Consider the following 144,179-nt stretch of genomic DNA (forward strand, 5'->3'; position numbering starts at 1 on the left):
TAAACGCTTACAGCCTACAACTTTTATACATCATACATCCTATACAATATGGGTGCACTTAAGCACTATGGACAGTTTATTTCTTAAAAATAACATTGAAGATTCCCTCATATCACAAAAAATACTTAAAAGGAAGTCAACAATTGAAACGGAAATGTACATTTATCATTTTAACTTGACAATTTCAACGAAAAACAATATCGACGGAAAACAAAATTGACCGCAGTTCACGTTTGAACGTTTTTCTGGGTATGCAGAAATCCAAAACAGAAGCACAGTTATTTAACATGTCTGTTACCTGATATTCCAGATCTTGTTTTCCATAATTTGTTCTGGTTTTTTATTCCTGCGTTTGGGGTTACGGATACCATATTTTGCCAAGACAGCTGTGTAAATACTGTGGAGTTTCTGTTTATAAATTTGCTGGGCCAGTATCCACAAATAGACTTTATTTGCAGGTAAAACATCAAATCTAGAAAAAAGCGGTTGCGTCGGCAACAAACTAATAGGACCGGTGTGGTTCGCAAAAATTCGGAGGACACGTTTGCCGCAGTTGAAGCCAATCGTAGTTGCCTTTTGTCGTTGTCCCCCAGACCAGAATGCCATACAAAAGTTTAGAGTAGAACAGGGAGTAATATAGGTGATTGCTTTAGCCAAAGCGATAGAAGAGAAGCTATTTTTCTAATACATCCAACAGACTTCGCGAGTTCGGAGAGCAGATGATTGACATGAGGGGTGCAAGACAACTCTTCACTAAACCATACACTAAGGAACTTTTGCACATTTACTTGTTCTAAATTATGTCCTCTGTACTGTAAGTTAATCATTATTTATGCTTATTGATTGGCTTGAATATCATGTACTTTGTTTTTACTGCATTCAACTGATGTCTGTTTTATTGCAACCAAGCGAATAAATCATTTAAATACAGATTGGCCGATTCTTCAATGTCATGCAGTGTTCTATCTGTAACGAATAAACTAGAGTAATCTGCAAACATTGTTATTGTGGGTGTTCTTTGTAGTTCCGTAATGTCACTCACATATAAGAGGAAAAGTAACGGGCCTAATATCGAACCTTGCGGGACACCTACTTTAATGCCAAGCTGTTTTGAAGAACTACAGTCTATTTTAACAAACTCACGCCGAAAGAATAAGTAGCTCTTGATAAGCTCCATGTGATACCTTGAATTCCATAGAAATCTAATTTTATAGCTAAGATTTCGTGGTCAACGGAAACAAAAGCTTTGCGCAGATCGAGAAATATTCCTAAGGTGAAAAGCTGATCTTCAAAATTTCTGATTATTTGCTGCTTGACGGCAAGAAGAGCGTCCTGAGTTGTCTTATTTTTCTGAAAACCGTACTGTGAGGGTGATATTATATGATACTGGGTGGATATCTTGACAGCCTGTTATTTATTGACAATTCGTAAATCTTTGAAAATACCGGTAGCACTGAGATTGGCCGGTAATTCGTAATGTCGTGTATTCTACCTCCTTTGTGTATTTGAATTACTTTAGCCAGTTTTAATTTATCTGGGAAGACTCCAGTAGAAAATGTGAGAATAATGAGATAGGCTAGGACAGGGCTGATAATTAATGACACTCGCTTTACAGGTTCAACTTTAATTTCATCATACCCACTTGCGACATTATTTTTAGGCGTATTAGAAGACCATTGATTTCTCTTTCGGTAACGGCATCCAAAACAAATGAATTTACTCGACGAGAAGGCCAGTAGAGCCCACTTTCTTGAATAGACGGCTGGGGTACAGCTGCATTAATGAAATACTCGTTAATTTCTACTGCTAGCGTCTTGCCTCCTATAGAGTCATTGATTACTATTCGATCACCTTTAACCGGTGATGGGTTTCTGCCAGTAAGGTAATTTACCTATCTCCAGATCTTTGCCGGATCTGTTCTTATCCTAGCAAACATTGCTTCATAACATGCAAGTTTGGCTTTCTTTATATCAGCGTTTAATTGATTGCGATACTTAGTAAATTCTTTGAAAAAGTCACCGTCTTTGCATTTTATGAATTTGTGGAACATATTATTTTTCTTCTTGAAGCGTTTCAGTAAGGCGGTGTCAATACAGGGCTTTTTAATTGTTCGATTGCATCTCTTATACTCTCTCAGTGGAAATGCATCATTGTAGCAACTTAGACAGACCCGAAGAAAGACCTCCTACGCGGAATTTGCATCCTGCTGTAAGTACACATTTGACCAGTCACCCCGCTCTATTAAAGAATGAAAATAGCTTAACGAGGATTCATTCACCACCCTATGTTCAAGCCTGCTGCACTTATAGTTCGTGGTTAGGGTGTGTTGTGTGGCAAAGAATATAGGCAGATGATCACTGATGTCGCATGATAGTGCCCCTGCTTTGAAATCTGATGCATTCAGGTTTGAAACACATATATCTATAGAAGTAGAACTTTGTGAAGTAATTCGGGTTGGCATAGAAATATCATTTTCGCACCCATAAGAGGATAAGAGATTCATCAAGTCACGCGCAGAAGAGTCGTCGGCCAATGTGTCGATGTTTACATCTCCCAGGAGAAAGAACTGCTTATTAGTATTAATACAATAGATTATTACATTTTCTAAATGCTGTAGGAAATGCCGCTTGTATCCAGTCGGTGGTCTGTACAGATCAGCAATTAAAAACGTGCTGGTTTCCACCGTTAGGCACTCTATATCCCTATTCATAACTGTGCACTCATCAACAATATGATATGCATACTTTCGTTCTAGATAAATAATCAGGCCACCACCTCTACCAGTTCTGTCTAATGGTATTGGCATGTAATCAGTAAAACAAGGGGAAGGTTCATCTTTGCTTAACCATGTTTCTGTGAACCTAAATGCGTCAAAATTAACTTGCAGGGACTTTAGCCGAATGTCCAGCTTATCTTGTTTGTTCCTCATGCTACGGCCATTTAAGTGTAATAAGGAAAAACATGGGTGTAAATATCAAAGATTTGATTTTGGTGTGGACGATTCAGTAATGAAAGAGCCTGAATTGAGCGTCATACTGATTAAATGAAACACCCGGACCAACAAAATGACGTCTAAGGTTATTTTATGCGGGCGATATCTTCTTTGTTTGCTATTCGAATGGCATCGGTCTGTTCATCTTTCCGTGCCAAAATTTTACGCGAGCTTACCCAGACGTATTTCCATCCGGCCTTTTTCTTTTCCGCAAGGGCAGCACCAAGAAGCTGCTTGTTCTGTCGTGTTAAGTGCTCAATCACGTAAATGGTAGTGATGCCTGTGCCCTTATATACCCCATCTTCAGATGACAGCTTCTTTTTTTTTTGACTTGGCAAGGAACGTGTTGCGCTAGGTTCGCGATATGAACCGTACAACGATGTTCTTATCCTCTCTACGGGGCGTGGGAATCTGGTGGCAAATGTCGATATTGTCACATGGTGGTGACGTTGAATAACACAATAGGAATACTGCGAACGACAAGACTAACTTTTATTGGGCGAACCTGTGCCCACAAAACAGGCTACACTTATAGCAGAACGATAGCGGCGAACACGGTCCGCGAACGTCGAAAGTCTGATGAACGGATGAAGCGCGTCGGCTTTTCTACATCAATAGTCGAACCTTCCAGACTAATCGTTGGGACCCGCGCGCCTTCCACAAAGTTCTACACCATTCGCGTCAGGCGATGAAATGCATGTAGGTGCGTCCCGCGCTGTGCGATAACGTTTGTTAAGCGGCGAAACGCGGTCGCCCGATAAAGATAAGTACACGTGTCATTACCCCCCTCATCGACCCGATGCTGCAAACAAACTATAGTAAAAAAGAAAAGCACTCCTAGCAAAGAAAACAACCAAATAAGGAAGTTCGTCAGCGTCCGTAAAAGGGTTTAAGGCGCACCACGTGGACCACTTCAGATCGTACGCGGCACCGCTGTGAATGCGAAATGCGGTCTGGCACGACCTCATAGTCCACAGCGCAATACGTCGGATGACCTTGTCGGGTCCGAAATAGCGTCGCAGTAGTTTCTCACTGAGTCCTCGTCGGCGTATCGGGGTCCATACCCAAACACGGTCGCCGGGCTCGTACTCGACGAAGCGTCGTCGGAGGTTGTAGTGTCGGCTGTCGCTACGCTGCTGGTTCTTGATCCGTAGGCGTGCGAGCTGTCGGGCTTCTTCGGCGCGATGGAGATAGCTAGCGACGTCAATATTCTCTTCGTCAGTGACGTGCGGCAGCATGGCGTCGAGCGTCGTGGTCGGGTTCCTGCCGTAAACCAGCTTAAACGGCGCGATCTGTGTTGTTTCTTGCACCGCCGTATTGAAAGCGATTGTTACGTACGGCTGGACGGCATCCCAAGTCTTGTGTTCGACGTCGACGTACATTGCTAACATGTCGGCGAGGGTCTTATTCAGGCGCTCCGTAAGACCATTCGTCTGCGGGTGGTAGGCAATTGTCCTCCTGTGGCTTGTCTAGCTGTATTGCAGAATGGCTTGGGTGAGCTCTGCTGTAAAAGCCGTTCCTCTGTAGGTGATGAGGACTTCTGGAGCCCGATGTCGCAGCAGGATGTTCTCGACGAAAAATTTCGCCACTTCGGCTGCGCTGTCTTTCGGTAGAGCTTTGGTTTCAGCGAAGCGGGTGAGATAGTCCATCGCCACGACGATCCACTTATTTCCGGAAGCTGTTGTCGGAAACGGTCCCAACAAGTCCATACCGATCTGCTGGAAAGGTCGGTGGGGAGGCTTCATCGGCTGTAGTAATCCCGCTGGCCTTGTCGGTGGTGTCTTGCGTCGCTGACAGTCGCGGCATGTCTTGACGTAACGGGTGACATCGGCGGTGAGGCGCGGCCAGTAGTACCTTTCTTGTATCCTCCATAGCATCCGGGAGAAACCGAGGTGCCCTCCGGTGGGATCGTGATGTAGGGCGTGCAGTAATTCTGGACGCATCGCCGACGGAACAACAAGAAGGTAGTTTGCAAGGACTGGTGAGAAGTTCTTCACGAGTAGGTTGTTTTGAAGCGTGAATGATGACAATCCGCGCTTAAATGCCCTAGGGACAACGTCGGTGTGCCCTTCCAAATACTCATCGAGGCCTTTTAGCTCCGGGTCTGCACGTTGCTGTTCAGCGAAGTCTTCCGCGCTTATTATTCGAAGGAAGGCGTCGTCATCCTCGTCATCTTGCGGCGGCGGGTCAATGGGGGCGCGTGATAGGCAATGCGCATCTGAGTGTTTTCGTCCGGACTTGTAATTTACAGTGATGTCGCATTCTTGTAGTCTGAGGCTCCACCGCGCCAGCCGTCCTGAAGGGTCCGTTAAGTTAGCGAGCCAACACAACGCGTAATGGTCACTGACGACTTTGAATGGCCTGCCATATATATAAGGGCGGAATTTTGCTTTTGCCCAAATGATGGCGAGGCATTCTTTTTCAGTCGTAGAATAATTGCCTTCCGCTTTTGACAGCGACCGACTGGCATAAGATATGACCCGTTCATGGTTGTCTTTCTTCTGGACTAGGACGGCACCGAGACCTTGGCTACTGGCGTCAGTGTGAATTTCGGTATCGGCGTCTTCGTCTAAATGTGCAAGTACCGGCAGCGAATGCATGCGTCGTTTTAGTTCTTGAAATGCGTCAGCCTGTGGCGTTTGCCACTTGAACTCGACATCAGATTTGGTTAGATGCGTTAGCGGCTCAGCGATGCGTGAGAAGTGCTTGACAAAGCGCCTGTAGCAGGCACACATGCCAAGGAATCTACGCACTGCCTTCTTGTCAGTGGGCTGGGGGAACTTTGTGATGGCAGCTGTTTTCTGCGGGTCGGGGCGTACTCCGAATTTGCAGAAGACGTGGCCTAGGAATAGAAGCTCATCGTAAGCAAAGCGGCACTTTTCTGGCTTCAGAGTGAGCCCTAATGATTTGATGGCCTCTAATACTGTCGCAAGCCTCCTAAGGTGGTCGTAGAAATTTTGGGCGAAGACAACGACGTCATCCAAGTAAACAAGACACGTGTGCTACTTCAATCCTACTAAAACCGCGTCCATGACGCGGTGAAACGTTGCAGGCGCCGAGCACAGTCCGAATGGCATGACCTTTTCGCGATCTCTCTCGTCGACTTCTATTTGGCAGTAGCTAGACTTGAGGACCATCGACGAGAAGCATTTAGCGTAGCAGAGCCAATCCAATGCGTCGCCTATCCGAGGAAGGCGGTATACTTCCTTCTTCGTTATCTTGTTCAGTCGACGATAATCGACGCAGAAGCGTAGGGTTCCGTCCTTTTTCTACACCAGGACAACAGGAGATGCCCACGGGCTTTTCGACGGCTGGATGATGTCGTCGCGCAGCATTTCGTCGACTTGTTGCCGAATAGCTTCACGTTCTCCCGTCGAAACTTGGTAAGGGCTCTGGCGCAGTGGTCGAGCGCACTATTCGGTTATGATGCGATGCCTTGCAACTGGTGTTTGTCGAATCCTCGATGACGTCGAGAAGCAGTCTCTGTATCGTCGGAGAAGACGTCTGAGCTGTTGCTGCTTGCTCATGGGGAGACTTGAATTTACGTCGAAGTCCGGTTCGGGGACTATGGTCGGTGGCATAGATGCGGCAGAATCTGAGTGGACAAAGGCATTGCGCATTTCAAAAATTTCCTCGATGTACGCGATTGTCGTGCTCTTGTTGATGTGCTTGAACTCCTGGCTGAAGTTGGTTAGCATCACTTCCGCTTGCCCTCCGTGGAGTCGAGCGATCCCTCTTGCGACTCAAATTTCACGCTTGAGTAGTAGACGCTGGTCGCCCTCGATGACGTCCTCTACGTCAGCGTGTGTATCGGTGCCGACGGAAATAACAATGCTGGAGCGCGGCGGGATGCCCACTTGATCTTTAAGCACACTCAAGGTGTGGTGACCACGAAAGCTCTCCGATGGTATCGCTTGATCTTGCGAAAGCGTTATCGATTTCTACTTCAGGTCGATGATTGCGCCGTGTTGGTTCAGGAATTTTATGCCAAGAATGACGTCTCGTGAACACTGTTGCAGGATGACGAAGGTGGCAGGGTAAGTCCGGTCATGAACGGTAATTCTAGCCGTGCAGATTGCAGTCGGCGTAATGAGGTGTCCTCGAGCGGTAAGAATTTGGGCGCCTTCCCATGCAGTCTTAAGCTTCTTCAACTGGTCGGCGATGTGTCCACTCATTACGGAGTAATCGGCTCCTGTGTCGACTAAGGCAGTGACTGCGTGGTCATTGAGAACCACGTCGAGGTCGGTGGTTCTTTGTCTGGCGTCGCAGTTGGGTCTTGGCGTCGGATCACGACTGCGTCGTGTTGAACTGAAGCTAGAACGTCGCGTCGTCAAGTCGTCTTTCATTGGTGTAGTCTTGGCTGCCAGACTTCGTCGGGACGGCGGCGTGCAGTTATGTCGTCGAGGTAGTTTTTTCGTCGTCTTCATCGGTGGCGGAGGATTCTCGTCAGTTCGACGAACAGCAACCGCACCTCCATCGGTTGCGGCTTTTAGCTTTCCGTATATGGGCTCGCAGACCGGGCCCGGGCTGGGCCAGTGTATGGTCGGCGCAGCGGTGACAGGTAGCGGCCTGATGACGGCGAACGGGACGGTCGTCAAGCGCTCCACTGAGTGGCGGCGAGGTAGTCGGCGATATCGCGAGGTCGTTCGCCAAGCTGTGGTAGCGGCGCGTTAACGGTGAACCCTCGGAGTCCCATCTCCCGGTATGGGCATCGGCGATACACATGGCCGGCTTCTCCGCAGTGATAGCAGAGCGGGCGGTGGTCCGGAGCTCGCCAAATGTCCGTCTTGCTCGCGTAGGTGTGCTGGACGATGGGTCGGCGTGCTGGCTGCGGCGGCGGCGGCGGACGACGGAACTGCGGCGTTACACGGCCCTGGCGCGGTCGCGGAGGGGGCCGTTGACGGCGTGCGACGGACGCGTAGGTCATCGCTCCTGGCTGGGGCTGCGGTAACTGAGGTTGCACCTCCAGAACTCTAAGGGATCGCTGAACCTCATCGTTCACGATGTCGGCGATCGAGGCCACTTGAGGCAGCGACGAAGGCCGGACCTTGCGCAGTTCTTCGCGCACAATGGCCCTGATGGTCTCTTGAAGTTTGTCGGAACCCAGTCCTTGGATGGCGTACTGCGGTGTGAGCCCCTGGCGGTTATTTTGCAGGGTGCGCATCTCCAGAGTTTTCTCGATCGTCGATGCCTCTGTAGAAAACTCAGCTGCGGTCCTCGGCGGGTGATGAATAAGTTCGGCGAAAAGTTCTTACTTGACACCCCGCATCAGGAAGCGGACTTTTTTCTACTCCGACATTTCTGGGTCGGCGTGCCGGAAAAGACGGGCCATCTCCTCCGTGAAGATCGCGATCGTCTCGTTCGGCAGCTGAACTCTGGTTTCAAGTTGAGCTTGGGCTCGCTCTTTTCGCACGACGCTTGTAAACGTTTGCAAGAAGCCGCTTCGGAACAGGTCCCACGTCGTTAAGGTGGCTTCTCGATTCTTGAACCATATCGTGGCGGCGTCTTCCAAGGCGAAATAGACATGCCTCAGCTTGTCGTCACTGTCCCAACTGTTAAACGTAGCGACCCTCTCATACGTCTCCAGCCAGCTTTCCGAGTCCTCAAATGTTGAACTGCGGAACGTCGGCGGCTCCCTGGGCTGCTGCAGAACTATTGGGGCTGCTCAGGCTGCCATTGGGGCTGTCTTCTTGGTCGTCTCTGGACGAACTTCTCTGACGATCTTCTTGGTCGTCTCCGGTAGAATTCCATGTTCCGGTGGCAGCTGCTGTAGCCGGCGGCTTGCTCGATGTTCCGGGATGGCGCTTGTGTTGTCTTTGCGGTCCGGGCTTGGATTACGGCTTGTCGGGGGCGTCCGGTACATAAACGTAAAGCACCTCCACCAGATGTCACGTGGTGGTAACGTTGAATAACACAGTAGCAATACTGTGAACGACAAAACTATGTTGATTTGGGATTTTTATGGGGCAGCAGCCGTGCAGACTATAATGCGCCAAGGCGACAAAACTTACTAACGACGAAACTTTTATTGGGCGAACCTGTGCCCACAAAACAGGCTACACTTATAGCAGAACGATAGCGGTGAACACGGTCGGCGATCGTCGAAAGTCTGATGAATGGGTGAAGCGTGTCGGCTTTTATACATGAATAGTCGAATGTTCCAGACTAATCGTTGGGACCCGCGTGCCTTCCACAAAGTTCTACACCATTCGCGTCAGGCGATGAAATCAGATAACATAACGTTCGGCAACAACAGAGAGCGGATAGAAGCATCGATAACTTTCCAGAAACTTCGGATACATGCAGGCGCGTCCCGCGCTGTGCGATAACATTTGTTTAGGGGGCGAAACGTGGTCGCCCGATAAAGATAAGTACACTTGTCAATATCAATATCAGTTACCACTTCACCCACAAGTTCACCGATGTTTTTATCAGTGAGGTCGGGTCGAGCTCCTCTGGCACACCCCTAATTTCCAGGTTATTACTTCGCTGATATTATTCGAGCTCGTCCACTTTCTTTTCACGTCTCTCGTTTTCCGCTTTGATATATTGAGTCTGAGCTGTTAACGCTTTTATTTCTTTATGCAACGCCTTGATGTCACCAGTAATTGCCTTAACTTCATCACAGGTGTGGCTACAGAAGCGCAGACTATCTTTTATTTTCCTCATTTCAGCCCGCATTTCCCTGCGGAAGTCTGAAAACGCACTTGCGAGTTCCTTTTCTTCTTTCTTTGACACCGTGTGCGCACGTCAAGAAGCAGTCAAAATACAAAATATATATATTTTTTTCCTTGTCCGGCAGCAGTGCAGCAAGCAAGGTAATTACTATAACTTGTCAAGGTCGTTTGTTCTTACCTGTAACGATATACAGGATCACTTAGTCGCCCTGCTCGCTGCGTGCACTGCTGCCGGACTGTAGAGCGAAGCAGGGATTCCAGGCTGATGTAGGCAGCCGGGCACTCTGCTCCGTCAGCGTAGGCAGAGACGAGGTTGCGCAGTAGGATGCACAGGCGTCACGGTGACTAAAGGGCACAGGCAGCCTGCGTCGTTGATGGCCAGCCGTAGCGTTGATCCAAGGCCCCAGGAAACGTGTGGCTGTAACGATATACAGGATCACTTAGTCGCCCTGCTCGCTGGGTGCACTGCTGCCGGACTACCTATGACGGAAGAAAATGTAATGGCTATACGAATCAAAGTGTGGCGAAGGAACAGGGATCCCAAAGATCGGCTTTCAAATAACGGTGACTCCTACACAGGAGCTTCCATTCGCGCTCTAAGCCAAATATAATTTGTCAGCACCTTAATTTTTGCAAGTAGAGGCGCAGTCAGTTGCTAATTTGTGCATGCGCTCTCCGGACGGCACCATTTGCGTGAGCGTTCCGGCAAATAATATAACTCGTGTTCCCTGGTCATGGATGCAACTCTAAGGAGGCGGAATCTACTAGGGAAAACGGTGACGAATGGCCGGCTCAGGTAAGGAGTGGGAGGTGGCTGAGGACAGAGGAAAAAGCGGCTATCGAAGAGCAAGTGAGCGGCAGAGACGTAGTCAGCATCACAGCATGTAGAGTACTACGCGGACAGATCGATAACCTAATAAGAGCGGCAGTCGCAGAGGAAATGGCCACGCTATTCACCGTTTCCTTTGCTCAACAAAATCGATAAACGCCTCTTCGATCGTGCCGCGCTTCGTATGACTCCACGATGACGGTATTCAGTTTAGTTTTTAATAGAGCGAGTTCACAGAAAAAGTCAGGAAACATTTCTATGATCTGACTACTTTCTTCTAAAATCGAACAGAAACTATCGTATGATGAATGACGAAATCAAACTGAGATATGCTACTCACATATGCTACTACGATAGGATACTAGGGGTTCGATTTTTTAGGAATGCCTTTTTTCATACCAATGCCTTTTCGCGTGGCGACAACGCTTTCGCAAATGGTGGCTGCGTACCCACGGTATTTTTTGAATAGTCTAATCAAAGGGCCCCTTCGTTTTCCGGATGTTTTTGTCGTGTTCTCTTTTTCCGGGATGTATAGCAAATTAGGTTTGTTAAAGGACATTTGCCAAGTGAAGAATTCCACGATACGTAAACTTGTTTTATTACCTTAGACAGCAAAATCTGCCGTAGCATAAAGAAACGCAAAAGCCAGCGCTCCCATTTTTGAAGGCATAGCAATATATTTGTCGAATCTGCATCCAATCCACGTCGTTCGGCGCACACATGACGGCCTCTGGTTCAAAGCGAACAGATGACTGCTTGCTTCTTCGAGGGTGTGCGCTAGTCTGTAGTGCTGCACAACTATCCCGAATATCCCGAGGACTATTGTTACAGTTGTCATACGCTTCGCTAATCTCTAAAAGAGCCATGTATAAGTGTCTCCTTTTTTTCTCCGTTATTACAATACACTGGGTAAGAATAAATAATTAATCATCTAAATGCCTACCAATTGTGAATTCATTATGGAGCTTTCCCAATATGACAATACGTTTTGCCCGTTCTTCATTCTTGATTTAATTGCTTGCTTTGCTAACTAGTATATTATCGATGTAATGGTGAACAGTCTTATGCAAGCGAATTTTATCTGTTTCCCTTTACTATCATAACTAAGTTGTTTCTACTTTTGCGCCAACTTTCTTGTATTTGCATCAGTTGCAAAGCTTTTCTTACTGCTTTCAACAGAGCTTATTTAGTTTTTCGTGCAAGCTCCGTTTACAGCCTAATGGTAACCATGTTTAACCCCGTGGCTGTGCTCGCATTTATTTTTTCTAGTTTTTCTTCAGTTGAAATGTCACAGCACTAACTCCTTTGTTGGTCTGGTTCTCATTCGTTTTCTTCTTTACCTCAAAATGCACCTTGCAAAATGCTTTGTGTATGAATCATTCGACTGACATAATTCGCGGATGTAATTTATTGGCTCGTCCCTTTCCAGTTTGTTTTCATTTTGGTCTATGATATGTTGTATTGTTCTAGATTTACTGCCTAATAAGTTATTGTGGTTCCAAAATACTCTAGGTGCGGCCTTCTTTTCATAATGTAGTTCTGACAATAAACGGTGACTTTAACCTTTAATCTTTGCTTGAACTAGTATGTGAACCACAGATTTCTTTCTCCCGTTATATTTGCTGTTTTTATTGTAATTCATCGTGTGGCAATGCGTTTTCTTGCCCTGCCTATCCTCTCGCAATCGCTTCGATTGCTTGCCGTATCTCCGTGTTGCCTTAGCTAATTTTTTTTTCCTTTTGGACAAAATTGTTGCTTCTTTTTCCGTATTTCTGTCGTTATTACTCTTAGAAACGCACACTATTTTCAATCTATGCTTCGTATTTTGCCAAGTTTTTCTCTACTTCTGTGACTATGTTTGATATTTGTTTAGCGTTCAAACTTGAACTGGCCATTCCTCCCTTCTTGCTTCCTTTCTCAATTACAAATCTGATGTGAAAAATATTGTGTTTACTGTCACTCCCTATGCTACTATACTCGTGAGCCACCATTTCTTTCAACTTATTGTGAGTTCCTTCAATAATTAGGCAGGTATAAATGGTCTACTAGGTTTGTCTGGTTTACCAAGGGATTTATCCGTTAAATCATTAAATCGCGGCCCGTAGTCAGTATAATGAAGTTACGTTGCTCAACAAGACCCCGAATTAACTTCCCTTAGTTGTCTGTATAGCCATCTAGGTCCTGTATGTGGACATTTATACCACCTAACAATGTGACTTTGGCATTATTACCGAAACCCTTAATATCAGATCTTAGTCATTACATTATTTCTTTATTAATCCATTTGCACTTATTCCCAGTCCACAAACACTTTGTGTCCAGCTAAGTCTTTTTCTACTCACAAAGACGGGTAATCAAAGATGCTCTTTACACTCTGAATTTACCCTTTCCCATTTGGCTCTCTTATGTATGAGGAAACTGGCTACACCTCCCTTACTTTTTAATTTGGCCCTGTTGCACCATTTCCAAAGATAATTATCAATCACTGGTGACTATTTTAGGTCTACAAGGTCTAAGATGCATACACCTACTTACTCTCTATTTAATTTATCCTCAATGTGTAACCATTTTGCCTATTTTCTGTCGTCCTGTATGTTTAGGTTCAGCGAAATTAGCAAGCTCTCTTCTTTGTCCTTGTCCACCTTTCTTCCTGTGCTCGACGATTATTCCTCTAGGGGACGTTTCTCCTCATTACTACCTTTTATGGCATCCAGAGCACCCGTACTCACCCCCTCCTCCCCCACCGAAAAAAAAAGATATTATTGCGTCCCTAGCAAGTCACCAGAGAAGGTCTCCTCCAAACCTTCGATTGAGTAGCTAGTGATAGAGCGATAGGTTGGCAGATGTCTTCTATTCCTTTGGAACGGGGCAGTCATTGGCTATACGAAAAAACTTTCAGTTTTGTTCGGCATAATAATGCATCTTTAATGCGTGTTGGTAAGTAAATATTAAAACACACCGCTTTCACGTGGTAAATTTTCTTAGTCGCGTGGTAGAAAACGAAGAGGCCGCAGCCAGAAAGCTTCTGACAAATAGCGAAAGGCTAACGGCCAAAAAAGAATAGAATCAGAAATAATTACTTTTACTTTGCTTGGACTAACCGTGCATATTCAATGTGAACACGTCATATCAAATGGGGAGTCTTGCGCCTTTTGTGACATTGTATGAGAAACAGGGGAAGCGGAGGTAATCCGAAGAAACGCTTGGCCAATCATGGATGGCTGATTGCAGAAATTGGATAGAAACAGGTTAGAAAAATCTTACGTGATACCGCCCAGGTCTCACTATGGCTTCGGCCAATTCTGCAGGCTGTACAGTCAGAACACATGAAAGCACCAGCTTCTCAGAGGGAAGAATTGAAGAAACTCGCACACTGTCACTTCTATAAGCAACTTCTTTTTATGTAACCTGATGCAGGGTGAACAAAACGGTGAAATTGACTAAGGCCACTCAATCCGCGGGCAGTGTATGCCCAGGCGCCTCACTCGCGAGTTGCATATTCGAGTCTGCTGCTTAACGGAAACTGTCCTGTGCATTCAAGCTCTAGGTCGTGTTATCTAACGCGCAGATCGCGCAAACCGTCTGAAAGAGCTGGTTGGCATCAGCAAGAGAGCCGCCTACGTAATTTTCTTATTTTGAAAAAAAAAACATCAATTAGTCAATAAGCATTCACCCCGATTACGGTACCACCTAATGCGAAATCTCAGCGCAACTCTTTAGCTGTTTTGAGTTTCCCTGGTTGTGTCTCTCATTGTTCAGAAGAAAATGGTGAACACGGAAACACAAGCCTCACTTGGACTGCGGCAATGTAGCGCATGCGCACTGGGTCTGAAGCATAGATGAAGCAAAAAAAAGTCGCAGTTTCACCGGAAAGGTGAAGCATCGATTGCGCCAGCAAATTAGAAGACAGCTATACGAAGTAAGGATGGTAGTTTCATGGGCCGTATCAACTTATAACCATAGTAGATAAGAGTATGGGGTTTTACGTGCCAAAACCACTTTCGCATTTAGAGGCACGCCGTAGTGAAGGACTTCGGAAATTTCGGCCACCTGGGGTTTTTTAACGGGCACCTAAATCTGAGCCCACTGGTGTTTTTGCCCCCATCGAAATGCAGCCACCGTGGCCGGGATTCAATCCCGTGACCTCGTGCTCAACAGCCCTATACGATAGCCACTGAGCAACCAGTGCGGGTTAAGCACAGCACATTGACTAAATTTAGCAGCCTGGTGTCACGCACGTGCAAGCAAATGTGAACACATCTCACTCGATAACCGCAGAAACTCGTTGTTAAAAGGCTGGCGGGACGAAACGCGGCAGCATCGGCGACCGAAATTACATTCGTGCTGTCTATCGCTTCAACGAGAGGTGAGCGCCGAGAACACACAGGGCACGCAGCATGCAAACAGCTACGATCTCCCGATGTACGTACACTCTGCCGCCAGCACAGATCGCTGTCAAGATAGGCCGGGCAACCGCGCGCAGCCGCCACATGCGCGTCACATCTGCGGTAGAACGCGCCCCCTCCCTCTCCTTCCCCCCCCCCGGTGCCTCGCAACGTTGGGTGCCTCGCGCACAACGGGAGACGGCACGCTAACCGCCCGGTTTCGCGCGGGCGAGATTGAGCCGCATCAGCGGCCCCCTCGCGTGCGTATACTCGCACACGCAGCGTAGGGCGCGCGGCGACAGTGGTGTTGCCCTTTTACTTCATACGAAACCTCACGGCGACGTCGACGGCGGAAATTCACTTGGACCGTCCATATAATCACTATATCGCAACTATGAGGCAGCGTAACGTGATTCCAGGAGCCTCGGCACGTCAACCTACTATGACACCGCGCCTTGCGATCTCAGGGACCTTGTGCGCCGCGCTTCTTGGGTAGTCTTCAGGCCAAATGGTTGCCGGACCATTCTAAATTATTTGCTACGTGGTAACTTTCAGTAGCGCCTTTGCTAAGGCACCTAAGAAAGTATTACGGGTGGTTTTCTGCTCCTGTGTGCGTCGTTCTTAGTTTTAAATAAGTTGCCTTTAAATAAGGAGAAAGACTGTGGTGCCTGACACGAGATAGAATTTTCAAAGCATCACTTGCGCTTCCAACCGCGGTTAGGGGAGTAGCTCCGGACGAAGTTTCCTACTTCCAGACGATGGGCCTCTCCATGTTGTCTTCAAAGACGGAGGCTCTTCTCGTCCACCTTGGCGTGGCCAAGGCCGACGAACAGTCCCGATGATGATGGGTGGCAACCGGATACCATGGAAGCGGGTTGTCACCTACTTGGGCCTGCAGATTGATCCCCGGATCTCGTGGGTGCCAGCTGCCAAGGCGCTCATCGCTCAAGTACAGAAAGTCCAGAAACCAGTTGGCCGCCTGCTACTCCAAGCCAGGGGATACACACCGAAATAGGGTATCCGCCTATACGCTGCCGCGGCTACGTCAAGTCTTCTTTATGCACTCCCTCTCGTGGTCCTTCCACGGGTTCGCATAGACTACCTGGAGCTCCAGCAGCGAAAAGCCATCCGGATGATTCTTGGCTTGCCTGGGACCTCGCACATTGCTGCCACACTAGCTGAGGGACAGACTTCGCCGCTGTCCCTGCTGCTCCTACAGATTGACCTCCATCGCATTGACAGGGTACATCGCACACCGGGTAGCGCGCATCGGCTTTCAAGGTTGCGGAGCCGGCCTCACTCGCGTATGGGCAGTTTGTGTCCGCTATACGAGGACGTTGTAGGCCGTCCTCCCACGCTAGCCATCCCACCAACTACTCCGCACCGTCAGCCATTGGAGGTCTCTACCACGCTTGAGGGCCTCACGAAAAGACGATCCCCATCCTACACATTGTACCAGGCGTCGGCGTTCCTATTGAAGCACCCGCCATACGGACATCTCCGCATGTACGCGGACGGCTCGGTCCATGCATGCTCCAGATGGGCCACTGCCTCCTGCGTGACCTGTGCCCTTCGGCGCTTGTGAGTGTGCCAGCTGCTGCTCGCGGCAAGCTCCACCACTGGTGAGGTAGCTGGCCTCCATCTGGCTGCGGACATGCTGATGGAGCTGGTGAACCCCCTCACCCCTGGATATCCGGTTGTGATCCTCTGCGACTTACGAGTGCCACTCCTAGCTCTTCATTGACCGGAGACCACTGGCCTTGGCGTTGCCCGGCTGGCGAAAAAGCATTGCGCCCCTGTTTCGGGTGGCTTGAAGCTGTCGCTGCAGTGGCTTCGCACTCACGTCGGCGTCCAGGGCAACGAGGAGGCTGACGCCCTGGAAAAAGGCGCAAACCATGCCACTGTACCAGTCAGCAGCGCTATAATGGTCTTCGACTATGCAAGGTAGACGTTGCAGCGATACCTGATGGTGCTCCACCTAGATCGGCGCATCGTCAGCGGTCACCCTCACCGTCCACTTCCTGAACGCGGCCTCACAAGGCAGGGGTGGTCTCTCCTGCTGTAGCTCCGTATCGGCTGCTCTTGGACGGCATCACGGAGATACAGCAAAGGCCTGGCTTCATCTCCGGCCTGCTCTGCGTGCGGCGAAGACGAAACCATCGACCATCTACTTTGTTCCTGTCCCGCCTTTTCCAAAGAGAGGGCTCAATCTGACGCCTCGGACTCCCAGCGGTCTCGGCATCCCAGCTGCTGTTTTTCGGCCGGCACCAGGTCTCCGCCTTGAAGCACCTTCTTAGGTTCCTGAAGGACACAGAACTGACATGTGAATCCGCCGCATGGCTAACGCTGGCAGTGGTACCTAACGGTACCGAGCTTTGCAATCACCGCAACGTTCTCTCTTCTCTTTTTTCTTTGGTCTTTACATTCCCCTCAGCTTCCCCAAGGCGCTGAGTCGTGCTTGCTAAAGAATTCTAGAAAATAGCGCCTCTACCTCTTCAAAGTCACACGCTCTCTCTAGTGGCCTGCCGCGATGCGATTCTACACAGGCATTAGGGACAACTGCTTACGTCACGCATGCGTCTGAGCTCGTGCCGCTGCCGTTCCGCTAGAGAAGCGGTAGACGCTCTTTCGCTGCTTTATCACGCTTCTCAGATATAAAATCTATATATCCCTCCCCCGCCACATCACCTCGCCTATAAGCGTGCTCTTTAACACTATTAAACAAGTTGGTAGTTTGTGCCACGTATGTCCGCGTCTTGTTCCTTATGTTCGTCCATTAGTTGTATCAGTGTAACACTAAGCGTAATACAATCATGAAGAAAAGCGCACAAGCGAGAGTACAAACTCTGCACAAGGTCTACGGAGGACCGAGAAGAGGACACGTCCGATGCATCAACGTGACAAAATACCAGAACAGGGCTGCACACGCTGTCAGCGATATAAATGGCCAAAGAGAGGAGTTTCTAGAGGCCTCGATGTCCAGTGAAGTTATCGGCTCCGTGGAAGAAACAGCGATAGCCCTGGCGGTCATGACAGGCAAGCGACAAGGACATCTAACAATCCTCTTGGACTCGCAGACAGCATAAGGAAACTACTTAACAGGCCACATGTTCAAACAAGCCCTGTACATCTAGAAGAAAAATGAAAATATTCAAGAAATATCTGCCGTCTGGGGCCTGGGGCACGAGTACCTGGCGGGAAATCTAGCCGCTGATTCCGCATTTCGAGATCACATTCTATAGGCTTTTCCACCGGGTTAACGAGCCTCGGTAAGCCCATGCGATGGCGTCCCGAAATAATAAGCAGATATAGTGACGCACAGCAGACTGTAGGAGTTAAGTAGGAGGACCTACTTAAGGTGGTAGGCCACCTCCCAATTCAGTTGTTTTTGAAAAAAATTTATTTAGTTTTTTGTAAATTTATGTTTGGCCAAGCATTCAAAAGACGTTGCAAAGGAAATTGTCTTCCTCTAACAATTAGTTTGAGAATTACGGTAAGTTTTCCAGCCTATATCCTCGTATTGTGGAGCCGAAAATTAGTACTATTTTTATATAACTATTATATAATACTCTTTTCATTTTATGTTGTCGCTGAACAGCCACAAGAACAAAAGGAGACTTATGCGCATCACACGGAGGCTGCAGCTAAGAAGAGGGTGCATTTTAGGCCTCTGTGTTCTTTTGGGGAGCTTTCACATGTTTGAAGATTTGATTGCGGTTTTCTCATAACAAGATTTCGCTCCACTTCAGGTTAGTGAACTTTCGTAATTTTTTGCCAATGAATATCTTGATGCGAATTTTGTACACTCATTCATTACATAGAGACGCGCGCAGGGAACTAGAAGAAAAGGAATTGATGCAATATTTTGCAGTTACAGCTCTTTTTGCACATAAATTTGGTCCAAACTGGCATTTTTTTACTTTGTCTAGTTTTTCCAACACTACCTCCTTATTATTGCTGCGATACAACCAACGCTCAAGAGACATTCGAAAATTAAGACTGCGACGAACATCTAGGCTTGGTACGAGTTCGTTTCCAGCTTAGTCCCTGGCTGCGCTGCTCTTCGATATCCAGTGCAAATAGCGTCTTTGGCATTTCTCTTTCAAAACGTAACATCGTAGGAACGGGAAGGCGACAAAAGGAGCACTAAGGCACCCAGTTAAAAGTGGACGTCATGGCGACAGAAGTCGTATCAACGCTTCTGGTTCTCTTGTGAAACTGATAGGCGAGCAAGTAGAAGTTGATGAGCGTGGTCAGCGCGAGCGATGCCATCACGCCATATTCACTTGTCGAAGTCGTACTCGATGACAGCAAAGTGTGTACCAGCAGCGTCAGTTCATAGCCGTACAATAGGTAGATCGGGGAAAAGCCAGAAATGTTAAGGTGAGAAGAATTGTAGGCAAAGGTAATGAAAGCTACAGCAATGACCAAATTGCGGTGTTTGGCTGAAACTTGTTTCTCCAGCGTACCTGTAAGGGTCAGGTTCAATCGTTCGGTAAGGACGTTGGCTTGATGATGGTATGAGGCGGTAAGATTATATTGAATAGAGGAGACGCGCATGATGTCATCAATGACCTTGGAAAGCGTGTACGCCCTCAGTCTTTGAGCACTTGAGCTGGAGCCCCAGGCATGAAATGACATCGCGCAGCAGAAAATCTGGCATTCCACTTGTGCAGTTGGCTGAGAGAGCACGCGCGATAGCGCATCTGGTCGCCTGTTCAGCAGCGACAGCAACCCGTTCGTTCCTGAATGAATATAGTACAGGAAATGGGCCGAAGGGGTCCAAGACGCGACGACCGAATGACTGTGCCGTTTTTTTAAGTGACTGCCGGTAACTAGCGGGAAGCAGGCATGGCTTCTTGAGGCGTTGAAATGGCTCGCAAGCTACGACGTAACGTATCACTGAACGTGCAAGACTGGACCAGAAGCAGTGGGGCACTTTGCCGTAAGTTCGAGGCACGTTGAGATGTCCAGCGATGGGCGCGTCGTGAAGTTCCTTTAGAACAGTCGAATAGAGGTGCATTGGGATGACAAGGAGGATATGGGGGCTCCCAGGATATAAATTAGGACGGTACAAAGTACCCTCCCGGAGAATGAGGAGGCGGAGCAAAGCGTCTCTGGGCGCAGATTCAGAACAAACGATGGGTACTTTGACTGAGGCATCCCGACGTTCTCGTCGGCGATACGGAGGATGTCTGACACGGAGGAAACACAAACAACATTCTCAACGTCAGGGACGTCAGATCTGCCCACAGGGTGACGCGACAAACTGCGTCATGGTGCAGGCTTCCGGACTTGGTAATCACACAGTATCCAAACACTTGGAAGACGCGCAACACCCAATGGCGAAGTCGGCCTGTGTGATCATTTAGGGAGGAAAGCCAGCAGACAGCATGTTGGTCGGTTACAACGTAAAAGGGCAGCCGTAAAGGTAAAAATGGAACTTCGCAACCACCCAAAAAACAAGGCATTTCTGTTCTGAAACCGAATAGTGGTGCCCTGAGGGTGACAGGAGGCGACTGGCATAAGCGATAACGCGATCGTGGCCACGCAGACGCTGGGTTGTACAACGCTTACATCAGGACCACTGGCGCCCTTACGCAATTCTTTAGGGCTTTGGGGTCGAAGTGGGGCATGACCGGTTATTATGCCGAATGCGTGGTAATACGAGAGAAGGCAGTAGATTGTGGATTACCCCGGGAAAGGGTACTTCTTTCTTCAAAAGGTCAGTGAGACGCCGAGCAACAGTGGCAAAATATTGAACAAAGCGGCGCAAGTACCAACGTAGCCAAAACTGTGAAATGTGTATGGCTGACATCGCACGTGGAAGGTCTCGGATGGCATGAATTTTGTCTGAATTAAGCTGTGCTCTATGAGCGTCGACGATACGGCCCATATTCTAATTTTGCGGCGGCCAAAACCACATTTCAAAAAATTGAGTTGCAGCGTGGCCTTATGAAAAACATCAAGCATAGTTGAGAGACGTTCAACATGAGTATAAGATATCGGTGAAAATACAATAACTTGACGTAGTAGTTCTGCGGAAACCCGGAACGTGAAGAGAAGTAATGAATAAAGGGAAAATTAGACATCCACCCGTTCGTAGCAATTGCTACAAAGGAAACCCATACGGCTTCCCCGAAAAAAAAGCCTCATAGTTGAAGAAAAATTCGTCCTGGTCTGGGACTCGAAACCGGGACCACCGTCTTTCCGCGGCAGCTGCTCTACCATCTGAGCTAACCAGGCGGCTAGCAGACGGCAGGGCGAAGTCGAATTTGTCGACAACACGAAGCAAAGGCAAGTGTTTGGCGTAGTAGTTATTTGACGTAGCAATTTCTACGAATGGGTGGAGGTCTGATTTTCCTGTTATTCAAAATACAATAACGTCGTCGAGGTAGCACAGGTCTGTGCTACCTCGACGACGTTATTGTGTTTTCACTGACCGCATATATCCCAGAAGCCAGGATTCCATCATGCGCTCAAAAGTGGTCGGCGTGTTACATAATCCAAAGTGCATAATATCGGACTGGCAAAGACCATCGAGTGTTATAAATGCAGTTCTTTCTCTGTCCATATCATTGGTGGTAATGGGCATGTATCAAGCTCGAAGGTAAATGGAGCAGAAGTAGCTGGCACCGTGGAGACAGTCAAGGCCGTCGTCTATTCGTGGCAGCGGGTACACGTCTCTCTTAGTGAGTTTGTTCAGATGGCTGTAATCCATACAGGCGCGTCATGACCCGTCCTTCTTCTTTACCAACACTACCGGTGACGCCCATGGACCCGAAGAAGGCTCAATATGTTTTATCGAACATCTTGTTCACCAAGCTTCAATTGAGTTCCGACAGATCTATTCGATATTGTCCGCGGTAAATAGGAGCACCATCGCTAATGTTAATATTATGCTTGACAGCAACTGTATGGCCTAAGGGCGATTACCAAAGTAAAAAACATCGCTGTAGAAAAGCAAATTATGGTAGAAGTCTCCTGCTTGTGCAGGTAAAAGGTCTTTCGCGATTATTTTCTGAATCTTGTGATCAGCATAAGAAGCACACTTTGGACCACTGGTAGGCACAGACGATTCGTCGAGTGAGACAGCCGCCACGTGCTGGCCATCCAAATGCTGGCCATCCAAATGCTCAAGTTGTGCAAGGTGAATTTTTTGAGGCCCAATATGCTTGGTTAAACTGCAGTTTTCGACAGGTATACAGGTGTGGTTGGCTGTGATAGTCATGATCGTGTACCGTACGGAGATGTCATACCGCAGTGAAATGTCGAGCAGTGGAGCGGCAAGATAGTCTCCAGGAACCAGTGGCGACGATGAAAGTTCGATATTTCAAAATGATTTGGGCGGAAGTCGAATGAAGTTGGTAGGATTTAAGCGGCTGAAGGTCGCGTCATATGTATTCCAAATAATTGGCAGTTCTAGGTGTAGGGGGCTGGCAGAGCAGTGAATAAGAGCCGAATTCGCTGAGAAGAAATCAAAGTCGACAATTAGGTCGAGCTGGATATGGGCAATCGCGGTGAAAAAGGACAGCAGTGTGGCGTCCACGGATGCTCACATAGGCTGTAGTGATGCTGATGACAGGAACAGTACCACCATCCCCAACGCAGGCGGCGCTTGTAGATGCAGGCTTGAGGAGCTTTTTAATTCGTCGTCGGAAGGCAGCACTCAAAATGGAGAGGTGGGCACCTGTGTCGATCAGCGCAGTGAAAGCACTGCCTTCAACATCAGGTCGAGAAGGTTGTGATTCGTGGGCAAAGTGAGCAGAAAATTTGATGGCAAAATCGATATCGCGGCTTCACCTCCAAAAGCAGCAGTTCCTAGTTTTTCGGCCGGGTTGGCAGCAGAATGTACGGCGACGAGAAGCAACGGGGATGGTGCGAAGGAGACTGACCCCGTCGAGGTGAGGGCGATCGAGTGTATCGCAAATCTGGAGGAACAGCTTATGCGGTAGTATGATCTGAAGAATTATATGGAGGAGCAGCTGCATAGTTAGTGAAATATACACTATTGTATGTCGGATATGGAGTTAGCCATCGGTTGCGGTGTGACGTGCGATGCGGCCTATGCGGCACCAGTGGAAGTAGATGGGCCTGTCGGATAAGGTGCGCCATTCATACGGGTTGTCGTTTGCGGTGAGTTATGACTTTCGAGGACGAAGAGAGCCGTGAATCAAGTGCTGCACGCTGGGTTCGTGAGTCGCCGAGCACACGCAATTGATACTTATGTTTTCAAATTCATGTCCAACAACGACCTGAACCATAGCAACCGCGGCTAGTGGTAGATTCGTGGGCGGCGCAGAGTAGGATGGCGAATAGGCTGCCTCGAGCTCGCGGCGAACGACCCGAGTTACGTTGTCACATGGGAGTGGCTGGCAGGGATGGTCCTCACAAACCGACATAGCAGGGGTATTGGGCAGGTAGGCGCACGATGTGGTGCGTGATACGCCGGGTCTTCACTTGTTCGAATCGGCGCATGCTGTGATGATGGCGTCAGTTCTGGTGGTGTTGCAAAAAGCAGCATGTTGAAGACGTCATCTGCGATACATTTCAATACATAAGCCACTTTGTTACAAAAATGTTGTCGTCAGCTTTACGGCAAAAATCGAGGACATCCCGCATGTATGAGACGCAAGGCTATGCGGGGCTCCGAGCACGGGTTGGAAGGGCCTTTCTTGCTGCGACCGCACGTCCGAAGAGGTCGCTCAATATTTGAGAACTTTCTCGTTAAAAATGTCTTGGCTTGTTAACACCTCATTGTGGGTTCGGTACCAGCCGCGTGGGTTGCCGTTCAGGTAATAAACGATGTTTTGAGCATGAACATTAGATCCCACCTGTTATTAGTACCGGCGCGCTCATAAATGGTGACCCACTCGTCACCGTCGGTGCCATCCAAGCCGCAAAACATGGCAGGTTGGCGAGCCTGGGAAAGCGTCACGACTTGGAGCAGTCTGTCAAGTCGTAGCCGACGTTGGTGAGGTCTTTTGTCCGGGAGTCATGCTAGCTAGCTCGATGCGTCGACCACTGTGGAGCTCCGTGGCGAAGACGGGGATTAAAAACCTCCACCGAAGAGTTACGTGTGGAAAGATACAGTCCAAAAAGGCTATTTAGACGTTATTTCGAAGAGCAGCGCCGCAAGTGATCAAGCTGAAAGCCAACCCATGCCATGCCTAGATGTACGTCTTCGTCCTCATTTGCGCCTTGTTTCTTGAGTCTCTCTTGTATCGCAACAATATTTATCTCATGGCATTTATCCTCTTTTATCGTATATGCCCCACAATTATCTACAGAAATGGCAAACCTTTACCACATTCAGCAATTAGATAGTTACTTATCACTGCTGGTGCGACCAGCACATTTACGACATTTTAAGACAAAAATTACCTGCGAAAATATAAAATGAACGATTTTCTGCAATTTAAATGGCTGAATAAGTTAAATAAGACATACTTATTCAGAAAAAAAAGTTATATCCGGGCTTCTCATTTAAAGAAAATTATTTTTATATGTGGGCTACATAAACTCCGCACTCCAAGCTGACCAGAGAAGACGCAGTGATGTTACGGAAACTACAGACCTCGCATACCATCCTGCTGTACGTAATGTATCTCACGGGCTCAAATTACAAGTGCACCTTCTGTGATGTGCCCATTACCATTTACTTGATGGTACAGAAATGTGGACTCAGTCCATCGATACCACCTATAGCAGGAGCAACCATCGAGCAGTGGGAGGCTAGCTGACAAGCCTCAGCACTGAGGAAGAGCGTCCCCTAGTCAACAAGGCAAAGCTAGTCGGCTCAGGCCCACGGCGTCCTGAACTAAGGACGCCAAACACCTGAGATGATTCTGCGATCGGCTCACTTGATAAATAAAATTTATTTCTCCTTCTGTTTCTTGCCCGTTAGTAGGTATCGACGACTGTTGCGGTTGTGCTGTTTTCGTTTCTTTCTTCTTGGTATGCGATGATGTATATGACGATCACATGGAAGAATGTCGCCAGATGTAAGTTGGTATAGCGTACCCGAACATAGGCGTGCAGTCCTCTTCCCTGTTTCCTTTATTAACACCATCGTCAGAAGATATTAACACGTAAGATTTAGCACTGTTCTGGAGATGCTGCGCAGTACATGAATGCTTTCATTTAGTGTAACGTCCATGCGCATTCTTGATTCTACTACTCGCAGCAAGCCGCCATGGGCAGCTTCTGTTCGATTAGCATAAAGGTTCTAACTCCCTCTGATACAGCTATATCGCGATTTGACGAAAATCTTGGGCACCTTTAGATGGCAAGTTTGTCGGGCGAAGCGTTTGACGTTAGTGGTGATAAGATTTTCTTATTTGCGCGCAAATGCTGCAGCCATAAGCCATATTTCGTAGGTAGAAGGACGATGCACTCGAATTGTATTGTACTTTGCTTTACTGTTGTAGGCTTAGCTCCCGATAAAAGCAAGCCACATAAAATTCGGCCGAAGCAAACTGGAAAATGATACCTTTGCACTAGTGCTAGTAAGGATTATTTTCTAGCTGATTAACACAGTTTAGCTGTCCGTAGATTCCCAGACACTAGCATAGACTTGTAGTAGAGGTCTTCCAATTTATTCTTGCCGCCAGCGTTCGTCTAACATACAACTGTGACCCGGTTCATGCCAGTTGCTGCATTCTACATCTGTTTAGATGAGGTGGTCGTGGCTGGGAGTCCCACCAAAAACTTTTTGCTCCGAAAAAGACCGCTATAACAACTGAGAAACCGTGGTAGCTATGGCTTTACAGGAGACGCCATGTGGGCATGCCCCGGATTTATTCACCGGCCTTGATTTCCATAGACCTTTTCCAAATGCACACGCTCTGGTTTGCCATTATTACCAAGAATAGAAATGTGGCCAATTCCTGTGGGCCGCGCGCGCTCTGCTATAAGCGTCATCGACTTCGTTGTGGCGTTCTTAGACAGACATATCGTCCTTCTCGGATTACCTGACCTTTCGAATCCAGGTTTATTTCTAGGCTATGGCAAACGTGGAATTCCTTGGCATGCTTTTTGTCCTTTGCACCATGAACGTTACTAGAAAGGAAAGAGGCGTCACAGAGAAGCCCAAGCTGCAGGAGCTGCAAATTTCACGAATCTTACGTTACTCCGGATTCCGTCAGAGCGAAAAATTACAGGGAGAATAAAAATCCGCCTCCATTTGACCCTGTGGAAGTGGATGTACAGCGAAGCTGCTTCCGACGTTAGACCAGCGCAACTCACTTTACACAAGTATCACCACCCCAATTGGCGTTAGACGACGCTAGACAAGCACCACCACCACAAGGGACGTACGTCACGCGCGCACGCACGCGTGTGGACGTGCTACACACATCCTCATTCTTTGAAGCCCTCCGCAAAGCGAAAGTTTCCAATTGAAACAATTGAATTTTTTAAAGGCAATTGCGTCGGAAAATTCGTAAAGTAACGCACGCCTTAAACACAAGCAGGAGACATGATAGCTTCGAATGCAAATTCTAATATAGGATGCATTATTCGCTTACGTAGAAACTTAAACACAAAGCCTTTTACAGCAGCCGTTTCCGGTCTGTTTGTGTGGATGCGACCGGCAGGTGGCGGTACTTTTATGGGACAGTGTTTGCCATAATGTCAGTTATGGTCGCGGTACACGTCGGCGACAGATGCAACCGGTAGAGCGGCCTCACATCAAAGACAGAGTGTGTGCACACTACGTCACACACACACGAATATTGATACAAGGCAGAAACCATCTTTAAACAACGCGCGCATGTTCGTGCACCCTCCAAGAGGACAACGGCGTATTTGTGAAATAGACCAACACATAATGACACGTGCCTTTGCTCGCATCTTATGTGGCCATTGTCGAAGATTACAAGAAGAAGAAGAAGACATGAAACGCCGCTCGAAAAGAGAGAACAAGAGAAGAGTGCATTCCGATCTCCTGTATTGAACGGGCCAGTCATTATATTTTTATTTACTCCCCGGGCACAAGTTCGAACGCAATAAATAGCTGTGTCTGAAATTCTAGAACTGCTCGTTACAATTCTGGTGAAGGTGCGGGGTAGATCCTGATTCTTGTACGCCTTCTGCGAAGCCCAAGTACACTAATAAACTGATTGAGTTTCTGAAAGTGAATTGCGTCTCTAAATTTTTAACCTATGGGCTACACATAAGCTTCAGACAATGATAGCTTCGAACTGTGCTTCGAATTTACGAGAAAGCATAATTCTTTTCTGCTTTGCTATATTGCCTTGCTTAGTAACTCAGGGGACCAATTGCAATGCATGCTCACTGACCTGGAGAGGCAAAACAGAAGAGTGGGTCTAAAAATTAATCTGCAGAAAACTAAAGTAATGCTTAACAGTCTCGGGAGAGAACAGCAATTTACAATAGGCAGCGAGGCACTGGAAGTCGTAAGGGAATACATCTACTTAGGGCAGGTAGTGACGGGGGATCCGGATCATGAGACGGAAATAATCAGAAGAATAAGAATGGGCTGGGGTGCGTTTGGCAGGCATTCCCAAATCATGAACAGCAGGTTGCCATTATCCCTCAAGAGAAAAGTATATAATAGCCGTGTCTTACCAGTACTCACCTACGGGGCAGAAACCTGGAGGCTTACTAAAAGGGTTCTACTCAAATTGAGGACGACACAACGAGCTATGGAAAGAAGAATGATAGGTGTAACGTTAAGGGATAAGAAAAGAGCAGATTGGGTGAGGGAACAAACGCGAGTTAATGACATCTTAGTTGAAATCAAGAAAAAGAAATGGGCATGGGCAGGACATGTAATGAGGAGGGAAGATAACCGATGGTCATTAAGGGTTACGGACTGGATCCCAAGGGAAGGGAAGCGTAGCAGGGGGCGGCAGAAAGTTAGGTGGGCGGATGAGATTAAGAAGTTTGCAGGGACGGCATGGCCACAATTAGTACATGACCGGGGTTGTTGGAGAAGTATGGGAGAGGCCTTTGCCCTGCAGTGGGCGTAACCAGGCTGATGATGATGATGATGATGATGATGATGATGATGATGATAATTCTTTTAGGCGGAAATTGAAAAACCACGCCATTTCGAGCTGCCGTTCGGGGTCTGTCTTAGTGGCTGGGGCCGATAGGTGGTGCTTTTGGGTGAGCACAGAACTAGGCCACGAAAAGTCCCGACCAACTAGAGGCTAATAGCTTTCCTGTAATTGGGACTAAATAATGAGCCCACCATGCTGCAGTACAGCGTAATAATGCGACGGGGTCATTTATTCCTGCCGACGTGTCCTCACATGTGCTGGAATATTGGTGCACACAATCGAGCCAGTTTTCCGTGGCCATCGCTGTCCGGCGGGCCATGTTTGGCTCAAGAAACATGACTGCTGTCGCCTACACGGCTTGAGGCGGTTGACGTACCTCATTACGATGGTGCCACAACTCATGAGTGGGGAAAACCGACAAAGAATCATGTGTGCGTTTTACACAATAAATACAGCGTGTGACTGATGAATGAAAATTGCAGGACTTGACCACATCAGTTAGTGCCCAGCAGATGCAGTGACCAAGTTCACAAGTGATGTGGGTGGTAGGCGCATTTTACGTCATATGACACTTTGTCCACTCATCAGAATATCGGTTATACCCGCTTGCTCTCTGATCCAAACCATTTTCTTTCTGCCCCTTAACGTTACGCCTAACATCCTTCGTTCCATCGCTCTTTGCGCGGTCCCTAACTTGATATCAAGTGTCCTTGTCAATCTCCAAGTCTCTGCCCCATATATCAACGCCGGTAAAATGTACACCTTGCTTTTCAAAGATAATGGTAAGCTTCCATTCAGGAGCTGACAATGTCTGCGTATGCCATCCAACCCATTTTTATTCTGTGAATTTCCTTCTCATGTTAAGGGTTTCCTGTGATTAGTTGACCCAGGTAAACGCAGTCCTTCATAAACTCTAGAGGCCGACTGGCGATCTTGAACTCTTGTTCCCTTGCCCGGCTATTCATGATTATATTTGTCCTCTGCATATTAATCTTCAAACCCACTCTTACGCTCTCTCTGTTAAGGTTCTCAATCATTTGTTGTAACTCGTCTGCATTGTTGCTGAATAGAACAATGTCGTCGGCAAACTGAAGGTTGTTGAGATATTCGCCATCGATCTTGACTCCTAAGCCTTCCCACTTTAATTGCTTGAATACTTCTTCCAAGCACGCAGTGAACAGCATTGGAGAGATTGTGTCTCCCTGTCTCCCCTTTTCATTATACGTATCTTCCTGCATTAGTTGCGTAGAATTAAAGTAGCTGTAGAACCTCTGTAGACATTTTCCAAGGTATTTCCGTAAGCGTTCTGTACTCCTTGATTACGTAATACCGCCATGACTCTTGGTATCACTACTGAATCAAGTGCATTTTCGTAATCTATCAAAGCCATATAGAGAGGCTTATTATACTCTGCGAATTTCTCGATAACCTGAATAATTACATGGGCGCGATAGATTGAAGAGTATCCCTTCCTGAAGCCAGTCTGTTCCGTTGGTTGACAAAGTCCAGTGTTGCCCTTACTTTATTGGAGGTAATTGTGTTAAATGTTTTGTATAACACTGGGATTAAGCTACTGGGTCTATAATTGTTGAATTCTGTAACGTCTCTCTTTTTGTAGATTAACATATTGTTACGATGAGTTGCGAAGAAATGGTTTTATTTACAGGAGATGGACGATGGTCGCAGCGTGATCGCAGCGCCGCCCGGCCACTCAAACTCCTCGTTCTCTTCGTCTTCTTTTTCTTCTCTTCTTGTCCGTGCCTTTCGTATCTGTTACATTTCCCCGCAAGCAGACGAAGCCCGTGGGGTGAGTCAGGATGGACAAGGAGGGTAGAAAGGCTTCAGGCGAGCAATATGGGTAAGCTGAGTTCTGCTTGCTCGCCGACCATTGCACAGTAGGCGAGCTATGACGTAAGTGAGTTCGCTCAGGCGGTCCACAACTACAAATGGGCCTGAATATTGTGTCAAGAACTTTTGGGACAATCCACGCTTGCGTTGCGGTGTCCAAAGAAGAACCAAGTCACCTTTTTGCACCGATACTTGTACGTGACGGTCGTCGTATCGCTCTCTCGAACGACTTTGTGAGGCCAGAGTGCGAAGACGTGCTATTCGACGCGCTTCGTCGGCGAGACACAAAGTCTTCGATACAGAATCATCACTGTGCAGAACGAAGGGTAAGAAAGTGTCCAGAGGGCTTCGCGGTAACCTTGCATACAGGAGATAAAATGGGCTATAGTTCGTGGTTTTGTGCTTCGCCGTGTTGTATGCATAAGTGACGAAAGGCAGCACGTCGTCCCAGTTCTTATGATTGGAGGAGACGTACATGGCAAGCATGTTAGTCAGCATTCAGTTTGTCCTTTCAACGAGGCCATTGGTCTGGGGATGATACGGCGTGGAATGACGGAACTGTGAAGTGCACAAACGAAGTAACTCTTCAATGGCATCAGCCGTGAACTGGCGACCACGGTCGCTGATGATGACATGTGGTGGGCCATGACGAAGGACCACGGAACGGAGCAGGAAGACCGCCATGCAAGCAGCGGTGGAAGACGGTATGGCTGCAGTTTCTGCATACCGTGTAAGATGGTCTACGCAGACAATTATCCAGTGGTTCTTGTTGTTAGATAACGAAAATAGACCCAAAAGGTCAATGCCTACTTGCTCGAATGGCGTACTGGGCGTTGTCAATGGCCGAAGGGGACCCGGGGCTGCGGTGGTCGGTCGCTTGTGACGTTGGCACGTTTCACAACTAGCGACATAGCGCTTGGTTGTTTCGTACATCTTGGGCCAGTAAAAGCGCTCCTGCGTGCGGTGCAGCGTTCGTACGAAGCCGAAATGGCCAGATGTCACATCGTCATGCATGGCGCGTAGAACGTCGGAGCGGAGACTCTCGGGGACAACAAGCAGAAAACGCGCTCCATGCCCGGATTAATTAGTTTTGTACAGCAATTTATCACGGACAGTAAAGCGACCGCTGCCTTTAGAAGTACGGGCCGCGACAAAAAGCGGATCAAGGGTAACATCATCCCTTTGTTCTCGCTGAAAGTCGGCCGCGTCAGGGAACGTAGGAGTAACAGCAGCGGGACAGTCGTCAAAATTCTCAGCATCGCAGTCGGTAGTCGCAAGAGGAATCCGAGAGAGGCAGTCTGGGTCAGCGTGACGACGGCCACTCTTGCACGATACCATAAAATCGTATTCCTGGAGGCGCAGCGCCCAACGTGCGAGGCGACCAGAGGGATCACGCAAACCGACCAGCCAGCATAAAGAATGATGGTCGGTGATAATTTTGAATGGTGTACCGTAAAGATAACATCGAAACTTTTGTACGGCGAAAACGGCTGCCAGGCATTCCTTTTCCGTAACCGTATAATTGCGTTCAGATTTGCTCAGACAACGGCTGGCATATGCGACAACATGTTCTGCGCCACTGTGACGTTGTACAAGCACCGCTCCTATCCCGATTCCACTCGCATCAGTGTGAACTTCAGTCGGGCAAGATGGATAGAAGTGACGCAAGAGGGGTGCTGACGTTAGTATAAACTTCAGTTGAGAGAATGATGTGTCACACTCTTGTGTCAAACTGAAGGAAGCATTTTGTCGCAAAATACTTGTCAACGGGTAAACGATGTCGGCAAACCGGGGAACAAAACGACGAAAATACGAACATAGGCCAATGAATGAGCGGAGTTTTCGTGCTGACTTCGGTGGCTTGAAGGAGCTCACTGCTTCAATCTTACGAGGATCGGGTCTGACGCCATCCTTGTCGACTAAGTGTCCCAGGACCAGTGTTTGACGTTCACCGATCCGACACTTTTTTGAGTTTAGGACCAGTCCAGCTTTCTCAATGCAGTCGAGAACGAGGCTGAGGCGTTCGTTACGTTCTTCAAACGTGCGGCCAGATTACAACATCATCGAGGTAACACATGCATATCTCCCACTTTAGACCCCGTAGTACTGTGTCCATGAATCTTTCACAGGTGGCAGGAGCTTTGCAAAGGCGAAAAGGCATAACATTAAGTTCGAATAGGCCATCTGGAGTCACGAAAGCGGTCTTTTCCTTGTCGGCCGGGTCCATAGGTATTTGCCAATATCCCGATCGCAAATCAAGTGTTGAGAAGTAAGAAGCAGCGTGTTAGCAATCAATGACGTCATCTATTCGCGGTAGTGGATAGACATCCTTCTTCGTCACTGCGTTCAGATGTCTGTAATCCATGCAGAATCTCCAGGAGCCATCTTTTTTTCGGACCAGGATTACTGGGGCTGCCCATGGACTAGATGACTCTTGAACGACACCTTTGTTCATCATCTCCTTGACTTGCTCGGCAATAACTTTGCGTTCGGACGATGACACTCGGTAAGGCTTCTGGCGGATGGGGTGTGCTGAGCCGGTATCTATTCTGTGACGAGCGCGGGACGAAGGTAAATGAAGGGATGCATCTCCATGCGTGAAGTCGAATGCGGCCTCATGCCTGGCAAGGACTTGTACCAGTGCTTGCCGTTCCGATGTACCGAGAGCCTTGCTGATCATGCCAAGCATTAGCTCTTCAGAGTGGCGATTATCTCAAGGAGAGCAAGCTGTAGAGACGTCTGTAGTTAGTGCCGCTATTGAGCTACATGCGGATTCATCGAAAACAGCGATTTTCATACCGCGGGGAAGGACAACCGGCGTGGCGGAACAGTTCAGCGCCCACAATCTGGCGACACCTTTTGTCATGCACACGACAGAGCAGGGCACAAGTATATCTTTTTTTGCGCAGTTTATGCGGAGAGGTCTAACTACAAGGTCAACACAATCAGCATCAACAGTACTTGCCGAAACACGAACGGGCGTCAGGCACCACGATGGTGCAATCACTTCATCAAGAACACTGAGTGTGTCTGCGTCCCTGTCTTCACCACCCGAGCTTTGTTCAGAATGTGCTGATATTAATAACTTGTTCAATGATATTTCGCCACAACCACAGTCCACGGAAGTGCCGCACTGTTCAAGAAAATCGATACTAAGAATAACATCGTGCGAACAACGAGAAAGAACAAGGAATTCCGACACAAACACTTTCCCAGCCAACAAAACACCCACAGCACAAACACCAAGGGGATGAAGCCACTCGCTGCCTACTCCACGAAAGGTAGTACCGTCGTTCCAAGAAAAAAACTTTGTGGCCTAGACGGTTTTTGAAAGCGAGGCTCATCACAGACACAGTCGCCTCAGTATCAACTAACGCCATGGTCGGTATTCCGTCAATCGAGACATTCCCTTTGTTTTTGTACATCACAACAGGCAGAGGTATTTCTTGCAAACACCGTCGGGCGACCACACCTCCATTGGCCGCGGATGCTAGTTTCCCGGTGGCGGTGAGGAAGAACGGCGCCGAGGGGACGGAGAGCGACGGGGACGGCTATTTGGTGGCGTCAAACTCCGGTCAGATGCTGGCGAATCGCTGCGCCTGGTTTCGTGTGAGAAGTGATCCCTTGGAAGCAAATCGGTCGTCCGCAGGCCATATGAAGTACTGGTTCTGGGTGGCGAGAACATCGATGGTGTCCTACATGATTGACGGGCTTGGCGACAATACCGAGCTATATGGCCTGTGGAACCGCAGTTGTAGCACACGGGAGGGTCGCGGTTCACAGCGTCTTCCTCGAAACGAATGGTTGATGGCTGCGGGCGGCGAGAAAGTTCTTGGTCATGTGGATAACGTGTCTCTGCTGCTTGCTGAAATCCGTTATATCTTTCAAAAGTAGCGCCGTGGTAGTAGGGTCGGTGCTGTTCTTGTCGCGGCCTGACAGAAGTCGCAGGCCTCGGGGGTAAAAACGCGGCTGTTCTCGTTGTGGCCGAGCGTCATAAGTAGGGCCTCTGTCGTAGAGACGTGGCTGCTGTCGGGGCGCGAGTTCATACTCCTCAGTGCCCTTTGCCGCAGGATACGGGGAGAAGGATGCCACGTTTGACTCGAAATCTGGTGGTAGGCGGAAGCTATGAGTGCCTGGATGTGTCACTTGCGCGTGCAGACTGAGTTCTTCCCGAACTATTTGTCGGATCGTTGATGCAAGATCAAGGGGCTGGTTGCTGTCCACGCTTGCAACTGTCGTTCCATTGGCTAGCCTGCCAAACTTCGGCGTTATGCGCCTCGTCTTTAGCTGCTCGAAAGTGCGACAGTGCCGAATGATGTCAGCGACGGAAGCCAGGCTGTCTTTTGCAATGAGGAAATTGTAAACATCCTCGGCAATTCCTTTTAGGATGTGCCCGACTTTGTCCTCCTCGGACATTGCAGAGTCCACCATCCTACACAGTTTTATTACTGCCTCAATGTAGGTCGTGCAGGTTTCGCCTGGTACTTGCGCAAGTTGCAGTAGCGTCTGTTCTGCCCTTTTCTTTTTCGTCGCGTAGTCGCCGAATCGCTCTTTGATTTCCGAAACAAATCTTCCCCATGTTGTGAATGTTTCCTCGTGGTTGTCGAACCACAACAACGCAGTATCCGTTAGAAAGAACACGACGTTCGAAAGCTGAGAAGCGCTGCTCCACTTGTTAGCGGCACTCACCCCGTTATAATGGATGAGCCATTCCTCGACGTCTTCGTCCGATCTTCCGGCGAAGGGACGCGCATCTCTCAGTTGCAGAACGGAACTGGTCGGCGCAGCAGTTGGAAGGGGCCGCTGTTCGTCTGCGTCGTGAGACAGATTCAACTCCGGTGGATTCGGTGGGAGTCCAGCAAGGCGACGGCTCCGTCGAAGAACTTGTGATTCAGCCTCCGTCTTCGGGTGTCGATTACCCAGCACCTTCCACCACAACTGTTACGATGAGTTGCGAAGAAATGGTTTTATTTACAGGAGATGGACGATGGTCGTAGCGTGATCGCAGCGCAGCCCGGCCTCTCAAACTCCTCGTTCTCTTCGTCTTCTCTTTCTTCTCTTCTTGTCCGTGCCTTTCGTATCTGTTACAATATACATATATATATATATATATGTATCTTACATTGGAGACTGCTCACGTAAGATATACTTTTTGTGCAGCGGCAGTTAGCTGTAAGGTGGCATGTGAAATATCAGTGAAGGAACGCTACAGAGATAGCACAAAACGTAAAAGAACATGGTGAGGCAGATAATCCTCAACAAGAAAGCCGGCTATTTCCTGTCACTCACAATCGTGGTTGAAAATCAGTATCGCCTCACTGCAGAATGAAATTCAAGCATATACAAGTCCCCTATGATGCTCACCCTAAGCTAGAAAGGTGGAAACCTAACGACAACGGTCTGTCCTAAAAGAAGTGTCATGTGCAAAACAATGCTTAGCGGAGAAAATTAGATTTTGTCAAGTGTAACTGACGCTTTCCTGGCTGCGCTTCAAGAAGCGTTGTGTCAATAATTCACCCGTCTCAGCGCTTGTAAAATACCGTGCTTTCGTGAGGCTTGCTTAATGATTTTTTGTAAGATGTCAGGTTATTCCATTACGGCGACAACTCGAATTATTCATCTTCAGCTCAGTGAGCATCTATTTAGGTTCCTATTTTAGTTATTTTAGGTCTATGTGCGGCTCACAACCACTCTTTGCCCTAAGTTGTGAAAATCCACAAAGGCAAAAAAAAAAGAACGATATCACAGATCGCCGCACTTGAAAGAAAAAAAGAAAGAGCACATTCCCAGTCGCATCTCGGTTTCTTTCCTGTTTGGCTACCAGCAGGGTGAATGCTACCTCAATAAAGATATATTAATTGTAAGTCCCCATGTTTCTTATTCTGACGACATGTGAGAGTATTTACCTAATGAACGGTATCACTGGTTAAAGAACACTGCGACTTCGAGCCCCGAGATCGATGCGTAATTGCACGTTACCCCTAGGCAGTCTAAGAAGTGTGCGTGAACCGATATTGTTGAACATGTTCGGTGCATCGGGGTACGCAACATCCATGCGACTGAACTAGCGTTAGCCAAGCGCACTAGCTCTTCTTTTCGGCGACTAAGACGCCGTGTTTATAGGTAAGAGAGATGCGTTTGCGGTAGACTTTACTGCGTGCGTTTAACTATACCAATACTGAAGCTATGTTCTATCTGCTTTCTTTGTCTAGTTCGCCCATTTTGGATAGTTCGACAGCGGGTAGTGATCCCACAGCGCACGTAGCATTCAAAAAACGCTTGGGATCCACTTACAAAAAATTATAGAAAGTAAATTGAGCTACGAGGAGAAAGAACAGAGTAGCAAGGGAAAGCGCTTATGCGGAAGAAAAGTGTAGTAAGGGGTGAGAAAGGCGGCGCTTGATGGGAGGGTGCGATTTGCAAGAAACACCTGCGGACACCTGCCGGCGCGGCTGACGTTACTCAATGCGGGAGGGGGTGAGGAAAGTGCGCGCCTGCTGGGAACACCTGTTTCGCAATGAGACCGCAGCACGCGCGCTTTAACGCTTGATGGATACCTATTGCAACGAAGTTGTGGACAAGAAACTATGGATAGTAGGAGTCGCTGCGGAGTTTCGATTGGGGTGCTGTGATTGCACAAAAATAAACTGCGTCGCGGTATCACGTGGCATAGCTCCCCGACAGTAGAAAACCTCATCAAATTGAAATATATGAAGTAGCAAAGAAGGCGTGTGCGGCTTGATTCCAAGAGAGAGAGCTAGCAATAGCACATCTCAAACGTTAATTCCTACAGCAAGAAGGAAATAATAAAACAGGCTAAAGAATTGTTAGGTTCGACGTGTTACCATAAGCTGTAGGTGGAAGGTCAAGCCAATAACCTTGCAGACCAAACGAACGCTCTTGGTGAATATTTCGAGCGTCTGCCGAGTACGGTGGGCTACTCAGTATCTTTTCTCGAACACAAAGCCATAGCAGAAAGTAAAGCACTGAAGCGGAAACGTCGTAAAAATGAAACGCACAACAATCCATTTAATGTTGCCGAGTCCAGAGCTTTCTAGAACAATTGTTAGAAGTCTACGCCGGGAGCTGTTAGAATCATGCACTTAATGATAAAACACCAGTGCCCTGACACACAACTAGCACTGCTGTCTCTCCAGAATAATATCTGGGCAGCAGGATACTTTCTATTGGCATCGAAAGACGCTATAATTGCCCCTGTGTTTAAACAGGGTATAGACGTGTACTTAGTGTCAAACTACTGGCGCATTGTATGAAAGAGTTGCCGCTGTTAGTTACTTGAAAATACAATAAATCGTCGAGTACTACATTTTCTTGAAATGAATTACTCGACACGTATCGGTGTGGATTTCAAGAAGGCCGATCCACCACCGATCATCTCGTAGAAATTCAGCTGTACATTCGTGAGGTTGGCGCTCCCACAGAGTTTTTTTGTCCCTGTTCCTTGAAATCAAAAAGGCATATGACGCTACTTGGTGATAGGGAATTCCGAGAGACCTCTCAGAAATTGGTAAACGTGGCACAATGCTTAGCGTAGTATAAAGTTGCGTATGAAAGCGTAAATTCCTGTTTAGATTTGGCGATAGCTTGCCGAAGTCATTTATGCAGTAAACAGGGGCACCGCAGTCTGGAAGTTGTACCATTTTTATTCTGTATTACGGTAAATTATGCCCCGAAGTGTCTTTTACTCTGTGTATGTAGAGAACCTTAGGGTTTATTTATTTATATTGTTATTCAATTCTGCCAGCTGCCTTTTGGTAGCCAAGGCAGGAGTCGGTACATCACGTTTACATATTAATGGTCGATCAAGAAAAGAACAATAGTGACAGCTACAACGGAGAACCACATAGGGACAGAGTAAACTTACTGCGAAGCGAATCAGGAAAAAACAAAGCAAGATGCAAGAGCGTTACATTCAAATCCGAAAATAAAGCATCAAAAGCGTACCAGTGAAAAACTGAGAAAACAATACTTATTGGCTAGAACTGTATGCTGAAAAAATGCATTGGGTGATGTCAACATTGTAAGGTAACTTGTTCCAGTCGGCTATCCTTCTTGGATAGACAGACACCTTGTATGTATTGGTTCTGCACTGAGGTATTATAAGTGTTTTGTCGTGTTTGTGCCGAGTCGGTCGGGTTCTGTTCTACTGCATATAAGTGTGCAATTCAATTTTGGTATGATTATTAGCGATCGGAAATAACATATTCAAACGCGGCATTTTTCGACGAGATTCCAAGGTGGGAAGAGCGGAGCGGCTGAGAAGATCAGATATCGATACCTGTCTTCCGTAGGCGTGGTGCATGAACTGCAGGGCCTTTCTCCGAACCCGCTCAACATTTTTTTACATTCGGTTTAATGTGCGTATCCCACGCCACGTCCGCATATTCCAGTATGGGACGCACGAGAGAAGTATAACCTAGAAGTTTTGTTTTATTGGCTGCATGTTTTAACCGGTGTCTATTAGCCATAGTCTTTTGGATGCCACTGAAGCTGTTTTTACTGTGCAGTTTAAGTTGGAGCCCGGCTCCAACTGAGGTTCGAGGTGATCCTTACGCCCAGATACTTAAATTGATCTACTGGTTCGAGAGAAGCGCTATTAATTTTGTAACGATATACCAATGGATATTTTTTGTTTAAGTTCATTTGTCTCCATTTTGTGATATTAATGTCATCCTCCAGTTTTGGCACCAATTACTAACTGCACACAAGTAGTTATCTAGAATGAGCTGGTCACCTTCGATAAGGATTGTATTGTCACGTGGTGCTGACGTTGTCTAACACAGTAGTAATACTGTGAACGAGAAAACCAACTTTTATTGCGCGAACCTGTGCCCACAAAAACAGGCTACACTTATAGCTCAACGATAGCGGCGAACACGGCCGGCGATCGTCGAAAATCTGATCAGCGGGTCGAGCGCGTCGGCTTTTATACAGCAGTCGTAGGATGTTCCAGACGAATCGCTTGGACCCGCGTGTCTTCCACAAAGTTCTACACCATTCGCGTCACGTGATGAAATCAGATAACATAAGGTTCGGCGACAAGAGACAGCGGATAGAAACTTCGGATACATGCAAGTGCGTTCCGCGCTGTCGGTTAGCATTTGTTAGGCGGCGAAACGTGTCCCCCGATAAAGACAAGTACATGTGTCAGTATGATAAATTACCCAGTCAACTGCAAAAAGAAAAAAAAACGGGCCCGCACCAGAGAGTCAAGGTTTCTCACGCGCCTAACTTGGTATCACCACACGATGGCCCCAGTACAACAGCCCCTGCTCTACAGACAACTCGTGTACTCTTTTGCAGAATTCCGCCATTTCTCTGCTGTCATCTTCTACGACATAGGGCCACCCTTCAGTCACGTACCTGCATATCGTTTGCAAAAAACCATGAGCTGCTGCGAGTGCTTGAATCTCTTGGTGGGAAACCGCTGGCTGGTCCCATTCGTCCATGATAAGCACCATTTCCGACAGATCTTCGGTTTCCGCTAGCGGCTCCTGCGGCGATTGTGGCAAACGGCTTAGAGCGTCAGAAATTAGCATCTGTTTGCCAGGTTTACAGATCAGCTTTTACTGGTATGCCCCGAGCAAAAGCGCCCAGCGCTGAATTCGGGCGGCAGCCATGACAGAGGTTTGACAATCCTGTCTGAAAAGGCCCAACAAGGGGCGGTGGTCCGTTACAAGCATGAACTCCCGTCCCAACAGGTAATCGCGGAACCGTGTGACGCCAAATACCAGGGCTAAAGCCTCACGCTCAATTTGGGAGTGTTTTCTCTCTGCTGAGGCGAGCGTTCGTGATAGGAAACCAATTGGCCTGTCTTCACCATTTATTCGATGGAAAAGGGCAGCCCCGACACGTCAGGTGATGCGTCGCATTCCAACATCAACTCCAGCTGCGGATTAAAGTACGTTAGCACTGGGGTGGAACACAAGCATCCTTGACCTTCTGAAATGCCGCGTCTTCTTTTTAGTGGCAAACGCATTTTGCACCTTTTTCAAGAAGACTGTACAAGGGTGAAAGTATAGTGGAAAGATTTGGCAAAAACTTAGTGTAAAGTGTAACCATTCCCACAAAGGATCGCAACTCAGCAACATTTCGCGGTGACGGGGCTAGCCTGATTGCATCCACGTGCTTCTCAAGTGGGTGTAGCCCTCCAGCATCGATACGATGGCCAAGATATGTCACTGATTGTTCACCAAACTTGCACTTGTCGGAACGAAGCTTGATACCGTTCTCGCGGAAACGCTGTAGCACAGCTTGCACGTTTAGGTTTTCAGCATCGCTGCTCTCGGCTATCAGGACGTCGTCCAGATAAGTCTGCGTCCCTTTTAGCCCTTGCAGCACAGATTCAATTTTCCTTTGGAATATCGCTGTAGCTGATGCGACGCCAAACGGTAACCTGTTGTAGCAAAAGAGCCCCTTTTGTGTGTATCACTGCTAATTTCCGCGAGTCTTCATCTGGCTCGACCTGATTGTAAGCATCGCGAAGGTTTAAAATACAGAATTTTTTTCCTCCAAACAGGTTTGCAAAAATATCGTCTGTGACAGGCAAGGGGTACTGCTCAACATGGCACACAGGGTTTAGTGTAACCTTGAAGTCCCCGCAAATACGCATTGTTCCGTCCTTCTTTAAAGCTGGCACGATGGACGTTGCCCATACGGAATGAGGGACTGGATATATTATACCACCTGAAACTAATCTTTCAAGCTCCTTAGACACTTTATCACGAAGTGCAAAAGGAATTTTCCTTGCCTTGAAGAACTTGGGGTTTGCTCCGGCCTTGATGTGCATTCGGGCTAGCGGGCCTTTCATGAGACCAGCGCCTTCAGTGAAAAGGTCGGAGTGTTGCTAGAGCAGCGTCGGCAGGTCCTGCAAGGCTTGTTTTGGCACAGGATCCGTCGAATACATGCTCAGCACCTGAATGTGTTCATCGGTTAATTTTTTCAGCAGGTCCCGACCGCATTGACTGGGGCCATTGCAGTCTAAAACTGTGAGACTGCACTGCACTGTTGTACCTTCATAAGAAACTGGCATTGTCACTGCACCCAGAAGCGGCAACTTTCCGAGATAGCACGAAAGCTGCACTTCCACCTTTTGTACCTGCGGCCATCGGTGAGAGTGCAATTTGCAAATGTTCTTGGGAATGACACAAACAGGGCAACCAGTATCGATGTCCATCATTATTTCTAGTCCATTCCACGCAAACGATTTCCTGATGGGCGGTATGACAGAGCGCGTGCTGGTCAAGGACCAGATTTGTAACGTGCTGCTATCACTCTCTTCGCTTTCTGTCGCCTGATCAGTTCCTGCTTGCATTTTGCTTGTTTAATTTGCCGCACACATTCTCGCTAAATGCCCTGGCCGTGCACACTTGTTACATTTGTGCTTGATTAGTCGACAAGCATCGGTCTTTTGACCACGCTTACCGCAACATTTTCATTGTTGCACGCCTTGCGACTTCGCGCGCGATTCGTATTGACCAGAGAAATTTATCACTCTTGATTGTTCTTGGTCCGTAACAATACCTTGCGAATCGCGTTCAGCGCTCTCTGCGGCAAGGGCAAGAACCTCAGCTTCTTCAAGGTTTAGATCTTTCTTCGCTAGCAGCTGCTTCTGCACATTCTTGGATCTGACGCCGCACACAATACGGTCCCTTATCATTCTCTCCAGCATAGTTCCAAAATTGCAGTTGTGTGCCATCTGCCGTATTGCCACTATGAATGCGTGTACAGATTCCCCTTCATGCTGGCAGCGATGGAAGAACTTGAAACTTTCAGAAATTTCATTCGGTACCGGGTTGTAGTAGCTGTTTAAAGTCTGCACAACTTCTTTGTAGGTCAGGGCGTTAGGCTTTGGTGGGACTACCTTTCCGTTCAAAATTTCTATTGTCCTTGTTCCAAGCTAAGCTACCAGCAGGGCTCTTTGCTTAGCATCGTCCTTCCCATCATTCGCTTCGAAATAGGCTTCAACCTTGACTAGGTACGCCTGCTACTTATCTTTTCCGCCTTCAAATTCCGGCAGCCTGTGTGCCATGGTCGGTGGTGGGCTCATTCTGCTTGGCTTCCTTGCTGCAGCAGAATCCTCGTCGCCACTGTTACGTTCTACCAGTCAAAGGCCGGCAGCTACGCGATGAAATCCAGGCCGATTCGCAGACCAAAAAGACGACGCTTTATTTCCAGCTAGGAAATATATATAGAAGAGAAAAGAGAGAAAGAAGGAAAGGGGGACCATCGACGCATGCGCGGAGAGGCGCACGTGGCTCCGAATAGGCTCTCTGCAGCACCCTTCTATTCCGTTTAGCTCTTTACACAACTGCATAGTTGTGGTGTTTAAAAGCAAACGCGAGATTACCGACCCCTGAGACGTGCCTTTGTTTGGCATACCGAATTTTTAGTTTCTCAGGTTGCCAACCCAAATGATGGCCGTTCTGTCCGACAAGTAGTTTTGTACATGCTCATCAGAGCCGTTCGCCTGGTGGTTGCGGAGTACCGCCTCGTGCGCCACGCTTTCAAAACCGCTCTTGACATCGATTGCAAGAATGGAGTACTTGTGACATTTTTCGAGGTAGTTTATTAGGCCTTCTTTCAGTTGTAGTAGCCCATCTTCCATGGAAAGATGTTGCCTGAACCCGGGCGTTGTGTTGGACATCAAGTCATTGCCTTCGAGGTGACGAGTGAGGCGTTGGTGCACCCTGTGTTCTTTCAGCTTTCCTGCGCCACGATGTCAGGGAAAGGGGGCGGAGATTAGATTCATTGGGCTATGTAATACTGCAGGTTTCGACATGTTTCCATGCTCAGGGTTTCGCCACTCTCTCAGCAGTCGTTCGCATAATTTAGTACATTGTTTACTCAATCTTTTTCGCGATTTCAGGGTACTTTGGGGTCAGTTACCATGTCCATTTCCAGCGAGGTGTTTCGAGTTAGCTTTGCCAGTGCCACCTCGATCCCTGCATAGGAAAAAGTCTGTACAATTAGTGAATGGGTGTGCGTTTGTACGACTTCGTCTTACTCTTGCTCGGAGTTTTTCCTCCCATGAGGTTATTTTTGATTTCTTCCAATATTTGCTGCTCTGTTCCTTGGTGATAGAAGAGTAACTTTGCAAGGCTACGACCCCAAACAATGAAGTCCTCCTTACCTCAGTAAGGAAGTCTTCATTGCTGTGAGGCCCTCTTATGTCACTCTTAAAGGTTCAGTATTGAGGGACCCTCGATGAAAGCTTCCTTGGTGCCTCCTCAGCGTAACGTTGTTCCGTAGCTACCTTCATGCGTCCTTACGCTGCGCCTGGCCCTGAACGAGCGCTTCACCATCGGGATAGCCGGGATAGAATGTGACACCCTTACATTGTTCGTTGCATACGTTGCGATTCGCGGTTAAAATGACTTTCGACTAATTCGCGGGTGGTGTTGTGCACCCCGAGTCATAGTAGGAGCTGCGTAGACTGATGTTATGGTAGTCCCAGCGCTGCCTTTAGTGCCGTACTGAGGGGTGGGGGGGGGGCTGTTCATCGGTTGCATCTCGGTAGTCAGATTATGTTAGGGGAGGTGGTAAGTTAATTGGCTAATTATGAGGGCTTGCCCAATTCGGAGTACATCTTTATTTTTTGCTCCTTGTCGGCGGTTTGTAATGTTCTCTATCATGTGCATTACTTGGGTGAGTTGTTGGCGGAGCATGTGTAGGGTATGTGTGGCCTTCCCGTTGTGTTGTATGTGAAGGCCTACTACACTTAGTCTGTCTACCCTTGGAATAACGTGGGCTTTGAGATGCAATGTGATGGCTCGTAGAATATCGGCCTTATTGCGTTTTTTCAATACAAGCAGGAGCTCCGACATCTCAACTGTGCAGGTGAGTCCTCCCGCTGATGCGTACTCTTGTACTATATTTACTGCTTCCTGTAGTGCGCCATCAATAGCGCCATCTGACCCTGTGGTCACCCAGCTTGTAACATCATCGGTGTACAGGGCCTGCTGTACGTTCGGAAGTTTGTCGAGGAACGGTGGTAGCTTTGCCATTGGCACATTGAACAGGGTGGACGAGAGAACAGAGCCCTGGGGACTCCCTTCGCCGGAAAGCTTTATTATATCCGACAGAACTCTTATCCATAATCCTTCCCAATGCCATGTCTCTGAATACATCCTGTAAACACGCTGCGAATATTATTTCAGATATGGTATCTCCCCGCCTTACACCCTTCTTTATTGGTAATTCGTTGCTTTTTAAGGAGGAATTCAGTGGCTGTGGAGCCACTATGAATATCGTTCACTATTTTTACATATGGCTCGTCTACACCCTGATTCCGTAAGGTCTGCATGACTGCTGAGGTTTCGACTGAATCAAACACTTTTTTGTAATCAATAAAAGATACATATAAGGGTTGGTTATATTGTGCACATTTCTCTATCACCTGATTGATACTGTGAATATGTACTATTGTTGAGTAGCCTTTATGAAATCCTGCCCGCTCATTTGGTTGACAGAAATCTAAGGCGTTCCTGATTCTATTCGCGATTACCTGAGTAAATATTTGTAGGCGACGGACAGTAGGCCCATAGGTCTATAATTTTTCAAGTACTTGGAGTCCCCTTTCTTAAGGATTAAGATTATATTTGCGTTCGTCCAAGATTCCGGTACGCCCGAATTCATGAGGCATTGTGTATAAAGGGTGGCCAGTTCTTCTAAAACGATCTGCCCATCATCCTTTAACAAATCTGCTGTAACCTGATCCTCCCCAGCTGCTTTCCCCTTTGCCTAGCTCCCAAGGCTTTCTTTACTTCTTCCGGCGTTAATTATGGAATGTCAAATTCCTCTAAACTATTCTCTCTTCCATTAGCTTAGTAGGTGCCACTGGTACTATATGAATATCTATAGAACTCCTCAGCCACTTGAACCTTCTTATCCATATTAGTAATTAAATTGCCGGCTTTGTCTCTTAACGCATACATCTGATTCTTGCTTATTTCTAGTTTCTATTTCACTCCTTTTAGGCTTCCTCCATTCCTGAGAGCTTGCTCAATTCTATCCATATTATACTTCCCTATGTCAGCTATCTTGCGCTTGTTGATTAACTTGGGAAGTTCTTCCAGTTATATTCTAGCTGTAGGGTTAGATGCGTTCATACATTGGCGCTTCTTAATTATCTCTTTTGTCTCCTACGATAGCTTACCGGCGTCCTGTCTAACGAAGTTACCACCGACTTCTATTGCATAGTCCTTAATCATAGCGATAAGATTGTCGTTCATTGCTTCAACACTAAGGTCCTCTTCCTGCGCTAAAGCCGAATACCTGTTCTGTAGCTTGATCCAGAAATTCTCTCTTTTCCTTCTCACCACTAACTCATTGATCGGCTTCTTATGTACCAGTTTCGTCCGTTGCCTCCTCAAGTCTAGGCTAATTCGACATCTTACCATCCTATGGTCCCTGCAGCGCACCTTGCCGAGCACGTCCACATCTGGTATGATGGCAGGGTTAGCGCAGAGTATGAAGTCTATTTCATTTCTAGTTTCGCCGTTCGGGCTCCTCCATGTCCTTTCTGGTTAACCCGCTTGCGGAAGAATGTATTCATTATCAGCAAGTTATTCCGTTCTGCAATCTCTACTAATAACTCTTCCCTGCTGTTCGTAGAAATTATGCTGTATTTCCCCACTGACTTGTCTCCAGCCTGCTTGTTGCCTACCCTTGCATTGAAGTCGCGAATCAGTATAGTGTATTTTGTTTCGACTTTACCCATCGCCGATTCCACATCTTCAGAGAAGCTTTCGACTTCCTCGTCATCATGACTGGAAGTAGGCGCATAGACCTGTACGACGTTGAGTTTTTCCCTCTGTTTAAGTTTCTCAACAAGACCTGCCACCCTGGAAGTACTTAGTGTGCCGTTAAGGTGGTCGCAGATGTTGTGCCAATTGTTATTGGTGACGCTGGTGGCGTATTCTTCAGCTTCTGCTGAAAAACTCAGCAACAGTGCTGAACAACGGGACGTGACTGAGACGAAGCGCTTACTTTAAACCGATATTTTATTGCGCACACATAAATATATACAGAGGCTTGAATAGGCAGGAAGGAGGGAAGAACATATAATAGGAATACGTTGTCAAGAAGACAGTGACAATGTATGATGTGAAACAGCACAACTAAATGGTCGCCGTCATCCACGTGCAAAATACGTGAGTTCCTTCGTGAGAACAAACACTGAAGGCCAACTTACGCACATATCACCTTTTTTCCCGATGCAAAAGCCCTCATACATCTCACGTGTAAGCTGTCACCGTAGCGTCTTACTATTTTGAATTTGTGAAACAATGCCCGGCTATCACACCGGAAGCTAGGCACGGCTAGGTGGCTGCCAACACATGCCTTTATAAAATTTGAATGTTCTTGGAGCTGGTCATTGATTCAACGGCCAGTTTGGCCAACGACCAATTCTACATTGTGGCAGCAATCAACGGGCTTTTTTGTGTGTTTCTTATCACACGTGCGGGGCTGCGTCTCTTCTCTATTCACTTTTTGGCACATACTGGAGAAGGTTTTGTGAAAAGTTACTCTAATTCCTGCTTTATGTTCTACTGTTCGTATAGGATTAGACACTTAGTGCAAATAGGGAATGACCACGGTTCTTGCATTTGAACTTTCCTCTTTTTGATTGTTGCGTTTGTTTCACGGCTCCGAATGGAGCCGTGAATCTCGATGTGACATTAAGCGCCCATTGTGACTGATGTAGGTTACTGCGTGTGGCAGATGGTTTGCAAGCTGCGCCACGCTAAAAACAGCAGTTCTCTTGTTATCGGCCGGGTAAGACAGGCAACAACTGACTGTTTCTTTTGTCCTCACGTTGACATTACCCTCAAGGCCTAACACTGTGTTGTCCACGCCCCTTAACGGGAAAGTAGTTGATTGAAACTAACATGCCATGATTATCTCGAAACAGAAGCGCTCCAGGATAATCAAACTGAAGTTGTCTTGAATATCATTGTCCTAACGTTTCAATATAGATACATGCCATAAACGCAAAAACAAGTATATAATTTGCGAATTATTTGTTCAATTTATAAACGAGAAGAAAGGGGGTTAACCGAGGGGCCCAATTTTTATTAGTCATATCACAAGAAGCGAACAAACACTATCACCAAGAGGGAAATTACTTGTGCTTAATAAATGAAATAAAGAAACAATAAATTAACTGAAATGAGAGTGGAAGAAAAAGCAACTTGCCGCATGTGGGGAACAATCCCACAACCTTCGCATTTCGCGTGCGATGCTCTACCAATTGAGCTACCGCGGCGCCGTTTCTCCATTCACTTTATTGGGTAGTTATGTTTCCTAGTAGAAACAATAGGAAAAATAAATACCCAAGAAAGTGGATGGGGAAACGGTGCTACGGTAGCTCAATTCGTAGAGCATCGCACGAGAAATACGAAGGCTGTGGGATGGTTCCCCACCTGCGGCAAGTTGTTTTTTCATCCACTCTCATTTCAGTTAATTTATCGTTGCTTTATTTCGTTTATTACGCAAAAGTAAGTTCCTCGATGTTGTCCTTTGTGTCAGTGTTCGTTGGTTTCTTGTAATCTGTTCAATATATGTTTGTTGACTCACTTGTCACGAGAACTGTGTTTGCCAAAGAGCCTAACCAACTGCAAAAGCAGAGTTTGCACAGCTAGGTTTGCGCTTTCATTAAACCTACTTGTAGTTCCACTTCGAAACCCCTGTATAGGTAAGCCGCAGCGCGTAAGCCGCAGCAGACCCACAGGACGCCTATTCCAACAGCGTGTGTTCAGCGCCCTGTGTGTGTTATTTGTGCGGTGGTTCCTTGTGTATATTGCGCTGCGCTTTAGCTTAATATAGATATCTATCGTCTGAAAATTATACATAGCTGGAATATTCTGCTACACCCCTTCTTCCGTTAGCCAGTTCTGGAAATTCGGAGTGGTACTCATTGCCGTAGGTGCCCTTTCAACAGAGTCTTAGCCATCTCTAGGATCTCGATTTCATGGCATGGGCTTCGCTCGTACCTTTCATTCAAAAAAAATTATGACCTTGCTGTTGTTGATAACAAACATGTTTCATTATACAATTTTTTGTTGTGATAAGCTGTGGAACGGCTTGACAGCCAATCATAGCAGCTGTGACACCACAGTTATCCCTAGAAGCAGTACTCGTCTCTATAAGCAGCAGCAGCGGTGGCATAGATGATATAAGCGAGACAGTCTGTGTAGAAATATATTCTTCATTAGGTCCGAGTATCTGCTAGGCAGAGGATCCACTTTCAACATCACTGAACCGCAGTTAAATCCAGGCGGGGCTCTGCGGATTTTCTCCGTACCTATTCACTGAATAGCACTTCGCAAATGACTTTTGTGTTCCTACAGCTGTCGCTAGAATCAAAGGCCGACATTAAGACGATCGACTAGGAAAGAGTGCCCATAGAGCTATCACTCGAAACGTCGTGGATATGGTAAGCTGCTATAGAAATCCCTACGCGAGTTCTATCGCAAACTGTAGCGGCTATATTCCCGTGCATGCAAATCTACTGAACGCTCGGGTACCGCCTTTCAGGTACATGTTAAGGAAGCACAGATCGTCACACTGAATTGATAGCCCTTTCCTGCGGCGTTGCCCTTAGCTGCTTCCAGCTCGACGTCACTGGGGAGGTAGGACGTAATCTGAGCAAAGCAAGCATGTTGACACATTTTACGGTGTAAGCGAGACAGTCCTACAGCTTGTACGAATATGACTTCACGATGTTGCTCCCAGAAAGGAGGAAGGCGAACAATAGAGGCTTGAAGAGCCATTGGAGGTGATGCGGTAGACACGGTTTCTTCGTGGGAAGCACTGTGTTCCGCCTGTAGAGGTCATCACTGTAGATGAGGGGCATATAGAACACCAGCCTTTGTCAGGGATAAGAACACTCCGATGATAGTAATGTGTGATAGGAGATTAGACTGTTTCAATTGTGAGGCCGAATGCGCGTGACTTGTGGCCTGGTAATGGATGAAGCAGAGGAGAGGCCAGTGTCCGGCGCTGAGTTTTCTTGAAGCAGAAGCGGGGCTCGGCAGCTCTCGGCAGTTTCGTTGACCTGCAGTACTGTTTTACCTCAGTATTGGGTGGTTTCAAGTCTCTCACTAACCTTATTTATTGGCATTTCTTGCATCAGTCGTCTTGGGCTGATGTCAACCAATTATCTTGGCCTGGCGCGATCCGCCTGGTCAGGATCCCTGCAAACGAATGAATTGTCCTTATGTTCATTTTTTTCGCAGTGGCATCAGCGCCATTCCTGTGGCGCTCGTGCCTGGAAATGGAGGTTCCATCAGGATCACGAGTCCACAAGCTGTACAGAAGGAACTTAAGACCATGTCCAAAAACTTCCAGACCATCACTGACGTGCGAGCGTTCGGACGGGGCGTGATAGTGTGTCGATCAGCCGACCAGACCTGTGTTGAAGACCTACTGAAATGCACTTCATTCGCTTCCACCCCGGTGTGTGCCTTTATTGCGCCTCACTTTGCGCGCACGAACGGTTTCGTACGGGGCGTAGACTCCCAATTAAGTCTAACTGAAACCATGGACAAGCCCTGCGCAGCACGCGTCATTGCAATTTACCATTGCAATCGACGGGTAAATAATGAAAGGATTCCGACGGAATCAGTAACTGCAACGTTTGTGGGCGCACCATGTCCATCAAAAATAAAGGTGTGGCCTTTTGTGTTCTGTATTTAACCAGTCTCGTCACGTACAATCCAATGTCAGAATTGTTGGAGATTCGGGAAAAAAATACACAACTTATGGGGTTTTACGTGCTAAAACCACTTTCTGATTATGAGGCACGCCGTAGTGAAGGGCTCCTGAAATTTAGACCACCTGGGGTTCTTTAACGTGCACCTAAATCTTAGTAGTGATACGAACTCGTCGTCGGTTCCGCTTGGACGTGCTTTTCCGTAGCTCCGGATTTTCGTCCCGTTTGCTGGTTTTTTTCCCCGCTGCTGGAACTCTGTTGTTTATGGACCGCTTTGGCGGTTCGTAATTACTACTGGCGCCTATCTACAAGGTCCGTCGTCATCTACACCCTCCTGCTGCGTCGTCCAACTCGAGATCTTGCGCGGCTTCGCGAGTGCGACTGCCTCCGCGGCACTCGCCGCGTCGGTGCGGAGCATCCAAGCTGTTGTCCGCTGCGTCGAAAGAGCAGAACATTACCGATGCAACTGCCATCCAAGTCAGGAGCGTCTCCTTCTTGGGGACAAGTGCAACGTGCAAAGGTGGTACCCTGAGCATGCACACCACCAACGTGGAGCAGAACAGCCCTGCTGTCGTGGCGCACACCTCGGCCAAGAGAACGAAGGAAGCTACTGGCCTTCCAACGGATGAAAATGCAGCTCCAGCAGCCCCGAAAAGACCTCGCTCATCAGAAGGCCTGCCCGCACGACCGACACGCACGTCTCCAGAGTCGCCAACGACATCGTGGCACAAAGTGGTTATCAAGTCTCATGCTAGGTATGACATGTCCACTCTGCACAACCGTATCATTCAAGCGGCCCTGGACGCCTGCCTCGCGACTTCCCGATTTCAAGGTTTGGCTCTACACAAACCCACTAATACGGTCCCAGTATGGGTGTCTGCTATGGCCTTAGTTTATAAACTCGAAGAACTACAACAAATACAAGTCTCGGAAGAACGTGTCCTTCCAGTCAATGCGTACCTCGCCAGTGGTACCGAGTTAAGACGCTACGTGGTTAATGGCGTTGACCTTGACGAAGAAACCGAGAGGCTCCTGCGGAAACAATCGTGTCCCACACACAAGGTCGTGGCTTCTCGCTACCTAGGCAGCTGTTTTACGTGCCTAATCACGCTTCAAGATCCTAATTCCCCACCTGAACGTATCCTGTATTACAGTTGCGTACTGCGCCCGCGTCCGTTCAAGCCTTCCGTTGTGTACTGCTACTCTTGCTTTAGACAGGGACACATGAAATCATCCTGCCCCTACCCACCCAAGGACGACACCGTGGAGCCTGAACCGTCAGCATCGTTTAGATGCGGCCCATGCCAAACAGACCATCATGACATCACTTCCACGACGTGTCCTACGAAGTTGAAGGCCACTAAGAAGGCTCGACAACGCCATTCTCAACAGCCAGCAGGGATCCCTCGAGATCCATCAATGAAACAAGTCCGTGTGTACAACCGTTACGCCGTTCTGGCCTCACTGGAAGAGGACGCTAGCCAGGTGACAATAGCAAGCACAGCGACAAGTGAGGCTACCGCTCGTACCTATAGCGCAGCTGTTAGGTCGTCCACTTCACGACCGCAACGGGCATCACATTCGATTGAAGACACGCCGCTTCCTTTGGCACACGAAGAGTTCGAGATCGATGCTCGGCTGGCCAACCTTGAAAAGGAAATCCAACGTCTCAAGGAATGTCGTAGAGTGCTCCGGCGTCGTCATGACGGAGCGCGGCCGTCGCATTCGCCGTCGGCGTTAGTCCTGCTCATATGGCTAACCCGGCATCTGTGTCGAAACCTCTTTTACCCCAAGAACTCCTGCGCTTCGTTGCGCAACAGCTCCAGCATCTCACCTCGGTTCTACTGGCCAATCTTAATCTATGATGGCTGCTACGTTTTCAAGTGTGCCAGAAGGCATCTTACAGTAGAACTGTCGCGGCATCGCGGGGAAGGTCGGAGAGCTGCGTCAGCGTCTCAGATATGGGAAGCTGCGTGTTTGGGCTCTACTGTTTCAAGAATCCTGTGGTCTGCCACCCATTCCAGGATTTGTGGCGTACTCATCGCCTTCAATGTTGGATTGTAGGAGTGCTACGCCCGATGTCCCTCCATGAAAGGCTGCAGCGTATGTAAGATGCACTCTTCATCGGACTCGCGTTGACCTTTCACGGTGGTGTACTCTATGGCAAGAAGTTGTGGCCGTATTGGTTCGTCTCCAATCTCCAATGCACGGACGTTATCATCGTTTCGTACTATGCCCGCCACTACAGCGGTTGTGCGGCTCGGTTATGTCTCGGCTGGCTGGCGCACCTACGACAGAAACATCCTGGTTGCCCCACCATGGTCGCAGGAGATATTAACGCGCCCCACATCACATGGGGATACGCTATTTCCAGTGCGCGTGGTACATGTGTGCTGCACACATATGTGGACGCCCAATTCACTCTGCTTAATAATGTGTCAGTGCCTACTCGTCGGCGTGACCACCCTCGCGCGCCACCACACCCACCGGACTTATCTTGGTGGCTAGGAAGGACGACCGTCTCGTGGTCATGTGAACCTCACTGCTGGGGTAGCGACCATCATACGATTCACATTGGCTTGTCTTCGGGCGGAACAAGCCGCCTCCGCCGACTATGTCGAGTGGTAGACTGGGATCGACACAGGGCGGTATCAGAAAACAATGTATCCAACTTCATGCTGGACCCGTCCCATTGTCTTAAGGTGGCAATACTTGAGGCGAAATGTACGTCGCGGGTTGATGAATAGCGAACCTCTCCTGATTTGCAAATTCTCCGTCTATGGGCGTCGCGCCGTCAAGCAGAATTTGCATCAGAACGTGACCCTGCATCAAATGCCCTTCGCTTAGAGGCCCAACGCCTTACTGCAGTAGCTCGGCGCCATGAACACCGCTTAGAACGTGGCCACTGGATGGACTGGTGCTCTTCTCTCGGACCTTCGTCGTCCAATGCCTGCATTTGGCGCATCTTCCGTGTAATGGAACGTAGTCGACGCCCTCCAGAGTCTGCAGCCTGCGCCCTGTTAGCATCGGGCCAGACACTGGCAGTATTCGCAGAAACTGTCGCCCACAGCTTTATTCCGGCTTTGGACACAGCACCGCCTCCCTTCGTTGTTCAAAATTGCCTTCCCGCGGACGCAGGCACGCCGCCTACGCTCTCCGACATCGATGGTATACAATCTGTCCTCACTATGGCGGAATTTTTAGCGGAAATAGAGCTGTCGCAGCCATGCAAGGCACCAGGACCGGATGGCATACCGTATCAACTTTATAAAAACACGGAAGGCAAGGTTCTCGAAGTGCTGTTGGGGGCCATAAACGAAGCTTGGGCTGCAAGAGTCATTCCCGATTCTTGGCGGCATGCAGAAATGGTCCTTATTCTCAAACCCGGAAAACCCCAAGATAATATCGCTCATATACGCCCAATGGCACTAACCTCAACGTTAGGCAAGATGATGGGGCGTATGCTCGCGACACGTATTACATGGTGACTCGAGCGGTACTCATGGTATCATCGTGGCCAAATCGGCTTCCGCGCTCATCTAGGCGCAGAGGATGGCCTTGCGTACCTATCTTCTATGGTTCTCATCGGAGGCCCCTCCCAAAGAATTCGCACGATTCTGGCAATGGATATTCGTAAAGCGTACGACCATGTGAGTCACGAAGCAATTCTCTGAATTCTTCTTTGGCTTCAGTTCCCTAGCCGTGTCTGCACATTTGCCGAAGCCCTCCTGTCCGCTCGTCCCTTCTCCATTCGCCTGGCTGGCCAAGCAGCAGGTCAGTTCGTCGCACATCGGGGTGTCCCACAAGGCTCTGTGCGCGCACCAGTCGTTTTCAATATTGCTCTCCTTCCACTAGCTTGGAAGCTAGCCACGATACATAACGCACATTGCATAATGTACGCAGATGACATCACTGTCTGGTCAGTTGATCCTGAAATCTGCCACGAAGAACAAACGCTCCAAGAGGCCCTAAACATGACGCACAACTGGTGTGCTAAGATAGGCCTTGACATTTCCAAGGAGAAGACGACGAACATGTCAGTAGCGAACAAGTATGGGCACCGTCTACTGGCACTCCGGCCTCTTCAGTTGACTCTGGATCAGCAACCATTACACGAGGTTTAAACTCTCCGTGTATTCGGCCTTGAAATGGATTCCTCCAGATCAGCGGGACCATGGGTCAAGAATGCAAAGCAACAGGCCGCAGAAACGATAGAGTTGATACATCAGATTGCGAAGAAATCTGGTGGAGCGAGCACCAACATGGCTCATCTTCTTGTCCGTTCTGTATTGCAACCACGACTCGACTACTGAGCCCACTTTCATCATCTGACGAAGGCACAATGGGCTCGCCTTGAGGCCGCTAATAACGGAGCCATGTGGTCCATAACGGGACTACCACGTCTCACTCCGTTGCCAACTCTACACGCCGAGTCCCAACTCAACACTATTGACGAACTCGTACACCAACGTCGATGCGTGCGCACCCTAAAGCCATCATATTTCTGCTCGGCTACTTCACTGGCCCGGTACATGGGACATGAAATACACAATCCAACATCTACGAGACCCGATGTAGCTCCATGGAAAAGGGTACAATTAAGTGACCATAAGCCTCTTGGTCGTCTGTATAGCCCGGTTTCTCGTCAGGCGAATGCCCATGTTTCCCACCTTCATCGCGCCGATGACAATCAAGACGACGCGACTCTTGTAGCATACACTGAGGCCAGTGTTAATGGCACCATGATCCACACAGCTCTCGTGTGTCCATTGATACCAGAGGCAGGCCAGACGTGCTCGTATGTTGCCGATCCTGCACCACCGGCCTACCCTGCTGAGCTTGCTGCCATATAAGACGGCTTGGCCGCGTTGCTACCTACTGTTCAAGATGCTCGACACTCTCAACTCATCATCCGCACAGACTCTACTCAAGCCATCCACGACATACGTAGGGTTTCTCAGTCCTATTCTCAGATAGCACTCACCGTCTTGCTGCCACTACGAATATCCTCATACGTATCCAGTGGGTGCCTCGAGCAGCCATGCCTGGTCCCCTTGAAGCAGATAGGGCAACCCACCCACAGATTACCATATACTCACTTCCACATTTTCCTGAACACGCCTGTGGACGACTGATCCGGGAAAAGGAAAACCTCCAACGTACCACACGAGCTCCCATACTTCCGTACCCATCGTAACCTCCTCTCGATACCCATCGAGAGGAGGTTACGTTAAGGAAGCTACGTGTCGGGGTCACGCTCACCCCGTCTGTGACCGCTCTCTGGCCACAACACTACCATGGTCCTTACGCCTCATCGTGCCCATTTTGCAACACAGAACTCCAAAATGTGACAGTGACACACCTATTATGGACGTGCCCAGGACTTCATCTAAGCCGTCTCCGCCACCTCCGGGAAACAGGCCTTCGGGGTGGCTGCCCACCCAACCTTGAACGTTGGATTCATGGACCACATCATCGTTCACTCCTAGATTTTTTACACGAGTCGAATCTGTTCGTGTATTTTTAACACCTCTTGTATTATGCCTAAGGGCACGCTTTCGAAAAAATATCTTAGTACACGGGTGTCTTCGCATTTCGCCCCCGCCGAAATACGGCTGCCGTGGCCGGGAATCGATTCCGCGACCTCGTGCTCAGCAGCCTAATACCATAGCCAAACCACGGCGGTTGGAGATTTGGGAACAGCGCAAGAGGATGTAAGTCGAGCTCGCGTTGCCGCATCTGTGGGGATGGCCATTCTTCAAGTGAATGCTCTGCACAATCTCAAAAGTGCTGTCTCTGTGGGGGAACACACACTCAGCAGACTATTCGAACTGCTCATCTCGCACTCAAGAAATACAAATTCTTGGAATAATCGACCACCATCGCTGCTCCTGAAGGGATTCAATTGCAGTTATTAAAGACAGGCCTCTGGTGTTACAGCGCGCAACACTCCAAGCATGGATCTTAATCTCTCGGAAGCAATTGACTTTGTCGTGAGAAAAGCAATCGCTAATGCTATGGGTAAATAGATATCAAGCCTACATGATTACTTAGCGCAAATCATTTCCAGTCAGATGATGCAAATAATGGAGACCACTAGACACCGATGCAGTCCCCAGTACCTAACGCCACACCTCGAATGCCTAGAATTGAGGTAGAGGCGCCTTCTAGATTTGTAGAACATTTCACAGACACTACTCCGATAGTCCCACCAGGTGAGGATGAGCCCTCTTATTCAGATACCGTTAGTGTCACATATATGGAACTTGAGACTCAATCTCCCAAACACATGGGATCCTCAATTTCTACAATTATGAAAGCGAAATCAAAGAAGAGCCGACCGACCGACTATGCTTAAAGAAAGTATTGTAAAGTGGCAGTTGCCGCTTCTGTGAGATCAACACCATTGGACATTTGAAAGTACTGCAGTGGAATTGTCACTCTATATTTTCACCTTCACCAGTTTTATCTTGACTGTCCATTCAACTTAATACACGTCATACTTCTTCAAGAAACTTGGCTTTCACTAGAGAATAGCTTTCATTTGAAAAGTTCTCGGTCTTTCCCATTAGATCAACACTCGCAAAGTGGAGGATTACTGATACTTGTTTCCAGTAAATTGTCACAAAGCAAAAGTTTGCTTTAAAATCATGGATTCCGACTGCGAAACTTTGGCAATAGATTTATGTCACCCAGGATATCATCCATTTTCACTTATAAATGCTTATTTTCTCACCAGTGTGCAAAGTTCGCGTCAACTTGAGAGGGCTATGGCTGCCTTGTAGTAGAGTGTACTAGAATGGGGGAGTGGGTCCAACGGATGCCACGGCAAGCGGCGAGAGTGAAGCAAAAAAGCGTTGAGATTTGTGGCGGCGCTGCCGCTCCCTTCTGGTGTTACGGCCAAGCTGGTGCCTCGGCGGCCCGGCGGAATCGCGCTTAGCGGAGGTGGTTACGGTGACACTTTTCGTACCTAGTATGCACAAAAAAAGAATACTATAAATTTACTGCTTTGCGACGAATTGGGGTTCCTCGCTTCTATTAAACAATGCCGTCTGCAGGACGTATACGCGCAGACGGCCCCCGCATACATCTATAGTTTTTCTTGTAACTAGGTGACTTGGCAGAGTGTTCGAAAGATGAAAGGATGAGCACACCTTGGTGAAAGAACTACTGTTGTGTAGGTGGTTGCAAAACCGTATACAGCAGATTCTAATTTCAGGCCAAGTTCTCGCTCTTCGGAGTCCCTAAAGACGAAGAAAGGCACCGGGCGTGGGAGCTCAATCTTCGCTGCACCGATCGGCGCTTTAGAAGCCACCGACTCCATTTGTGAGCTGCACTTTGACGCAAAGCGCATACTCAGGTATTATGTGCATATCATTGAAGGTGAGGAAGTATCTACACAGCGTGGAAAGCCTACGCCTTGGTCTTAAGCCGTACCCACTATCTTTTGCCGTATCTTCCCGAGTAATCTCTACGAGCACCCCACATCCGAGCAGCTACGCAAAAGAAAATGGTCTCACATGCAACAGATGAAGGCCGGTCATCAAAGAGAACTCCCCCGCTCTCAGTTGAACCTTCAATGGCATTAGATGCATGCGAAAATGGAAACCTGCGCGAGCTCAAAGACATAGGCAGCCGGTAATATGCTTCCTAATTGAAGCAAATATAAACAATGTGTTTTGCTTTGTTCACCCAAGGGAGCCGAAAAACCAGCTACGCCTCAGGCGTATGACGCGTAAATATAGGGGGAAGAACCTGCTATTCCGTAAATATTTTCAAAACACACGATGCACCTACAAAAGAAATGTGCTTCATGTAACGAATATTGTGGCGTACATTCTCCTTCATGTCAAATTGCTGCTGTTATTAGGACATTGGAGAAATTTAGTTAGCTTTCAATAAATCGGCTTGAGGAAAGCAGAAAACGACGGTTTACCAATCTTTATTTACCACCTAATTAGGTCACACAGTTCCTTGATTCCTGCACCTTGGTAGGACCATTACTGCACACATCAACCCCATTTATTTGCAGTATGAGCTCTGAATTTCCTTCCCTCACGACACAGTGAAAACATGCACTTAGGGTATAAAATGGAAAGCTAACGCGATCTATCTGATTGCGGTCATGCTCGAACGCACCTGCGACGCTGCGTTCGAGTGCGGCCATGCTTCTCTGTTCGGCACGCTAAGACGCTGCCGGGCGGCGCCTCCGGTGAGCCAAAGCCACCTAGAACATATTTTGGGCGAGCACGGCGCGGTGACGTTCAGAAGAAGGCGACGGTGGCGCCATCTGATGTTTGCAATAAAAAATGCCTCAGCGCGTACCCCTCGTTGCACCCGCTATCCCATTCTAGTACGCTCTACCTGTAGAAAAGAACGTTCGCATCATGATCATCATCATCATCATCATCATTATCATCATCAGCCCACTGCAGGGCAAAGGCCTCCGCATTTCCGCACGGCGTCCGCATTTCAATGGGGCGAAATGCGAAAACACCCGCGTACTGACATGTCATCATCATCATCATCATCATGGTTTCGCCCACTGCAGGGCGGTCAACCCCGGTCACGGACTAATTGTGGCCGTGTCGTCCCTGCAAACTTCTTAATCTCATCCGCGCACCTAACTTTCTGCCGCCCCCTGCTACGCTTCCCTTCCCTTGGAATCCAGTCCGTAACACTTAATGACCATCGGTTATCTTCCGTCCATTATTACATGCCCTGCCCATGCCCCATTTCTTTTTCTTGATTTCAATTAAGATGTCATTGACTCGCGTTTGTTCCCTCACCCAATCTGCTCTTTTCTTATCCCTTAACGTTACACCCATCATTCTTCTTTCCATAGCTTGTTGTTTCGTCCTCAATTTAAGTAGAACCCTTGTCGTAAACCTCCAGGTATCTGCCCCGTAGGTGAGTACTGGTAAGACACAGCTATTATACACTTTTCTCTTGAGGGATAATGGCAACCTGCTGTTCATGATCTGAGAATGCCTACCTAACGCACCCCAGCCAATTCTTATTCTTCTGATTATTTCCGTCTCATGATCCGGATCCGCCGTCACTACCTGCCGTAAGTAGATGTATTCGCTTACCACTTCCAGGGCCTCGCTACCTATTGTAAATTGCTGTTCTCTTCCGAGACTGTTAAACATTACTTTAGTTTTCTGCAGATTAATTTTCAGACCCACTCTTCTGCTTTGCCTCTTCAGGTCAGTGAGCATGCATTGCAATTCGTCCCCCTAGTTACTAAGTAAGGCAATATCAGCGAATCGCAAGTTACTAAGGTATTCTCCATGAACTTTTATCCCCAATTATTCCCAATCCAGGTCTCAGAATACCTCCTCTTAAAACACTCAGTAGCATTGGAGAGATCGTATCTCCCTGCCTGACGCCTTTCTTTATTGGGATTTTGTTGCTTTCTTTATGGAGGACTACGGTGGCTGTGGAGCCGCTATAGATATCTGTCATTATGTTTGCATACGGCTCGTCTACACCCTGATTCAGTAATGCCTCCATGAGTGCTGAGGTTTCGACAGAATCAAACGCTTTCTCTTTATCAATGAAAGCTTTATATAAGGGTTGGTTATATTCCGCACATTTCTCTATCACCTGATTGATAGTGTGAATATGGTATATTGTTGAGTAGCCTTTACGGAATCCTGCCTGGTCCTTTGCTTGACAGAAGTCTCAGGTGTTCCTCATTCTATTTGCGATTACCTTAGTAAATAGTTTGTTGGCAACTGACAGTAAGCTGATCGGTCTATAATTTTTCAAGTCTTTGGCGTCCCCTTTCTTATGGATTAGGATTATGTTAGCGTTCTTCCAAGATTCCGGTACGCTCAAGGTCATGAGGCATTGCGTATACAGAGTGGCTAGTTTCTCTAGAACAATCTGCCCACCATCCTTCAACAAATCTGCAGTTACATGACCCTCCCCAGCTGCCTTCTCCCTTTGCATAGCTCCCAAGGTTTTCTTTACTTCTTTCGGCGTTACCTGTGGGATTTCGAATTCCTCCAGACTATTCTCTCTTCCATTACCGTTGAGGGTGCCACTGGTACTGTATAAATCTCTATAGAACTCCTCAGCCGCTTGAACTATCTCATCCATACTTGTAATGATATTGCCGGCTTTGTCTCTTAACGCATACATCTGATTCTTGCCAATTCCTAGTTTCTTCTTCACTGCTTTTAGGCTTCCTCCGTTCCTGAGAGCATGTTGAATTCTATCTATATTATACTTCCTTATGCCAGCTATCTTGCGCTTGTTGATTAACTTGGAAAGTTCTGCCAGTGGTATTCTAGCCGTTGGGTTAGAGGCCTTCATACATTGGCGCTTCTTAATCAGCGCTTTCCTCTCCTACGATAGCTTACCGGCATCCTGTCTAACGAAGTTACCACTGACTTCTATTGCATACTCCTTAATGATAGCGACAAGATTGTCGTTCATTGCTTCAACACTAAGGTCCTCTTCCTGAGCTAAAGCCGAATACCTTTTCTGTAGCTTTATCCTGAATTCCTCTCTTTTCCCTCTCACCGCTAACTCATTGATCGGCTTCTAGTGTACCAGTTTCGTCCGTTCTCTGCTCGAGTCTAGGCTAATTCGACATCTTACTATCCTATGGTCAGTGCAGCGCACCTTGCCGAGCACGTGCGCACCTTGTATGATGCCAGGGATTTTTATTCGCATCACGTGTTGGGGGGGGGGGGGCTAAAAACGGATTTGTGGGGTAAGCGCTATAGGAGAGGGCTATTTATTGATAGTCACCTTTCATGTTAGAACGCGGAACCAATAACGTTTGCTAGAGGTCACTTTCGTTCGGTGTTAGATTTAACATTTTGTGCAGCGCTCGTATCACGGTTTCGCCTTAGGTAGCGGTTGACTCAGTAGCCAACAGTGATAATCATAGCGTGTCATTCGAAATAATTTTTCCAATAACATCTTTAGAATACCGGGCATGCACATTTGTGAACCATAACAAATTCAAAATTTCCTTGCGTTCAGCCGTTTCGAAACTTGCCAATGCCAACGATAAGGAAATCGCTTCAACCATTTTCTCAATTCTAGAGGGTTCGCGGAATCAAGCTGAGTTTGTCGTCCCTTCGGCTAAAGGCACCGCTTGTCGTTGGTGGAATGATGAATGCACTGGGGAGTATAGAAAAAGGAAAGACGTGGGGAAAATGCTTCCCCGTAATAAGTGCCAGACAAATTGGAAATATTATCAGGTTCACGCTGGTGTATTTAAGCGTACTGTTAATCGAGCCAAATATGAATATAAGATTAGGCATTGCGATTATCTATCAAATTAAAAGAAAAAGCATGTTTTATTCGCAATTTCAATGGGCTAGGAAGGTGCTACCAACGCCCTTAGCATTAGACTCGATCTTTTTAACCCAGCAATAATTGAGCGCCTCCCTAGAAGAGATTGCCAAAGGCTTCGAAAATAGATTTACGGCTCGGCTCTTGGCTATTCATTCTACATTAGCTCCTTCGGATGGCTTTACTCCACTTGCCCTATCTGAGCTAATTCATACTGCATATTGCTTGCCGAATACAGCCCCTGGCTCTGATGGTGTCCCAAATGCAAAGTTGAAATATTGTTACAGGAATAGCCTAACGAGCTTTTAGACCTGGTAAATTATTCAATTAAATATGATTCAATGCCGTTGCAATGGAAGCTTGCCAAAGTAATAGTGTTGCTTTAGAAACAAGAAGAAAATGCCTATTGGAAAACATTAGGCCCATTGTGCTTACACCAAACGTAGTAAAATTAATTGAGAGGCTTCTTCACCTTCATATCATGAAATTTATTAGTCATAATTCCATTCTTATTCCGTGTCAGATTTGTTTCAAGGTCGGCTGCTCCATCTGGCATGCCCACGTCGACTTAGAAAGCCGAATACAACTCGCTCGACGTCATGAGCAATACACTGCCTTAGTGATGCTCGATATCACTAAGGCATATCTACCGTGGAGCACGGTGTACTCATAAATCACTTAACATCCTGTGGTGTTCCTGGGTATATAATAGCATGGATTTAGTCATTTTTAGCTAAAAGAGAATTATATTGGTACAAAAGGGACTTTCCTTCTTATAAGTACAAACAAGAGGCGTACCCCAAGGCTCAGTCCTTTCCCCAGTGCTTTTTAATATTTTCTTGAGCACACAACCCTGTCAACAAGAAGTAACGACTAATATTTATATACACAATATTGCATTTTTCGCATCAGCAAACGACATCCGCGCGCGATACCAACGACTGCAAACTTTCCTTTGTGGTCTTGAGAGTTGGCTATGTGTTACTCACTTTATACTCAGTGCCAGCAAATGTGCTATTCTCGTTTTTCAGATACATGACACAGCGCACATCTTATTGTCTTACCATCTTCAAGACATACCAAAGGTAAAGTCTGTTAAATACCTTGGAATGATTTATAACGCGTCTCTCAACCGGCGCAGAAACATAGATCATGTGTTTGGAAAAGATACCCGTGCAACTGGCATATTGCCAAGGCTGAACAGACATCAAATAGGATTGAGAAAAGATGCACTCATAATGATATATTGTACGTATGTTCACCCTGCATTAGAATTTGGTTGAATGCTCTTCTCTGTAGCTCCAGCCTACAAGTCCCATCCTCTAATCCTCTTAAGAAGAGAAGCATTAAGCTTGCGTTTAGGTCTTCCTAAATTTGTTGAAAATTCTGTTCTTTAGCTAGAATCCCGTGGTCCTCCTCTTTTGTGCAGGTACCGGGTGTTGACAGTGCAGGCGTTGTTAAGGATTTATGAATTACCGCTGCCGACATCCCCAAACAATATTTATTTCACAGCCTGCGTTGTTTTTCGGAGTCAACTGGCCGTGATTACGTGCTCCGCAAATTACATTCGTGCAAAGATTACTTCACCCTTTGGACGTGCGCATATGCGATGCACTTCCTATTCCCGACAAAGCTGTTACCCCGGATATTCATTTCGATGACTTTTTTCTACCAATGCAAAATTACTTCCACATTGTATTCTAGAGTGTATACTACAAGATCTTCTGAAGAACCTTCAAACAAACATTGTAATTGCGACAGATGCTTCAGAATGTGAAGAAAAGTCAGGTGTAGGAATATTTTGCCCGATCCTTGATTGGACATTTTCTCTTCGGCTGCCAGATTTCATACCGATCGTTTAGCCGAATTTATGGTAGTGGTGATGGTATTACGCAAAATGGGACCATCAATAGCATCAGCAGTGTTAATCACTGATTCGTTATGATTCATGATTTGTTAGCCGTGATAATTACTGCTCATCTCTTACTGCTTCTCGTGATTTTCGCGTAATGAGGACATTTCATTCATTGGTACATGCATACTTGAGAAGTGTGCGTTAGATTTGGGTGCCTGGCCATAAAGGACTAATTATAAATGAAATTGCAGATTCTCTGCAGACGAAGACGCCGTTTGAAACTGCTGCGCTCACACAGGGCTCCGCATATTTTTTTTTTCGGTTGGACTAGCTTCTGGGACCAACCCGAAACCATCACCGCCATCTGCAAGAAGGGGTCCGGCACCTGTGGAGATCAACTCGACGTTGGTCGGACCATAGCTCGGCGTTTTAGGGCTGTGTTTTGCCTTCACAACCTGGCTGGCTGCTAACCTTAACTTCGAGTAGAAGAGCAGCGCCGGCGCCGGCCGGCGGGCGCGCACTCACGAATGGGAGCCTTAAGAATTCCGGCTTTGGCATCGAACTCGTGACTTACTACAACGTGGCTACTGGAAAAAGAGATGGATTTCACTGCATCTAAGGCGGGTGATGCAACACCCCATCGCGACTGCAATGAGGCAGCTACGATCAACAACAACATGCAAACCGCTACCGTAGTCGATGAAACGAAAGCAGAAGCCAGATGGGAGCGCGTTCTTTTCCTGAAGGAAAAGAAAAATCTCGCTCAGGAGCGACTCTCCGCGCAAGAAAACGCACTGACATCGCGCCCTATTACCAACTCATTCAAACCCACGGCGCATCGCGGGTGCCCACGACGCTGGCGTTTTCCGCTGCTATCGAAGAGTGACCTGAAGGTGGTCATCAGACCACACCAAGGGCTACCACTTAAGAATGTTACCAGTAATGCCCAGGACAGAACCACCGACAACAACTGTATTATAAGAATCAAGTCAGATTCCAACATTGCAGTGACATCCACCCCGAATCGGTTATACAGTCAAGGTCATGCAATCCATTAAATCCTTGAACATCAAGGGACGACCACACCCGGTGAACGCGTACGTTACGGCAGGAGAAGACACGATGCAGATAGTTATCCACGGGATAGAAGCGCACACCCCTTCTGAGGTTCTGCGATCGAATCTGTGTATCCGAACGCAGGGACGGGCATTGATCGACGCAAGAATAATGGGGGACTCACAGAGTGCTTTGCTCACCTTCTACGGCAGCCAAGTGCCAATGTGTGTTTATTATTTCGGGGGGGGGCAGGAACTCTGCACCCCCTACCAAAATGCGGTACAATTCTGCCGTATCTGTGGCACGGTGGGACAACGCACCGATGTATATCTACAGTCCGACGTACAGATGTGCCGCTCGTGCGGTGTGCGGGAGCCTGACAATGAACACATGTGCACACCAAAATGCGCCATTTGTGGGGGCGATCATCCAACGGGTGACCGCACATGTCCCAAAAGACAAGCCAGTCAGGCAGATATCAAGACCACGGCCCAAGAAACCAAGAATGACCCAGTAACGGTGGTTCGCCACCGAAGACGAGGACTCCGAGCTTGAGTTCCATCCGGCGATGGATTGTCGCAGCCATTGCAGAACCCGCTCGCCGTTGCGGAGCCGAGCTTAGTCAGGGTAGCCGGGGCTAGAGATCCACACCCGACCCAAGGTGCCCCAGCAGCAACAACATCACACAAAAAGAAGCAGGCCCCAAGAAGCAAGTCGCCAGTAGTCCTACTGACATGCAGCACCCCTCAAAATAATCAGGTGAGCTGGGCGCAAGTCGCATCTCCCACTGCCAATGCTAAGAATACACCTACACCAATCACCCAATATTGTCACGTGGTGGTGACGTTGAATAACACAGTAGCAATACTGTGAAAGACAAAACTAACTTTTATTGGGCGAACCTGTACCCACAAAAACAAGCTACACTTATAGCACAACGACAGCGGCGAACACGGCCGGCGATCGTCGAAAATCTGATCAGCAGGTCAAGCGCGTCGGCTTTTTAGATCAGTCGTCGAATGTTCCAGATTAACCGCTAGGACCCGCGTGTCTTCCACAAAGTTCTACACTATTCGCGTCGCGCATACATGCAATCAGATTATACAAGTTGCGGTGAAAGACAGTGGACGGAACCATCGATAACATTCCAGAAACTTCTTTTACATGCAGGCGCGTCCTGCGCTTTGCGATAACATTTGTTAGGCGGCAAAACGTGGTCGCCCGATAAAGATAAGTACACATGTCAATACCCAGAGTACAAGAAAATAGTAGCAGAAAATAAAATACTTCGTAACAATTTAGGCGAGCTTCGAGCCGAGTTTGAAGCTTTTAAGCGCTTGGTAAACAATAGCCCTTCAAAGCAACCCATACAAATTGCGGACCACACTTTCAAATCACCACCGCAGACATCACTGCAACAAAGTACCGCCTCCTGCGCTCAATCCGTAACGCTGGAAGAGTTAGCACAAAACATGCAAGAAATGCTTGCAGAGATACACAAACTCAAGGGAATAGTACAAGATGTGCAAACAAAAGCCGTTGCCGTCCCCCCGAAAGAGCGTCAGTCAAAGTCCGGGAGCTCCTAGCAGGGCACCGAAAGCTATAGAGCCCACTGACCGTGACAGCATTATCCATGGATGACGATTTGGCCGCACGATTTGACCCAACTTGATCTCCCAATGCGAATAGAGAACAGCGTGTCCAAGGACACTTGCTCCAAGCTCACTTTCACCAACAACGAAAGTGAGACGCGATGAACGAACCTAGGTGAAAACCTAGGAAGCCATCACTGTATCTTAAGCAAATCGGTTAATGCAGTCAGAATTCGAAGACCTATCGGCAAGGCAAGACTATGCGACTGGACAAACTTCGTGAAAAACTGCAGATGATCGGCAGCATAAAAGCCGCTGGAGAACTGGCCGAGCAGATCAGAGTTATTGATGGCAAGCAACAAAAAAACCGGAGACATTAAAATCTTACAATGAAATTGCTGCACGCTGAGCAAGAAATTGGCTAATTTCACGCACTACATAGAATCGGCGCCAATCCCTAACGGCGTTATCGGTATTCAGGAAATTGGGAAACAGAATCAAAAACTCAAAGAATACGAACTTTATGCTCACCGACTTTACCCGAAGTAGCCACCTTTGCCAAGAAGGATGTCTCGATTAGCGGAAATTATTTTTGCGGGGAAACTATTCAGCGCCAGATAATCACTATTTGGCCGCACAAAAGGGGAAAACCTAAAACAATTATTGTCAACGAGTTCTCCCAGAGAGAAACAGGCGGAGTTCGAAAACGTGGCGGCCACGGTGATGCGTCTCACTTAGGGTAGGGAGAAATTATTATTGTTAGGTGACTTCAACGAACAACACTAACACTGAGGCTACAGCATAGACAATCCCAAGGGCATCTTCTTAGCAGACGTCCTATAGCACTACGGGCTTTTCCAGCTAACCCAACCTGATTTCCCAATGCGAATAGAGAACAGCGTGTCCAAGGACACTTGCTCCAAGCTCACTTTCACCAACAACGAAAGGGAGACGCGATGGACGAACCTAGGTGAAAACCTAGGAAGCCATTACTATATCTTAAGCATATCGGTTAATGCAGTCAGGATTCGAAGAGCTATCGGCAAGGCAAGACTATCGACTGGACAAAACTTTGTGAAAAACTGAAAATGATCGGCAGCATAAAAGCTGCTGGAGAATTGGCCGAGCAGATCACAGTTATTGACGCTGAAGTCACAAAAACGATTGAAGCGACAATGGAGGCTTCAACCGTGGGCCGTCCCATCTTGCATCTCTAGAAAACCTGGAGAGGCTTCACAAAAAGATGGAAAAGGCAGAAGCTTAATCGCAAACTAAGGATACGGATAGCTCAGTTAGCGCAGGAAGCTAACGAATACGCACAAAAGTTAGGCGACAGCAATTGGCATCAATTCAGCGACTAGCCTCGGGGGCACGTTGATCAAAGAAAACATGGCGCATTCTTCGAAGTACGATTGACCCGGGAGGAACAAAAACTTTCGCGAATAGCACATTCAAGCTGCTGGAAAACGAGCTTGAAGATCGGGAAGCCACCATGGCAGACAATATTAAACAGATATACGTAGGAACAGTTCGGACCGGGCAATCCACCAAACCCGTTTACGTAGGTCAGGACCAACTAGAACTGGACGCACCTATAACCTTTTATGAGGTTTATGCCGCGGCACATTCCTTCAGGAAAATCAGGGTTCCATGGGTAGATCAGGTCACGAACACAATGATTGGCAATCTAAGTGACGACATGCTAGAGAGCTTCACCAAACTCTTTAAAGACACGGTCTGGATAGAGGGCGGTGTCCTTCCAAAAGAATGGAAGGAAGCAAAACTTGTTCTCATTCCTAAACCGGGCAAGCCTCGTAACATCAACAACCTTCGGCCCATCTCCCTAACGTCAGGCAGGGGGAAACTTTAAAAATGTTGTGCAGATCCGGCTCTCGAACCACATCGACCTAAACATATTCCCCTCCAACATGTTCGGTTTCCGACCCCACGAGTCGGCGCAGAACGTTTTCCTACTACTAAAGTACCCACCAAACGCACCACCCACCATCATCACCCACCAAACCATTCTGGAGAGACTGGAAGCGGTGAACTACGGGACGCGAATTTGCAACTGAGTGCGCTCGTTCCTCAGTGACCGCATGGCCACAATCGAATTAGGCTTCATGAAGTCCCACACCTTCAACTGTTCCAACAGAGGCACCTTTCAGGGAACTATACTCTGTCCCCTGATATTTAATGTGGGGATGAGAGAGCTAGCCCTGGAGCTAGATGAACACCCGAATCTCGGCTGAGCGATATATGCCGATGACATCACGTTCTGGGCTCACCAGGGGTCCTATGGGGACAAGCAAGAAACTTCAAAATGCTTTAGATGCAGTCGTGGAATACGCAAGTGCGGCGGAAATGGCGGGCGCACCCGAAAAATTGGAATTCATTCGGGTGCGCGCGAAATACCCAAAGTAGGACTGGGTCCCAATCACTCTGACTCTAGACGGGGCGCCGATTGGTGAAGCCGAGACGCTGAGAATATTGGGGATGTGGGTACAGCTGAACGCTGGAACATCGCACCTCCTTCAAAAACTAAAGGGAGTCACAGGAAACGTGGCCAGAATGATACGGAGAGTTGCAAGAAGCAGAGAGCCAAATTGAGGGAGAGACCATGCATTCGTAATTCGCGGCATCACATACGCCCTTCCGTATCAGGCCTTGCCAAGCCACGAGATCACAAAGGCCAACTCAATAATTAGAAAAGCCTTCAAAGCCACCATTGGTCTCCCCGAATGTGCTAGAATAGAGAGATTCAAGGGGCTGGGTGTCCACAACACTTTTAACAAGTACGCAGTTGTGACGTTATATGCTCAGAAAGAATGACTTTGTTCTTCAACTCAGTCCAGGGAAGTATTGGCAAGGTTAGGCTTGCCCCTGAGACCCCAGTATTGCGGAGAGGAAGCGGCACAGATAGACTGCAACGTTCGATCGCACATCGCGGTGGTCCGAATTCTCAAAAACTTGTACCCCAATTACCAACCCGGAGGACGCAGAGCAAGGGTAAAAACTCTTCACAAACGTTTTAGCATTGGACCGTGACTCTATTATACGGATGCCAGTCGAACCAGCTGAGACACCTTCACCATAGTCTCTATATGTAAGAACAACATAACAACGACATTATTCAAAGCCACCTCGGCACGCGTGGCAGAGGCTGCAGCCATGACCTTGGCCATTCAGGATGCCGAGCGCCACACCAATTCGGCTGTCATATTATCCGACTCACAAGCGGCTTGCCATCTGTTTCTAAATAGAACGGCACCCCAATGAATACTCAAAAATTTAGGTAATCAACTAGAAGGGCACCGCACTATCATATGGTGACCGGCACACGAGGGACTGGCAGCAAACGCGAGGACAGACCATGTTGCTCGAGGATTAAACGTCCAAGTAACAGCATAGCCTAGAGACGACCTTCCACCGAATTCTCATGACATCTTACAGCAAAGGCAGGAGCGGAGACGTTTTGGATATCCTCACTTCGATTTAAACAGTCAACAGGAGAGGGACTGGCGTCGTATTCAGACGAATACATACGCCAACCTGCGCCACCTACACAGTATACACCCCACGAGGTTCACTGACGAGCGCCCATGGTGCACAGACACACGCACACTAAAACACATCGCATGGGAGTGTCCCAGGAGGCCTCCGCACATAGACAACCCCACATTACACCAACATCCACTAAGGAGAAGGAATAGCCAGTGAGAAGCACGGCTTGCGTACGAGGGTCGTGAGAGCCAATTGGCTCTTCTGGACCACGCCCAGCGAGCATCTCGTGCCAGTGGGGCCATGAAATAGGGGCCCCAACCATCGTGCCTTATTTTATATATATTCAATAAAGTTTTTACTCACTCAATCACTTGCAGATTCTCTAGCTGAGGCATCGATAAGTTATCCGGTTTTCCCTCATTGCCCTTTGAATACTCATGTTACTGCTGCTAGATTTCACAGGAATGTCATTATACAGGCATTATCAGGCTCCACAATTACCAATTCTGTGAATTACTGACATTTTCTATGCCCTTGGCACAGATTTGTGCCAGAAACGAAAAATTTAAGCGTTCATCACGAGGCTGCGCTGCCGTATACCTACGTCGAACTTCTATCTACATAGGTCTGGTCTAATCCCATCACGATTATGCTCATGCTGTGGTGAAGCGGAGACAATAGACCATTTCTGTTTGTCTTGCGGCCGTTTTTATGTTATAAGGAAACGACTACTCTAAATGACGATTCCTAATATTGGCCTAAATTTATCGATGCCTGTGACCCTATCTTTTGGAGCCTCCATTATTGGGTTCAGTCAGATAAATGTTTTCCTGGCAATTACAAGTTACCTAATTGAAAGCAATCGGTTACGATGTTACTTACCGTCCTCCCTCCCCACCATAGCTTTCTTATATTTATTATGTATTATTATATCTTCTATATACACGGTTTTGATCTGATTGTCTCTTTTTCCACACACAAAAAATTTACTTCCCTAGCTTCAACGTTCAAATTCTTAACTCCCTTGTTTTATACACCTAATTTAACCAGACGATTCATGGTCCATACCCCACTGTGGGTATGTGCCACAGCCACTCATGACAACAACAACGCTGAAGGGATAGCCATGCCAGCACCTGGCATTTCCCTGGCATAGCGAATCTTGTTACACAAAGATGCTTGAGGTCTGCCTCACCAAATAACGCTGCCGCATTCCCTCACTAAATATCTATTTACACAGGTCGGGTTTGGTTCCCTCTCCCCTTTGTTCTTTTTGTGAGGAGGAGGAGAGAGAGAGAGAGTAAAACTTTATTCAATGTAAATAAAATAAGGCACGATGGTTGGAGCCCCTATTCCAGGGCCCCACTGGCACGAGCGGCTCGCTGGGCTTGGTCCATAAGAGCCAACTGGCTCTCCCGACCCTCGTCCGCAAGCCATGCCTCCCACTGCCTATTCCTCATTAGTGGATGTTGGTGTAATATGGGACTGTCTATGTGCGGAGGCCTCCTGGGGCACTCCCATGTGATGTGTTTTAGTGTGGGTGTGTCTGTGCACCACGGGCACTCGTCAGAGAACCTCGTGGGGTGTATTCTGTGTAGGTGGTGCAGGTTGGGGTATGTATTCGTCTGAATACGACGCCAGTCCCTCTCCTGTTCGCTGTTTAAATCGCAGTGAGGATGTCCAAAACGTCTCCGCTCCTGCCTTTGCTGTAGGAGGATGTCACGAGAATTCGGTGGAAGGACGTCGCTAGGCCATGCCGTTGCTCGGACGTTCAAACCTCGAGCAATACGGTCTGCCCTAGCGTTTCCTGCCAGTCGCTAGACGATAGTGTGGTGCCCCTCTAGTTGAGTGCCTAAAATTTTGATTATTGATTTGGGTGCCGTTCCTCGTAAAAACAGGCGGCAGGCCGCTTGTGAGTCGGATAATATGACAGCCGAATTGGTTTGGCGCTAGGCGTCCTGAATGGCCAAGGCAATGGCTGCAGCCTCTGCCACGCATGCCGAGGCGGTTTTGAAGGATGCCGTTGTTACGTTGTTGTTGCATGTAGACACTATGGTGAAAGTGTCTGAGCTGGCTCGACTGGCATACGTATAATACACCCCCGGTCCCATCCCGAAACGTTTGTGAAGGGTCTTTGCCCTTGCTCTGCGTCGTCCGGGATGGTACTTGGGATGCATGTTTTTGGGAATTGGGGCCACCGCGATGTGCGATCGAACATTGCGGTCTATCTGTGCCGTTTCCTCTCCGCAATACTGGGGTCTCAGGGGAAAGCCTAACCTCGCCAATACTTCCCTGCCCTGAGTTGAAGAACAAAGTCGTTCTTTCTGGGAATATAACGTCGCGACTGCATACTCGTCAAAAGTATTGTGCAGGCCCAGTCCCTCGAATCTCTCTGTGCTAGTGCATTCGGGAAGACCAAGGGCGGCTTTGAAGGCTTTTCTTATTATTGCGTTTGCCTGTTTAATCTCTTGGTTTGTCAAGGCCTGATACGGAAGGGCGTATGTGAGTCGGCTAATTACGAATGCGTGAACCAGGCTGATGGTCTCTCCCTCAGTTAGGCCGTTTCTTCTTCTTGCCCTTCTCCTTATCATTCTGGCCACGTTTCTTGTGACCGCCTTTAGTTTTTGTAGGGTGTGAGATGTTCCAGCATTCTGCTGTATCCACATCCCCAATATTCTGAGTGTCTCCATTTCACGAATTGGCACCCCGTCGAGTGTCAGAGTGAGCGGCACCCAGTCCTTCTTTCTTGCGTACTTCGCACGCACCCGAATGAATTCCGATTTTTCGGGTGCGCATGCCATGTCCGCCGCCCTCGCGTATTCCACGACTGCGTCTATGGCCTTTTGAAGGGTTTCTTGCTTGTCCCCGTAGGACCCCTGGTGAGCCCAGAACGTGATATCATCGGCATATATCGCACAACCGAGATTCGGGTGTTTATCTAGCTCCAGGGCTAGCTTTCTCATCCCTACATTGAATAGCAGTGGAGAGAGTATAGCTCCCTGAGGGGTACCTCTGTCGGGACAGTTGAAGGTGTCGGACCTCGTGGAGCCTAATCCGATTGTGGCCGTGCGGTGGCTGAGGAATGAGCGCACGTAGTTATAAATTCGCGTTCCGCAGTTCACCGCTTCCAGTCCGTCCAGAATAGCGTGGTGGGAGATGCTGTCGAAGGCCTTTTTGATGTCCAATGCCAGTACAAATTTATCTTCCGACCCTCTGTTGGGGTGCAGGACCTCGTGCTTTAGTAGTAGAAAAACGTCCTGCGCTGACACGTGGGGTCGGAAACCGAACATGTTGGAGGGGAACATGTTGTTTAGCTCTATGTGGTTCGAGAGCCGGACCTGCACAACCTTTTCAAAGAGTTTCCCCGCGCACGACGTTAGGGAGATGGGTCGAAGGTTGTTGATGTTACGAGGCTTACCTGGTTTTGGAATAAGAATAATTTTTGCTTCCTTCCATTCTTGTGGAAGGACGCCGTCCTCTGTCCAGACCGTGTCGTTAAAGAATTTGGTCAAGCTCTTTAGCGTGTCGTCACTTAGATTGCGAATCATTGCGTTCGTGACCTGATCTACCCCTGGGGTCGTGTTTTTCTTGAAGGAGTGTGCCGCTGCGTAAACCTCTTCAAAGGTTATAGGGGCGTCCTGTTCCGGTTGGTCCTGACCTTCGTAAACGGGTTTGGTGGATTGCCCGGTCGGTACAGTTCCTACGTATATCTCTTTAATTTTGTCTATCATGTCAGCTTCCCGACCTTCAAACTTGTTTTCAAGCAGATTAAGTGTGCGATTCGCGACTGTTTTTGTTCCTCCCGGGTCAATCATACTTCGAAGAATGCGCCATGTTTTCTTTGTAGTCAACGTGCCCCGAAGCGAGTCGCTGAACTGACGCCAATTGCTGTCGCTTAACTTTTGTGCGTATTCGTAAGCTTCCTGCGCTAGCTGAGCTATCCGTATCCTGAGTTTACGATTAAGCTTCTGCATTTTCCACCTTTTTGTGAGGCCTCTCCGGGCTTCCCAGAAATGCAACAGGTGACGATCCACGGCTGGAGCCTCCGTTGTCGTTTCAATTGTTTTGGCGACCCTAGAGTGAATAACTCGGATCTGCTCGGCCCATTCTCCTACGTCTGTTATGCTGCCGATTGTTTTCTGTTTTTCACGAAATTTGGTCCAGTCGGATAGCCTTGCCTTGCCAATGGCTCTTTGAATCCTGGCTGCATTAACCGATATGCTTAAGATATAGTGATCACTTCCTAGGTTTTCACCGAGGTTCGTCCATCGCGTCTCACTTTCGTTGTTGGTGAACATGAGGTCGGGGGAAGTGTCCTGGGACACGCTGCTCCCGATTCGCGTTGGGAGATCCGGTTGAGTTAGCTGGAAAAGTCCGTAGCGCTCTACAACGTCTGCTAACATTATGCCCTTGGGATTGACTCTACTGTAGCCCCAGTTTGAGTGTTGAGCGTTAAAGTCGCCTAACAATATTAATTTGTCCCTAACTTGAGCGAGTCGCACCGCGGTGGCCACCACGTTTTCAAAATCCGCCTGTTTTTCTCTGGGAGAACTATAAACGTTGACAATAATTGTTTTAGGTTTGCCCCTTTTCTGCGGCCAAATCGTGATTATCTGGTGCTGAATAGGTTCCCGGAAAAAATAATTTACGCTAATCGCGACATCCTTCTTGGCAAAGGTGGCTACTTGAGGGTAGTCAGGATGGGCATAAAGCTCGTACCCTTTGAGTTTTTGATTTTGTTTCCCTATTTCCTGAATACAGATAACGTCGGGAGGGATTGGCGCCGATTCTATGTAGTGCGTGAAATTAGCCAATTTAGTGCGTAGCGTGCAGCAATTCCATTGCCAGATTTCAATGTGTCCGGTCTTTGTGTTGTTTGCCATATTATCCATGGATATTACTGTCGCTATCAGTGTGCTCTATAGCTTTCGGTGTCCTGGTAGGAGCTCCCGGACTTTGACTGACCCTCTTTCGGGGGACGGCTGCGGCTTTTGTTTGCACATCCTCTACCATTCGTTTGAGTTTGTGTATCTCTGCGAACATTAGTTGCATGTTTTGTGCTAACTGTTCCAGCGTTAACGAATGAGTGCTGGAGGCGGTACTTTGTTGCAGTGATGTTTGTGGTGGTGATTTGGAAGTGTGGTCCGCAATTTGTATGGGTTGCTGGGATGTGCTGTTGTTTGCCGTGCGCTTAAAAGCTTCAAAATCGGTCGTAGCTTGGCTAAACTGTTTCGAAGTATTTTGTTTTCTTCTACTATTTTCTTGTACTCTGGGTTTTGTGTGATTGGTGTAGGTATATTCTTAGCATTGGCAGTGGGAGATGCGACTTGCGCCCAGCTCACCTGATTATTTTGTGGGGTGCTGCATGCCAGTAGGATCCCTGGTGACTTGCTTCTTGGGGCCTCCTTCGTTTTTGGCTGATCTTGCTGCTGAGGCACCTTGGGTCGGGATGCCGACCGTCTCCTCTGGCCCGGCTGCCCTGAACAAGATCGGCCCCGCGACGGCGAGCGGGTTCTGGAGCGGCTGCGACGATCCATGGCCGGAAGGAACTCCAGCGCGGAGTCCTCGTCTTCAGTGGCGAACCACCGTAGCTGGGTCTTCGTTGGTTTCTTTGGCCGCGGTCTTGATACCTGCCTGACTGGCTTTAGTCTTTTGGGACATCGGCGGTCACCCGTTGGATGATCACTCCCACAAATGGCGCATTTGGGTGTGCACGTGTGTCCATCGGCAGGCTCCCGCACCCCGCACGAGCGGCACACCTGTACGTCGGGCTGTGGACATACGTCGGTGCGGTGTCCCACGGTGCCACAGGTACGGCAGAATTGAACCGCATTTCGGTAGGGTGTGCAGAGTTTCTCTCCCCCGAAGTAATAAACACACCTTGGCACTCGGCTGCCGTAGAATGTGAGCAAGGCACTTTGTGAGTCGCCCATCATTCTTGCGTCGATCAACTCCAGTCCCTGCGTTCGGATACGTAGGTTCGATCGCAGCACGTCAGAAGGGGTGTGTGCTTCCATCCCGTGGATTACTCCTCGCGTCGTGTCTTCTCCTGCCGTAACATACGCATTGACCGGGTGTTGTCGTCCGTTGATGTTCAAGGATTTAATGGCTTGCATGACCTTGGCCGTATCGCGATTCAGGTTGGATATCACTGCAATGTTCGAACCTGACTTGATTCTGAGAATAAAATTGTTGTCAGTGGTTCTGTCCTCGCACGCCTCCATGACGGCTCTTGCCAGTGCCTGACTGGTAACATCCTTGAGTGGTAGCCCTTGGTCTGGTCTGATGACCACCTTCAGGTCACTCTTCGGTAGCGGCGGAAGACGCTTGAGAGCGGCGCTGCTGAGCGAGATTTTTCTTTTCCTTCAGGGAAAGAACGCGCTCCCAACCGGCTTCTGCGGTCGTTTCGTTGACCACGGTAGCGCTTTGCATGTTGTTGTTGATCGTGGCTGCCTTATTGCATTCGTGGCGCGGTGTTGCATCACCCACCTGAGGTGCAGTAAAATCCATCTGTTCTTCAAGTCGCGACATTGTAATAAGTCGCGGGTTCGATGTCTCAGCCGGAGTTCTTAAGGCCGCCATGTTCAAATGTGCGCTCGCCCGCCGGCGCCGCTCTCCTAACTGAAGTTAGGGTTAGCTGCTCGGCACGTTCTGAAGGTGCAAAATCGGCCGTAAAACGCCGAAATATGGTCCGACTGACCTGCAGTTGGTCTCCACAGGCGCCGGACCACTTCTTGGAGATGGTGGTGGTGGAGGAGACGATACAGAACTTTCTTCTATCTTGTCGCCGCTTTGCTGCGTTAAGAAAAAGATTGTTGGAGATACCTTTTTGAAGAATTGGCCTGGACTTGACAGAACCTGCAATTCTTTCGTTCGGGGCGTCCACTTTGGGATTCAGCCACAGGGATGCATGCTTCGCTGTCCAAACATTCCTTACAGAATCTAAACGAATGCCCAGCTAAATTCTATTTTTTTATTATTTTTAAATTATTTATTACTCATTCAACAGCACCTTCCTGACTTTATTTTAGCCGGTAATTCAACCCTATTCAATGCTATTCCCATAGATATTAGGAAATTTATGCTCTATATTATTTTGGAATAATCCACCCATTTCTTGGCCAAACCCCATCGTGGGTAGGAACCACATGTGCCACAGGCTACAACAACAACAGCAGCAGCTTGAGCTGCCTGGTCTGGTTTTTGATGCAGAACGAGCTGAGCAGTCCGGCTACTCATGGCTGATGTTCCTGGGGGTGCTGGCAGAAAAGGCCGGGCTGTCCTTGTGCCGGAACCGGCCTGCTTCACTGCTATGCGAGCATCCAACGCCAGCAAGTTCCAGTGCAGCCGATCCTTCCGAACATGTGGGGGGCTGACGTCCCGACCCAGTTGTCAAGCGAGTGGCTCGTTGTGAGCCGGGCATCCGGCCGTGCCTCGATCAATTACGCCACCCGCTGCTCCAGATTCACTGTTGCGATTCCTCATTCGGTGACGGTGTGATACCAACACGCGATCAGACGTCTTCTTACAGTGACGCTATGCATGACTACCTAAGCGACAGAAAACCATGAAGTGAACCGTGTTTCGTGCACGTTACCCTAGTCCCGTCATCGTGTCGTTAATGCCTCTCTGTACTCTTTGTGCTATCCCTGTGTGTTTGAGGCATGGGCCCATATCATCCTATCACAGATGATGACGGTACTCCTCTCGTGTCATGCTCCGCTACCGAAAACAACGTAGGCGAGGAAATGAGTAACTATATTTCCAATTTTATTTGCCGCTTTTGCAGGAGGTCAGCCATCAAAAAACTGGTGACTTGAAACAAGCGGCGTAACCACAAATTTCGTTGGGGGGGGGGGGGGGGGGACTCACATTGCAGCTCTGCCTCCTCCTTGTAGAATGTTCGAATGAATAAATTGCATAATTAATAACTGCATTGCCAGTGCAAAAGATGCTGCAAACGAATTATTGAACGCTACGCATCGTCACGACAAGTAAAATATGCATTTCTTTATAAAAGAATATACTCGTACGTTTCAAAAATTGCGCTCGAATTAACTTATATCAGTGCTTCCACGTTTCCTGTCTATTTATTACACAAAGAAAATATCGCACGAACTTTAGAATTACCATGCACCAGCAAAGCAGTGAATGCCGCTGCTATGAAAAATCTAAAGGCCATGAAATGAACAAGTTGAGGACAAATATTTTGATGATCAACTTCGTTAGCCTCGCTTTTCTCTCATTTGCATGTATATATGTCTCTGTCATTTAAGAATCTAGTTTATATTTTTGTACACATGCAACGACCAGCAAAAAATCTCAATGACACTGTGGTTTGCTACAATGTATTGCGCAGGAGCAGCTGTCACCGGTCGTGTATTGTGAGTAATTGTGCCGAAATTATAGTCACAACAGAGAGCACATATAAAAAGCAGGAGTTCTGCAAACTATACGAAGGCGAGTGAAATGAACGTAACACAATGCGGATATATGACAAACGGGGTACTTTATTTAAAATTAGTCTCCATAAGCTTCTAAACATTTGTCCCACTGACTAATGAGTCGCGCTATACCTGTCTGATAAATCTCCTTGAGTTGCATCTTCAAAAGTCTATTTAAAAGTTGCTTCACGCTACCATCCAACACGGATCTGATTCCTTTGAGCTATCTTTTCAAGTGCTCCAAAATGTGGAAGTGGCTACGGGACATGCCTGGCTCTGTGGCAGATGTTGCAGCGTTTCCCACTTGACCTTTGGCACTTTTGTATTAACCACATCAGCGACGTGTTGAAGGGCATTGTCGCGGAGCAAGATGACCGCATTCCTCAATTTTCCATATACTTTGTTCTTGACTGCGACACGTGGCCGGTAGGGCGTTTCGCAATATCGGAAACGATTGCAAGTTTCTCCAGGTTTAGCAAACTCGACCAATAATGCCCCTAACGATCGAAAGAAAAAGTCAACAACACCTTTCTGGCAGAAATGACGGCCTTTGCTTTCATTGGGGTGGTTAATTCAAATGTTTCCGCTCTAAGCTTTGCCGACGTGTTTCAGGCTTGTAGTAGCGGCACCATGATCTGTCCCCGGTCACAACTGCAGATAAAAAGTCGCCACCCTCATTGTGATGCCGGATTAGATGAGTGAAGGCAGCGCCGAACCTGTCAGTCTTCAGGCGGTAGGTCAAAATGTTAAGCATTGATTGCGCACACAAGAGCCGATAACCAAGATGTTCCTGATTATGGTGTGACCCGAACCGTGCGTGATGTTCACACGACCTGCCAATTCATCGATGCTTCTCCTCCCTTCTTGTCTAATCAGCCTTTTCAAGTGTGTTGGAGTGATTGCACGGTCGCTTTGGCCGGGTTTTGGATCGTCCTTTCACCTTTCACATCCTTTGAGCCGTTTCCTCCAGCGCCTCAATGAGGCCCATGAAATGCAATATTTAACGTACACGGCAGCCATACGGCGACTAATTTCTTTTTTGGAAACATCTTCACCAGTCAAAAACCTCACGACACCACGCTATTCAACTTTTCAAGCGTCCGTTATGTCCGGTGACCATGTTCAACCCAGTGTATGAGAGAATTAAAGGAAATTTATGCTCACAGCACCATGTCACTTTTGTAAATGATATGTCTATGGGCTACGCGAATGCCTCGCAAATAATGAACCGAACCATTATTGTGCGGGACGGGTTGGCTCACTTTCATTTGACGCCCACGTACATTAGAAATGCGAAGATACAATAGAATCTACAAATGCGAAGATACAGCTTGATAAAGAGCAAAAAAGTGTCACTGGAAACATAGTTTACTGCACTTATACAGAAAACTTCGAAACAAGATATTTAAATATATGTATAAGTCTTCAATAAATCTACTTATCTCAGAAAAAGTCGCTGTGCATAATGCGTCAAACAAGGCAAATATACATGTTGGGCAGAGACAGATTCACAGATAACAGCGCCGCCCTCACTCCACTCCCCCTGATGTATCGCGCGAGACACGAGTCGGCGCGCCTTCTCCCCGCTTTTCTCCCTTGCGCGAACTAGACTCAGTCACTGTCGTCGGCTCACTCATGCCCTCCTCCCTCCTCCTGCGCTTTCACTCGTACGTACAGCCTGTGGCTCGCGGTCACGATGTTATCGCCCTTGGACTTGGAACATGAGGGCAATGGCGACGGTAAGAATTCGCCTAGAGTGTCCATATTATTGCTATCGCAATAATATAGTAAGCGTATCCGGCAACTGAAGTGTCCCGTGTCCCATTGCTTCCCGCAAAAGAAGAAGTAAGAAAATCGAACAACAATTCGCTCCGCCGCAAAAATGTCTTTTTTTTCCTTTCTTTTGGGAGCGGGGTCACCGACATGAAAAAAGAAACGCACAGGAAAGCAAGTTGGCCACAACCGAATGCCCACTTTCTGCACTTAATGTGGCTTCCTAAGGGATGTCGAAGAAAACGCGAGACGCTTGGTCCACAGAGAACCATACGAATACTGCTCGGTATACTACACCAGTAAGACAGGACATTCCAGAGAGGCTGCACTCAAGCGAACGCGTTGCAATCCGTCGAGTCCCCGCAATGATAGCGGCGAGCGACAATGCATTGTTCTTTCTTTTATCGTCTGCTAGCCAGAGCGCTTCCGAAACTCTGCCCGGCGAAAATCCACTCGGCCAAAGAAACACGAACGTGCATCGACGTGTGCCGTGCGGTGGTCGGGGCAGCACCAGAAAAACGCATGCGCTCTGGCATGATCCGGCATCCAACGGGTAGCGAGACCCAAAAAAAAAGAAATGTTGAAGAGGCTCAATGTGTTCTCGCGAATAAACGTAGAAGTAGAAAAATAAATAACAACGCAGTTAGCTTTGGTGGCTTCAGTATCTCGGCATGGTTGCTTTGGCGTAGGTGAAAAAACAAACGTTGATATTCATTTCTGTGTCATGACGGCCCAAATGAACCACCACAACGCTTCGTCTCATCAGACCTCATGCGTGCTTTGTCAACTTGTCTGATAGTGTGTTTATTTGACTTGATTCGTTGTATGGTGCGATGCACGACTTTAGGAAGTCAATGAACCTCTGGCGTCAAATGTTTGTACTAACATTAAACCCACAAAGTTACGGAATGGAAAATCTAAAGCCCGACTTTGGAAATGGCAATGCACCTTTAGCATCAAAAGTTTATTAGAACCTTATACCTATCAAATTTGAGAATTGAAATCTATGGGCTTGTAGATTCCGCGGCTTGCGCGAGATAACGCGACGAGCCCCCTTGCCATTAGCTCGCCATCAAAACGCCCTTGAAACTTTGTGCTCGGATGGGGCTCCTTGTGTTACGATATATGGCTAGCGGGGCATGGGCGTTGCCGCGAAATGCACCTCGATGTTGCAATGTTCGTGCTGAAATGTCTTTTTGAGCATGAAAAGGACATTCTAGACAAAATCTAGCATGATTTCTGTCGTCCGGGGTTGTTTTGGTCGGCGGCGCATGACAGTACGAAAAAATTTAGGAGGGGGGAAGAACTGAGGCTTTATAAGCCCCCCCCCCCCCCTGGCTACGCCCCGGCTTGCAATGTATGTTGAAGCCAGAAGCTGTGTCCATGTTTGACGCCACAAGTTGCAAAAATGCCTTGTCAGCTGCTGGCAGCCATTTTCTTATTCTTTCTTTGCAGTCACCTCAGCTATATAAGGCGCCCTCCCTTGGACGCACGGTAAACTATAATGCAAGATGATAAATCGTGTGATTGGAATGTCTCGGAACGCTCAGCTGAGATGTACTTTTGAACATGTGTCTATCATTTGGGACAATTGTAGCGAGTAGTAAGATTTGCGGAAACGCTTATAACCATGCTTTCTTTTTTTTAAGCGGCCGGCTGAGAAAAAATAAAGAGTCCTCCTTTTGGAGTTGAGTAAATCGTTGTCCAAGCTTAAAAATGTGCGTGCTTTCACTTCACCAACAATCTTCACTCAAGAGTACCAAGCTTTAGAAGAAGTGTCCACAAATGTGGACACCGCTAGCGATGTGATGGCTTGCGCCGATTAAGAAGGATAGGCCATGAATCGGGCAGCAGGAGGTAGCATAATGAAATATTCATTTGAAGGGCAAATAAAAAACACTTCTGGAGGTACTTTAATAACTGACTAGTACACGAGCGAGCCGCCAAACAAACGGAAGGGAAAATTTAAAAAAAGTTACAACCATTCTTTTCTCTCAATATCGAATAGTAGCGAATTCTGGCATCAGTCAAAGCTCTCAAACGAAAAGCTGAGTGCTTTCGACGCGATTCCATCTTCACACAGTGGAATGGTTGTCAGTCATTTCGTTGTGAGTCTGGCTTCATTGCGCGTTCGGAGCTGCCCGAGCTCGCGATTGTCGTTTTCGTTCAGCATCGCCGGAACATTCTTCATCGGTGTTTGTTTCGCGCCGGCGCTGTTTACATTCTCGCTGCTCTTCCCTCGTACGCATGTTGTTCTTCGGTAGTACGAACTGTAGGTGTCCGCCCCATCGATAGCGCAGCTGTTTTTAGGGGCGGTAACTCTCTTGCTTTTACAGTTCAATAAGCTTGATGTCACACTATTGTTCACGGCGAGCGTTCTAATCTGTTCCGCTTTTTGACATCCGCGCCACAGCATTGCACCTGCATGGGTTTGTTAGAAATCGCTAACTACATTTCTGTTGCCGGACGGCGGAAACATTTGTTTTTTAAATCTGTTTTAATCCGTGTGCCTGTGACATCTTTGGACCCCACGCGTGACAAGAATAGTTCAAGGGCGCGTTACGGGTTCCCGAGCCCACAGGGGTATGTGCCATTGAGCTTGGACCCTTTCTGCACTATCAACACAATCGGCCCACTTGATAACTTTTCTGTTGCCGGACACCGAAAAAACTACGGAAGGTTAGATACATACATGTTTCGCTGTAAAAGATTACAATTAAGGCGAGAATAAGGAAATTGTTATGAAATCAATTGGAGAAAACAACTTTAATGTGGCGAATGCTGATCACATAGAATATTGCTACAATTATTATCGGGAAAATTGTTTTAATATTTTTTTAATTATGTAAGAAGACATGAACCACTGCTCCACAATTGTCTCCGTCACTGCAGCTTACTGTCGAGGCCCCAAGTGATCATATACCTGTATATTCATGCCCGACCCAATTTTGCGGAGTGGAGCTTCACGTAATATCTTTCTCTGGTTTGAATAGCGTCGGCATGATAAAATTAAGTGATGTAACGATTAAATTTCTTTAAGATGTGGCGTAGAGGTTATATCATTGAGCCAGCTCCATGTTGAAAAATCAACCGCGGAATGCGACCGCGCAATTTTGTGTATGCAACGTGCAAGTGCCGAGAAGGACACCGCTCTTTATTGCAGCAAAAGCAGAGAAGCTCGAAGTCCGGAGATGTCATCATCATCATCATCATCATCATCATCATCATCATCATCATCATCATCATCATCATCATCATCAGCCTGGTAAAGCCCACTGCAGGACAAAGGCCTCTCGCCTACTTCTCCAACAACCATGATGTTACCAGCAATAAATTATTTAAATCATTTTGTCGCAAGCATTTTTTGGATCTCTATGCAGTGACGTTAGCTGTATTCCCGAAAATAAGAAATAAAGATCCACTCAAGGGCCTTCTGTAGTAAATCTGCTAATTCGTTTTTATATAAAGGCCGTGGTTGCCTGAAGCCCACATGAAATGACTTTTATAAAGTGTAGGGGCTAAACTTTCGAACACACCCAAGATAGTTGTACTCGCTGTGGAAAGCGTGGAAAGCGCCGTGGAAATTGACGAACATAGCGACATAAAATCTGCGACTACGACAGCTCTTGATTCATTCGCAGGAAGTTCGCGTAGCGCAAGAACAACCGCCAATAATTTTGCTATGAAAATAGGCGTGTATCCCGGACGGTGCATCGAAAAGGTCCGGCTAATGGAGGGAGGGAAAATACCAGTGCCACACTTATCGTCTGACAGTGAAACATCAATGGCTATTGCTTGTTCTCCGGTGAGAACGGTATTCCCGTAATTGATAATATAAGTATTTAAAGTGCATTAGTTTAGCAGTTGCAGACATATATTGTGAAATTCTGTCTGAAGGCTCATCTTGGATTTGCTTGTCGGGTGCATACGTTGAATTCGCTCATTCAATGGGGGCAGCTGTGCCTGCACGAATACGATCTGAGCTATGTGTAGTCGTAATCAACGATTATGAAAAATATAGTTGTTTGATAAACGAAAACATAGATTATTCTTCTTCGTGGAGGGCCGTAAGTTCTCATATTCATTTGGACTGTAATAATCCATGATTTCTTTAAAACATGCTATTCTCGCTTCCGTATAGAGAAGTGTCTGCAATAAACTTAAGGAGTCCAAGGCACAATTGCAGTGCTGGCCTTCGTAACCGTACGGGAGGCTGAATTTTATAAGTTGGGCGACCAGAAAACAAGACGCACAAACTTTGGAGGATAGGACGGACACATACTTTATATATTCCCACCTGGTGTTTTAGGCCAGCAAACTGTCAGCATTGCGTGCTCAGCGAAAACGGCGAGGAAGGCGACGAAACCAAAAATCCCGCGCCAGCTGGAGAATCATCCCTTCGTGTCTGGCATTTTTAGTGTCTGGCTGCTGGTAACGTTGACAACTCTTGCCTTAGCGCGTGACAAATTGGTGGAGGTTCGGGGTAATCTAATCTATGCACCAAACCCCTCCGAGCAGCAGGAGCTCCAGCCCAGTACCGGTGGTTACGCCTAGAAGGATCCGTGGACAAGCCCCTGAGTTTGGACTCCTCGCAGAGAAAATGGCAGCTCCAATCACCTCAACCAGTATGGAAGCCACAACGCCGATTCATTGAACGCTACTCAATCCGCGAACGCCGAATCCCTTTCACGGCGCCATGCATCTGGAGTTGGACATTTTCATTCTTTGTCCTTTCTTTATTAGGTCCATTGTTACTTGGCAGAGCTTGCCCACTGTTTGCCTTGGTGTCTTGCCTGCCACTTCAATCGCTGCCTCTGAAGCCAGCTTAGTTACGGTTTCATTCATTACCTCTTTTTCATCATCATCATCATCTGTCTGTTCTAAGGTTGCATATTTGTTTGCAAGTACCAGACTAAATTTGTCTCCTTTTACTCTTACGGCCTCTAAGTTTACCTGTTTTTTTCTTCACCAATTTTACTCTTTCTCTTTCAAACTGAGGTAAATCCCAGCCCTTACTAACCTATGACCACTGCACTTTACCTGGCCTATCACTACTACATTCTGCACTATGCTGGGATCGGCAGAAAGTATGAAATCAATTTCATTTCTTGATTCACCATTACGGCTTTTCCAGGTCCACTTTCTGTTGCTATGTTTCCTCAAAAAGCTGTTCATTATTCTCAGCCTATTTCTTTCTGCGAATTCTACCAGCATCTCTCTTTTGCGTTTCTAGAATCGACGCCGTATTTGCCCATTGCCTGTTCACCCGTCTGCTTATTTTCCACTATTGCATTGAAGTCACCCATTAATACTGCATACCGAGTTTGCACTTTTCTTATCGCTAATTCAACACCTTGATAAAACTGATCTACTTCCTGACCTTCGTGACTGGATGTGGGAGGGTAGGTTTCTACTACCTTTAATCTATCCCTCTTATTAAGCTTGATTACAACTACCGCTACGCTCTCATTAATGTTGTAGAATTTGCCAATGTTGCCCGCTATGTCCTTATGAATTAGGATTCCTATCCCATATTGCTTCTTATTATGGAGATCTCTATATCAGATGACATGGCCTTTAAATAGCGATGTACAAGCCTCACCAGTACTTCTAATCTCACTAAGGCCTATATTATCCCAAATAACGTCTGACTGTTCTTCAAGGAGCCCTGCTAAGCTAGCCTCACTCGACAGAGTTCAGCTGTTAAAGGTTGACAGGATCAGTTTCCATTGGCGGCCTGTCCATTCCCAGAGATTCTTAGCACCCTCTGCTGCGGTAAGGGTCTGACCGCCGCCTTATTCAGCTGTTCCGCAGCTGCTGGGGACTGAGTGCCGTGGGTTAATTGTACATATCATCAGGGAGGTTGTGGCGGAATAGTGCACTAGGGAGGCCAATTCCTGTTCTTGTGAGGGAGTGTCTTTCTTCAAGCTTAGTGGGCCTTTCTAATTTGGTTGTACCTGGGTTAGTATAGTCCCACTCCCTCTCGGCACCTTTCGCCGGTGTCAGGCGTCACACCAAGCCTGCATAGCATTCAGGAGCCCCGTTTTCTGCAGCTCCTTTTAATATCTATTTCAAAAACAATACAGCCCTCGACCACCAGCGAAGCACGTACTAAAAGGGTGATATGCACACGGCCCTTGGCACGTCGGCTGACACACGGTCGTGTCACCACCCTTGTGCACAGCACTCTTCTAGTATCAATTCGACACTCCCCGCTAGCACACGTTCCGACGTCGCCGCACCCACCCGCCTTATCCCCTCTCCCCGTTAGAAGAACCCTACCTATATATATACTGTGCCGAGGGAAGCATATGTCGCCTTGAAAAAGACAAGTCCACTTGTCGAAACGCTGGCTCCCACTTTCTCCCTGTTCTCGTTTTGCTCAACACTCATACAGGTGACTCTAAATAAAAATATGCTTAAGATGCGGCGCGCAACATCAGACAATATGTGACAGTTTATGTAAAACAATCAGCACTCGACGCTCTAAAGATGCCATACACCCTTTTATTCTCCTAATATGGTTGTTAATTATGCCTCTTACCCTCTATAGTGCGTTTTATTTATTATGCAACGTCTTCGGTCAAATACCCCGGATGTAAGAGTAAACTACTGCTAATTGCAAAGTTCTTCCTAAATATAGTGCCCATGCCATGGTGTACCAAATGAACGCATTCCTTGAAGAGCTACACTGCATGAAGATACTTGGCCGTATTGTTGTGACAGAAAACTTGCTGCGAAGGCACATCAACAAATGCTTAAGAATTTTCAAAACGTTCTACACCAAAATATTTCCAAACCTGCATAAGTGCTGTCACAGTTACTGTATCAACCAATAACATATTTCTACTAAATGACACCGTTTTCGGAAAGAAGTGCGAGGGTGGAGCCTGGATGCGGCATGAAGCGTTTCTCAGAGTTCGCACGCGCCGAAGCGCCACACATTCCAGAAGCCTCGTGCACGCGTCGCAGCGGTGGCGCTAAATGGCAGCAAGTGTTCTTAGCAAAGCGCGAATAATGAGTCCTGCTGCAGTACCGGCCTCATACATCACTCGTTCCGACGGAGGCAATACACTGTGTCGCTATTTTGATTCAATGGGACCGCATAACCGTCAGCAGCCCTTGTAAGATAGGTTCTGCAGCAATTTTTCTTCTCAACCGCTACAAGGAAACGCCCACGGTCTTTTTGGCGGCTGGGTAACGTCGTCGTGGAACAGTTAGCCGATTTGATTTTTAATAGCATGACGTTCTGATGTCGAAGATAGGTAAGAGCCTGAAGGAGTGGCCTAGCATATTGTGTGGTTATTGTGCGATACTTAGCAAATGCTTTTTGTAGAATTCTCGCTGATGACAAGAAGCCGTCATTGTGTTCTTGCAGGGTGGGGTACCTTTTGGCTTGAATTGCTCATTCGTGGGAAGGCTCGGATTATTATCGAAAGCTGCGTCAGCAACAAGAACCGTTGTAGCAGTTTCCGTAGCATCTGAGAGGACAAACGCATCGTTGACGGCTTCACTTTCTTCCAAATATGGGTCTATGTACGCTTGTTCCCATGCATGTATCCCCGGCTGTAGTTTGTCACCATGATTGGCGCTTTTCATGTGGCCAATGGCATGATTCCCCTTGCAATACCGATTTCTCAGTCGACCAGCGGGTGTTGGTCACTCTCGACGACCACTTCCATGTCTCCAGTTAATTTAGCGTCAACAGAGATCACGATGCCGTTGCGAAGCCGCCAAGTATCTTCATCTTCAAGCACACTCAAGGCACGGTTACTCGAAGACCTCTTCGGCAGTATTGCCTGTTCATTATATAGCCTTATCGACTAGGACTTCAGTTCGATGATTGTGCCTTGTTGACTCAAGAAGTCGATGCGGAAAAAACGACCAGATATAAGAAACGACACAATGTAGGTCCCATCATAAGCGATAATTCTTGCCGTGCAGGTTCCAGTTGGCGTTATTCGGCGTTATTAACGACCCCGAAAACTTAAGAGCTAGCCATCGCGTTAGCCATTCGCGAAGACCAGCCTGCAAACACACCACTGACGATCCTCACAGATTGCCAGCAGGCATGCCGCAAATACCTACAGGGAAAAATCGGAAGACCTACTGGACAATTCCTAGTCATAATACTCAAGGAATACCCTGAGGACATCACCATTCAAACCATCATCTAGGTAGCGGGCCACAATGGCATCACGGGTAGGGAAGAAGTTTGGGTGTGTTGGTGGGGTACATTCAGACTGGGATACATAGCGCAAAAAATGACACAGGGACAAGCAGAACACAGGTCGAGCACTTTTGCGCTATGTATCCCAGTCTGAATGTATCCCACCAACACGCCCAAACTTCTTCTCTGCTAAAGTGCCTTTCTAGTACCTTGGGCCTTCCCTATGCTGTTCCTCCTGATCTTTGTTCTTAGGTTACTCGTTAGAAAAATAGCGCTCGTCCAGTGTTCTGCTTGTCCCTGTGTCATTTTTTGCGCTATGTATCCCAGTCTGAATGCATCACGGGTAACCTGCAAGCCGACAGAGCAGCTCGACGATTCGTCCATAACCGATCACTCATCACGCTGGCGGCAGAAAACCCGGACCCGGTCGACCTCGAGTATTCAGCCATCGTGAACTTCCACAGAGGGAGTCGCTTGCGATATCCAACCGCCGATCGAAATCTAAAGACAGACGATGGCGCTCCCTGGCGTAGTGTCAACACAGGCACTTACACGAACCTACACATATTACATCGCATATACCCCACAGTCTACCGGGAAGAATGCCCGTGGTGCCATGCCACACCAACCCTATAGCACATTACGTGGGAGTGCAGGCTACACAACATAGCACACCACGACACGAACACGAGGGAACAATGGGAGGCACTGCTGTCAAGCTCGGCCCTTGACGACAAGCTCAAGCTGATCCAGGGAGCTGAGAAGATGAGAAGAGCTAGCGGAGCCCTCGACTAGGGGCCCCGATCATTAGCGATTATTCTGATTAATCCCTAATTAACGTCTATCTATCTATCTATCTATCTATCTATCTATCTATCTATCTATCTATCTATCTATCTATCTATCTATCTATCTATCTATCTATCTATCTATCTATCTATCTATCTATCTATCTATCCCAGCGTCTTGAAGATAGCTGGAGATTCTGTCGGAAATTCCACGACGGTCTTGGGCGGGGTGTGGATTAATCATATGAAAAGGTCTGCCTTCACATCCTGCTTCAAAAATTGCACTTTTATAGTGCAGACATGTAGAGAGCACTATATGGAAAGACGCGAGTTATTTCATCTGGGAAGATCATGATGTTCTCATTTAGTAGGAACACACGGGCTACCATATTCGCTTCAGCCCTTCCTTTGCCGACGACGCGTGTTAAGGTGTTCAAGAAGGTATTGCGGGATAGGTTATATTTTGTCACGCTCACTCACGATTTTGGAGCCCCGTAGTGACGGCGTCTTCTAGGGAGGGATATACATGCCTTCGCTTGACGTCAAAGTTCCACTTGGTAAATGTAGTGACCCGTTTCTATGTTTTCAGCCAGCTTCCAGGGACTTCCAAAGATGACCTGCGGAAGATCGGTGGCTCCCTGCGGTGTTGCAGCACGATGGGGGATTATATGGGGGATTTATCACGTCTTCTCGGGAAGAGGCCCGTACTACAGTATCAATCCTTGGACCCTGCGACTTTGTCGCCTAATCCGTAGAGGCGCTGGCGCTGTCTTCACGGCTTTGGTTTCCAGGGGATGTCCGGTACAGAACGAAGAAATACCTTTGCCAGATGTCACGTTGTAGAGATGGTGAACAACCCCAGTAGCCGAACGCGTAGCGTGATAACTGTTTATTGGGCAAACCTTTGTTGAGTAAAACAAGTAAAACCCACAATGATGATACCATCAACCACACCCATCGAACGTTGCTAGCTAATGTGCGCGTGTCTCACGTCGGCTTTTATACATGAGTAGGCATAGGTTCCAGGGTTCTAGCGTGATTGCTGGTGAACGTGCGCCTTCCAGGAAGTACTTCACTACTCCAGTCTCGCATACAATCAGATTACACAAGGTTCCGTGCCAAAAGACGACGGATAGTCAGCGATAATGTTGCATAAACATAACGCCCTATAACTTAAAGATATTCTAAACTTTTCTATTTCAGTTCTGCAATCAGCCCTCCGCGACTGGCCAGAACTTTTTGAACCCCCCCTGCGCCTGTCTGTCACGCGACATCACCAAAGCCACGATGGTTCCCCATCTGATATGGCGCGTACACACTGATTATGCATCATTGGACCGGACAAAATAAAAACAGTTATTTCTAATTCGAAGCCTTTGCGCCGTTAGCCCTCGGCTGTTGGTCAAAAGTTTTCGGGCTGCACCCACTTCATCTGCCTGTCACGCGACGTCACAAAACCTTGAAAGTGGACCGCGTCAAAGTGACTGTACGCGTTAAAGATGCTTTAATACACCGAACAAAACTGGGTTTTTTTCTGAATAGCCGCAGGCTGCTCCGTTCTGAAAGGAATAAAATGTGGCTTCCACCGATCGCTCAGGCACTGGCTACTCGCACCTGCCGTAGAGCATGCGTTTATTTGCGTACAATAAAACTTCTTTCGTGGCCATCTAACGTTTCATAGCACTTTCAGCACGTTTACAACCTCCCTGTGACACCTCTTTTTCGATGAATATTCGTTTTAGCGCCATTCTTCCACTTCCGACGCGTGCCGCCGCGATTTTTGACAAGCCACTTCAGGCTAAGTTAGGGAAAGTGGACCAATCACACACGCCGCCACAACCCTCTTCACCCGGTTATCAATTTTCAGTGCACTGGCTCAGCCCCATCGGATCCCTCTCCTCTTGAGCGTGCTCCTTGCCTCTTGTCAGTCAATTGTATAAGACAAGCCCCTCACTGTAGGCAGTGTCATTAGTTTTTAAACAAACAAAAGTGACCTCCAATAAACGAGGATTGGTCTGTTCAGACAACCCTGCGGGTCGCTGCCTGATGCTTCCGTCGGCGGTTACAAAATTTGATGTCAGGAGATTGGAATAAAAACATATTGGGATAGTTTTGCGTTATAGGGCTCTTGTAATACCGAAAGGCGCATCTTCCACTGAGTGATAACAATTTACCAGACGTTTGTTCTTGAAAAGCTGGTCACCTCGTACATGAACAATTTACACGCTTGTCAATATAAACATCAGCAGCGTCACTGCTCGAATTGTACATCTGGACATATGGCACGTAGTGTCACCAACAAAACTACTGTCGATTTTCGTAAATGCGAGTACTTAAGAAATTTGTAACGCTTAGCACGATCTCTGACAACTCAAAACGCAACACAGTGAGACAGGCAATCCTCGCTGACATCACGAATCGTAATTAACAAATCGCATTACGTAAAAGAAACCTTTTCCTTGCGCACAATGTTAGTAGCGTTTACGACCGCACATGGAGAGAAGCTAGTTCCATACCGAGCTTCCAAAATCTCACGAGCGCTCCATTAAGCAAAAACGCGTGCACGAACACTCAAATACGAATTTCGATATTCTTTAAATATCTATGAATCGCATTTTATTGCTAAGTAAAATACTTGCAGCACTGTGAATGTCGTGCGTCATATATATTTCTTTATTACAAGGTGTTGTTAAGCACAAGAAATAAGGCTCTTTCGTGTGTGACTATCACTCTTGGGTAAACATTTTAATTACAATTTCGAAGTTTACAATACCTCTGCTTATGCTTTATTTAGTCTTGTATGAACATACTTTATATGTGATTTGTTCCATTTTCTAGAAAGCCTGAATGAGTAAGAGCCAGGCCAAGTGGACCTCCCTCGCTCGGATTCTAATGCTTGAGCCCGAATGAGCCGGGATGACTAGAATTTGGTGAATCTGAATACGAGTGAGCCAGAAAGAGGGGAAATATGATTATGGGTCCTATGGAGCCTATTTGACAATTATGTGAGTTTTAGCCCGAGTGAGGCCGGCTGAGTACGTTTTTGGTGAGTGTGAGTCCGAATGAGCCCTCCTGAATAGAATATTGGCGAGTTTGAGTGCAAGTGAGCCTTAAGCAAATATATAAATAGATTGTAAGCTAGTATGAGCGAGTTCCGCTTATAATGCCACCTATGTGCGGCATCACCTGCGAACAGGAAATGTAGGTGTCGTATACGGTGTACTTTCTTATCATACATAGTTATACTACGTGCCGCAAAAGGAAGTAAGCAGAGAACGCACGCTGGCAACAAAAATGTAGGTTGTTTTCGATGCTTCTTTCCACACCAAGTGAAGAAAAAGTACCCAATGATAGCTTGGAAGACGGCATAATTCTGTATAATGACTTTTAAATATTCAAGTGCATTAGAACATGATCGGACGGTCTTAAAGGATATAGAAAAGGTGTTCCTTGATATTGTAATCCAAGCAGAATAAAGGTGTGTTGTCAGCTTTATTTGGCGCTGAGAAGGTGACTAATACGGAGTGAATCTGTAAAAGTGGAGGACAAAACCAATGCTTTTAAGGATATATGTACTCGTACTTGGTTAGATCCACCATCTTTTTCCTAATGAAAATATCAGCGAATGCCATTGTGTAAACAGAGCACAGACTCTGAATAGTTTTCAGTTCCCACAACGTCCACCTTAAATGTTGTTCCCTTCAATGGGTGCTCATAAGCCTGTACAATACGAGCGGACAATACCTACAGTTTAGTGAGCCAATGAGATCCCTGTGGTAAGCCTGTTACAGACGTAACGCTATCCTCGTTGCGAGAAATTCCTACCAGAGGCGACTTGCTTCTACTCTCGGCAGCGAAGCGTCGTGTATGATGGTAGAGTTTCAGGAAAAACGAACCTGGGCTGAACCTGGGGTGGGAATGGTTCGGAAGGGCTCCGTTAATCAGTTACATTTCGGGATCGGTTCCGTCAAGATGGCGGTAAAACATATCGATCAGTTCTGTACTCGTACGGTCGAACATACTGGTTGTGTTCCAGTTCCGCCCGATCCCCTGCGTCAGATTTGGCATTGCTGCTGTCGGCTTGGTTGGTCCGTGTTTCAGCGGATACATTGATGAGCGTATATACAAATGTTATGCGTGTGTGAATGAAAGTAACAGCGAACGGGTTGATATAAGCCCTGTAGGCTTACCGACAATGTAGTGCAGGTAAGCGCACCTCCTGTGCTACGTAACAAAAAATATTCAAAAAAAATACGTACATAAATGCTTAACAAAATATCGATTTATACGTATTACCTAAGGAAACCGACCCTTTCATGGTAAAGTACATGAAGTTTGAGGGTTTTCTTTATTGGCGCAATTTTATTTCACTTAGCTGTGATCTAGCTATGAGACACTGGGTGTATACCAGTTCTGCGTCAATCCTCCAAAATGGACATTTTCCGAATTGCTAAATATTGCTGTGTGCATTTGCTTCCATACGCTTGCAGTGCGTCACAACCGCTGACAAGCGTCATTCATTGCCTTCGGGCTCGCGACATCGCGCGTACACGTTTCACACGGTGCATTTATCTGATTTGGGGTCTGCATTTCGTCAGAGCTGCGTGCGTCAACCAACGGAAAAAAATAATGAAAATAATTTACCACCATTCTCGCGGACAAAGAAAGCATATTTTACGAGATTGCACATTGCATACGATAAGCTTTCTCTAATTTGAATGCATAGCCGTTATTTTTTAGCACTTACGTCACCATTTCAGTAAAGCTTAGCTTCACAGAGATTACAACATGTCCTTTGGACGTACATAGATTTTTAGCCTTTCCCCACCTGCTCGTTCCAAGAGGGATTCATCTAGGATAATGAGGTATTTGCAGTAGCAGTAAGCCACCTTGCAATAAACTCCCAGGGGTCACCGAAGGAACTACCGCTTCATTTTTTAGCTCAATGCCACTTAAGCGCATGAAGACGCAATAGAAAGACCAAGAAGTGAGGAAACGTCACAAAAAACTCCTCAGCATCCTTCGCTCGCATTCGGTGCAGCCGAACTTTAGCCGTTTTTACTAACTGCGAGACCAAAATGCCATCCAGAAAAACGATTCGTACAACAGCAGCATAAAAAATACTCGACGACGCAGAATTAGACTGAGCTGGAAATACGCTCTGTTCCTTAATCCTCCCTTAATGATGTGTCCTTCGACTATAGGCAATGGAGAGATTACCCGGAGCGGGGGCGCCATATCGCGGACGTCATCTCTCCATCAAGGAATCTCCCGTCTCCGAGGGGAGGCTATCCGTATAAGCGCTTTATAACTTATCTGAACATATGCTGAACAAATAGAACCTGAAGCTGGAAGGCGCAACAAACCTTGACATCCGTGAACGCTGGAAAGAACTGTGCATACTTTAGTCACCCAAAATTTTCTTAGATGCATCAGAGAACGCCTTTTAAATGGCCGATTGTGCAGCTTGTGGACTGGAAAAAGGTTTATTTCGAGTAAAGGTTCAAGGCTCATACGAGGAAAGTGCAGTAGAGCGATGTCAAGACGTATAGTTAGAAAGCTGGATACAATGCATATTTGTTGCTACGAAAGCGTCGAGTCAGTGGGAGGGAGGATTCCATGGTTAATATGCTGACGCCTGACGCACGTAGTGTCAGGCTACCTCACTCGTGAAAGACCCATAATAAAACAACCAGCAAAACGAGAACAAGGTGAAAGCGGGAGCCACCGTTCCTACAAGGGGACTTGTCCTTTTCAAGGCGACATATACTTTCCTCGGCACAGTATATACAAGTAGGGTTCTTCCAGAGGGGAGATGCGGCAAGTGGGTGGGTGCGGCAACGAGCGAAGGTGTGCTATCGGTCAAGGTGTAGAATTGAGAATACAGGAGTGCTGGGCAAAAGGGTGGTGACACGGCCGTGTGTCGGCCACACGTCAACTGCCGTGTGTCAGCCGGCGTGCCAACGGCGTGCACAGCGCCCCCCTATTACCTGCATCGCTGGTGGTCGTGGGCTACCGTGTCCCTATAGAGATAATAGAAGGAGTGGCAGAAACCGGTGCTCGGAAAGAAAGAGAATATATAATATATAATAATAATATTAATAACAATAATAATATAAGAGAATACTGATATGGAATAAGCAAACAAATAATAGGAAAATAAAGGAAAGAATGAAAAAGAAAACTAAGCAAACAAACTAAGTAGTGTTCCCGATAGCTTGAAATTTACCATAGCGAACAGGTTATGAAGCTCGCTTTGAAACGTTTAAGTCTATTGGTTGCAATGTCCTGAACTTATGGGTAATGTATGATTCTCTGTATTTTCTTTCTTGTTCAGAACGGAACTCTGACTGTAAAATGTAAAGGTTAAGTTCATCAAAGTTATGACCTGGTTGGTTTAAATGCGCAGAGAAGGGTATGGGAAGCTTTTTAGCTGTGTCAGCGCGATGTCCGTTTAATCTGACTTTCATTGATTGTCCCGAAGACCAGGAGTGGGCCATCCAGCGGCCCAGGACCATTGCCGGAGATCTCGGAAGATTTACCTTGGGCGATGGACCCCTGGCAGCCTAGCCCCGGGCACCAACAGCAAAAACCGTTGGACAAATAAAGTTTATTATTATCTATCCTATTGATTGTACAGTTTCACCGATATATTGTTGCTTACAGAAGGAACATTCAAACATATAAATCACATCCGAACTTGTACAAGTACAGCTAGTTTTTTCTTCCTGTGTATAATTATTTGCGGTGTTTTACTTTTAATGATATTGTGACGCAGCAGTTATCACGACGTTTATTCCGAGTCGAAGATGCGGCGAACCATCCACGCCCACAGCACGGATCACACTCGAGAGCCAGTCCACAAGCGATGATAAAGAACCCCATATGAACCCCACATGATGATGACCATGTACAGATGACAAATAGCTTATAAATGGCCGCACTAATGTCCCCTCGCGCGAGAGCGGCCATCCTGGCCGCAATTCAAAGGGGCGGTGAACGCCTCGTGAAAGGCTTCATACGGGACACGTGGACAACCTCAGCGGCGCGGCGGCGGGGGTCATTTGGAACAATAACTGGTATCACGCCATAGTTAACCGGAGAAGTCTGCTCCAAGAATTTGTATTGGCCAATGAACCGATGCTGTAAACTTGTCACACAAACCAGGAGTACGAACTCGTACTGCTGCTTGCGGTCCTGTTGCCGTGCTTCGGTGTTGATGCGGGCGAGCTGGCGACAACGCAGAATGCGGAACACATATTCTTCACAGGAGGATGGACATTGATTGACAGTGGGCGCGAAGAAAGAGGCGTCAATACAGGAACAGGGCGAACGACCATAATATCTTTAAGGTGCCTGCAGGTTTTGTACCTGGGGCGAAAAACATCTGGGAACACTTTTCCTGCACGCTCGGTACATTATAATATTATGTGGCATTTTCGTAGGATGTTGATGTTTGAGAGTGCATTAGAATATTTTCTTCTAAAGGCTCGCGGTATGTCCGAATCTGCTGTACGCTGTTTCTTAGCTAAATCGTACTTTATCTTTAATTACGACGCGCCAACACAATTTCTATCGAGAGCTAGTTGTAGATAGTTTCTTTCTGCTAGCGTTGTTTTAAGGTCATTTAAGTGGGGGATATAATCGTTGTTTTCGCTGCAGATTCTTGTTATTTGTTTCACTTGTCCGACGAAAAATACTTGCTTGCAGTGTTGCGGGTGATGGCTGTTGTAGTCTAAGTATTGCTGGTTATCCGTAGGCTTCCGGTAAAGTGTCATTTTCAGTTTTCCGTCTTCTATGTAGTCCGTCGTGTCGAGGAAGTTTATTTGACTAGGGGAGTGGTCAGCAATAAATTTAGTGCTCGGGTGAAAGCAATTGAAATCGCTGATTAAGTCGGTTAAAGCGCTTGTCCGGTGTTTTCCTATTGTATGTGTGTGGTCAACGTACCGAATATAGCTGTGGGGTTTTAAAGGGCAGGTCTTCAACAGGCCTGCTCCAAGCTGTCCCATAAAAATGTTCGCATAAGTGGAAGCGAATGGCGTTCCCGTACAAGTGCCAAAAGTTTGCAGGTAATGAATATAATCAAAAGGACTAACCAAAGGAGCGGCAGGTAACCTTCAGGAGCGTGTGCTTCGGGAGTGATTCCGAGGGGTTTCGATACGGCCCTTCAATCATGGGTATGTTAGTGTAAAAAGGCAGAAAGATCCATAATGACTATAGCGTGGTCAGAAAGGATTTGGTTGGCGTTGATGGCGTCAATAATGCGAAGAAAGTGCGGCATGCCTTGAACACAAGATGGGAGGCTCGTGGAGATGTTTGACAGAGGGTGACCTAAGAATTAGAATAGTGACTCGATAGGTGTGTTGTTATTAGACAGAATAGGCCGACCTAGGATTTCTGTTGTAAATGTTGCTTCGACAGAAACTTCATGTATTTTAGGGAGAAGATAAAAGTCGGCATCATGACGCGATATTCTGATTCCGTCATTAGTTCCCTGGACACAAGCTGCGCTATTGTGCTTTGCGCAGTATTGTTGTAGTCTGGAGTTGAGTTAGAATTGAGTTTTCCGTAATGGGTGTGGTTGCTGAGATGCTTGGAGGCCTCATTCTTGTACTTCTATATAGGCCAGATTAAGATACTGCCGCCTTTGTTTGCTGGTTTTCTTTCCTCTCTGCGATTTCTTGAAGGATTTGATACTGAGTGGGGGACAAATTTTTATGTTCCTAGAAATTCAGCGCTGACTGTAGAATATCCTTTGAAATTAGCTTTATCTATAAATCCATGTCTGGGCCCTGTTGGCGTCCGTTGTGCACGCGCTAGGTGGTCTAATAGAGTCTCAGTCCTGTCTCATCGAACATGAACTCCTTGATGCGCATGCGCCTTGAAAACTGTGTAATATCTTTGTGGAGTTCGTATTCGCTTACTGCGTTGTTCGTAGGACAAAACGTTAGACCATCTTTCAGGAGATCAACTTCATCGGTGCTTAGGCTCTAGGATATGTCTACTACGTTGCAGCAGGGTTCTGGATGTTCGCTTGTAGCACTGTCGGTGGATCTATGTGCTGTAAGGGTTACATTAGCTTTGCTGGGTGGATCTGATGCTCTAATACCTTTGTGCTGGTATTTATGTAGTAATTTTTCCTCCCTACCTAGGAGGAATTGTTCAAGTTCTCTTCCTTCCGGTTCACATAAATTTATGCTGTCGAGTTTATTAGTAGTTAATGTAAGTTGTTCCTTGCGGTGTTCTTCGACAATGTCAATTAAAGAGAGCGATGCATCTTCCAGGATAGCATTCCACTTCAAGAATAGCCTGGAGGGTAAAGAGCCGAGAGCACCTCCAACCTTCATTCTGATACATTTTGTAATTTTCCTCTGCTCAATGCAGCTAGTGTAAGTTTTCAGGTGAAATCTGCAGTTTGCTTGTCTGGCGGCGAGTTTCCGGAATATGAGGAAAGGGCGAGATCGCTTGTGGCTTGTGCTATCTGCAGTGCGTGGTAGTCATTTCTGTTTGGTTCGGGCAGGCCTCGGGGAAGAAACATCTTCAGGTGGTGTCTTTTTACGCCTAATTTTCTTCTCGAGACGTGCACCGATGTCTGTCTGTGTACTTGTGTGCCTACAGATGTATGCAGCTGTTTGAGTGAAGGCTTCGCGGGTGGTTGTGGGCTTCCGTATGAGCGGGTGTTGTTCAAGTGGTGTTGGTTCCGTGTCCACCTTCTGTGTAGGTGCTTCACATGCGAGCGAACTGGTGTTGAAGATTTCAGCCGCGTGTTTTTGTGTTGAAGCCAACTGGACGCAGAACTCATTGGTGTTGCTGGTTGCGTCGATTAAAAGAGTTCATGAGCCTGCACTTGACGTTGTTAACAAATACCTTGACGCCATAAAAACTGGGGTGTAGTCTGTCGCGGGCGAGCATAATGTTGGGGTCCTGGTGCATGTCAGCGTGGTGGAAGACATCGACGTTTTCGTGTGGGTTTGCAATGTCCAGAAGAAAATCAATGATCATATGTGTCCCGAGTGCGGGAGCTAGCAGTGTATCTGATTGTTGCGCAAGTGGCCTGTGTTTGTTTGCGAGGCAGGGAAGTAGTGTTGTCAGGTGTGCAAATCGTTTATGAGCGTTTTAAGGGCTTAACTGTGTTGTCACTGGCATCGTGGTTAAGGTCATCAGTCCTGCAGTGAATGACTAAACGTGTGGCGTGAGGTGGTGCTACTGCAATGAGGTCTCGGTTGGTATGTGTTGTGGCGGCACTCTTAAAGCTAATGTGTGGTGAGTGTTGGCCTGGGGGGAAGTATTCGTGAATGTACTTGCAGTGACTGTCTCCAGTTAGTGCTACGTGTGACAAGAAGTTAAATGCATCGCAAATAGTTATACACACTAAGTCAAAACTAGCTTTACTTGTAAAGTTCAAAAGTGCCCGAGTGCTTTTTGTAAGAAACAAAATATCGGTGAAATGGGACAATCAATGAATGTCAGATTAAACGGACATCGCGCGGACACAGGTAAAGAGCTTCCCAAAGCCGTAGCCGAAGCATTTCTACCGACCAAGTCAGAACATTGATGAACTTAAACTTTACATATTACAATCAAATTTCCGTTGTGAACGAGAAAGAAAATACAGGGAATCATACCTTACCCATAAGTTTAAGATATTGCCATCAATAGGCCTACACGTTTCAAACGGAGCTTTAGAATGTATTCGCTATACCTAAATTTCAAGCTGTAGGCAGCAACGCTTAGTTCGGTTGCTTAGTGGTATTTTCTCCTTTCTTTCTTTTTTCCCTTGTATTTATTTACTTATCTCATTTCAGTATTTTCTTTACATGTAATTTTTCTTCGCGAGCGCTGGTTTCTGTCGCTCCTTCTATTAACTCTTTCAGGGAAACAATAACCCACGACCATCAGCCAAGCTGGTAATAGAGGGGTGCTGTGCACGCCGTTGACACGCGTGGGTGACAAACGGCCGTGTCACTCGGCGGTGACACGGCCGGTGACACGGCACAAGGCCGTGTCACCGGCCTTGTACACCAGCACTTCTTTATTCTCAATTCTACACCGTCGCCGCTAACATACCTTCGCTTGTTGTCGCACTCACCCGCATAACCCCTTCTCCCCTTTACAAGAAGCCTACCTATATAAACTTTGCCGAGGAAAGCATATATTGCTTTGAAAGAGACAAGTCCAGTTGTCGAAACATCGTCTCCCACTTTAACCTTGCTCTCTTTTTCCTTATTGTGAATTTCCAACTCCCGCCATCACCCTGTTTTCTTAATAATAAAACAGTTATAAATACTCTGACAGCTGTTATATATACGCCTGATAAATGTATCTTGCCTTGCTAGTGAAAACTCTGATACACTGATGTACTTTTCCCCATGTATATCACTTACCTATTTCCGCCTAAGTTAAAGATACTGTCAGTCGACCGCTGCATAGACGTAATTTTACTATGTGACTTTCCAGCAAATATAGAAATGGAAGGCTCTGGCAACATATAGGCGACTGAATGTATGTCATTATTTTTATACGTGATTAAATGAATAATCAAATTGCAAGATAATAAAAAGTTGACTCTACATTGTGGCCCTGCGAAAGTGGATGTTCAGTGATGCTGTCGAAAACCTCCACTACAAATGCTGATGGTGGTGGCAATGCTTTATTGCTTTGGAGTAACGGTAGTAATGGTAACTTAGAGTGATTGTAGCTATTGGAGTAATGGTTATTTTGGCAGCATATCGCCGTTGTTCATATTGCCGTTTCTTTTTTGCCTTTTCCGCTCCTCGGGAGTCTCGACTATATGTTGCCTGCCCGTAGCGGTGCTGGAACAACGATGAACTCAGTTGCTACCCTGGCTTTCTTTTTATATACGAAAGGCTAGTGATATCACTCGCCATGTCGCAAGCTGAAATTGCCACGGCACCTTGCGCAACAATAATATTTACCGTGAAACATATGTGGGAAGCGCTACGCGCTTCGCTTTGTTATCAAGATCGCCTTATCAATAACGGGAAATGCTTGTTTTGTGCTTGTTCCTTTGTGGAGCGAATGCTCTGTACGCGTGATTCCAAAGAATTTATGAATTTTTTGCTACACTGTACTGAACACTTGAAGCCTGCTTCACCTCCGCGGGTCGGCCAGGTATTGCACTACCTATGGCATAGGCCCAGAATTTTGCCCACGAACACGGAAAAAAAAAATAAAAGGGGCTGACCAACGAGAGGCCAACAGCTTTGCTGTATAATTAGGTTGAAGTACATCTTGTCGGCTTAAATTAAGCAGAGCACATATGACGTGAACTCAAGGAGGTTTTATAATACTTAATATAGGTTGAGAATTAATTGAACTTCTAATCCTACCTTCAAACGCAATTATATGGAGTATAATGAATAATTTAAGCTACTCCCCGTATGAGGACATAATTTAAGAACTTTGCGAAAAGCATATCTGTGAAAAGGATGAGTAAGGACCTTTTCCAAGATTTATTCGCTTTCTATAACTTGCTGTGATGCAGTGTGCTTGCATGTGGGTGAAGCAGAAAGGATGACGGTGATAGCGCTGTGTTGCGCCCTTCTTTATACCTTGTCGAGCATACCATTCGTATAGCTATTACATTGTGATTTTGGGCACAACAATGTATGGCTTTCTTGGGGCAAGAAGACGCGGATGCTCCCTGTTTTCGCCATATAAGTCCATTTCATTCTAATCTTAATGCCTGCTCACATCCTCGTCTATCACTTCGACTAAATCATTCCCGTCCATATAAGTTAACAATGTATCTACAACGACTTCCTTGCGTACGCTTGGGAGTAAGGAAACAAATTCGCCGACGATAACGATGTTCCCTAATGCGCAATTCGAGCGAAGCTCTGTACGTATTTTATTTCGCGCTATGTTGTCTGGCGCGGAAAATGTATCGTGCGGCACGTTCCAAAGGAAGCAAAGTGTGACGCGTCTGGCTGACTAACAGGGAAATATCGAGAAGCAGCGTGTGGGTGTCGCATGGGTGCGACTCACAGCAGCTGTTGCCTATAAATTTCTGCTCATGCAGCGCTTTGTCTCCATAGCAACGACGCGCGCTTCTCTGGCGCCATATCGTAAACATAGCCGCCGCAGTGTCCGTTTGCGTGGCACTGCGCTTTTCTTCTCACGTGTTCGTTCCATGAACGACTAGAGCGGCCCTTCGTCGACTGGAAGGCGTGCCACCAGTGTCAGCGGCAATAACACCCAAGCGAGCCCCGCGTCGAGCCTTACGCCTGTTTCATACGATGCGATTTTCATGGCATGGGAAGTGCGATTTCCGTCGCCTGCAAATCGTAGTCGCAGTGCCGACCTGGCCACCCCCCCCCCCCTTTTGGCTTCGATATAACGGTTGGTCGGAACGTTTCAACGCCGCAGCGATCGCGGCGCTTCTCCGTCGAAATCGCGCCTAGAACTATTTCGCGGTTTATTTTGTGAAGTGGCGCCTCGCTCAACAAGTGCAAGTGCACGCGATTGGAAAAAAAAAACCTGTACCGCAGATTCCATTCTCCGTTTTTTATGTGTTGGTTGGCAAGCTACGTAGCAAATGGAGTATCATTTTCACGTTTGCTTCGTATGCTATAGACGCACCACTGTGATTTGTCAATAATACGAGGTGTTCGAACCCCGCGAGACGACATCGTCTTTTGTGATCGTCGCAGTTTTCTTTTGTTGAGCGGCGTACAAGAATCGCGCGTACGGAGCCTTTTTAATAATAGGAACCTCGGCAAGGCCAAGCGGCAAAAGAGCAAAGTACCTTAACTTTCTGCCTTGCGCTGAATGCGCAACCGTTTAGTTACATTCTTTTCCTGTAGGTTTTTTCTACTTGTAAATTTCTCTATGCACCTTGAAAGGTTATCTTACCTTACATGCTTACTAAATTTGATATGCCAAACGTGCATGCCATCGTAATGAATTTTTCACGATAGCATATTTAACTCAATGTCTTCAATAAGCAGCTTCGTCAATCTGTTTTCGAATATTTCATCCGGGTTAAGTTGTATCTTTTCTGTCACCGCGAATTTTTTTTTCCTGTACGGAAACCAGTAAACCTTATATATGTCGCGCATTTTGTAGCCTTAAGGCACCTTAAATAACCCTTGATTTAAAAGGTAAATAAACAGTTACATAACGTTATAGCATAACAGCATGAAGTTGCATCCTGGCGTCTTTTCTACTGTGGTCAAAGCTTGTCGCTGACGTCTCAGGGCGCCGTTGCCAATGGGCGGCACCACGAGACGAATGCGCCGGTCATCGCTCCCCCGATAACTACTCCGTACGCAATCCATCAGGACAGCCTTGCCCAGATTACTGGGCATGAATATCACGAACGGGGACGTCAACCCCCGGTGCCTGCTTAAACTCCTGGCCGTTCGACACCGTCTGCAGCGGGCGCAAAAGTAGCAATAGCAGTATGGCTCACCTGACCCCTTTCGGAAGGTGGAAGGTGAAATTCGCAGGCGTGTAGGTGTTTTTTCTTGTACGCTAAAAAAGCAGCATTCTCTGGGTGTTGCTACTTGCAAGCCCACAAGTGCTTTGTGACATTATTCGCGAAGGGCCTCACATGTGTGTGTTATTACTTTGTTACGGAGATATGAAGCTAAGCCGAGGCCTACCATGTGCTCATATTCTTTACTGAAACACAGATGTTACCTGATGGACCCTCGAAAACAAATGAGGGGCCTCTTACAGCTTATGAAAGATGTTCAGTTGCGACTGATTTAGTCATCACAGAGTCGGACATAATTGGTCGCTGATGCTAAATTTATCAAAGCTAGCCAAAAACGGGGAAAGAAATATTGGCTGCATCCAAGAAACACTGGATGCTCTTGAAGAAAAAGTTAACTCACTTGATCAGTTTAAGTAACATGTCGCAAGTCTCCAGAACAAGGCGGATAGCTGCAAAACTAAGCTTGTTTCTTTGCAATCACGGTTTAACGGCCTAGAGGACAGATCGCGAAGAAACATTGTAATTTTTCATGGGATCTCTGACTCTCCCAAATCATGGGAAGAATCTGAGGCCCACATTATTAACGAACTACCAAGTGTCGTTGGTAATCTATCCGACGTGGCAATCGAACTCGCTCATCGTCTTGCTTCGTATTCGCCTGATAAACGCCACCCAATTATAGCCAAATTTAGTAACCAAAAAGTTAAAGAAAATGTGTTTTGCGTGCGTGAGGTTCTAAAATATAAAGACATCCGAATCTGTGATGACTACTCGCCTGCCACCCGCCATGTTCGAAGTATACTGGTTGCCATTGCAGGGAAGTTACCGGGCAAACCCCTCTTTCATCTTCAATACAACAAAATAATCGTAAACAAGAAGCAGTACTTGTACGATCCTGTGACAGACAGTGTGCGCCACAACACACACGTGCTAATACCAAGCCATGTACAGCACCACTTAATCGTTCATAAAGAAATGCGCGAGGCAGTGGAAGACAGTTATCCCCCATGTCTGTCCCTTTCAATAACATTCGAGGCATCAAAACATACGCGGCTTGTTCACTCCCACAATGGACACGTCTAATCCACATATCATTATGCTTAGCGAAACCATATCCAGCTTTTCTGGACACGTTCCAACATTGTCTTACACTGCTCGTCTACGGAGGCTTATCCAAACAATTCGGTACATGGGCCGAGCATCCTTATCAGAAACTGGCCAACTCTTGGATGGGGGCCTGGACCTCAACATGGCACAAGCAGGCATGGGCGAGTACGCATATATATTGTTTCTTGTCGATTGCAGATCCCTCACATATTTTTTTTGTTTCAGTATGAATGGAATATTTAAAATTTATATTCAAAGCCAACTGTTGCTTATGAGAGTAGTGTAGTGTAATCAATGTTTGTCTTATTGTCACGAATTTGGGCACTCTAGAAACAGACAGGAGACCAACGTGCACATAATATATAAACATTTATAACACAAGAATGATTAAGCCAAGAAAATACAAAGAAATACTACAAATAACTACAATAACTAGCTGAACCCCTATCCGCGCAACTCATGAACAAACCAAGACGCAAGCTATAGTGTTTTAGTTCACAATAGACTAAAGAACCAAGACTGTCTAACCGCCACGGCATGGTGGTAACCGATCTGATGTGTCACAAGACGTGGCCGTTGTAACTCTGACGTGACGCAGACCGCAACCACCGTTACCGTAGCTTGACGGGGCTGGTTTCCGCATTGGCAGCAGTGCACCTGGGACTCAGGTGGCACCGGACGTGGTTGTAGTCGCTAGTGCGCCTGTTTACGGACGTGGCCAGACGATTGTCTCCAGGGCACTTGACGATAGCAGTAGACGGGACGGCTTCACGGGAATGGCCATGCAGCACTGCCATGGCACTGTAGCCGGGGCTCAGGAGCTGAGCTGTCGCTGATAAACTCTCAGACTCCCCTCTCTGGTCCGGGCCCCAGATGAGTCCTGATCCCGTCACCACAGCGCAGCTGACGATATGTCCGCACCAATCCATGTCCCCATCAGCAAAGCCCAGCTCACCTCTCTTCTTTTTCTCTCGCGCTTCATGCATCACGTGCCTAAACGATGATCCCAACTTCGTTTTGCTGCCCAGCATCGTTGTATTCTTCAAATGTATCTTCGTGCCCTTCCCCTACATACACTGATAATTGATACACTGTGTGCCATATCAAAGCGGACAACTTAATTGGTGTTTAAACAGTAGTACTGCATGAGTTTTATGTAATATTTCCGTAGAAACCCGCAAGGAGGAGAGAACTGGTTGACAAAGGGAAAATGGGGCATCCACCCAACCGTAAAAGTTGCTGCAAGGGAGACCCATATGGTTTCCTCAAAAGAAAAGCGCGGCTGGCCCGGAGAGGACGTGGTCCCTGGTTCGAGTTCCAGACCAGGACTTATTTTCTCCAACTGGGAAGCTTCTCTTTCGAGGAACCCGTATGGGTTGCCTTTGTAGCATTTGCTCCAGTTGGGTGGATGGCTCATTTTTTCTTTGTTGAGTGCTTCTTTCTACCTTCCGGGTTTCCGGAGAACTATTGCGTCGAACTCTTGTCTTTGCTTCGAGTTGTTGAAAGGTTCAATTTCACCCTGCCATCTGCTATCCACCCTGGTTAGCTCAGATGGTAGAGCGGCTGCCACGGAAAGGCGGTTAGGTTTGAGTACCGGACCAGGACGAATTTTCTTCAACTGGGAGTCTTTTCATTCGAAGAACCCGCATGGGTTTCCTTTGTAGCAATTGCTACGATTGGGTGGATGTCTCATTTTTTTCCTTTATTGAGATAAAAACATCCGCGTGTTGATAAAATAGCATGAACAGGCCTGGAGTGCGGCCTGATCCCGGTCACCAGAACCAGTAAGGCACTCCCTCACCAGAGCAGGATTCGCCACCCTGGTGCAGTATTTGGCCACACCCTCCTATATGAATCCAACAATCTAACCCCGGCCCTCAGTCCCCAGCAGCTGCGAAGCAACTGACCACGGTGTCTGTCAGACCTGTGACGCCGCAGAGGGTGCTAAGAATACCTGAGTCCGAACAGGCCGCCATTGCAATCTGAAACTGGCAACGTTTAACGCTTGAAAGTTATCCAGTTAGGCGAGTCTAGCAGTGCTATTGGAGGTATTAGAGGGCAGTAAATGGGATATAATAGGGCTCAGTGAAGTGAGAAGGACAAAAGAAGCACATACAGTGCTAAAAAGCGGGAACGCCCTGTGCTACCGGGGCTTAGCGGAGAGAGGAGAACTAGGAGTCGGATTCCTGAATAATAGGAGATAGCTGAAATTCTATAGCATCAACGAGAGGGTGGCAGGTCTTGTTGTGAAACTTACTAAGAGGCACAAATTGAAAGTCGCGCACGTCTACGCCTCTACAGCCAGTCATGATGTCCAGAAAGTCGAAAGCTTCTATGAAGACGTGGAATCGGCAATGTGTAAAGTGAAAACAAAATACACTATACTAATGGGCAATTTCAATGCCAGGGTAGGCAAGAAGCAGGTTGGAGGCAAGTCAGTGGGGGAATATGGCATAGTCTCTAGGAATAGCAGGGGAGAGTTATTAGTAGAGTTTCCAGAACAAAATAATTTCAGGATAATGAATACCTTCCTCCGCAAGCAAGATAACCAAAAGTGGACGTGGAAGAGCTCGAATGACGAGATTAGAAATGAAATAGACTTCACACACTGCGCTAAGCCACACACACTGCGCTAAGCTAAGAGAGGAATTCTGAATGAAGTTACAGAACAGGTATTCGGTTTTAGCTCAGGAAGAGGACCTTAGTGTTGAAGCAATGAACGACAATCTTATCGCTAACATTAAGGAGAATCCAATAGAAGTCGGTGGTAACTTCGTTAGACAGGATGCCGGTAGCTATCGTAGGAGACGAAAGAGGTGATTAAGAAGCGCCAACGTATGAAAACCTCTAACCCTACAGCTAGAATAGAACTGGCAAAACTTTCCAAGTTAATCAACAAGCGCAAGATAGCTGACATAAGGAAGTATAATATGGATAGAATTGCGCATGCTCTCAGGAATGGAGGAAGCCTAAAGGCAGTGAAGTAGAAACTATAAATAGGCAAGAATAAGATGTATGCGTTAAGATACAAAGCCGGTAATTTAATTACTAATATGGATAAGAAGGTTCAAGTGGCTTAGAAGTTCTGTAGATATTTATACAGTACCAGTGGCACCCACGAAGCTAATGCAAGGGAGAATAGTCTAGAGGAATTTGACATTCCACAAATGACGCCAGAAGAAGTAAAGAAAGCCTTGGGAGCTATGCAAAGGGGGAAGCAGCTGGGGAGGATCAGGTTACAGCAGATTTGTTAAAGGATGATGGACCGATTGTTCAAGAAAAACTGGCCACCCATTATATGCAATGCCTCATGACCTCGAGCGTACCGGAACTTGGAAGAACGCCAACATAATTTTAATCCATAAGAAAGGGGACGCCAAAGATTTGAAAAGCTACAGACCGATCAGCTTGCTGTTCGTTGTCTACAAAGTCTTTACTAAGGTAATCGCAAATAAAATCAGGACCACTTTATACTTCTGCCAACCAAAGGACCAGGCAGGATTTCGTAAAGGCGACTCAGCAATAGACCATATTCACACTATAAAACAGGTGATAGAGAAATGTGCTGAATATAAAGAACCCTTATGTATAACTTTCATTGATTACGAGAAAGCGTTTTATTCAGTCGAAACCTCAGTGGTCATGCAGGCATTATGCAGTTAGGGTGTAGATGAGCCGTATGTAAAACTACTGAAAGATATCTATAGTGGCTTCCCCAGCCATCGTAGTCCTCCATAAAGAAAACAACAAAATACCAATAAAGACGGGCGTCAGGCAGGGAGATACGATTTCTCCAATGCTATTTACAGCCGGTTTTCAGGAGGTATTCAGAGACCTGGATTGGTTTTAAAATTGGGGATAAGAGTTAATGAAGAATACCTCAGTAACTTGTGATTCGCTGATGATATTGCTTTGCTGAGTACCTCAGGGGACCAATTGCAATGCATGCTCACTGATCTGGACCGGCAAAGCAGAATGGTCGGTCTAAAAATTAATCTGCAGAAAACTAAAGTAATGTTTAACAGTCTCGGAAGAGAACAGCAGTTTACGATAGATAGCGACGCGCTGGAAGTGGTAAGGGAATACATCTAATTACGACAGGTAGTGACCGCGGATCCGGATCATGAGACTGAAACAATCAGAAGAATAAGAATGGGCTGGGGTGCGTTTGGCCGTCATTCTCAGATCATGATCAGCAGGTTGCCATTATCCCTCAAGAGAAAAGTGTATGATAGCTGTGTCTTACCAGTACTCACCTACGGGGCAGAAACATGGAGGCTTACGAAAAGGGTTCTGCTTAAATTGAGGACGACGCAACGAGCTATGGAAAGAAGAATGATGGGTGTAACGTTAAGGGATAAGAAAAAAGCAGATTGAATGAGGGAAGAAAGCGCGAGTTAATGACATCTTGGTTGAAATCAAGAAAAAGAAATGGGGGCATGGGCTGGACATATAATGAGGAGGGAAGATAACCGATGGTCATTAAGGGTTACGGACTAGATTCCAAGCCAAGGGAAGCGTAGCAGGGGACGGCAGAAAGCTAGGTTGGCGGATGAGATTAAGAAGTTTGCAAGGACAACATGGCCACAATTAATGCATGACCAGGTAGTTGGAGAAGTATGGGAGAGACCTTTGCCCTGCAGATAGAGTAGCCATGCTGATCGTGATAATGATGACGATGATGATGACGATGATGATGATGATGACGATGACCAACTAGCGCGTCAAGCGGCCCCGGCACGAAGCTAGCGCGTTATTTCAGGGCACGTTAAAGAAGGCCAGGGTATCAAAGGTAATCCAAAGTACGCCACTACGACGTGCCTCATAATCCGATAGTTGTTTGGCACGTAGAGCACCACAATGCTACCAACAGGTCTGCCTCAATGGGATGTGCCGTGAGAAGCAATGACAATGCTCAACCTTGTCACAGGTTACAAACAATGGCACACAACAACGCCTCAAGTAAACAAGGCTCGCTGTATGTTGTTTACTACGCAGACAAATAGCAGTAGTGTACGCAAGGTAACATTTGGCCATCAACTCCCTACTCTCGCAATTCACAATAAGCTGAAGAAATCATATATTCGCAGTCAACATTACCGCTAATTAACGTCAATCAAAACAAATAACACCGAAAGCTTCCCTTATATCGATTCGCACAGTGTGTGGGATCAGCATAATTATTTAAACTGTGAATTTATATGCTTAGGAACGGCGCTCACTAACGCAATTTTTTCATTCGCAGTGAGCAAGAGCGGCTGTCGTGTCCACGGTGGAATTGATTTACACGGCTTCAATTCCATGGCCTTTACATCATTGTCAGCTTCCGTGGGATCGTAGTCGTCAAATTGGGATACAAGTGACACGGAAATAAGGAGGCTGATGAACGGCAAGAAGGCAGAAGCTCGCAGGAGACCTCAGAAAAATAGAATAACTTCTTTAGCAACGTGGTCAGAGGGCCACGCTATGGGTTCAAGGTGTTTTAAATATCCTCCAAAATATGAACAGACGCCTACAAAATGCGGGCACTTTTGGAAAGGTGAAACGGCTGGAAATCTCAGGACAGCATAAGCTGAAGTACGAAAGATGATCTTATAAACAAAAAAAAATAAGCTTGACAGCGTGGTCAAATTTTGGCACAAATAAATTGTCTGTTGAAGCAGTTCATTTGAAACCCGATGGTGCGAAATAAGGCGAGAATTTAGGCAAGTGTTGAAGAGAGGTCAACTACGGAGGTCCTGTAGCCGATGCCAGCGCGCGGCAGCTGTCAAGCGATTGCATGTATAAGCGACATGCCTGGTCGTCAGTCGTTACAGGGTAATTCGGGTCTGAAATACTGGATGAGGACTCTATCACATTAAATACAGTGTAATCTGCGGTGTCGTTCTTCAACGCCTGGTACCTATTCTAGGGAAATGAGGATAGGAACAAATTGTCGCACGTGCCAACTTTCACCTTCCTCGAACTGCCAACATGCCGTCGTTGCTTAGTTTCTGTTGGCTTGGTCTACTGATCCCAAGGTCGCAGGATCGAGTCCCAGCCACGGCTGCCGTATTTCGAGGGATGTGAAATGCGAGAACAACCGTGTACTTAGGGTTAGGTGCACGTTAAAGAACCCCAAGTAGTCCGAATTATTCTGGAATCCTTCACTACGGCGTGCCTCACAATGAGATCGTGGTTTTTGGCATGTAAAACCCGATAATTTGTTATGTTAACGATGTTCTTGGCAGTCGCACAACTCTTGAATACATGTAAGCGAAAGAAGTTGTGCGCGAGGTCTTTAGCTATATGGGTAGCCTTTACGGCGTTCGATACCGGCTAGTCTACATTGCGGTTATATCATAAAGGCGGAACGGCTACATGGTAGACAATATGCGGAACAGACAAATACCGGATATACTACGATATATTACTGCACAATAATCTTAAATGCGGTCTTCCTTCGCGCAAGTGGATAACCGTGACAGAAAACTACTTTGGGAACTAACTGCAAATACTATGTATGTAACACCCAAAAGTGTACCTGGCCCGATGGCAAATAAATGTGACGTAATATTGCGAGCAGCTTTGGCCAGATCATGCTAACGGACGACAACACAGAGACAGTTTGCACAATTCTTGTGTCGTGACTTTTGCGTCAAGGTACAAAACCAACGCATCCATGTATACATCTTAATACTTAAGCACATCTAGATTTGCAACTGCGGCAAAAGACCATGAGTGCGCATATCGAAGTGGCTAGGGAAACAATTGGGGGCACCACAACGAAATCGATAGGGAAAAAGCAAAAGTCGTCGACGACGGTGTCTCTCGTAGACGCTGTGCAATGTTCAGACGTTACTAATCTATGCTGGCTGCAGAAAGGCTGCCACGGAGTGCTTCCGACAGTAACGCAAGCTTGTTTGCTAGGTAGCATCAAAAAGGAAAAAAAAGTAAAGAGGAAAACAAAGAACCGTATCAAAAGCCCAGAATCAATCATCGCTCGTCGCGACTAAAGGCTCTTAGGATGATAAGTCGTTTCCCGGCGACGAGCGGCTACGCTTTATAAAGAACCCTGATAAAACCGCGGGACAAGCATTGTGGCGAAGTTGAACGCGCAGGGATAGCTTTTAGCTATATTATCTTTATTTTGGTAACGTTATCAGCGCGTCACCACGGCAAGATTGAAAGTTTGTAGTCCGTACGCCACGTGATGTCACACACGTGAACTAAACCCTGGTGCCCAGAAAAGCTGGAAACGTTGGCTGCTTCCACATATTGGAGACTATTGAAATATTCTCTACCGCAGATCGCTTCTCAGTTTACCGCTTCGACCACACGATGCGTCAAGGTGGTGGCGTTCTTCTGGGAATTAGTAAACACCTACCCTGTTAGCACATTAATATTGCTATTTAGAGGTAATCTGGGCAAATATCGAGATACATTACGGAATAATTATAACGGGCGTATGATATCGCGGTCCTACTGGCGCTTCCTCCTTTGCTAACGGATTACAAAACGCAATCAACATCGTCGGAGCACGCTATCCTCCCTTACGTTTGTTTCTACTGGACGACTTCCATAAACTGAACATAGCTTGGCATAGCAAAGGCATTGTAAAAAACGCTTTCTCCACGTTAGCAAAATATTTTCTTGACTTGTGCGCACTGTTCTCTTTCAGTCAACTGATAACACAGTCCATCAGTATGCCACCACAAGTTGATAATGCCCTTTAACTACTGCTAACAATACGAACCGTTTTTATATTGAACATTACTTACTGTACGTAAGTGATCACTCTCTTATCCATTTCAAAAGTCAACATTTCACGCCCAAAATAAGAAAAAGTTCAAGACCGTTCACTACAATAAGAAAGCTGTCTTTAAATGAATTAAGAAATAGCTCTGTATTTTCGCTGACACTTTCCTAGCAGGTTTCAATAACCGCAATGTGCAATGGAACTGGAATATGTCTATTTCTAAAATCAGTGAATTAGCTGAGAAATGTATTCTTCCCGACACTATTTCTTATAGTGATAACGCTGTTTAGTACAGTACCCACATTAGGCGCCTTTCTAACAAGAATCTTATTTTATTATAGCGCAAGCTTGATACGGACAACACAAGGCACATCTGTTCGCGTTGAACGTGTACATGTGTGTGAATATGTGATTCAAGAAACTGCCTACGTGTGGTTCTCAGTTTATATTTTTTGTTTATTTCTCCAAAAAATTTTACACGCGCTGTATGACGGGTCGAGGGTGTATATATAGCGACGAGAACGTGAAATAAATCTGTTGTTCAAAGTAGCGCTGTGTGTGTCAGATGTGCCTTCTGTTGTCTGTGTCAAGCTTGCACTATAACAAAATAAGATACGCCGAACCAACAAGCTCCTATTGCTATCCTCATCGACTTCTAACAAGAAGTAAGGTTTGCGTAGATCGGCTAAAACATATGCAAACAGCGAAATATAGGCGGCCCACAAACATGCTATGTATGACTACATAACAGCGCTTAAGCAAGCTAAAGATGTGTTTTTAAGAAACAACTGGCCATCCATGTTCACTACAGACACGAAAATGTTCTGGCGCACTGTTAACCCAAAGCATGGCGGGGCCATAACCCTTCTTCATAGCACTGGTAACGCCGTTCCCCCTGCCGACTGTGCATCCAATCTTAACGACGTTCTTATGGGCAACTTTTGCAAACGCGCTCATAAAACGCGTCCAACTACACTATCTTACGACTACGCCGCAATGTACCCTTGAATAATTGAACCCATCGGCGCAGAAAAAAACAATCGCATCATTGAAACTCTCATCTGCTCCTGGCTGTGACTTAATTGATGGAAAGCTTCTAAAAAACACTAACACATATGTTATGTTACTCTTACAACGATTTTCCAGCATTCACTTTACAAAGGTTCAGTGCCTCCTTACTGGAAGGTGGAGAGCGTGATTGCACTCTACAAAATGGGTACTAAACATTCCCCACTAAACTATCGGCTATCTCTTTTAACCAGTATACCTTGCAAAATTTTCGAGCATATACTGTTTCTCCTCAGAAGCAAACTCGTTCTTCTTTTCTGAATTTCAATACGGCTTCCGAAAAACCTATTTGTGTGACACGAAGTAGTATCATTAAGGAATAAACTGAACCTAATAATTGAGCACTCAATTAATAATAATGACCACGATTGAAAATTTAATTTCTCAGTCTTCGCAAAAGCGTTCGATGAAGTGTGCCATAGCTCATCATTCTACAGACTAGACTTGCGCCAACTAAACCTTGATTCCGAAATTCTGAACTGCCGATTGGTTTCCTCACTCACCGCTCAAAGTTTATTTCAGCTAATGAAGTAACCTCTAATCTGAGTCCTTTTTATGCGGCCGTAACGCGGGGCGTACCTCTCCTATTTCACATTTATGTTAACAATTCACCTTCCTGTGTTTAAACTCAATTTCACCTATTTGATGACGTCTGTGTAATTTACACCGAAATAACTTGCGATGACGATGTAACCAGGCTTCAAGCTGATCTTAGCGCCGTTTTTGCACGGTAAAATACATAGATAATGGAAAGAAATGTTAACAATTGTAAATTCTTGAGTTTAACTAGAACTAACAATGAACCACCTGTGTACTCTCTTAATAAAGGTCCCTTAGATCTGGTCAGAACTTACAAGTACGTTGGTCTTTACATCATATCTTATTTCACTTGGACTACTTCCATTGCACATAAAGTAAGTAATACTAACCTACTGCGAGGTTATTTAGAACGTAACTTTTCCAAAGCACCGTCTCCCTCAAAGTTACTCCTGTATAAAATTCTTATACGACCCAAACTTAAGTGTGCTGCTTCAATCTGGGATCCAGCTCAAGTAAACCTGACGCACTCACTGAAAATGGTTCAGAATAACTCTACTCGTTTCATTCTAACTATTTCATTCAACACTTTTGTCAAAAGAGCAAAACGTGACGATACTCTGGCGAAGTGTAGAAAGAAAAGGCTGGATAGCTCTGTGTTGGAGGATAAGCAGAAAATGCCCATTTTTGTAAATGAGCATTTGATTCAGAGGGGCAAGGCTTGGCTTGCAGCGGCAATACAGAAAAAGAAAAAAATTGGCTGGAAATTTGTCTGGACATCTGGTGGCAAAGCGCTAGCACGCAAGGATGATGGCTCACGACTGATACACATTGCGGATGAGGCAAGCCTGACTAAAATAGGAAATTGAACATGTCGTGTGAAATACGAAATTGAAAACGGTTTATTATGTCTGATCTTGTTAATGACCGCAAGTATTATGATGTTGCATAATTTAATAGTGAATTCCGATCAAGCAAGAGCTTGTTTTCCACATTACGTATAAATTGCAGAAGTATAAAAAGAAAAGTCGATGACATTGCTGTTTTTCTACAGTCTCTATCAATTGGGTTTGATGTGCTGGCTTTCTCAGAAACATGGGTCACTTGTAAAGAAGATGCACCGTTCCTTTCAGGTTATCGAAAAGAAATCCTTTGTCGTGAACAGCAAAAAGGTGGAGGTCTTGCTATTTATTTTATGGCTGCGCTTTCTTGTCAACTGCTTAATAAATATTCTGTCATGAATGATGATATTGAATGCATTACTATGCGTATTGGACCATTTTTAGTAGCTGGTGTATATAGGCCACCCGGTGGCCACAAAGAAATTTATGCAGTCCCTTGACGTTGTGTTATCATCAACTGTTTTATGGAATACTCCTTGCAAAATTATGGGCGATATAAATATTGAGCTCTGCTCCGATGATCCCTATGCGAAAGAATTTGAAACGCTTTTGCTTACATATGGCAGTGAAAATTTTATAACATTACCTACTAGGATTACACCAGTAAATGCTACGCTGCTTGATATATGTGCTTCAAATTTAAATTTGCAGAACATAAAAACCGGTTTTTTTTCGTATGACATCAGTGATCATATGCCCATCTTCTTTCTGGTATTATATACTTCTCACCTTTGCATACCGAAAACCCAGACATTTCTACATCGAACTAAAGACAGCAAAACTCGGGAAAATTTTTTTCACTTAGTTCAGAACCTAGATTGGAGCACCGTTTATAGGCAAAATAACCCTGATGAAGCTTATAACGCCTTCCTAAAGCTGTTGCGTGCTAGTTATGATGCAGCATTTCCACTTCACGAGTTCTCACGTGATATAAATAAAGAATGCAGAAAACCTTGGATAAATTCTGATCTTTATAAGCGCATTCTAATAAAGAACAAGTTGTACCACGATTTCATCCACTCGAGAGAGACTGACGCGTTCACTAAATATAAGGCATATAGAAATGTTTTAACTTCAGACATAAGAATGGCCAACACGAACTACTATGAAAAGCTATTTGAAAAAATTTACAAAAATCAGAGGAAATTATGGGAAGTCATAAATGGATTTACGAACAGGAATAAAGCCTGTCATAGGACACAGGACCTCACAATTATTGGCGAAACACTCAGCGGCGAAAATTTGGCCAATGTCATGAACGAACACTTTATAAACGCGGACTCCTATGTTGCAACCGATAGAAATGCGGAAAGTGCCCCAACTGCTGGTAAGTCTACTGTGCCTTATTCTATTTTTGGTACCCAGATCCGGTTGAATTAGAAAACTTAATCAGGAAGCTTACATATAGTGTTGCATCAGGGATTCATCAAAAAGGTTCTGCTGGGTTGAAATTGATATCACCATTGATATGTGAAGTATCGGCCTATATTATCAACCTCAGCCTCACTGCCGGTGTATTTCCAGAACAGCTACAGGTAGCAAAAGTCACTGCAGTACATAAAGGTGGTGATATCAATAGGTACGCAAATTATCGACCAATATCTGTGCTTCCAACAATATCAAAAATATTTGAAGGAGTAATTTACAATAGACTTGCATCCTTTTTTGATAAACATCAAATAATAACAAAGAGCCAATATGGGTTTCAAAAAAGTAAGTCAACGGAACAAGCTCTATTATATATGAACGATAAGATAATCGACCATATCAAAAAGAAAAAATACAATCTTACGCTCTTTCTTGGTCTTCAAAAAGCATTTGACTGCATACAATTCCAACTATTAATTCAGAAATTGTCGAGATATAGAGTGCGTGGAGTCGCACTTCGACTCTTCAAAAGTTATCTTGAAGATCGCTGTCAATTCGTGCAAATTAATAGCACAATGTCTAAAAAAATAAAGTTAAACCAAGGAGTCCCCAAAGGGCCCATATTGGGGCCCCTATTGTTGCTTGCCAATATAAATGATATTGTAGAAATTCCTGATTTCCCTGAACCTATTATGTACGCTGATGATACAAACGTTTTCATCAGACTATTTATCATCACTTGAAGTCAGTGTAAATAAGTATTTAAGGCTTCTTTCAGAGTGGTTAAGACAAAATAAGCTATGCTTAAATGCCAAAAAACAACCTATATGATATTCCGACCTATAAACAAGCATATAAGTAAAATACGTGTCACATTTGAAGGAAAATGATTACACACGTTAGGGAACAAAAATTTCCTGGTTTGCGGTTTCAGGAGGAGTTAAACTGGAATACACATGTAAATCACCTGATTACCGCATTAGCGCGAATAGTTGGTTGTTTTCACAAAACAGGGGCGCAATAACGTAAAACTATTCCAAACTTTTCTATTCCGATTCGGCTATCAGCCCTCCACGATTGGTCAAAAACTTTTTTCGACCACCCCCACTTCACCTGTCTGTCACGCGACGTCAAGAAAACCGCGATACCTCCCCATCTGATATGATGTGTACACACTTATTATGCATGATTTGACAGAAAAAAGAAAAACAATTATTTTTGCTTCGACGCCTTTCGCCATTAGCCTCCAGCTATTGGTCAAAAGTTTTCGGGCGGCACCCACTTCACTTGCCTGTCACGCGACGTCACAAAACCGGAAAAACTCACCACGTCAGTGTGACGTGTACGCATTAAAGATGCATTAATATGCCGAACAAAACGGAATTTTCTGCTGAATAGCCGCAGGCAGCCCCGTTCCGAAACGAATAAAAGATGGCTGCCGCCGATCGCTCAGGCGCTAGCTACTCGCACCTGCCGGAGAGCATGGGTATATTGGCGCATAATAAAACTTCTTGCATGGCCGTGTAACGTTTTCGAGCACTTTCGGCAAGTTTACCACCTCATTCTGCCAACTCTTCTTTGCTGAGTGTTTCTTTTAACGTCATTCTTAAGCTTCCGTCGATTGCAGCCACGATTTTCGATCAGCCACCGCAAGCTAAGTAAGGGAAAGCCGACCAATCGCAGACGCCGGCACACCCTCTTTACCTAATTATTGATTTTCAGTGCACTGGCTCTGCCCCATCGAATCCCTCTCCACTTGAGCGTTCTCCTCGCCTCTTGTCAGCCAATTAGATACGACAAGCTGCTCAGTTTCGGCAATGTTGTTCGTTTTTCAAGCAAACAAAAGTGACTTCCTATGAACCAGGAGAGCGTCTTATTGGTGTGTTCAGACAACCCTGCGGGTGACGGCGCGGTGCTTGCGTATGTGGTTACGCAAATTTGACGTCAGGAGATTGGAATAGAAACATATTGGAATAGTTTTACGTTATAGGGCCCCAGTACACTTAATCCCATTAAGGTTAAAACTAAATATGCACTGTGCACTCTTTCATTCTAAGGTAACTTATGGGATATTAGTCTGGTGAACAACATCGCAAAGAAATTACCATAGACTTATTACTATGCAGAAGAATATAGTGCGCTGTTTCGGAAAGTACAGGGGAAAATTACAAGACCTGCCAACTGCTCCACTGTTCATAAAACATTCCATGCTCCGGGTTTATCAGTTGTACTATATTAAATTGCTCCAAGTAATTCAACAAAAGAAATTAGTATGAACAAACCGCATCGAAAAACCATACTACTGTTTACGTGAACAATACAAGCACCTAAAGTAAGAACTAATTACGGAAAACAAAGTGCTGCGTACAAGACGCATCATGTTTTGAATATCCTTGCAGATAGATTGAACTTTAAAGCTAGTAGTGCTGCATTTAAAAAACAAGCAAAGAACTTATTAATTACCACATTTATACATTAACACATGTATTAACAAGATACGGAAAACAAAGTGCTGCGTACAAGACGCATCATGTTTTGAATATCCTTGCAGATAGATTGAACTTTAAAGCTAGTAGTGCTGCATTTAAAAAACAAGCAAAGAACTTATTAATTACCACATTTATACATTAACACATGTATTAACAAGATACATGACGCATGATACATTAATATGTATCAACATTAACCTGTTGATTTTCATGCATCGACCAATGCTTAAATCATTCAAGAATTAGTATTCTGAGTGTTTCCACGTAAAATGTAATTTCATTGTATCCTCATGCATTCTATGTTTCAAATTTTTGGGAATCTATTTTGTGTAGCTATATATTATCGCATGCGCGAACTATTCTCTATGATTATTTAAAGATGTAATGTAAATTTTTCTCCTGTTTATGTGATTTGTTATGTGTACTCTTGCAAGTTGCTAGTTATCTATTTTCCTGAAACTGGTGTACTGCAACTCTTTTTTTTTACTCTGTTGAACTTGATGCGTGTGAGCTGCCACGAACTGCGGAGGGACAGGGACCTTTGTCAGGCTTGAATGCCTTTAGCTTCTGCCCTTGCAGTGAGCGTTGTATATTGCTTACTGTAAATAAAACACTTAAGTTATTTCATGACTCGGTGTTACGCAACAAACTTATTTCCCCACCTCCGTATGTATCTCCCAGACTATATCATATTGAAAGCGTCGTATTCATTATGCAAATCCAACGATTTATTACAGGAATTCGTACCACGCACTTCCAATGTGTGCAATCGCCTTTCCGCCTCGACGGCACCATCGCAGATCAAGAATTATTCAAGAATGTCATAGCTAGAACTCTATAACTAGGGACATCTTTCTTCACATTGTTCAACCTGTACTCGGGAACACCGTAGCTAGCTTTGTATATCTAGGTGCCAGTTGTTCTTTGTTTTTTACATATTGAGAAGCAATGCTTTAACTGGATGCTTTTATTACAAAAGCACGAGCTAGCCCGCTGACAATGAAGATGCCCAGCGATGGTGATGGTTATGTACAGATGAGGAAGATGACGTGCATAATATAAATGCTTACACTAATTGCCCCCGGGGAAAGAACCGGCCAGCATGGCGCCTCTAAGTTAACGTAGAGCGCCGATGGAATGGCTTGAGGAGGGAAATATGCACGATTTCTGTGCCACAGCAGCGCCGGTCAGCGGGTGTGTCAACAACTGCAACGGGGTAGTTCATTGGGGAGGTCTGGTCAATGAATTTGTAAGGGCCGAGGTACAGAAGAGGAAATAACTTTATTGTGTGTCCTGCGAGTTGGTGTGGAGGGATAAAGGCACCACCCAGGTGACGACCAGTACTTCGTGGGTCCTGGTGGCATCCTCGTCCCGCTGGGCGGCCAATAGTTGATCCTCCAGGGTGGACTAAGCAGCGCGACTGAAACTTTTCACATAAACCAGGCATTCCCAGAGCGGTCCAAAGCAGTACATCGTCGCCAGGGGGGTAAAAAAGAACACGGTGAGTGTGGGCTTCTTGGCTCGCCTAGGTGTTTATGCGAGCACGATGGCGACATCGAACAACGCGAGAGACAAACTGCGGTGCTATAACGTAAAGCTATTGCAAACACTGCCATTCCAATTCTGCAATCAGCCCTTCGGGATTGGTCAAAAACTTTTTTGGGCCGCTCCTGCTTCGACTGTTGGTTATGCGAGGTCACGAAAACCGCGCTAGCTCCCGATCTGACATGGCGTGTACACACTGATCATGCATGATTCGACCGAACAAAAGAAAAATTATTATTTCTGACTCGACGCCATTTCTCCAATAACCCTCTGTTATTCGTCAAAAGTTTCATGCTGCACCCACTGCATCTGTCAGCCAGTAGACGTCACAAAACTCATTGCGTCAAAGGGATCTGTGCGCGCTAAAGATGCAATAATACGCCAAACAAAACAGGATTTTTTTCTGAATAGCTGGACACTGCCTCATTCCAAAACGAATAGTGTGTGGCAACCGCCGATCGCTCAGGCACTGGCTACTCGCACAATGCCGGAGAGCATGGATTTGTTTTCGTAAAATAAACCTTTAAGCGCGGCAGTATAATATTATCGAGCCCTTTCGGCACGTAGACGACATCACTTTGCCAACTCTTCTTTGCTGAGGGTGCGTTTTAGCGGTTTTTTCGCTGTCCGTTTCACGCCGCCACGATTTTAGACAAGCCATCTCAAGCTAAGTGAAAGCGGACCAATCGCAGACCCCGGCTCCTCAACCGGTTATCTAATTCAGTGTACTGGCTCGGCCCCATCGAATCCCTCTCCACTTGAGCGTGCTCCTTGCCTCTTGTCAACCAATTAGTTAAGAAAGAGTGCGCCATGTAGGCTATGTTATTTGTTTTGAAAGCAAACAAAAGTGACCTCCTATAAACGAAGACACTGTTTGACTGTGCTGTTTAGGGAACGCTGCGGATCACCGCCCGATGCTTGCGTCGGTATTTACGTAAATTTTAGGTCAGGAGATTGGAATAAAAACGTATTGGAATAGTTTTATGTTATAGGGCCCCTGGTCGCTAATGAGTCCAGAAGTGCTGACAGCGCCAGAAAGGAAAGAAACATCGAGGTGAAATGTTGGATGTCGGCCACAGACCAGATAAAAAGGAGAGCCTGTGGTGCTCTGGACAGCGGTGTCGTAGGGAAGTGTAACAAAGGGGAGACTGACATCCCAGTTGCGATGGTCAGGCTGGAAATACATGGAGAGCATATCGCTGAGCGTGCGACGAAATCACTCTGTCAGACCATTTGTTTGAGGGCGGTGGCCGGAGTTGTTTTAGAGGAATGCCTTGCCGCGGTCGCTCAGAAGGACGCGAGGCGTTCCGTCGCGTGAAGAGACAGCGTTACGGAAGAATACAGCCTCTTGCCCAGCGACGCCAAAGCCTGCCACTGCTCTCCCCCACCGTCTGCACCCCTCCCCCACACACCTCCAACATCATTTGAGGTTTGTTTTTACATGTCTCGACCTTGTCGCCTACAATTTTATTGTGGCTAACAGATTATTGCATAATTTTTGGTGCGGACGTGCATGGCTTCTAACTCGTACTATCGCGTTATTGCTGCAAATCCTGACAATAGGATGAAACGCACATTAAAAAGCAGAAGCGGCGGCTCCTTCATCCGCTTTTTCTCACTTAGACAGTGTCCTAAATTTACACTGTAAACACTGTGTACATACACAATATATTTAAATATAGACACCGAACAAAGGTTATTGTATTTTTGGAAGAGTAGGATATACCGAATGAAATATTATTTTTTAAGGTATGGATAGCCTATGCCTAGATAAATAATATGTTTCTTTATAGTGACCTCTCTTGAAATTTCTTTACGTTCATGTCCATGGAAATATCCTGCAGACTTCAGTGACCTCTTCGGCAGAGCCTTTTATGAACGGCGTCTTAAATGCACGTGAATGATATGTGTCTTAGTACTGCTTCTCTTTGCACTAAGCAAAGCTTAACGAAATGCTATTTAATAACTTACAATTATTAGAGATGGAAACTTTGTCCCTCACACGCAGATTATTATCTATCCTGCACCCAGAATAAAGAAAGCACAATTGCATTACTCGGAAAAAACCTAGTGCATTTTGTTTCCGGTACAGTGCAGTAGCTGCTAGTAAATTTCTCATTACTCAGATTTAATTAGATAATTCTAAATACGTTTCTAACTCGAGACGTACTATCCTAATTGTCAAAGTGTAAAGGAGGCATTTGTAGGCACAGCCAAGCGACATCTAAGTGCGGTATTTTCAGCGACGTACGAATTACGCAGTAATTTTGTCCGACTGATAAATAAAACCCGCGAAATATCAAAAGTACCATGTTACTCTGTTCCCACCCGCATCATAAAGCAGCGTCCTCGAACAAGCTCCCTCTGGGTTAGCCAGAACTCAGTAAAGGAAATAAACAAAAGCATCGTGATGGAGTGCCTTATGTGCCGCGCCCGGCTGATGTAACACGTCGTGTTTGGCCTTAGTTGTAAACAAGCATTTATAGCTGTTTTCTCCTCAAAGATAAAGTGCACGGATGTTGTTTTTTTTTGTCATAAAACTTATAACAACAACATCGATTTGACGACGTCAGTGCAAAGTTTACAGGTTCGTTTTGTTGCGTCCCAGTCGCAATATCTTTCTCTAGCCTATCTTTCTCTCGCCTATCTTTATCTAGCACATGAGTTCCGGTACTTATTGCAGAATGGAATAGTTTACTTGACCATGTAATAATCAAATGAAACCCTTGAAAGTTTGGAAACATACTAACGAACTTTCTAAGTAGTGATGCTTAACGTATTTGACTTATTTTTATTACATCGTTCTTGTTTTTCTACTACATTGGTTATCACTTGTGTTTGACAGTCATTTCAGTACACCTTCTTTACCCTTCTCAATGTTATTGTTATTGTTTCTTACTTCAGTCATGACTGTTTCTAAGTTTCTTTTCCTTATGTATGCTCCCCGCTTATGTAATACCCTAACAGGGGCCTTTAAGGGCCAATAAATGATGATGATAAAGAGAAAGAGAAACTGGCCACCCTGTATACGCAATGCCTCATGACCTCGAGCGTACCGGAATCTTGGAAGAACGCTAACATAATCCTAATCCATAAGAAAGGGGACGCCAAAGACTTGAAAAATTATAGACCGATCAGCTTACTGTCCGGTGCCTACAAAGTATTTACTAAGGTAATTGCAAATAGAATCAGGAACACCTTAGACTTCTGTCAACCAAAGGACCAGGCATCCGTAAAGGCTACTCAACAATAGACCATATTCAAACTATCAATCAAGTGATAGAGAAATGTGCAGAATATAAGCAACCGTTGTATATAGCTTTCATTGATTACGAGAAAGCGTTTGATTCAGTCGAAACCTCAGCAGTCATGGAGGCATTACGGAATCAGGGTGTAGATGAGCCATATGTAAAAATACTGGAAGATATCTATAGCGGCTCCACAGCCACCGTAGTCCTCCATAAAGCAAGCAACAAAATCCCAATAAAGAAAGGCGTCAGGCAGGGAGATACGATATCTCCAATGCTATTCACAGCGTGTTTACAGGAGGTATTCAGAGACCTGGATTGGGAAGAATTGGGGATAAAAGTTAATGGAGAATACCTTAGTAACTTGCGATTCGCTGATGATATTGCCTTGCTTAGTAACTCAGGGGACCAATTGCAATGCACGCTCACTGACCTGGAGAGGCAAAGCAGAAGAGTGGGTCTAAAAATTAATATGCAGAAAACTAAAGTAATGCTTAACAGTCTCGGGAGAGAACAGCAATTTACAATAGGCAGCGAGGCACTGGAAGTCGTAAGGGAATACATCTACTTAGGGCAGGTAGTGACGGCGGATCCGGATCATGAGACGGAAATAATCAGAAGAATAAGAATGGGCTGGAGTGCGTTTGGCAGGCATTCCCAAATCATGAACAGCAGGTTGCCGTTATCCCTCAAGAGAAAATTATATAATAGCTGTGTCTTACCAGTACTCACCTACGGGGCAGAAACCTGGAGGCTTACGAAAAGGGTTCTGCTCAAATTGAGGACGACACAACGAGCTATGGAAAGAATAATGATAGGTGTAACGTTAAGGGATAAGAAAAGGGCAGATTGGGTGAGGGAACAAACGCGAGTTAATGACATCTTAGTTGAAATCAAGAAAAAGAAATGGGCATAGGCAGGACATGTACTGAGGAGGGAAGATAACCGATGGTCATTAAGGGTTACGGACTGGATCCCAAGAGAAGGGAAGCGTAGCAGGGGGCGGCAGAAAGTCAGGTGGGCGGATGAGATTAAGAAGTTTGCAGGGACGGCATGGCCACAATTAGTACATGACCGGGGTTGTTGGAGAAGTATGGGAGAGGCCTTTGCCCTGCAGTGGGCGTAACCAGGCTGATGATGATGATGATGATGATGAAATGATGATGATGATGTTGATGATGATGATGATGATGGTGATGATGATGATGGTGGTGGTGGTGGTGGTGGTGATGATGATGATGATGAGAAGGAATATATGATCCTTGCCTTGGGAGCTGCAAATGGCAAAAAAGAGGAAGGTCGCAAATATATGTCAGGCATGGAAATGTCTCAGAAATTGTGAAAACCTGAGAGAAACCGGCAGCTTCCAGAAACAGCGGCTGGGTCCCTTGAGTCCTACCCTAGGCAATTATGTACTACAATTTGAGGCCTCAAACCTTCATGCTAGGCTGCGGGACGTGGTTTCCCGGCTACCAATTTCCAAGTCGTTAGTTTGGGGGATTTTTTTAATCCGCCTTTTACCCGCACCACCCTAACCTGCACCAATGCTTCGAAGATAGTAATCTGCAGCATCGTCTGCATTTCTCCAATTAGGTCCTCACAAAGGCCCACGAGTCACTGGGTGTTTTAAACAAAATCATGTGCGCAGATTAAGGTATTTGTTCCAGAAATAGCCATGTAAATTTGCATAATGCACACTATTGGAGCCATTCAATCAGCACTGGGTAAAGCGCACTCGGGAGCAGTACCAGTGGTCGTTCAATGCGCCGTTCATTCTGGCATGCGTGCACAAATACATTTTCATTCTGGCATATATGCACACGGGATGCAGTATCGTCCATGCGTGATGCTTTTCTTATGTATTAGCCTTCGAGAAGTAGAAACTTGTGCGTAGAACCGCTGTGGTTGCTCAGTGGCTATATTGTTGGGCTGTGAGCACGCAGTCGCGGGATCAAATCCCGGCCACGGCGGCCGCATTTCGATGGAGGCAAAATGCGAAAACACCCGTGTACTTCGATTTAGGTGCACGTTAAACAACACCAAGTGCGCAAAATTTCCGGAGTCCTCCACTACGGCGTGCCTCTTTATCAGAAAGTGGTTTTGACACGTATAACCTCATAGATTTTTTTAACTTGTGCGTGCACAAATTCAACTTGCATAGGTAGTAGGCTATCCATGGGAAATAGCCCAAGCCACTACCACCCACTCAACTGATCAAGCCTCTGTAATTGTTTAAGAAATATTGACTTTTTCCATATTTACGTGTATAAGGTACAATCCGATAGATTATACATGCAATGTCTTGGGGTGCATAGTACTGGCGTACTTCTCTCCTGCTCGGTTAAAGGCTACACAGACACGCGCAAACTATATACCCGCCACGTGAGATCCAGATACAGTGTTGATTCACAGTCGTCAGCGGAACAAATTACAAAACACGCAATTATGTAACCGGAACAAATCACCGGTTTCAGTTAATTAGGACTCGTTACACTTAACTGAGCAAGAATTAAAGAAAAGACAGCTACTCTTTCGGGTAAAACTCGCGAATCAAGTCGGACCCACATAACATCCCCGCCCGCGGCAGTTGAAATATCTGGAGCCCTGTTTTACGTTTATAACAAGGTTGAGAGTGTACAATTATCAAGGTGACGCACTGTCCCTTCGGATTTGCGACAGGCAAAGCAGTTGCTTTCAATCAGCATATGTGAAGGCGCTGCGTTATGAAGCGGGTCGGAGCGTCGTAACGTGGCATTTTTCATATTTCTGAGGGTTTCGTCACCAGTCGGAAAAAAAATATCAATTAGTAGGTCGCTTAAAACACCACATTTAGATGTCACTTGGGGGTGCCTCATTGACACTTTAGCAAATAGGACAGTATTTCTCGAGTTAGTTAATTAATCATAATTGCCTAAATAATTCTTAGTAAGGAATAAATTACTAGCGGTTACACTATTGTACTGAAAACATTATGCACAAAGTTTTCTTCGAGTAACGCCATTGCTCTTTGTATAAGTCGTGGTGCATGAAAGTTGGGACACCCTGCATAATCCACTCAGTAAAAGAAATTAGGCAAAGCCGGATCCACTCGAAATCAGAATCAACAGTAGTCATGCGCAGTAGCGCTTGTACTTGGACTAAAAAAAAAGAGAGAGAGATGCTGCAATTTCTCCGGAAAGGCGAAGCGATATTAGTAATAGCGAAGTATAAAAAAAATTTCACGAAGAAAGATTACACCACCGCGAAGCGCCAGATTCTTGACGGTACGAGAGGAATCAGGCTGTAAAATGCAAGAAAATACAAGGGTTGGAAACGCTTAGGTTGCAAGCCCCGCCAGAACGCAACATACTGTCCGTCCAGAGACGGTCACCCCATCCGCAAGGTCGACTGCATACGAGTCCTGGGAATGATAATCGAGGGGGTCGGAGCAAAATTCAAGCGGTCGACACGCTGACGACAAAGACGTACAACGCGATGCGACTCGTACGGAGAGTAGTCAACCGTCACCGCGGCTTCAAAGAAGACAATCTGCTATGTCTGATACTGGCGTTCGTCCTACGTCACTGCCTACGTCGCAGCAATGCCCAAGTGGAAACAACCGGAGCATGACAAGCTCAACACAAACATCCGACAGGTGGTGAAGCAGACCCTCGGGCTTCCGATCACCACGCCGACGCATCGACTCCTCGAGCTCGTGGTGCACAATACGATCCAAGAGATCGCTCAGGCTCAGAAGAGAGCGCAGGTGTACAACCGACGGCGGGCCTCCGCATCTTGCGCGAGCTCGGCTACTTCCAACCGACCACCCGTATTCGCGAAGCTGACCGATTCCCCGCAAACTGCGCGACCTGATCACAATCGCACCTATTCCGTGGAACTTACATCTGGAACACAATCGAAGCAGGCGCCTAGCCCGGGCGACGGCATTCCTCAAGCGCATAGGCAAGAAAGCGGATGACGTCGCGTTCGTGCACGCCACCGCGTTATCGTCTTTGCAGTGCACCTTATAGACGCCGCCACGGTACTCATACGCGACCCCGAGGTGGCGGAGCCAGTGGCCATAGCCCTGGCCAGTGCTCGACGACAAGCGAGAGGTAATATTCAGCCATTGGAGACCATCCAGGAAAGCGTTCGAGAGTGGAGTCGTGTCCGACCAGGCGTTACGCGTCCTCCGCAGCGCCGATCCGAGCACTCTCTTAAGGGGACAGGGTAGGTTCTATTCTTGCCATGCATTTTAGACCATGTTCGTGACCCTTTTTCTCATGATCTGCTGCGGTTAGAACATAAACCTTGGTGGCATAGTAATCAGTAACGTTAGGTAGTGTTACTGAACTAGGAATATATTTTTAAAGATTAGTTTACTTGTTTTCTTGTTTTTACTTGACCCACCAAATTTCAGAGCGAAAACCTGCATTAAATAGCCTGTAAATAAAAATCCCCTATAATAATCTTTATAATCATAATTCAGTAAACTGTCTGTAATGTTTGCTCAATATCTGGAAAATATTATCTCCCTAGCCGCTTGTAGTTTCTGAAATAAAAGGTCAAATGCAGCAAAATTTGGTGTTTTGAGAAAATTGGCTTTCAAGTGGAAGAGCCTTATTGCAATATAGGACTATAGAAACAAATTCTGACGCATTTTTTCAATATCCATCAGCCTGGTAGTCCCCTCCATCATCAACACTTCTTTTCCGTGCTAGCTGCCTTGTTTTCCGGGCCTCCTTAGTGACCAGTCGTGTAGCCCTCTCTGCAAAGTACAGTCGCCGCCAGTCAGCTTCGTGCAACCACTGGACTGTGAACCGTCCTGCAGAAACACCGAATGACCTCAAAATGTCAGCCCGAGCAATGCTGGCGTCATTAAATGTTAGCACAGCATCCACTGTCGCTATTTTCAGCGTCTTGAGGCCAAGAAAGACATTCTTCGGAGCGCGCACCTATACAACGTTGTTGAACGCCTCATTCGCGTTCTGAGTTTTTCCAGGCACACGAGAGAAGGTCAATGTCAATCAGGCCATAACCGTGGTCACTATCACTTGCCTTTAGGTTCTTCAAGCGTTCCGCCGAGTGCGAAAGCTTCGATGCAGACGCGCACGTGGTGGCCGCGGCGCCCACTCCTGGATTGTGTTGCGGAGAATTGGCGTCATTGGAGATCGACTTATGCCGGTTTCTGTGGAAGAGACGTTTTTTTAAGCACTTCCTTAGCTTCGTCATTGCATTACCGCTAAATAACCAGCACCAAAGTATAAACGAATTCGATTGTCCGCAAAAACACGCCGGAGCAAAACGCCGCGCGTTGCGAGTAATCCAGCTGGGTCTTCGCTTGGCTAAGTGAAATATGCTAGCTAGGTTTTCACTGTTGTCAGATGAGTGACAGCCATTCCTCTAAACGTGACAAAAAATAGGCGTTGAATTTTTTTTTTCAGTTCAGGAGAGGCACAGATCCTGAGCATGTGTAAAAGGGGGCGCGGCTGGATGCTGCCTAGCTTTCGAAAAATGTTGATTTTGAGTTAAGTATTTCGCGGGCGCGCAAATGAAACACTGGGCCATGTTAAGGAATGAATAGAGATTTTAAATTACACAAAAACAAAAAAATCGATGTTTTTCGGAAATTTCGTCTACCCTGATCCCCTAAGCACCACACCATCATCTGATTTCCCGCCAACCTGGGTCGGATCACGGGCTCAGCCTCAACGAGACGGCGCACTACGCTGCGCGTACGCTTACCGACCGCGCCATCAATCCCGGGCAACCACATCTTGACGAGTTGGAGGCGAAAAGGGACGCCCCAGTAGCGTAAAACAAAATTATTGAACCCAACCTAAACCCCAATCACCCCTAATCACCCCAATCTAAATCAGCCGCAGGCGCTAATGCGTCACTTGTTACAGACACATACCTATCCCAACCCCGCCGCGTTACACATCGCTTACCCGGACGTCTACCCCGACGATGCGTGGCCCTCGTGCGGCGACACGGCGACACTCGCACACCTGCTCTGGGAGTGCAGAAACGCTCCGCCCGACCCTGCCTCGGATAAATGGGAGACGACCCTACGAATCCGCCTACTCCAAGACCAGCGATGGGCCGTCCAGCAGGCCCGCGCAGTGGCCATTAGGTACATGCCTTGGATGCGCCCGCTGCACGGTGACGCGTGTCCTGCTGTACCTTCAATAGAGTTTATTCAATCCAATGCAATATATTCTACTATGATCTCATGTATATACACATATCAGGGGCCGTTACTACAGTTAACTATTTTTAGAGCTCACACTAACTTGCTTCAAGCGCAATTGTGCTTAAAGGTATATATATATATATATATATATATATATATATATATATATATATATATATATATTTGGGGCTCAGGAAGCTTCTTGGGCCATACCCACCCAACTCCCCCACCCGCAACAATTAAAGCTTTCAGCCTATCCTGCGCAGATAGCACGGTTGCCGTCCATGAGCTGGTCTACTCCAAGAGGCGCACATTACTCGCAAGATAATTGAAACGCATAATCGACTAATTACCGGCAATTCACTAATTTAGTTTTATCTAATTACCTCAATGCCCATATTGTAAATAACAAATTCTTGCCGAGGAGTTCGCAAGGTGGATCCAATCGGAATAAATTCTCAGGATGACACCAGTTTCGATACATTATTTTGCAAATTTTGCGGGAAAATGCAGTGGCGTTTGAGTAACATTCGTGCTTAAATGCATATAACCACGTTTTATTAACAAAGTGGAAGGGCTGCTCATTTTTACCGCCAGTTTAATGGCGCATATCTCGTAAATGATGTCATTCACGCAATTACTTTCACATGGATATGGCTTGCACTCTCACCTGGAAGAATTTGCAAATTGCAATACGTGCCATAAGTAGCTACTTAAACCTGAATTTGTGAATTTTTGTTAAGGCGTTTAATTATGCATTTCAATTCTTTTTTATTGCAAGTGATTTCCGCTTCTTCGGGTATACTAGTTCAAGCACTTAAATTGTGCTATCTGAGACAGGCCATATTTAATATGTTTTAAAGTGTTCGTTGACACACCCTGTTTAAAAGCGTTCGTAGTCGGTAAAACGCACTGACATCAATGCATGGAAGAATGACAGCATCTTCCATTACCTATACTTATAAGATAATAGCGATAGCAAGCACACATTTAATGCGCACAATGCATAAATGTTCTTTTAAATATTCAGTGAGAGACGTTGTTAGAGGCAGCGCTGAGAACAGGGTGCCGGAAAAATAAACTCTGGAAGCCTATTTAAATTTGCTGCAGTTTCGGGAAGAAACTGTTTTCAAGTGCCACTGTCTGAGGAAATATTGGTTCTAATGCATGGCTTGGGGGGGACTCGCGATGCATTCTCCTCTAAGTTGATTGTTTCGGAAACGGCTGTGGCGCTATGTCCACGTTCTTGAACAGGATGCCGCGCAGCGGAGCGACAAGTGAGCTACGTTACTGCGTTTCAGAGGGGGTGTAACCAAACTGTCGGCCGTCAACTCATAGACTGCCTCGTGCAACCTGCACTTTCCGAAAACAACGCGAGCCGGTTTTCATTGCAAAATTTCAACTTAGTAATTTAGAATTATTTTCTTTTGGTATATGGGCCACCTAATGCGGAGGCTTACTCAAGTTTAGGCTCAAAGAATGTCTAGTACACTAAATGCTTGATATTGGCAGGTGCATTTAATTTTGAAGTCGGGAGGCTGACGGAAGCCCGTGTGGTCGGGATGGTGCATACTTAAATGGAAAAGGTCCGTACACCGAGAAAAATGGGTTTATATAGATTTTGACATTTCGGCTCCCCTCCGGGAGCCTTGTTCACAATCCTAGAACCCTACGATCCTACCATTGTGAACGAAGCTCCTGTGGGGGAGCCGAAACGTAAATAACTATTTTCAACCATTTTGGTCGGCGTCAATACCTCTTCCTTTTAAGTTTGCCTTTAATTCTGTGCCTAAGAAAGCACAGCTTTGCAATTAACGATGAGCATGCATCAGAGATCAGTGCAGTTCCAATTAAATCATTATTTAATGTGCCACCCAAGTACCTGTTGTGTGCAAACATCTGCAATCACAGTGCATTCATTAGCTCCGCAAAAATGCTCGCGTGCTGCTTGCACGAGGTGCGTAAAGGGACGGTTTCCAAATGTTTTGTTCTATTGTCGATTGTGTGCACCAGTGACCTGTTATAATATTGCGATACCATCGACAGATGCTCAAGAGGGCCCAAGGTAAATACAGTGTAAATAGTCTCTTTTGTCTCTGTCTCCTTCCACACGTAATACTTTGGCGGAGGTTTGCAATCCGCTCCCTCGCCACGGAGTTCCGCAGCGGTGAGCACATCGAGCTTGTCATTATAGCTCCCGGTCAAGAGACCACATCTGCAGTCAGCTGCGGCTCGTGAGACCGCTCGAGTCCTCACGGTTGCCCACCGTCGCGAGCCTGGTGTGTTCGCTGGCCTGTACGCGTCGCTGGCGATACAAGCCGCCGCGACCATGCAGTGCTTGGGCTCTTGTCGCGAGCTTGCGCCTGCTCGGCGGTCTGCCAGGCTCCAGTTTAAATACCGTGCAAATACTGTCTTTTCCGTGTGTCTGTCCACCGGTATTTGGCTTTTGGAGCATGTCATGGTCGATAGGTGCGTTGACTTCATGTTAATAACAATCTTCTGGAAGCAATGTTATTGCTACTTATTCGGAAATTACTTTACTTACGTAATTCATATAAATGCGAAATAGCAATGAACCTAGAGCCTTCTGGAAAGCTGGGTAAACCTCCCATCAAAGATGTCAGCCTCCCTCCTTTTCCACAGTGAATTAGTTCTTGTTCAGCGAATATTTTGATGAATCCGAAACAATGGTACGCCCAGGATGAGCCGCAGCAGTTTAGTTTCTCTTTTTTTTTTCTCACATCTCATAGTTGTGTGACCGCATTAGCTCTTTTGCTCTTTTTTGTGTTCGTATCAATGGAGTCTTCCTCCGCCAATTCTTCTGTATCTGAACAGAAATATTTTACTTATACTATCGTTGCGTTCTACTGACCGACTGTTTAGTCGACCAGAATAAAGCGAACGAAATTGAGGAAAATTCAGACGTTTCTTGCAGATCCTTGATACTTGAGCCTAGGAGTTCAGAGGTCTATCACCTGCTATTTAAGGCCGTCGCGTTTCTCGGGAGTGGTCAAATATTGATACGCGCAGAGCAGAAGTTGCGCTACGCGTCGCAGGGATCAAAGCCCTCCGTCGTCGAGGCATTAGGTGGCCTGCCTGACGTGAGCAAATACGCACAGTCAATAGTCTTTGCTCATTTATCTCGCGCCAAAACACGAAATGACCCTGCGCTTCGTTTCGCCATTTCTGTGCAAACTTTGACCAAGCTTCCTGCGACGGCTCCTGTGCTCATTTATCCTGCCCCAAGCGTATCCCGGACTGGCCGTCCCCTGGGCACACACCCACTAAAAGGAGCATACGTAACCTCCATTGGGACCGATGACGTCTTGTCTCTCACCGCGGGGCTGACCTCCTGGAAGGGAGGTCGCGCCCACTCATACGCCAAGCGTACACACAAACACACACCAGTGTCTCGATCGCATATGTAGAACTTGGTATTGTTCGCAGTACCATTGCAAGATGGCTTCGTAAATTATCGGTCTGCATGGAAAAAGGCTCGCGATGTCTGGCGTGACTATGATACTCGGAAGACAATAAATCCAGGTTGTACCACTGATGTATGCTATCATTCTTTCATGTTTTATACTTTTGCTTTTTTGGAAGAAAACGGAACGACATGCCTTGAAACAACGACTCAAGTTATAACCAATCTTATAATCACTACTATGATTTCTCTAGAAATGATCAAGAATTTTCATTCAATGTTACAAGCACAATAGTCCGTAATTACATCTTGAGTTAATTTTTGAAATATATTGGATAATCATTCCTTATTTCTTGTTAGCCAGTTTTTCTAACGTGGGTTCAAGAACAAGAGTGCTTTTTATAAGAAGTTCATCTACTATGTTCAGTTTAAAAACGCCTTCGTTGTTAACTCGGGGAGAACTAAAGCTGATTCGTTTACCACGGTACACATAGAACTCATTTGAAGAAAAGCCCTTTTGATAACATACAGTAAAATAGGTCTTCAAGGATGAGATGCTATGCGCGGTTTATAATAATTTGCAACTGCATTTATTTCCTGGGAGAACACCCAGATAGCTGGGAATAAATTATTTCTGTCAAGTTTCTGATTTTTATCAGAATTTTGCTGTTCCATTCTCTTTATTCTAGCAATGCTTATACCTGTCTTGCTAACTTGCGTACAGATTCATTATTCGATTTAAACACGTCATGTATTTCGCAAAACAAAGGTTCCTCCGGCCTCGAGGACGACATTCGAGCACCTTCATTGCTGCCCCAACATATAGCTCAAAGTAAGCGTCCTCGGATGCGGCGGTTTCGCACTAGTATTCAAAAATTAAAAAAGGAGTGTATAGATAGATCATTAATTAAAATATTTCTTCAAAATTTAATATGTGTCGAAGGGTTTCCACAATGTTGTTTATTTTCTGGTGTCTCATGTACGTGAAAATATTCATGGCCGGCTTTTTAATTTGTAAATGTGCGCATTTGTTTTTCTCTTCTATTCTTTGCCCTTTTTAGATTGGAGAAGTGCTTTTGATAGAAATCGCATTGAATGCGTTTCTTTTGCCTTCTGCGGCTCACTGGCTTTAGAGCCAAGCTTTGTTCAGCAGTTCTTGCAAGACATTCCACTCCGCTCAATATACAGGCATCGCTTCTTCATGTATTTTGCTTGTGCGAATAAATGCATTGAATCTATCAAAGAGCGTGGCGATTCGGCAGGGTGCTGTAGATATTTGCCGGAGCTAGAGCAACTTCGAAGCAATCTCATCAAACATGGCTCCAGTGTGCTCAGATATAAAAAGGACGTGAGCCTATAGTTTAAAAGTTGCACATAATAGTCAGCCACACGCAAACCATGCACAGGTCACCTTTGTTTTGCGTGTATGCGTGGTCTTCTCTTTCCAGAAGCTCAAAATTTCCTCCTCATTTCTTCTTGCAACACTGACGTCACGCGACACCACTCGAAGACTGCTTCTCAAATGTTGACTATGCACATAAATTACGATATTTGAACTTCTTGTTGTCTTTTAGATATTACTGCACTTTTTCTGAGCGAGCAGAACACGTATTCCGTTTATTTTTCTATTTTTCTTTCAATTCTCCTTGGCGAAGTCTATTTCGTTTTATTGTTTTTGACAGCACCCTGCGTGCGTCCCTTTCTTGTCCATGTATGCAATTTTGTCGCGCTGCAGTGATGACGCTTAGTGCAGACAAATTAGCCCTATTTTTAGTTATACTAAGAACTCTATTTCATTCACCCTAGGAAATTCCTACAATGACACGCCTGATTTGTGAGCGCATCAACTTGGTTCTGATGAGCGTTCTCATGTTGGTGAGTTCTTGGTTCTCATGACAGCACATATGTTGATCGGTAGCTAGTGCAGATCGGCCGAAGAAAGTAATAGTGCCCTAACTCGAAGGTAAAGAAAGCAGGTTTGAAACAAGCCTTTCCATGTAATTTTAGGAAGTACAGGCTTGCAAACATTAAGTTTCGCAGTGGTATGAAAAGGATGTTTACGCACGCACAGTATATTCAGCACCTGTAGCTTTAGTCTAGACGGTAGGAATTGGCACACGTCTCTGTTGCATTGCCGCTAATCTCTAATTTACTTCCACTATGCTGTAGCATGGGCTTGTGCATCGTATACAAAATGTTTTTGATCATAATAGAGCAACGACCTTTCAGAAGCTACAAAAGAAGCCCCGGCGAGTTTCTCAGAAAGAAACCTGCGCAGTGGAAGAAAAACATGTCCTGTTTTATTCCAGCCGTAGCAGCACCTTTTCTGCAGCAGTGAATATTTCTTCCTGAGATACGCATTTGGGTCTTCTCCCTTGTAGCTTTGTGGTATATACTCTCGAATGCATTACCACTTCCCACTTTCAGGTCACCGATCTCTCTACTGAAAAAGCCCTGACTAGTCAGATTGCGTCAGCGACACGAATATTCTCTAATGCACGCAAGCAGAAGGAAATTCTCGGGAATGTAAGGTCTTACATGTATTGCAAGCATTGCTTCGAGACTGTGTCGAAATGCATCGGTGCTTTCAGTTGATCAGCATCCCGATATCGCTGATTACCTGCAATTGCGCCAGAAGAGAAAAAAAGACGGTTCTTCGCAGATGTATGCTCATCTGAAAACTGATCCCTCAAAGAAAGCGAAGCTGTATAGGCAAGTTTTAGCACTTGTTAGAAGTGCTGGGGTTCAGAGCCCGTATTTACACAAATGCTCTTACGTTATAATTGTACGCAAGCACGAATACCAGCCAACACTGGTGGTCGACATTTAATTGGCAAAGGCTGCCAGCCAAAGGTACTGAACACTTAGAAACGAAGAGGCTTCTGACTGCGACCGCAGAGGCCGAATTCGCAAAATATATTTAGGAAGAAATGTTACTTCAAATATTTACAATTTATTTTATTTTTTACGTAGTAAAACCACGATGTGGTTATGAAGCACGCCGAAATGGGCGACTCCGTATTTATTTCGACCACCCGGGGTTCTTAAACATGCGCTCAATGCGTGGTACACGGGCGTCCTTGGATTTAGCCCCCATCCAAATGTGGCCTCAGCGGCTGGCCTTTCCTCCCTTGCATTCGGGCTTAGCAGCGCAACACCGTAGCCGCTACGCCACCGTGGCGGGTGTAGAAACACCTAATTCGCGCAATAATGTTCACAAGGCTAAAAAAAAAGAACTCGTAAGAGCTGCCTTGTGATGATATCTACCTGCGCAGAGTGGCGTGCTTTGCTTGCTGGGTGACGCGAGAGCAGTGGTGATGAAGCTCCACTATTTTGAGAATAACGGGATAGTTCGAGTATGTCGATTCACAACGCCCAATCCCGGCAAAAACGACACGGCTACTAGCGAATCTCCAAGGTAGCTCGAGAGCACCCTTTTTGATAGCATGGCGTTGACGAAGCTAGGGATGCGGCTGTAACCTAGCGTTCGCTAGTTAACTTAATGAACAACAAAGTAATAAGCCTATAGGGAAACATATTTTCCACATAGTGGACTACGTTTGTACTTCTCATTTGATGCTATTTGCTGTCGGGCAGTTTGAGTTGGGGCGAAGAAAGACCTTTTTTGGTTAGCGAGAACGTTGACGTAATTCCTTTAGTGCATCAACGTGATCGCGGAAATGGCGTGCCTACAATAAATTTGAAGGCACTCTCTCATCATTTTTATGAGTAACTGCGCTTTTCACAATGGATTTGATTAACTAAAGATAAGTATGCGTACAAACAGTTTCCCACTAATTTTCATTACCCGACGTGGTGGCTAAGCGGTTATGGTGTTGCACTGCTACCATGAGGTCGCGAGATAAAATCCCTGCGAAAAAATCCACGCTAATCCTCCTAATCGCAGTCAGTGCTTAGCACTGAAACGGAAAGTTGATTCTTAGATTTTGGTTCATTCGCGACTAATTAACTCCTATCACCCGTCACCCCGTGGTCGGCATTACGCAGGGCATGTCTCCTCAGGAACCACCGTTTTATTTCAATATGGCTGTATTTCAATATTAGCCAAGGTCTTCGTGCGAACACCAGCTTTAGGCGACACACCATATTTCTGTAGTCACGTTTATTTACCATATGTAGTATTCATTCCGAGGCTTTCGTTATTTGCGCTATATGCGGCATGCTCCGGTATCGTCCGACTTTGCTATATAACTATAAACGGCGCTCACTTCGTCGAATATTGACAAGTGTGCTTCTTTATCTTTCTCCCGTGACCTCTGTTCACCGGCTAAGAAATGGAAGATACGCGGGCACCAGTGATTAGTCGGGAACTTTCGATGCCTCATGTGTAAAGGCCGACGTGCATGACAAGCAGAGCAGATTTCGAAGTTCGCCGACTGTGTTCTCCGCTATTGTTGTGCTTTTAGTGTAGCCTGTATTCTCTGGCCACAGGCATCCGCAAGACATCCGCAAGACAAGTAGAATATGTATATTTTCATAAAAGTGTATACTCGTATGTCTCAAAAATTGTGCACGAAATAACTTATATCAGTGCTTCCATGTTTTCTGTCTATTTAGCACGTAAAGAAAATATGACACGAACTTTAGAATTATATCAGTTTGAAACCAGCAAAGCAGTGCATGCCGCTGATATGAAAAGTGTAAAGGCCGTCATTTGAACAAGTTGAGGACAAATATTTTAATGAAATTTTGTTAACCTCCCAGCCCTTCTCTCATTTGCATCATTCTCTGCGTGTCATTCAAGAACCTTGTTTACATTTTTGTACATATACAATGGCCAGGGGAAAATCTCAATGACGCTGTTATTTGTTAGAATGTATTCCACAGGAGCTGCTGTCATCGGTCGTGTATTGTGAGTAATTGCACCGAAATTATAGTCGAAACAGAGAGCACATATAGAAAGCAGGAGTTCAGCAAAATATGCGAGCGCGAGTCAAATGAATGTGAGTCGGTGCGAATATATGACGAACGGCGTACTTTATTTCAAAGTGGTGTCCATGAGCATTTAGACATTTGTCCCACTGACTAAAAAGTCGCGGGATTCCCGTCCCAGAAAACTCCTTTGGTTGCTTTTCCAAAAAGTGTGTAACTGACTCTTTCACGTCATCGTCCGACACGAATCTGGTTCCCTTGAGCTGTTTTTCTCAAACGCTGTAGAATGGAAGTCACAAGGCGACAGGGCTGCGCTGTATATCGGATATTGCAGCGTTTCCTACTTGAACTTTGCCAGTTTTGTGTTAACCACATCCGCGTCGTGGGGACGGGTATTGTCGTGGAGCAAGATGACCCCATTCCTCAATTTTCCAGGTCGTTTGTTCTTGATTGGGACATACAGCCGATCCGACGTTTTACGATAACATAAACGATTGATAGTCTCTTCTGTTTTAGCAAATGGCCACTGACAACCCCCAAAAAAGTAAACACCTTTCCTGCGGTAATGACGGCTTTTGCTTTCCTTGGGGGCGGTTAAGTCAGATGTTTACACTGTAAGCTTTGCCATCGTGTTTCAGGCTCGTAGTAGTGGCACAATGATTCGTCCCCGGTCCCAACTGCAGACAAAAATTCGTCACCCTCATTGCGATACCGGATTAGATGAATCAAGGCAGCGCCATACCTCTCCGTCTTCTGGTGGTGGTTCAAAATCTTGGACATCCATTGCGCAGAGAAGATTCCATAAACGAGGTGTTCATTAATTATGGTGTGACCCAAACCGTGACTGATGTTTACACGCGCTGCGAATTGATCGATGCTTATCATCCGTTCGTGTCTAATCAGCCTTGCTTCTGTTGGGGTGATTGCACGGTGGCTTTGGCACGGTCTTGGATCGTCTTTGCAACGTTTGAACCATTTTCTCCAACGCGCCACAGTGACCAATGAAATGCAATGTTCAACGTACACAGCAGCCAATACGGCGACTAATTTCCTTTTGGGAAACATCTTCTGCTGCGCAAAAACTTGACGACACCACGCTGCTAAACTATTGGTATGTCCATTATGCCACGAAACCAATTTCAACCCGGTGTACGAGAACATTAAAGGGCCCCTCACCAGGCCGCATAGGAAATTTTGGTTATACACTGGAAGTTGCTATGTGTCCTCTAGGGAGTTTAATGCCGCACAAACTTTTCAAATCGGCTCATTATAGCCGAGATAGAAATATTTCTGTGCTGCGAACCCCTGATTTCAGGAGGCGAGCTCCGCTGCATAGTGATGCTCTTTCCACTCTAGCCTCCGCAAGCGAAATTCCTTCCCTGCGTTCCCCCTTGCCGGACCTCCAAGTTCGCGTGACACATATGCCATGGGCCCCGCCTTCACCTTTTTTTTTCTCCTCACTTTTTTCTTCAGCGCCGCGGCGTTGCGCGCGAGCTGTTATCATTTCACGCAGCGCACGATTTTGCGCGCTGTGAACACTAACGCATGACTAGGCCTATAATTAAATGCTACACGAGTACTCAGGCAGAACAAGCCGATCGCAGAACATGATGACGGGTGCTGGAATACGGTAGAAAATAGCGGCATAGTTTCGGTACCTGCGCACGTGATCGCACGACCGTGGGAACAAGCAGACGAAGCGGAAGTACCATCGGTGCTTCGGTGCGAACTACACACACATGTGCTTTATTATTTCTCTAAACTTCAATTGGACAATTGAAGCAACGTATCACACAGATAACAGATGTTTTCTTGGATTATTCTCGAAGTCAAAAGTCACCACGAGCGACGCCACACTGCGGACACCAGTACGGAGGCGCAGGTAACCGAGTACGTCATCCTCCGGCTTGGAGCCCGGTGGTCCCGAGGAGAAGGAAAAACGGTGTTAGGTTTGTAATTTCATAAATTTCCGTGGCACGTATCCATGCAATATTTTGCACACGCGATCGTCATCACGCAATGTATGTTCTGCGCCTGTCAGCTCAAAATGGCCTGACCTGCCGAAGGGCCCTTTAATGAACCTTTATTCTCACACCTGCGTGTCAATTTTGTAAATGAGATTTGACTCTGCGCAACGCGCATACCTCACACATAGTGAACCGAACCATTATTGCCCGGATGGGTTGACTCGCATTCATTTGACTCGCCCTCGTCCATTATAAATACGAATATACAATGGAATACACAAATGCGAAGACACAGCTTTATAAAGGGCAAAAAAGTGTCACTGGAAACAAAGTTCTCTGCACGTATAGACAAAACATCGCAAAAAGATATTTAAATATACGTATAAGACTCGAATAAATCTACGTATCAGAGAAAAAGTGACTGTATACAATGCGTCAAACAAGGGATGTAAACATCTTGCGCAACAACAGATTCACATATCACAGCCCCCCCCCTCGCCTAAGTCCCCATGATCTCGCGCTACCGGAGGCGGTGCACTTCCTCCTCGCTTTTCTCTCTTGCGCACACAAGACTGACCCACTATCGTCGGCTCACCCATGCCCCCTTGCGCTTTCACTCGCACATACAGCAGGCGGCGCGATCAGCATGCTATCGCCCTTGCACTTCATACGGAAAATGAGGGTGATGGCGACGGCAGGAATGCGCCTACAGTGTCCATATAATTGCTATTTTCAATAATATAATAAGAGTATCCCGCAACTGAAGCATCCCCTGGCCCATTACTTTTTGCCATACAAGTAATAAAATTGAATTTTCACCATGCGACAACTTGGTGTGCCGCAACAATGCATTTTTTTTTTCAATTGTGGGGCAGGGGCACGGGTATGAAAAGAAAAACGCAAGGAAAGCCTGTTGACCATAATTGAATGCCTACTTCTGGCATCTAATGTGGCTACCGAATGATTATCGAAGAAAACGTGAGACGCTTGGTCCACAGAGAACCATAGGCATACTGCTCGGTATTCTACAGTGGCGAGACAAAATTGTGCTGAGAAATTGCGCTCAAGCGAACGTGTTGCAATCCATCGAGTCCAAGACGTGAGGGCGGCGAGCGACAATGCTGCGTTTATTTTTTTTTTCGTCTGCTCGCCAGAAAGCGTCCAAAGCTGTGCCAGGCGAAAATCCACTGGGCCAGAGAAAAACGAACGCGCATCGAAGTGCGCCGCACGGTGGTCGGGGCAACACGAGAGAAGCGCATGCGCTCTGGCTGGTCCCCGCAGCCCGCGGGTAGCGAGAACAAAAAAAAAAAAAAAACTGAAGAGGCTCATTGTGTCCTCGCGAATGAAAGTCAAAGTAGAAAAATAAATAAGAACGTAGTTAGCTTTGCTGGCTTTAGTGTCTTGACATGAATGCTTTGGCGCAGGTGAAAAAAAATGTTAATACGCTTTTATGTGTCATGACGGCACAAATGAACCACCACAACGCTTCGTCTCATCGGACCTACCTGCGTGCTTTGTTAACTTGTCTGATAGTGTGTTGATGTGGCTTGTCTCTTTGTATGATCCTATGTATGACTTTAGTCAATGTACCTTTGGCGTCAAATGTTTATAACAACATTAAACCGACAAAGTAGCGGAGTTGAAAATCTAAAGCATGACTTTAGAAATGTCAATGCACTTTTCGCATCAAAAGTTTGTGAGAACTCTATATCCATAAAGTTTCAGAATTGAAATCCATGGGCTTTGAGATACCGCGGCCTTCGCCAGGTGCCATGACGAGCCCGCTCTGCACCAAAGCGCCCATGAGACTTTTTGCTCGGACGGGCCTCCTTCCGTTATTTTATTGCAGGTGCGTGGACGTTGCCACGAAATAGAGCCCGAGTTTGCAACCTTAGCGCTGAATGGTCTTTCTGAGAATGAAAAAGACATTCTAGACAAAATTCAGCGTGAGTTCCGGCGTCCGGGGTTGTTTTGGTCCGCGGCGCACGACAGCACCAAAAAATTTCGGGAGGGGCTGAAGCCGCATAAGCACCCCCCCCCCCCCTTCGCTGGCTACGCCCCTGGTGCTAGCGTGTTCATGTACACAACGCCCGCGCTAAGCCGTGAATCAACCCCAAGCCGCCAAGACAACACCAACGTAGCCAAGGAGCAGCGAGCTAGCCGCAGGGTGCAAGGACTGCTCCCGGAGCACGGATTTTTGCATGAGATCAGGAAGTGCATGGCGACGACAGCGGTTACTATGAGAGCCCCAATGTCGCCAACACCAATCATTCTGCAGCAGCCAAGGCAGCCACCGTCGTTTCGCGGTTCACCATTTGAGGACGCGGAAAGCTGGCTGCAGATCTATGAATGGGTCGCTGCATTTAACAGCTTGAACAGCGATGACAAGCTGCGCCACTTTTTTTTCCGCTTTGGAATCGAGAAGCAAGCTCAACGATGTGGGACCTGTTCCGAAGCTACTTCCTGCAGGTATTCACAAGTGTCGCGCGCAAAGGGCGAGCCTAAGCTCTGCTAGAAATCCGTGTGCTCCCCCCCCCTCTCCCAGCTGCCTCAAAAGATCATCGCAAACTTCACGCTGGAGATGGCCCGAGTTTTCCGGCATGCCGTCCCGGAAATCCCACGCCCTGTGCGAATCGATGTAAGCGAAGCTTTCCCTGCTGGATGCTTTGATTGACGATAATTAGCGGTGATGTTGACGGCTGAAGCTTATTTTCTTCCACGTTTAGTCTAACACGAGAGCGGTGATTTGATGTTAAACGTTACTTTGCGTGCACCACTGTTGTTTGTTTGCGTAGTACACAGAACACACAGGAAGCGATGGTTGCTTCAGGCGCTGTTGTGTGCCATATTTCCAACTTCTGAGAGGATAGAGCATTGGAACTGCCTCACATGGCACATTCCACCATGCCAGAAGTATTAAACGAATTTGATTATGGGGCTGTACCTGCCAAAACCACAATCAGATTATGAGGCACGCCGTAGTGGTGGACTCCGGATTATGTTTTACAACGTGATGTTCTTTAACATGTCCCACGTTTGCACACGTTTGCACACGTTTGCAAGAAGTGCACGTACGTTTTTTGTTTTCCCCCATCGAAATGTGGTTCCCGCGGTTGGGATCAAATTCGCTACGTCTAGCAATGCCATAGCCGCAAAGCTACTGCGGCGGGCACCGAAGTGTTGATTTCACGGTCGACCGCATCTCTAGTGCCGCCTGGACCCTGCGGTGGGCTTTAATTAACGTGGCTCTGCTTCTGCATGTCCTTCGTAGTTGTCCACTTCATATATTTGCATCGTGTCATACATATTTGCATGGTGATGTATTTACTGCAACGTACTGTGCCGTACCATGAACTTCAGCTTATTCAGTTTCCCTGCAACCGCTTTCTTATAGTAGTAGGGTTTTCTTGCATTCTCACGTCATGTCCCCCCCCCCTTCCCTTGTATGGGAACTTCCTCTTATCCTCCCTGATCTCTGCGGATCTATCTACGTCCCCTCTAGACTCGCACTTTATCACAAAGGGAAGCGCTGCAGTTTCTCCAATGCTTCTGGGAAGAGTCACGGATAATTACAGCTATAAAGAGGCTAAGCGGCAACGCCCAGGAAGCTCGAAAGGACAGTGAGCCCTTTCGACACGGTGGGGTAAAAATGAGTTTCCTTTCCTCTCTCACTCGCCCCAGCCGTGTAAACACACAATCTGAACCACTCCCCGACGCGGGGTGCCAGACAGCAGCTGCCACAGCAGCCACAGCAGCAGCAGTAGTGGGAAATTCGAAGGAAGAGGCCAAGAAGCTTCGTTTTAAAAGTCCGCTTTCTGAGGAAGGGTGGGACATCAAGCAAGAACTGTTCGCCGGACTGATCCGGAACCCACCGAAATAGTTGAGTTTTCGACAGAGGCCTCGACGATGGAGAAAACTCTGGAAATGTGCACCAGGCAAATGCTCACGCCGCAGTGCGCATCCAACAGAGGGCTCCGGCGACCTCCTAGAGACTATCAGAGCCATTGTGCCCGAATAGCTGCGTAAAGGCGGAACCGCATGGCGCGATTTCAGGCGCGATTGACGCGCAGATGGTGGGACGCGCGCGTCCTTTTAACGCGTGCCCAGCATGATCCGTCACGAAATCGCGCCGCCGCGTGCTGCTGCTCGGAGTAGAAAAAAACGCGTCGCGCGGCCCGTCCGCCAATCAGAGTTCAGCTAAGTTACATGGCATTTGATCACGTGGCATGTTGGGTTTTTTTTTGCCACCAGGTAGCCCTGCTCTCTGCGCATCTCGACGGAACCTCCTTCACGCAATTTCGTTTTGCTCGGCAGAACTGGCGCGTGCGTCAGAGAAAACACGTGCTACCGTGATTACGTTCGCGCATCGTGTTCACCTAAAATGGACAAAGCAACCTACAACGAGGCCCTAACAACTGAAACGGAGAAGCGTCGCGTCTCATCGCTAATTCTGGCAACACAATTTGAAATAATATTACTAGTGTATGGTACTCGCTCTCTTCTCAACCATGCAGGTCGCACCCACATAGACCTCCTGACCCGCATTTTTTCTTGCTTCAGTATAAGCATCCCCCTTAATAGTAACAATCGCCTCTCCTGCACGGTAGTAAGCAGCCGACACTCCTTTTTATATGTGACGTTGTAAACAAGCACCGACCTCTCACAATGCGGAAGGTACATAGTCGCAGTTTCGCACACAATATCGCTGCTTGAAATTAAGCTTGATAAATGCACTTCGGAAAAAAAAGTCGCTTTATAATTACACTAAGATTATATTTATTGTAGTTTTCTGTAAGTTTAAGGACATATTATATATGCGGTAACAGAGAGAATGCATGTCGTTGAGAGTTATGTTGTCTGGCAACCCGGAAAACGCGGCGCGACAGCGCCGCTTCTTTTTTTTGTATGGGTGCTCGCGCGTCGGAAGCAACGCAAGCGTTTGCCGCGCGTCGCGTTTTTCGCTCGCGAAAAACGCGACGCCACCCAGAAGCGATGACATACGTCGCCGTCGCCCGCCGCCATCGTGCTCCTCCGCGCCCGCGCTAGAACTCTGCCACACTGCAGTTCTGTCGTCCATCACCGCCGCTGCGAGTACGCCCGACCACCTCTCAACACGGCATTCCAAGAAAGACCGACGGTTGGCGCTCCCTCGACCATCGTCCGCTCCGCTGTACTATCACTGCGGAGAAGCGTGTCCACCGGTGCCCGTACCGAGAAATGGGACTAGGAGGGTTTGCCGTAAACATTCCGCTCCCGCAGAAA

Source organism: Dermacentor variabilis, chromosome 3 (assembly GCF_050947875.1).
Source record: "Dermacentor variabilis isolate Ectoservices chromosome 3, ASM5094787v1, whole genome shotgun sequence".
In the NCBI taxonomy this organism is placed as follows: Eukaryota; Metazoa; Arthropoda; class Arachnida; order Ixodida; family Ixodidae; genus Dermacentor; species Dermacentor variabilis.